At 40.7% G+C, this 121896-nt stretch overlaps 1 protein-coding gene and 3 long non-coding RNA genes across 8 annotated transcripts in view; all 4 read right to left on the reverse strand.

Annotated features, from left to right (window-relative positions):
- MBIP (MAP3K12 binding inhibitory protein 1) overlaps positions 1-5016 on the reverse strand; it is a 21399-nt gene extending 16383 nt beyond the window's left edge. For 2 of the 4 annotated variants that reach the window (XR_011428653.1, XM_070242246.1), the window contains exons 1-2: positions 4738-4953; positions 894-1013 (exon numbers count right to left, since the gene is read on the reverse strand). Coding sequence is in view for 3 of the 4 variants with exons in the window: in XM_070242246.1 (XP_070098347.1) it covers positions 894-1013; positions 4738-4866 (249 nt within the window). In the remaining variant the exon portion in view is untranslated. Of the gene's footprint in view, positions 1-893; positions 1014-4737 lie in introns of all 4 variants that reach the window. The other 2 variants (XM_005603441.4, XM_001491919.6) reach the window with 2 other exon arrangements.
- Positions 5017-48584: 43568 nt separating this feature from the next.
- Positions 48585-104355, reverse strand: LOC138918835 (uncharacterized). 2 transcript variants are annotated; one of them, XR_011428657.1, is made up of 4 exons: positions 104167-104355; positions 102519-102746; positions 100869-100963; positions 48585-49201 (listed from the first exon to the last, which is right to left on the reverse strand). It is a non-coding gene; the product is annotated as an uncharacterized lncRNA (long non-coding RNA). The 2 variants fall into 2 exon arrangements; XR_011428658.1 differs by lacking the exon at positions 48585-49201 and adding an exon at positions 75320-76092.
- On the reverse strand, positions 58431-62316 carry LOC138918836 (uncharacterized). Its single transcript, XR_011428659.1, has 3 exons — positions 62051-62316; positions 58957-59581; positions 58431-58569 (listed from the first exon to the last, which is right to left on the reverse strand). It is a non-coding gene; the product is annotated as an uncharacterized lncRNA (long non-coding RNA).
- A 10674-nt stretch (positions 104356-115029) lies between the features above and the next one.
- LOC138918837 (uncharacterized) lies at positions 115030-121642 on the reverse strand. Its single transcript, XR_011428660.1, has 3 exons — positions 121405-121642; positions 119147-119426; positions 115030-115286 (listed from the first exon to the last, which is right to left on the reverse strand). It is a non-coding gene; the product is annotated as an uncharacterized lncRNA (long non-coding RNA).
- Positions 121643-121896: the final 254 nt, after the last annotated feature.

Below are 121896 nucleotides of genomic sequence, written 5' to 3' on the forward strand. Positions count from 1 at the left end.
ACACACCAACACTTGTCAATGTTCCAATTATTTTTTCATACCTACAATTTTGCTTCCATTGTTTGCTATACCAAATACTCTTCTGAAACCTTATAGCAACTTAATAGCAGTAAACAGACCAATCCAAACAGTTCTTCCGCTTCCCTTTTTGACACTTCATATTTTATACTTTGATTAGAGATTTACTGCAAACTCACATCAATGATAATTGCAGAGATGTTCAATTGGAAACCAGCAAGGTCATAATACTGTTTAGTTACTGAACTGAAATATTAAAAGATGTAGCAATACTATTACAAATAATGATTTGATGCTGACTCCTAATATAAAGGATAAATTATTTCAAACTGTCAGGAAAAAGAAAAGATAAAATAGTGACTGGCTACTTACTAAAATGAGACATTAATGTCACAGAAATTACTTTCTTTTTAAAAACTATGCTGAAACTGTTTAATTGCAATAGACACTCCAGGATGTGTCATGCTGGGATAATGCCACTTCTTGAACCACTGAAAGCACTCCATGAGCCTCCAAACTCACCCAAGGCATGGAATCATTATCATAGCATGACACACACCTGCCGTGTCTTATTGCTTAATTATAACCCACCATAGATGCAACTGTATTGAATTCTCAGTGCAAGTCTAGAATTGAATAGAATTGCATTCATTCAATCCTCATACCCACATTGGCCTATTGGGCTATATTCCTGTAAGTGTCCTGATCACTATGTAAATTAACAGATTTGGATCCAATCTGGCTGAAGTAACCTTTTATTAATAACGCTATTAATACAGTGTTAAGATAGAACTGACAAATACTTCAGCTTATAATTTAACTACAATTAATTTCTATTCTCAATATTGAGTTAACATTTTTAACAAGAAATTTACCTGTAAATATAAAACGTGTTGTTCAAGTGCACTAAAGAGCAAAGTGGGCTGGAATGCCGAGAGGCTCTGGAGCTTGTTCCAATCGATTGTAATTTTCACCACATCATCTCTCAGGTTAAGCTTCAAAGGGGCAAACCAGCAACATCACAAAAATTACATGATTAAACTGTACATACGGGATTGTCTCAAAAATAAGATTTCTACAGATAACATGCCTATTTAGCTCAAAGTTAGCAAGTTTTTAATGATACATTAAAAGCTCTACCTAGTTAGCATTAAAAAGGCCAAGAAAGGTATAATTTTCATAAAAAAACCAGAATGACATCTCATTCTAATTCTCTTCTTGGGTCTTTCTAATGGGACCATGTTAGAGGTGAAACCATCCACAGAAGATGAAACGACGAGGCTGTTTTGATACTTCAATATCTAAAAACCTTTGAATGGAGGCCAAAATAGGCTTGCTTTATTTAGAATCCTACTACTTCTAGCTCAGAGCATTAAAGAGTGGGCAGGCACATTTATAAAAGTTCTGATATACACATTTCTTTGTGTTAAATATGTTCATAAAACATAACTGAAATCTATGATTACTTTGGTGCTTTCTGAATCACGTTTTTACTGTTTTCAACTTTAACCAATTTTTAAAATAATTTAAAAATCAAGATTATTCATACATTTTATAAAGTCTAGGGATACATGGCAACATGTTTATTTACTTCAAATGAAAATTAAACTATTATTTAGCTGCGGAAATCTTAAATTGAAAAACATATACTTTTCCACATAGTGAAATGAATGGCCAGAGCCTGAATGGAATGGCCAGATCTTTTACTAAATAGCATTTTCTAGTAAAGAATGTGGGCACACCATACGAAAACTTCTTGTAAGTTGTCTATGCTATGTGTGACCTATTAGAATAAAATTATATACAGAAAACGACCAAGAACCTGAATATAAAATCATTATCAAAATCAGTGAAAATTTTAGAGGGAAACCTCCATATTTAGTCTTTTGAGCAAATAAAAGTGAACTACCATAAACTTTTCTAGGACATGTGTTTATAGCATACTATAAGGATATACTGCATAGTAGAACCAACTAGTTTTTCAGAAATCATTTATTAAAAATTAGTCATATTTTCTACAAAATAAAGACAAGAGTTACATGAGTTCAAATACAGATCTTGGGAGTTATGATTATAATAAAACAAAAAGAATCACTGAACAAAGAACCAAAGGATCCAAAGTTGCCCCCAAAAATGTACTATAATGAATGAATACTACATGACAGAAATTTACTACCCTTCACACACGAGACCAGAAACATTTAAAGTCCACATTAGAACAGCATAAAGAAATAGGAAGTTTTGCGTAGGCTGCACTGGCAAAGATTAGTTTATATTAATTTACATAAAGTTTTACATTAAGATCACCACATTAATCTTATTTTAAATTATTTAATGGCTATAAAGATTTTGTTAGACAACAACTTATGTAGGGAAGTAAAGTATTACTATAGTTTTACAGTCCTCAAAGAGATCTATAGTCGATTATAACAAATTTATAAATACAGTTTGGGGATAATGCAAGCAAATCCTCAACCAAAGCAAAGCATCGAATTTTCTAGAGAAAACAGTAACTTACAGAAAATAAATCTTAATGTTAGGATCATTTTCTCATTTCAATTCAGAATTATGTAAGCTTTCAAGTGCAATTAGATACTTCGTCTTTTAAGAAAACCACATAATAAGGTCACAAATTAAAACAATCTCAATGCATCCAACTATTTATTCAACAAATTCTCTACAAGTAATACGAATTCTATGCATTTTACCCTATAGAACTTGAAACTGTAAACTACTCACCCAAAAGTGTATTAGTCTGCTATTAATATGGACTATTTAAATATGCATTTTCAGTAAAAACATTATTAAATTAATATGAAAACCCAAGCTAACAATAAGTAATTCTTCAGCTTGGTAAAATGGGCCATCCAGAGGCAAGCAATAAGGTCAGAATCAGTAAATTTGAAAACTGGAACAGAAAATACTTTTTAATATTCAACTTTATGTTCCCTATTGAGAGAGCTAATAATACAATGATAATATACTGAATGAACTTAGGCATATTACAACATATTTTTTTTTAAAAAACCCTTTGAACTCTTTGCAAAGGGAAATAGTGATTTCCTCCAGGGGGAATTTTATTAGCACTCTGGCTTTCAGTCTGTAAACAATAAATCTCAATATATAAAGAGTATCATCAAAAGGGTTAACATTTAATTGAGGAGACAATCTTATTTTTTGACACTCGCATAGATGGTCCCCCCACCGTTTCACATACACTTGCCAAATATTTACTCTAACCATTTTTGGCAGGTGACAAATTTTAATCAGATCTCTACTTGTATCTACAGAATATCTGAATGTTCAAAATTTTTAAATGTTTTAAAAATTCAGTATGCAAAATATTTCAAACGAAACGTTTAAATTATTTCTTAATGTTATTTTTAGAATATCTCATCACTGAAAGAAGACTTCTGTAAATCAGAGATGAGCACAGACTTCTTTTTATCTTGACATTAGAATATAAATAAATCTTAAAGTTCCAATCTCCACGCCATAAAAAGTTCTCAAACTTTTAAACCATTTACAGGTCTTGGGTCTTAAGACTTAAACATTAATGTCCTCAAGTCTGTAAAAATTTTTTTTAGTAAGTCTTTGGCAAACTGGGTTTAAAAGTTACAATTTTTATCAGATTTTATTAGTTGTTCCATATACCAAACAACGTTTAACTTAGAGTAATGCTCTTTGTAAGTCACGACAAACATGTTAGGATTTTAAAAAATATTGAAATAACCTTTTAAAAAATTGATTCTCCATCCACTCAAGGTTTTTAAAAATAACTTTCTCAAATCAGACAAACGCTCTATTTTCATAAAGGAAGTTAGCATTATCTTTGACACAAATGCCTGCTGTGTCTACCACCAGACCCATTACAAACTTTTACAGCTAGAAAATATTCCGTCTAAGATAGAAGAGAAAATAAATCCTTTAAAGGCAGACAAACTTATTTGTAGGTTGTTTCTCATTTAAAACTTGTTTTGCATTGTACGTCATGAAACGATATAGTGACTTGATTGGAATAGAGTGTAAGAAGCACCTTTATTTAAACCCAACTTGATTATGACACTTCTGCAAAAGCTACTTACCAGCCAGTTAAACTAGTTAATAGGTAAACAATTAGCTAAACAACAGTTCTGATACAAACAGTATCAACCACGGATAAGTCATCCAACTTCACGCTATAAGTATTTTAGATTAATTCCTTTTATTTTCCTCTCTGTTTGAAAGGGTAAGAGTTGCACACAATGGCCAGAAGGAAAAAAGAAATAAACCAAGTGACTAAAAAGAGCAAACCACCCAAAAAAGGCGGAGAGAGGGCTTTTCCAGAAATCTCAGGCCGCACTAACCTATCCCTTTCTGTAATGAAGGAACTGGAGGAAAGCGGGTCCTGAGCGCCAGGCGCCTCCCAAGCCCTCAGAGCAGCTGTTCTGCATTCATCCTCTCCAAGCCTGTTCCTCTTGAGGCCGGGCTGTCACTTAGACTATCCTCACTCACTCTTGGGGAGAAGAGTTGCAAGGGGATCTAGTCTGTCGCGGGTCCTGAACTAAGCTCGCGCGGCCATCCTCACTCTGACCGCAGGCTGCCGGGCCGGGGCTCCTCCTCCGGCCTCACCCCTCGGCCCCTCGGCGGGTCCCACGCCCGGCAGGCCTCCGCGGGGCGAAAAAAGGGGGGAGGGGCCGCACAGTTCCCGTACCCCGACTCCCACAGGCCGCCACTCACTTGTCCAGCCAGGGTATGCAGGGAGCGAAAGACTTCGCAGAGCACCTCTTGGGAGAGGCTGGGGCTGCAGCTCCGCTCCAGGCTCCTGTCACCGATGCTCGGGGAACTAATCTCAGCGGCCGCAGCCATGACACCTTAGCAGGCCGCCCCGCCACCACAGAGGTGTGCTCCCAGCCCCACCCACTCCCTCTCCTGCTTTCGTCGCTCGACGATGACGTAAAACCACAGCGTCTCGTTTAGAGCGGAGCGTTGAACACCCACCCTCTCTCTGTGACTGACAGCACGTACACCAATCAGGTGCAGCGATAGTGTTAACGCGGAGGAGTGGGAGCGGGTAATTGCGGACCTGCGAGAGGCTGGATGTAGTATTTGGAGTGGTGTTTGGAGTCGTGGTCGGCTGAGGTTTACCATCGTGAAGCCTAGTTTGATTCTTAGATGTTGCTTAGGAGTGTTGGTAAGAGGAAACTTAGACCTAAATGCTAGAGTTTTAGCCCCAAATTAAAAGTTGAAATTTTAACGTGGTGCTGTGGGGTGGTCTGGAGAGAGATTGCTGGTCAGGGATGCAGCGGTACCCACGCGTGTTTTTAAACGTGGAAAAACTCTTCGGATAGAACGTTTTCATCGCTGCAAGGTTGTTTCAAACTTACACAAATTAACGTCACTAATTTTTCATGCGAGAGACAGGGGAACAATAAAATGCTCTATTATGCCTTATTTACTATCAAGGAAATGACGTTAATTACTTAAAGTCTACAAAATGATGTCCAGTTTTACAACGTGCATCAGTTGCTATTCTCTGGGTGATACGGTAGAGACGCTCACTCTAAAACTGTTTCAAGGAAGTGAAACACTGTCAATATGATTCCAACAGGAATTTAACCCAAGTAGGTAACTGCAAGCAACACGGTCTTTGGAATTATAAGGAAGACATAAATCCGAATTGGAATTTGACAAAGTATTATTTATCAGACAGCTTTATTAAAAGATATTTGAAGGACTTTGTAATCTTATAGGGTCTTAAGATTAAAAACAATTTTGTCCAATTGAAAAAAACAAGTTTTAGAAGAATTTTTAGTGTTAAGCTCTATTCAAAAACACAAAAAATAAGAATTATCAGTTCAGAGATAAGGGATGAGGGATTTAAAATTCTTAATTCTAATAGTCTAATGCATTTACAGTAGAGGAAGCAAAGGTGGAAACTTGCACAATGTGTATTCTTCAGTTTTTGAGTAGGCTGAGTGAAAAGGGAGGAATAGGGTATCAAGGAACTGGGATAAGGGCAGTGGGGATAAAGGAACTCCTTTGACCTGTCCCTAGGGAGCCTCTTAATTAGGCTTTGGTTTCCAAAGATCTCCAGGCTTGACAGGATTTTGAGACATTTTGTCTTTTCCTTTGTTATGCAGCAAGATATACAGTTTATAATCCAGCCAATGTCTAGAGGCATCCAGAAAAAGATTTCACAATATCTAATCCCAAATTGAGTAACCTTCTCATTCAAGCCACTCATCCCCGTAGCTAACCTAAATTCATGATTCTTTGCAATGTTAGCCTGTTTTCTTTGCCTTTGGTTCTCTTGTTAGAGGAGAATAATTGTAATGGAGTAACTAGAAGTTTTTGTTTGGTAACAAAGTAGCAGCCAGTTCCAGATCATTTATTTTCATCTAGATGTGAAGTTTTTTTTTTCAAATACTCAGGACACTGGTATGAAAAATATTTGGGAACATTCTCTGTATATTACAAGAGTACCATCTTTAATAAGGCACTGCTCATTCCTTTCTTTGCCATCACTGATTTTGAAATTTCAAGTTTTACTTGAACCTCTAATATAGAATTGAACCCTTAATATAGAATTAATTGATGGCCATTTGATTTGTATATAAATTATGTAATTCTGTGTTTTGATATCCAGACTTCCACTTATATCTTAGTATTGCTTACTTAGATAATACTTGGAATTTAACTCTTTTGTGCACAATTTCTTCTTTCCAGGGACATTTTTTACTCCCTCCTGACACTTACTACCTTCATTTTGGAAATTTTTCTTGTTTTCTCCTGTTTATTTTATTTTACTTTTTATTTTTTAGTGAAGAAGATTGGCCCTGAGCTAACATTTGTTGCCCATCTTCCTCTTCTTGCTTGCGCAAGATGGTCCCTGAGCTAAGATCTGTGCCAGTCTTCCTCTGCTTTATATATAGGATGCTGCCGCAGCATGGCTTGATGAGTCGTGTGTAGGTCCGCACCCAGGATATGAACCTGCGAACGCTGGGCCACCAAAGCATAGCACGTGAATTTAACCACTATGCCACTGGGCTGGCCCCTCTCCTAGTTATTTCTAGTAGAAGAGGTTGTGGGCTGAAAAGATGTGGATTTCCTTGGGCTAACTTTAAATAGAAATATATAGATAGTGATGTAGAACAAAAATATGATGAAGGCTATGAAATTTAGAAAGGGAATAAAGGAAATAATTTGCCCTTTATACAAGAGTAATTACAGTTTATGAAGTGGGTTGCTGAAAATCTGCTGCTTGGCAGAAATGATTCAAAGTGCCAGTCTTGGCATTAGCAACAGAGTTGGAAATACTGTCCTGCAAGCTTCTGCTGAGAATCAATTGGGAGGATAGAATCTATAAATGAAATCTAGGCTATCTACCTTATGAACAAAAATGTCCTTTATGAAGAGCTTTAAAGGCACAACTCTGTGAATAATCCAGTTCTCGACAAAATGCCTGAGATATTATATGTGCTCAACAGATGCTTTCTCAGTGTAAGGTAGTACAAATTCTTCCTAATGCAGAAAAGGAAAAATAAATATTATTTGCCTTCTTTGGCTCCTCATCACCTGATGGACAAATCCAGGTCCCTTAGAATGGTGTCTAAGGCTCTTCTCATGATCTGGCCTTTGCCTAAATTTCCAGCCTCATTTTCTGCCACAAACCATCTGGTCTTAATGCTCTTGAAACTGCTTTTCTTCAAAGCTTTACTATTTTTTGTCTCCATGTTTTTATTTATGCTCCTGCCTCTTGTCAGCTTGGGAAACTCCTATTCCTCCTAAACTCCAACTCAAAAATCTGCTCTCAACTACTGCCACAACTTGTATATACTTCCATCATTGTACTTATCACAGTGATAATGAAATACATTTGACTATGAATCTGTCTCCCCATTGAACTACGAGCGTTTATACATACCATGTTTGTGTGCTTAAAGCTTAGCATAGTTCCTGGCACAGGGTAATTGCTCAGTATATGCTCGTTGAGCTGAACTTACTTGCCTAAGGTGAACGGATTTGTAAAATGGAAAAAAAAGAAACAAGTTTCTGCTCTTGAGGGGATATTGTAACACATAGTACGAATGCTATAAACAGTTCATTTCAAATAATGAAGCATGTCTGTTTATCCTCTTCTGGAATAGCAAATTCAAAATGCTCCAAGTTTTCTTAATGAATAAATGTAGCTAGCCTCCATGACCATTCTCATGAATGACAGCCATACAAATTAATTGTACCTACTATATGGCAGACACTCTGATCGGCATTGGAGGTACAAAGATGAATCCGACAAGGACTCTCTCAAAGATCTCTAATTCTAGTGGGCTAGCATATATGTAAACAAACAACTATGATTATAATGTGACAAAGATCATGTTAGAGGTATGTATAAAGCAAAACAATCAATTAGTTCCTTTGGGGAGGTATTGGGTTCAATGTTTGGAAAAGCTCTAAACACTTGATGTAAAACATGGACTGAGGCTCAAAGGATGAGCAGAAATTCTCATTTTAGATAAAACAGGAGCAGCAACTTGAATGAGCTTGATATGTTTAAGGAAGATAGATTGAATAGAGAAGTGTGGCTAAGCCAGCATTTCCTAAAGTTTGTTCTGCTCAATACCGGCCCTATAAGATGCTTCTTTCAACAAAAGTTTCCACAATCAAATAAGTCTCAGTAATATTGACGAATTGTATTGCCCCATCATGCAATGGATCACAGCATTCCACTTTGTATTAGCTCAGCACCACAATCAAGTCCAAGGACACAACTAAACCAATCTTGAAATCCCATCTTTGAGGATTTGTCTCCTGGAACTCCCTGTACCAATTTCTAATCAGTCAAGGTTTAGTCAGGAAACAGAAACAGCAACAGAGATAGGTTAAAAGTTAAAAGATGGAAAAAAAATATACTCTGCAAGCGCCAATAAAAGTAAAGCCGGAACGACTGTTTTAGTAGACAATGTAGGTATCATAAGCACAGTATGTAACGTTAAAAGGGTCAATTCACCAAGAAGACTGAACAGTGCTGTTTTTGAAGCAACAACAGATCTTCAAAATATTTGAAGCAAAAACTGATAGAACTGAAAAGAGAAAGACGTAAATCCACAGTTATACTTGGAAACGTCAACACCCTTCTCTCAGTAATTGGTAGAAAAAAATAGAAAAATAGTATGTGAATTGCTAATTTTATAGAAGATAGACCAACTAAAGGAAAATGGCTCATTGGAAGGAGGGAAGAAAGGCACATTTTACATTTCATCGCTCATTTTAAGGTCATTAATCACCTTATTTATTTTTATAAATGCTTACCTTATATTAAAAGTATTTTTTCTTTAGAAAATCATGTAAATCAAGCTTTACAAATTCAATCCCACTTTTCCCCTTTGACTTTTATTTTGATTTCAGAGGTATGTAATCCATTTTAATTCATTTTCACAAATCAGTGGTTCCTAATATTTGATTTAAGTTTCCCATTAAATGTACAAAATCTATATGAAGAAAACTGTAAAACACTTCTGAGAAACACAAAGTAGACTTGAACAAATGGAAAAACCTCCCACATCCTTGGCTAAGAAATATTATGAGGCTGACAGGTCTCCCCATATTAATGTATAATGTTAATGTAATTCTAGTAAAAATATCAAGTTTTTTTTCTGTAACTGGAAAATTCATTTTAATGTTAACGTGGACTAGTTAATAGACAAGGATACTTAGAAAATTCTACGTTATATCCTCCCACAAAAAATGATTATTTAGCCTTGCACAATTATCTTTTAAAGAAACCAAAAAATGAAAAAATGTATTTTATATTAACCTGCGTATTCTTCATTTCTGGTTCTCTTTATTCCTTTGTGTAGATCTGAATTTCCATCTGGTGTCATTTCCTCTTCGCCTTGAAGAGCTGCCTTTAACTTATTTTGTAGTGAAGATCTGTTGGTAATGACTTCTCTCGGTTTTTGTTTTTCTGGAAAATTATTTTGCTTTTGACTTTTAATATATTTGCTAGGCAAAGAAATCTGCTGGGTCTTTTTCTTTCAGTCTTCATTATCTGTCTCCATTATCTTTTGGCTTGCATGGGTTCCTTGAGAAGTCTGCTGTAATTCCTATCTTTGTTCCTCTGTGTACATGTGTCATTTTTCTTCTCACTGCTTTGAACATTTTTCTCTTTATCACTGGTTTTCAGCAATTTTGATTATGCTATGCCTTGGCATGGTTTTCGTCACTTTTATTCCACTTGGGGTTCATTGAGCTCCCTGGATCTGAGAGTTTGTAGTTCTCATCAGTTCTGGAAATTTTAACTTTTATTTCTTCAAATATTTTTTCTGTCACCTCCTCTCTCTCTTCTGCTTTCGGGACTTTAATTATACATATGTTAGGCCACTTGATATTAGCTCCAATGTCTATTCCTTTTTATCCAGTCTTTTTTTCCTGTGCTTCATTTTGGCTGGTTTCTATTGCTATGTCTTCAAGTTCACTGATATCATCTTCCGAAGAGCTTAATCTCTTCTATATCTCATCTAGTGCATTTTCATTTCTCATATTGCACTTCTCTTCTCTAGGAATTCCATTTGAATCTTCATTATATCTTCCATATCTCTTCTCATCATGGTCGTGTTTCCTCATATTTTCTTGAATATATAGAGCATATTTATATTAACTATTTTAATATTTTTGTCTGTTAATTATATCATCTCTTATTTCTGGGTCTGTTTCTACTGAATGATTTTTCTTATAGTTATGGGTCATATTTTCCTGATTTTTTAATTGCCAGACATGGTAAATTTTACACTGTTGGTTTCTGGATTTTGAAGCATTCGTTTAAATAGGGTTTTATTTTGATATGCAATTAAGTTACATCTAATCAGTTGGATGCTTTTGAGGCTTGTTTATAGCTTTGTCATGGCATGTCCAGAGCAGCCTTAGGCCAGGGCTAATTTAGCCCCACAACTAAGGTGATACCCATTCTGAGGATTCTAATCAATGCCCCTAGTATTGCAAGAGCTTTCCACTCTTGTTGTTGTGAGCACTGGGAATTGTTCTGCCTATTACTTTCCAGCCTTGGGTAGTTTCCTCTCACATGTACCAGGATCAGTACTCACCCAAAGATTCAAGGGGACCCCTCTGCAGGTCTCCTGAACTCTCTACCTTGCAGAACTCCCTTTTCTCTGGTGCTATGTTGCACAAACTCTAGCTGCCTTGCCTCCCCAAACTCTGGTCACTGTCTTCTCAACCCAGTGAGATGACCAGACTTTATTTGCATTCCACCTCCGTGAGCCACAGACTGGAAACTGTCTATTGGCAGTGAAATGGTTGAATTCTAGGGCTCAACTTGTTTGTTTCTTTTCTTTCAGGAATCACAGTCCTATGCTTCCTCTTGTCCAATGTCTAAAAACAGTTGCTCCTTTTCTTCTGTTTTTGCTCTTCTCCCCCTAGTTGTCTAAGTCGGGGGACAAATCTGGACCGTGTTACTCTGTCTTGGTTAGAAGTAGAGGTCTGTCACTGCTTTTATTAGGCCTTTTGATTCCCTGATGTGTCATGCAGTGGTTGTAATACTCTCCACCGGTAACATCTTCCAGAATTGAGAAAGCCAAATTTGTGCTAAGCCATCAACACCAGCAGGGCTACATTTTCATAAGCGTAGTGAGAGGGTGTTGGGCAAAGCACAGACAGTTCCCAGGTGCCCCTGACAATGGCTCTACCTCTAACTTTCTATTGTCCTGAAAAGTTCGTTCCCTGACTCTGATTTACCACCATTTGAAAGAGTGGTTCTGATACCAATTTGCTTCTCCAAACATCTTAAAGCAAAGATTTTTGGGTGTTAAACTTTCTATATACTTACATGTCTGAAAATGTCTTTATTTTGTCATCACTCTTGAGTGATAGTTTGACTTGCCAGAAATTTCTAGGTTCAAAGTTTTCTTGTTGTTATTTTTTTCTCAGTACTTTGAAAGCATTTTTTTGGTTTTTTTTTCTAGAACTAATGTTACTGTTTTTTCTAGAACTCATATTACAACACTTTCTCTTTCCTTATAGTAGTCTGTGTTTTCTCTGTGGAAGCTTGATGATTTACTTTATTTTTCATGAGTTTCATCATAGTTTAGATATGAGTTTTTTAAAATTAATTTTGATTAGCATTTGATAAACTTAAGATCTGAAGACATGGATCTTTTTAAAAATTTTTCTGCTAAACTATTAGTCATTTTCTCTTAAGATATTGTCCACCTACCATTCTTTCTATTCTTTCTTCCTGAAAATATGTATCCTAGTGTCTCTTAACATTTCTTTTCTATTTTGTGTCTTTTTATATCTTGGTGCTGAGAGCATTCCTCAGTTCCACCTTCCTGCTCATTAATTTGCTTTTCATCTGTATTTTGCCTGTGATTTAGCCCATATTCTGAGTTTTAAAATTTCAAATATAGTTTTGATTTCTAAGATGTCTAACTGGTTATTTTTCTTAACTACAGGTTAATGTCTGTTTCATCACCTAGTTTTGTTTCCTAGTTGATTTCCTCCTTTATCTCTTTAAAATATTAAATGGATTAATGTAATATTTCTAATGTAGACTTCTATAGTCTGTCAAGCATTTGCTGGTCAATTTCTCCCTTGGATTATGTGGGGATAATCCCACCTATCTAATAGAGTGGTGAGTATAAAATTAGATAATATAGAAAATTTCTCAGAACATTGGTTAACACGCACAGTAATCTTACTATTTTTTACCACCCCTCTCAAGTCATCTGACTATATTCCTTTCTTTGATTTGCATTGATGTTCTCATTCTAACCCCTTCCACTTTCAGCCATCCATTACTTTAAAAAGAAGAAAATGAAAAGTGCACCTTAGTCATTCCTTCCTTCTCCCAATTGTTTTCCTCTCCCATTTTTAATGGTCTCTAGCTAGAGATTTTACAACATCCCTCAAGATCAGAAAGTGTCTCTTGGTATATCTCCTGGTTGACTAATAGTAGTTTTTCTTATATTCTACATTTATTTAAGGGAAGCCAAAACCTACTTCCTGTGTTGATAAATTGGCTCACCACGCCTGGTTGTTTAGATTGCTCTTCATCTCTTTTCTCAATCATGCAATTATCTTTATTGAGTTAATGCGTGTAAAATGCTGCCCTACTGTGCCATGCACATAGTGAGTTCTCAGTCAAGTTGGCTGCCATTGTTCTTATTAACATCATCTTTTTGAACAGAGAATGATAATTAAAATTGATGCTATTCCTTAAATATCTTATTATACTAAGATCCCAACTAGATGTTTCCTTTCTTCACCGGAGAACATCATGAGAAGAGAGAATGCAAACTGTGATTTGAGGGCTCCGTCTTTAACGTTTAAGAGAGATGTGAGGAAACCTCTCTATAGATTTTTAAGGATTGTAAATCTGGGATTGTTCTCAAAGGCAATGAGATTGACTACATAAAATCAAATTCCTTCTGATCCCATGGCTGTTTCTAGTATTTGGTAAATATAATCTTGTAACCTATCCTAAGAAAGTATTCTGAAATACACAAAAAAGTTTTGAGCATAAAGATATCCAAAATATCTTTCGGTTTATACATGGTTAAAAACTAGAAGTATCTTATGCAGTTATTCAAGATATTTAAAGTCTCAAACAAAATGGGAAAATACTTGTCCTAATGTCAAAAGAAAAAGATGAGATAATGAACCATCTAGAGTGTCAACTCAATACTGGAACCGTGCATAGAAAAGTGCTTGAAAAGGAATTGACCAAAATATTAACTGTGAGTGGTTTAGAGTGTTCGTTTTCTATATATTTTCCTGCATTTTAATTTTTGCTACAATGACTGTGAATTTCTTGAAGAATAAAGCAAATAGAAAAAGGTCAATGGGAGCCAGCCCTTATGGCCTAGTGGTTAAAATTTGGCACATTCCGCTTTGGCAGCCTGGGTTCGGTTCCCAGACGTGGAACCACACTACTCCTCTGTCAGTAGCTGTGCTGTGGCGGTGGCTCACCTAGAAGAACTAGAAGGACTTACAACTGGAATGTCCAACTATGTGCTGGGGCATTGGGGAGGGGAAGAGAAAAAAGAGAAGAAGATTGGCAACAGATGTTAGCTCAGGGAGAATCTTTCCCAGCAAAAATAAATTTAAAAAATTAATTAATTAAAAGGGCTAATACATTTTTTTAAAAAAAAAAAAGAAACAAATCAATGGGCTAGTATTAGCTGCATGACTTAACTTACAAGTTGTTCAAATCAGTTGAGCTGGAGTATGTGAAAGCATGGTGTAAACTATAAACTGAAGTAGGAAGGTAAAATTATCATCAATAACTAAAGGGTAATATAATTCATGTTTTGAACTCTCATTACGGAGAGCTCTCTTTTCAGTCGATTTCATCTAATTTATTTTTGTCAATACAAATGGGGTTCCAAAATACTTGGAAAATCTTCCTGAAGATAACAAACTGTATTATCTGTTTTGTTATCGCTTTGGACTATTTCAGTCATTGTAATAAATAAAACCCTTTAAGCTGGTTTTACCTCCTGTCCTTCCACCTGGGCAGCAGCATCACCCCCACTCAACAACAACAAAAAAGCCAGATAAAACTATTAAGATTTAAAATATAGTCTTACAACAGCTTTCTCTAAAAGGTGAGCTAGTTAAATCATGGGCAAAGAAAATACCAAAATTAACACGAACAAATGTATGCCTGTTAAGCAACACATTAACTGCAAGTGATTTCATATGTAGATTACCTATAATTTGAATGCAATTTTCTAAATTTTTTTAATGTGAGTAGTTCCAAAAGTTCTATGGTGTTTAATAACACATATATTATTAAAACAGTTAAAGTGCAGATGTTTTGTTCAGTGTCTAACCCTTTCTAGATACTGCCTGAGAGGATGTTATTACTTACAGTTGAAGGTAACTATTTCTGGGCCTCCTGGCTTCCTTCCTCCTCAACACCAATTGTGTGTCTGATGCTTTGGTAGGCAATGAAGATCCTGCTGTGAACAAGCCAGATACAAACCTATCCTTGCGTTGTATGGAGTCTAGTCACACAAGTATTTGAGTGTCTGGTGTGAACCCAGCCCTATCCTGAGAATTTTAGGGTTCACAAAGGAAAAGACTTCATTTGCTGGAGGAGCTTTTGAGTTCTTATCCTCTTTGATGGTTTTCCTGACCACCACATAACCACTTATATTGATCGTCTGCCTGGCTTCCTAAAGAGAGGAATTGAGAACAAGCAGAGTCCGTCAGCTTCTTTCCATCTAAGACTAGGAACCCGTCTAAAGTGAGGAAAATCTAGGTGTCAGAAAATTGATTTAGAATAAAAGATACTAATTCTGCCATAGAGTTTTAAAATCATGATGTATTCAATCATATTTTTGAATAAGCTGATACTGTTTTGCCATATTTTCTTATATTCACTTCAAATATGCAGACACATGGGATATGTAAATTCTGACCAGAGGACGAGCTGCATAAATGAACATGAGAGTAGCTAAATCAGTAGAGGCTCTTCTTTAATTTGTGAAGATTTAATGTCCTCTGAAAGGGTCACCCATTTATTCAAAAAAATAATTTATGGGGTTTATGGGATTTCCAAGCTCTCACAATGGAAAAGTAAATATTATTTATTTAGTACTAATTTTATAACACCTTGCATTTAACCTTTGCATACTTTTATGAAAATTTAGAAGTTTATTATAAGAGGACACCTCTGTGGACATTCTGTTAGAAATAAAACAATTCCAAAACAGGTTTACTAATGATACAACTATTTCAGAAATCATGTTGGAATGCGATTTTGAATAGGACAGTTTAGAGTATGGTAATTCATTTTTTTATGGATTAAGAATATGAGGGAAATATCACATAACACCAAATTATTTGGAGAAGAAAAGGCTTTCATTTAGTGAAATGAGAAACTCCACTTTGCATTTATTAAACCCTGATCTTTCTGCCATGCCAATCCTCACCTTCAGTCACCACCCTACCCGTGTGTTTCCCTGGTCCTTTTCCTGAACTATAGAGAATTTCGTTAGAATAGTGTTCTTGGAGAAAGTCCTAGCCCTCTGTGTACCCCTAGCCTAGTGCAAATCAATCCGTCCTGCTCCAACTGGGTTCTCGCTGCTGCTTCACGATCTTGATATTGGCCTCCCATTTATTCCCCAGCACACTTCCCTTAGCGGGTGCTTCAGATCTCTCTGCTCACACATCTAATTCACTGCTTATCCTTTCCATTCTCACCAGATAATAACCATCCTCCTTTACTGAGAAATTCAAAGGTAACTGTTGTGCTTTCTCATTTTTCCTTATCTCTACCTTAAAGCAGCAAACTGTTATTGGGTATCAACCATGTGCCAGGCACCATGCTTGGGCAATGGTATGCCCAAAGTGATGGAGCTGATTGATGTTTGTACACACCACACCCAGCACGGTTCCTGGCACATAGTAGGTACTTGATAAATGTTGAAATGAATGTATGATGAATGAAAAGATGAGTGTAGAGGTTGAGATATTTTAGGTAGAGGAGACAGAGCATGAGGAAGCACACAATAGATGTTGTGACCTTAGATGTTCTTTCTTAGTAAAGAAGTATCTTCCTATCTCAAAGAAAGAGGTGTTTTTTTCTTTTCAAGGCTGAACTCATACCATTCCTTTCTGCTTCCTCTGTGAACCTATTTCGACTCTCTCAAAGGAGGATAACTTTACTATACCTAAACAACCCCCCGCCAAACCATCACCATCATCAGCAACAACTTACATTCTGACTCTGCTGACTATCAACATCCTGTTGTCATACTTCCCTTCTGCATAAGTGGTGTGCAGTTACCACAGTATACTCATTTCCCTGCCACCCATATTGCCCCTTGCATTCGTTTGGTCTGGCTTATTACTCTCATCTACACCAACTGAAATCTCACCTATTTTTTTTAAGACTTAGCTTAAGACTCACCTCTCCCACCAAGCCGTCTCTGGCCCATGTAACTGGAAGCTTCCTTGAGAGAGCCAGCATTGTCTATGCTGCTCCTATGACAGATATCCTAACCTGCCTTCTACTTCTATGCAATGCCATGGGTTTCATTTCCCTGACATAGTCAGGGTTCAATAAATATTGGTTGGATGAGCATTGATAAATTGAATACCTTAAATGGGAATGGCAAAAGAAAAAAAAAAGGTTAAGATTATCTTTTTACAGTATAATTTTTTTTCTATAATCACTCTAAGAAACAATTCATTTTCAATGCTGTTTCTATTCATGTCTTGGTACTCGAATGAATGAAGTTATCAGCAATTTGGCTAGCTTCAGTCTTTAGCTAGCAGGATATTATTAGAAATGGTGGTGGCGATATAGCCTTAGTTCCCTCCTTCTATTGTGGGAGGAATCTAATGCCTTAATATCATACGTGTTACTGAAGTCTCGATTTCTCCAGTGAAACTTCAAGAGAATTTCCAGGCACCTCCAAAAGACTGACTTCTGAACCTATTACAAGGTGGATTACTTAAGACTACAAATGGGAATTTCTGGTTTGCTTTCAAATGGTTCTGATACTCTTCATTTTGTCATGTTTTTTGGCTGGTACTGGTTATCACTGTACTTTATCAAATAGCATCCCCGTTTCAACTGAGAATGAAGAGGTTCTTGGATAAAGAACTTGTAAAAATCAGGTACAATAATAAGTCATGGATGGTTCTTGGAATTTGCTAAAATGAAATGCTGCATCTAAGTGCAATATAAGTGCAACATCTTAGCCATATAAGATCATTATCATAAAGTAATCATCGTGATTAAAAAAACTCTAATTGAATCATTATTTTTTTCCAAAAGATCGAAATTCTAAGAATACTTCTCAGAAGCTCTCAAACTTAATATGGAGCAGGAAATATTGCAATGAGCCCTCAAGAGTGAGAAATACAAAACAGTCGTGCCGTTCTTTCATTATGCTTTTTAATCATTTCATTATTCATAACTATATAGTACTTATGTGTGGTGAAGAATGTAGTCATAGGGGAATGTGTCTGTCAGCATATTGGTATATAAGAAAGAATAAAAGTAAAAACAAAATAAGCATACTCAGGAGGTTCTCATATTTCATATTTGAAACTCTAGATATATATTCCTGTTTTGAAACAAACATAAGAAAACAAATAAAATTTTAAAATGTGTATTTATGCCATGACTAGGTACAGCAATAAATAAAATTAAAAACAATGTAAATTTATGCCATAACTAGGTAAAAGCAACTCTTAAGTAGATTAGTACAGCCAGATCTGTGACTTCTTATTTTGACTCCCTGGACAGTACCAACAGCAAAATAATGCCAAAAATATGCATAACATTTTCAAGCTGTACCTACAAGAACACAAGTGATATTTGAATATTCAATCAGAAATATTATATATATAAAAATGGTAGAAATCTACCCCTGAATTTTGTGGTGGTGAAGATTTTAATGGAGTATGTGATCAGTATAAAATTTAAAAATTTCAAAAAATGTGCAGAGTTTGAAAGTACAATGGATCCCGAAGAGGAGAAAGAAATTGTCAACGACTCAACATGAAGATGTTTGAAGGATCTATTGAGTTTGATTCTTCATCCGCTAGTATAAGAAATGAAATGCCTAATCTTACATACTTCTGGGTCATATTTGAAGATGCTTTCGTTTAGCCAGTCATTCTGTCTTTCAGTCTTCTTCTCATTTCTTGTCGTTCTCAGTCCCGTCTTGACCTTAGTAAGCTATTGTATCAGGCAGCATGGGAAAGGCTGTGCTGCAGTGATAAACCTTAGTGGCTTAAAACAAGACAAGTTTGTTTCTTGCTCCTGTTACATGTCCCTCCTGAGTTGGCAGGGGACTCTGCTGTACGTTATCCTCATTTAGGGACCCTGGCTGAGGAAGGGGCTCCACCTCCATTCTCCCACAATTACTGCAGAAAGGACAAAGTAAAATGACAAATAGCGCGCACTATCAAAGCTTCTCCCTAGAAGTGATATTTGTCACTTCTGATCACATTAATTGACTGAAGCAAATATATGGCCGTGCTCACTTCAAATGGGGTCAAGAATGGTGATCCCCTCACATGCTCAAAAGAAGAAAAGCCAGAAATATTTAATGCACTAATGAGTCCACAGCCACCTACAGAAGATTAGAGATGGCAACCCCTCTAACTGGTTCCCCACTCAAGCCAGATTTGGGTGTGGACTCCTTTTCTAGTTGTAGAACCAGAGGGATGTCAGTGGTTGATAACTTTCTTCAAGGACTAAATGTGGGAGAATATTATATGGAGCATTAGGAAAACTGTTTTACTCTTCACTCATTTGTTTATGGATTCGAGGTCTTCTTTTGCCCCCAAGGAGGCTATAATTTGGTGGAAAACATATGTCTAGACTCCCTGAAACAATTGGAGGATGAGGCAGACCATCTTATTGTTCGAGTGAATGTTAAGAGGCAACACAATAAAGCAATAGGGGCAGATGAAATGAAGTGAAAGATCAGTGTTGAGTGGTGTAAGTTAAGAAAATTTCCTTGGAGAAGGTATACTAATAGATGGACATGAAATCTTAGGGTCAAATTGATGGAAAGAAAGAAGGAGGATATTTCTAGTATGAAACACAGCAGCCAAGAGGCCAGAAATGGGGAAGAGCAAGGAAGAAGCAGAGATGAGATTTGCTCAGCTGTAGTAAAGAGTCAGACTAGAGGTTGAAGCGGCACATTAGGGTTAGCTTTTATGAACTTGAACAATGGGCTAAAATGCCTGTACTTAACCTGACGGCAACAGTGAGAAATTGTGGATTCAACCACAGCCAGCATAAAGGAGAATTTTAAGTTGTAGGAGTTTCTAGGGTACACCAAAGGAAGAAGTTCCTAAGAGGTTGTGTTTTGTCCCAAAAAAATCTTGAGAAAGCTGAAGACAGGGTTCCTCTCAGACCTTGAGGAGTTTCAATCAGGTTGGGAAGATAGAACATGACTTTGAAGTAAAAGTAGATTTTGCTTAGAATTTTAAAGTATAAAGCTGGTCACTGGTGGAAAAAACTCTTTCCCTAGAAATAGTTAACAAAAATAAAACTCTAACTATCCAAAAAAGTTTTGGTTGTTCTATCTGGAGACAAGCGGTTGATTTAACTTACGTTACAATGATTTAAAAGCCCACACGTATGTCATAAAATATAAATATGTACATATGCCACCTAATAAAGGAGCATATTGTGTTTTCAAGTCATGGATAAATAAAAATTAATTTTGTTCTATTAGTTAAAACACGAACCATGGTTTCATAGGAAAAGCATGGTCTTTAGAAGGAGGTGGATCTGGGTTCAGATCCAAGCTTTGCAGCTTAGTAGAAAAGGTTAAACTACTCTATCTCCCAGAGCCTCAGTTTCCTCACCTGTAAAATGGAGATAATATTGTATCTACTCAGAGAGTCGTTATGCAGATCAAATGACAAAACGTATTTAAAGCACCTAGCATATAATAGACATAGCAGTCATAATGGCAATGATTATATATAAGCAATTACTAAATATTATTGAATTGAATTAAATTTAAGAAAAGCTTCCTGTCTTTGTAAGGATTATAAAATTAATAAATCCTAATTTAGTGATGATTTATTAACTAAAATCAACCTCATACTTTTATTCTAGAAATAAAAAGAATAAATAAAGAAGAAAGTAAATTTTCAGTAAGAGAATGCAGCGTTGTATTTCTAAAGCGCTCATGATTCTTGGTTGGTTTTGTTCCCCTTAGCAGGTGTTCTCTCCTTCCACCTCAAGGGCAGAAACTTTCAGCAGTGACTACTCCCCAGAGCTGCCTGGTGAGCAACACCCTCCAGTGTTACAGATGAGGAAGCCAGGCAAAGTAAATGGCACTCAAGAGGTTAGTTGGAAAAGTGGTACTTTAACTCATGGCATTTTGTTTATCTTACTGTGTTGATTTCCCTGTTCCTCAGTTTTATGGTACCTTGTCGTTTAGAGGAAGAGGTATGGTTATGAGTGTGTCAATCTTCAAATGGTATCCCAAGGAGCATATTTAGCCAATCTAAGGTCCTTGAGGGTTTAATCACTTCCCAAAATTGTATCCCTGGTTCATTCATCATTTCTGCTCCATATTTTGAATATAGGAGACCTAAGAGTATGATAATAAGTAAAATGAAAATGAAAAAATAAAATAGAAATTGATATTCAGCAACCTTAAGGTAGTAATCATGAAATTTTAATTTGAAAATGTCATATATATATATATATATATATGCTATGGGCTGTTGGCTTAATGGAGTGTTGAGGTCTGGTATTTCCTCTGACTGCGTGGATCAGCACAGTGTGGGACTAATATTCTTAGTCTAAGCAACGGTGAAGAAATGAACAGTGATAATCATTCTCCTGAAGTGTTTATTTTGATGGTTCCTCAGGAGATGGTCCAGAGTTTCTGCTTTCCTGGAGAACCATCTGCCCCATCACTGCTTTGGCGTAACTGATCACAGATCTTGAAATGGAATGTGTGTGTGTGGAAAAACATCACTTAAGGTGAAAAAAGTAAATTCTCTGTGACTCAGTTGGACCAGGTAAGTATTTCAGCCTTAGTGTGTGAAGGGGCTTTCGGACAAATGCATTTGACAAGCCACTGAAGGAAAAAGACCTTTGTTATTAGACACGAATGCTGCTATGTCATACAAAGAAACACAAACAGCCCACCCCCCTGAAAAAAATAAAGAGAAAAGGAGAGGGAAGAACACCACGGCTTAAATGATAAGTTTCGTAAACGTTCTGCTGTTTTATAATTTTTCAGTTGAAACTACAGTTTCCTTTTTCTTCCTTCTACTTTTATACACACAGCCCAGAAGATGGACATTTGGCAAGCCATAATAGACTGCTCCTTTCCCAGGTATCTCCTGCTTGTTTCCTTTCTCTGTGAATAGGAAATGGCTTAAAGGCACCTGTGGGATGAAGGTCCCGGGGGCAGCTGCCTGACTAGTGAATGCCTGATTATGTGTTAACATGCTTTGTCAGATATTGGCAGAATCTGTTCTCTTCTTTTGCCTTTTCAGCAAGGGTACCATTGACAGCCTGGCTACCCATTTATAGAAATGTTGTCCATCAAACTGTGAGGAAGGACAATAGTGTTTTTCTGTGGCCAGTGACTGTGGGAAACTTTTCTTTGGCTATTCAGGCAATTTTTGTAGCTTGCTCTGAAGAGGAGAGACTGATGAGTGCAAAAAGTACAATTAAGCAAAGCCAGACTTCAATTGAAGGCTCTCGTGTAGTCTGCCGTTCTCATTTTTTTTTTTAGAGAGGAAAAAAACCCTATGGGTTTTCACGTTGCTGTGTGGCATTCAGCAGGGGGCTATTACAATCCTAAATTTTTTTTCTAGACCACCTAATTCTAAGTTAAAATTAAATGTAATGAGAGCCACTTGGAGTTCTGAATATTTTAAAGCATAATTCCCACAGAAGGGATTCGACCTAAAGCGCAGTGAGCATCAGTTGGCTAATTATAGCTGCATTTTATATTACAGCAGGTGTCAGATGCAGTCATCTCAATAAAGTCCACATAATACTCTGGGAAATAACAAAGACTTTTCTTTGAATGTGGGTACTAATTTCTGCTAGGTGTCATATGAGCCTTGATACTTCTTATTGGCGTTAACAAGAGCACTGCAGCTCTCAGAAATGCTTTTTGCTTGGGATGAATTGATACTGTAAAGCACTTACCAGTCAGACTTGGCAGATGTCAGTAGTTAATACTAATGTTGCAGAGGTCGGAATATAATGCAAAGAGTCTTATGTAAATACTCTTAGATGATGGGCTGGTTTTGAGGAGGCGCCTGAGCACTGCACCAACTCACTATTGAAAGTTAAATAGATAGCAGTGGGGTATCTGCATTGACTTTGGCTCCTGCTTTACTGCGAGTCCTCCAGAAGTGAAGGGCAGATGGTAAGGCAGTAAACTAGGTGAACAAAATACGCTGGACTCGGAGAAGGACTTGTTCTGTTCGCAGTACTTTCCTTGACTTGTGTGGGTGACTCAAATCACTTAAGTGGCAGAGAGGGCAAAAGCATGCCTGGAGATAAGGACTCCTGTGCATAGCCAACAGATACGAAATAAACTTAATCTAGAAAATACGTATGCAGTTGAAATACAATTGGACAATGGGCTAGGCAAAAGGGATGTCACTTTAAAACCATGACAATTGTTCTGCACTGCTCCATTCTTCCAAGAGGTTTACAGTGTAGCCAACCTATTGTAGTCACTATTGGATCATAGCACATGAGACCAACAGGAGGACCTATTAAAATCTTATTACAAAATACTAGCTAAGATAGGACAGATGTGAACGCTTTACACACATTCCACTCTGGAATCAACACTGTTTGTTTTAAATCTAGTTCAGAGCTAACAAAGCAAAGGCCGTTGTCCTTGATTATAATCCCCCAAATCAGCTTTGGGTTCGCATTTTGGCAGGTTGCAGTTTATGAACATCTCACAGCAAACCCTGCAGGGTGCTGTCAGCAGTTAGGCAGGCCGGCGAGGAGTTCAACACTCATTCAACACTGATTCAGTCAATGACTGAGCACTGCTTGGGGCAAAGCCCTGTTAAGCCCAGCAGTGAAATCTAAGATGAGAAAGAGGACACAGTGTCTGTCCCCAGAGGGCTGACCCTCTATTCACAAAAGCAATGTCCCTCGTAGCTCTACTGAAGATTTCTGTTAATTTTTGTTTAGATCAGATATGTTCATGAATTTTGATAAAATCCGGGACAAAATTGTGAAATAGTGTGAAAAGTCACAGAGAAATCACTACAGAGGAACATAGGTAATCTGCTACTGGCCATTGGTTCCTTACAGTACTCAATAATGTTCAAGTGTTTTTAATACCTAAAGCCTCAATTGTGGATAATAATTTCTTATTTTTTCTTACATAAATGTAGTATTTCTTTATTATAGAAAATTTAGGAAACCCACATAAGATACAAAAAAGAAAATAATCCATACTTCTACTACCTAGACTTAGACACCATTGTTAACATTTTGACATGTGTCATGTTTATTCTTCATTCTTTCTTCATTCATATACATATAAAATGTATATGACATTTTAAATAATAGGATTGTACTATTTTGTAACTATCTTTTACAACAAACCTTATGATATTCTTAGAATATCTTTTTATGTTGTGTGTATTCTTCCACGACATAATTTTTACTGATTACATAATATTCCAGTGCATGGATATGCCATTCTTTATTTTGAAATTTACTATTATTGTACATTTAGCTTATTTCCAATTTTTTGCTGCTATAAACCACACTGTAATGAATGCTTTTGTAGCTAGATTGTCTTCCTACATCCATGATACTTTGCTTATTTCTGGTAGTGGAAATGCTAGATCAAAGGACATGTGCCATTTTAATTAAAGCTGCAGATTTCAAAACACTTTTCATAAAAAAGAAAAATATCTTTAGTATAAAATTCTATATTGCTTTCCATCTAGGTGTGAGATTTTAACTGTTGAGAGACTTTAAAAGTTTAAAATACTAAATTGTGAATAAAACAAGATCTTTCTGTCTAACCAGGAAATTGATCAGCTATTACCTCATTGTCAACAGGTGGCTTCTGTAGCCCTGAGATTTTCAGTATAAATAGGATCTATACAAGGAACTATAAATATGTAGTGCCTGGCAGCACAGTGTGAATATCCAAGGTACTGGGGCCATTATTTAGACCTTTTTGTGAAAAAAGTTCTGGCATATATTTAAACATTACATATGTAAAGAGTTCTGGTATACATTGAAATATTATTTATATGTGCATTAATTAATACTGTGCTTTTAAAATCATGAACTTAAATAGAGTGAAGAGGCCATTAGTCTTGGACTGCCTCCAATTTAAGTCATACAATTTCAATTGCCTTCACTGTGGCTTAGAAATCTTTTGGTATATCAATTCTTACCAGGTTTCACATACTAATTATTCCAAGCCTTCTTCATTCTCCCCCAGGCTAATCCAAGAAGACTCATATGAACCAGAGAGAGATTAGAAGCACTAATTTCTATGTTTTGCATTGATAGTAATATAATGTATATTGTGATTTAATAGAAAATTAGAGATAGCAAATGATCTTGGAAATATTGTTGGGCTTTAACTCCTTTCCAAGAAGAGTACTATAACTGTAATCATTTGGCTTAAAGAAGTGGAAGAGGTTAGCTGATCATTTTAACCCTGCATCCCACCCTCACAGAGAGGTGAGACATTCCTACTTTGGAATACTTCCAATTAAGTGTCTATGTCCTACCTTAGTAATGCATTCTATAATTTAATATAGTCTCCTAATCCTTTAAATTATTTAACATAGTAGACACAAATTGAGATAGTTGCCTGATCTTTGGCATTCCTCCAGCAGCCTGTCTGGGCTGCCTGTCTACCTGCTTTTGGGAGAACCACCTCTCTTCCACCTTGGGACATCAGTGGGTTTTAACAATTGGGTGTGGCCATGGAAAGAGTAATTGTGGCCATGGAAAGAGCAAGATATGCTCCCTGAGGAGCACCATCATAGGCTTAACATTGTGAGGGAGTATAGAATTCACTAAAATAATCCAGCCAGTCCAAATATATAAACAAATAACAATAACAAACCCTGGGGTGGGGGGGAGACCAGTATCTGTTTTATGTAATCCTCATCCCTCATGATGACTGATCCAGGCATGGGCAAAATACCCAAGCAGGGCCCAAGAAAACCTTCTGTGGCATGTTTTATGATGGGAGATGTTGCGTAAGATTTGTCTCCTTTCTGTTTGAGAAGATCTAAGGATGTGAGCTTAGGGCTGCTGGCAGCCGTGTCCCCCACCCTACACAGAAATTGCCTTCAATGGGAGAGAACAGAGCTAACATGGAAGAGAGAAATAGAATGAGAGGCAAAGAATGAGGAGTGAGACCAAGAGAGAGAATGCATGCAAGAAACAGCTGGGCAGATGAACCAACCCATCTGTTTCTAGGCCTCCTGAAGGCCAGCTTCAGCAGCTCTCTTCTTGTGTTATGGCTGTATGAGCCACTTACATCTCCTTTTGTTCTTTTACAGGAACTAATTAGAATTAGGGTCTGTTACTTTCATACAGCGTCTTGGCTAATAAACATTCTAAATTTGTTTCTTATTTATGCACCCTCAGTAAAATCTCTAGAGTTTACATTGAATAATTAGAGGTGGGCTCCTCGTCCCAGGGCTCTTAGTAGGGAAGGAACCAAAGAGAAATATTGACAGAGTTCACACTTGAGAGTTTACACATAACAGTCCATGAAACTTTCTAATTTTTGTCTTAGCGACTATGTAGTTATTTTAATTTCAGTTCTCAGGTTAATTAATCCTGTCATTCATTCTATAATCATTTGTTGGTGTTTTCCTACATGCTGGTGAAAGTAATAAGTACTGCAGAGGAGTAAATAAAATAGCTCCCCTACCTTGAAGAGGCTTCCAACTTGGTAATAATCAGGATAGCAAATACTTACACATCCGGGCATTGTTCAAAGTTCTTAACATATTTAGTTCTTACCAAGACCCTCTGAAACAAGAGTTATTATTCCTCCACATTATGGATGGGCAGACTGAGCCACAGAGGCTATGAATAGCTTGTCCACTGTCCCAGGGCTACTAAGTGATGGAGCTGGGGTTTGAACCTGAGCTGTGTGGCCCCAGAGCCCAAGCCCATAACCTCTCCTCTGCTGCCTCTTCTAGTAGTAAAGACTAAAACTTTGTAACAAGAAGTCTTTACATAAGAAAGTAAAGTATGGTCATTCACTCATATTAAGATCTTTATTATGTGGTAAGTTTCAGAAATAGCAGATCTTAATTGTATCTGTATAAAATGGATCTGTAAGCTGTTAAAGTATTTACATATGCAGAAACATCTATAACATTGAGATAAATAGCTTATTTACACATTTAACAATTAAAGCTTCTCCTTACAAACACAAGCTTCTTTAGTGTTTTCTAACATTTAACCACTTTTTTCCTGATTCCAAAAAGGATGCATTTATTTTGACTATGTAAAAGATGCAGAAAATCTTAAAAATCATCCATAATTTCACCATCAGTATATACCTATTAATAATATTTATTATTTAGTTCATGGTATAATCTTATAATTTTCATTTCTGTTAGGTAGGACACTAATATCAGTAGATCCTCTTTTTCTATTTCACCAAGTATGATAATGTTGATTCTAATACACCTTATAAAGTTTCTATTCCAATTTAACTTTAAAGGGATGCTTTTTAGTATTGGGGTTTTTGATAATTTACACTGAGATTGGTTGATGTAGTGCCCAGCTGCATTAACATAATTCCTAGAAACTAAGAGTGTGCACTAAGTGTACATTTCACAGCTAGTATACCTCATGTAATTCAGTGCTTATTGCTGGATGCCCATAAGCAGGGCAAACAGGCCACATCCTATTTGGGAAGCACCAATCAAATTCCTTTTCCTCAGGAAATAATTCTTTTTACTTCCTGTTAGAAATATCACTTTAAAAAAAAAGTGAAGGAATTTGATTTTTAAGATTTTATTATTAAAATGTAAATCTCATGGAATCTTGGTAATCCTATCTAGTATCAACCAATGTCTTTGGTGAGGAAGATTGGCCCTGAGCTAACATCTGTTGCCAATCTTCCTCTTTTTGCTTTAGGAAGATTGTCACTGTGCTAACATCTGTGCCAGTCTTCCTCTTCCTTGGCCCTGAGCTAACATCCGTGCCCGTCTTCCTCTATTTTATATGTGGGACGCTTGCCACAGCATTGATGAGCAGTGTGTAGGTCTGTGCCCAGGATCTGAACCCACAAACCCGGGGCCGCCAAAACGGAATGCGTGAACTGGGCCGGCCCTTCAACTGATGTCTTTTTAACATGTTAACTGGAATTAGTTACGTTAGTACTCTAGAAAGGAAGCCAGTACCTGGGAGTGAATGGGAATGAATGGAAGTTTAATCTAATAGTCAAGTGACCTAGATTCAAATCCTGCCTCTACTATGGCCTGATTGTATTTAACTTCTCTGTACCTCAGTTTCTGTGTCTGGAGAGTAGGAAGCATTATTATTAGTTATTAATTATTATTGCTACTTATGATCATTGATCTGCATTAGATGACAATACATGTAAGATGCCAACAATATTATTATTATTATTATTATTATTCTTTTTGAGGAAGACTAGCCCTGAGCTAACATCTGCCAATCCTCCTCTTTTTGCTGAGGAAGACTGGCCCTGAGCTAACATCTGAGCTCATCTTCCTCTATTTTATATGTGGGACACCTACCACAGCATGGCTTGCCAAGTGGTGCTATGTCCGCACCCGGGATCCGAACTGGCGAACCCCAGGCCACCAAAGCGGAACGTGCGCACTTAACTTCTGCGCCACTGGGCCAGCCCCTCTCCATAAAACACTTATTAGTTATGTAAGGGAAAAGAATAACTTTACAGCGAAGAAGCCCAGGAAGGTATCACTTCATTCAAATGATTAGTGTGAATATCAACAATAGGGCAAATTGAAATCATGAGACACCAAGCAGTGTGAAGAGTTCAACATCTCTTTGTGATATTCTGGAAAAAGATTCTTTACTTGATCATGACGGAATCATAAGGAAACATCAGGCAAATCCAAATTGAGGAACATTTTATAAAAACCCAAACTGAGGAATATTCTATGAAATAATTTTCAAAAGTGTGAAGGTCACTGTAGTGGACAGAACCTAAGGTGACCCCCTCCGCTGCCATGATCCCTGTCTTTTGGTGTTCACACCTTTATGTAATCTGCTCCCCTTCAGTTTGAGCAGGACTTGTGACTTGCTTTTAACCCACAGGATATGGCAAAAGCGATGGGCTGTCACTCCATGATTACCTAGGACGTATATAAGACTCCATCTTATTAGCAGACATACTGGAGGCACTCCCCCTTTCTATCCTTGATGTAAACTGCCATGAAGGAAGTGGCCATGTTGGAGAAGCTCACATGACAATGAACTGTGGACAGCCTCTAGGAGCTAAAATAAAGAAGGTGTTGGAAGCAGATATTTCCCCAGTACAGCTTCTGAGGAGACCATCGCAGTGGCTGACACATAGAATTCAGCCTGGTGAGACTCTCAAGCATAGAACCCAGTTAAGCCAGGCCTGGACTCCTGATCCACAGGAAGCTTGAAATTATGTGTGCATTGTTTTAAGCTGCTAAGTTTGTGGCAATTGTTGTGCAGTGTAGAAAACTAATATAGTTACGAAAGTCAATTAAAGACTGAGAAACTGTTCCAGAGTAAAGGAGACTAAAGTGATAGACAACTAAATGCATTGCATTTCCCAGAAACTGAGGAGCAAATACTCCTCCCCACAAACCAAGATGAGTTTGAATGTGGCAAGGGGGATTAGAACGGTGAGATTAGAGCTCAGTGGGTGCGACTCCCCCATTTTGTTACTTGAGTCACATTCCAGATGGCCAGTTGGCACCAGGAATGCACCAGTTTCACACCCTGAGCTTGCAAAGCTCCCTGGTGACATTTCCAGTTAGTGGCACCTGCTTACCCTTGTTTTCATTGTGAGGATATATTGCTGTGTCTCCTTACAGCACTAAGGAGGAACGGCCTCGGATGCTCAAATCCTCACTCTCTGACTCACTACATAATTTTGGACCTGCCACTAAGCCTCAGTTTCCACACCTGGAAAGAGAGGAGAATAATTACAACCTCATTTATTTGTCGTGAAGATAAAAGGAAAATCATGTAAGTAAAAGTGATTTGTAGATTGTAAAAGACTTTAAAAAGACTGGAGCTGGCATAGTATTTCATTAAGAGCATCGGGAGTAAAACTACCAGAGTCCAACTTACTAGCTGTGTCTCTTTGGGCAAATTGCTCTTTGTGCCTCAGTTTCCTCACCCTTTCCTGGGGATAAAACAATGCCTACTTCAGAGGGTTCTTGAAAGGATAAAATGAAGTAATGCATACAAAGAATTTAAAGAGCACCTGAAACATAGTAGTTAATAAATGTTGAATATTATTTATATAATATAATGTAATATTAACATATAAATATTTGTATAATTAAACAAGTTATTGAGTGCCTAAAATAAGCAAAGCTCCACACAGGAAACAATATTGTATTACTGTATTGTGTTGTAGCAGCCAGTATTACTTATCCTGATGAATACAGTTGTGTACTCAAATATGTACAGTACCAAGGAGTGTGTACGGAATGTTGGTGGAGGGCTGGAGTTGAGCTAGGCAGGCATTGAGGGATGGTTACTATTTTGATAGATGAAGATGGGGGTTGAGTGTTTTAGTCGGTGAGAGGTGCATAAGTGAAGGCACAGAGATGGGAGTGTCATGGGATTTAAGGCCAGACAAGTGTGTTGGGTCCAGGTTGTGAAGAGTCTAGAATGGCAGGCCGTGGAGTCTGGATTCTCTCTGAAGAGTAGAAGAGAGAGCCACTGAAGGACCTTTGAGCAAAGTGATGTGAACAGAGCACCACATTAGGAAAATTAATGTGATGGTGGTTTGTGTAAAAAAAAAAACAGCAGAGGGAAGCCTTCCACACCAAGAGATCATTTGGAAGAAATGTGAGGTACTCCAGTGGTGATGCGATAAGGGCCTGTACCAAAGCGGAGCAGTGGGACCAGAAAAGTCCAGACAGACGTGAGAGGCAATGGTGTTGAACAAGCCCAGAGGGTGATGTGGTCTTTACTCTTTACTCATAGAAAAGAGCTTACCTACCTGATTCACCTCAACAGAGCAACCCATATACAAATAACCAGAGGTTTGTACACAGCTACACAGTACATTCATCCTTATGTTACATTTTTGTGGGATTTGCAAAAGGTAATCTTTCCACTATATGGCTTATGCTTTATCTCTCTGAAGTGGTTTGAAAGGTGACCCTGGAAGCATAAAAAATGAGTTAGTAACAGGTAGTGGCCAGTGTACACATTCCTTGAGAAGTAATTATTACTTCTGAACTCTTCACAGAGCTGGACTGACTCTGTAATTGTCACTGCAGAGCAGCCTGAGAGAACTGTCATTGCCCCTGTTTCACAGATGAGAACATAAAGGTACAAAATGAGAATTTTATAAGCTCTCTTTGCAAATCCTGCTCAGCCTTCCAGTCTTAGCTGGAATGTCATCTCCTCCCTGAGGACTTTTCAGAGCCTAGAAGCAATCTGAACCCCCCAAACACTTGTTTACCATCCTTCATGATATTTAGAGCTTGTGTTAGAGCCATTTGTGTACATGTTTTATCTCATTTATTCGATCGTAAGTTTCTTTAAGATAGAGGCTATTTATTGTATTCATCTTTGTTTTCCCCATAGAGCATAGTCCTACTGCCTGACACATAGTAGGGGGCTCAATCAGTGTTTGTGGAATTGATTGAAGCGTGAACACTAGTAAGCCTCGTCTGCTGTGGGTATGTTTATTTGCATGTGTAATTGGCAGTTTCCCCATGGATCCTTGAAGAGTGTGTTGATACCGTAGCAGCTCTTTGAAGTTCTGGTGCATTTAATTAAAAGTGTAATCTTTTTAGAGTTCTTTTACCAAGAAGATAGATTGCATATTATAATGTATTCGTTGTTCATTCCAAAAAAAGACCTCTGCATCTATTTAAGTATTCTGTTAACAAAGACACCAAAGAGGAGAAATAACAGGGGTTCAAAGTATTCACCAATTCAGTCTCCCTAAAATTAGATATTTTAGGATCTTCTCTCTTCTATTTCATATTCCTTTCTTCCCCCGCTTTTGGTTAGAAAGGATCCCTTCCTAGATAATTCCACACCGTTCTACTTTTCGTATTGTTTTTACTTTGTGTAAGAATTTTAAAAAGAACACTGGCGTCTAGTTCTCTGAATGGTGGTTTATCAAGAGGGCCTGTTGTAAGTCAAGGAGAGTTGGCTTACATGGGATGGAGCCAGGAGGGTGCGTGTGTCTTGCAGGCAGATGTACAGTTGCACTCGTGGATTGATGCTGCCGTGGGGCTCTGAGCTCCAGGTCCTTTTTAAGGGTGGATGTTCTGTACCTCCCATCACACAGCCTTCCTGCTGCCAGCATTTTCTAGGCTTTGGGATATGGTAAACCTGGTTTCCTGAGAGGCATTGTGGTATTAGGGCCCCATGCTAGAATCTACTTCCTGCAAGCTTCAGGGGAGGGGCCTGGAATATCTGTTTTTTTACCAAGCACCTCAGATTAAATCTCACGGTCAGGCGAATTGGGCCACTTTCATATAGTGGCTTAAAATAACTGGCTCTATAGCTTTCACTTACTGGCTGGGTGAATCTTAAGCAAGTTACTTTCCCTCTCTAATTTAGTTTCCTCAACTGTAAAACGGGGTAATTATAGTATCTACCTATTACTAGAATTTTAGAGAGGATGAAAGTAAACGCTAATCTATGTTAAATGCTTAGCATAGTGTCTGGGACATAGTACGTACTCAATAAATGTCAGGTCTGGAGTGAGCTGTCTCCCCTTGTGTCATATTGGCAGTCTTGTCTTCTAGAGGAGGGTGACTTCCCGAGGTCACTTTATCCAGGAAATCTTTCCTGTCTAATTAGAAGAGATTCTCTGAGATCCCATCCCTACTAAACCTGCAGTGTCTCTCCTCAGAGATTACGGTATTTTAGACTTGGACAGGACTTAGAGGTGTATAATCCAATACCTAATGTCATTTGCTTATTTTGGGTCTATTCCTGATTCATTTTCAGTTAACTCCCTATTCCCGCGTAGTTCTAGATTCCCCTTTTAGGGCCATCTTCCCCCACCTTCCACTTCCACTGGGCAACCAGGACGCCCTCCCAGGTGGTTCCAGGATCCCCCTCACGCTCGGAAAATGCCCTAGTCTGCCTGTTCCTTTGATGGTTATAGGATTTACCTCTCTACCAATCATCTTTTCATGGCAGTTTTGCCTCCCCTGCAAAAGAGAAACTACGAATGCTAGTCCTGAATTTTGAAAACCAACATGTTTTCCTCACTACTAGCAATGTAAGAAGAGACAAACTTATTAAATTTTTGTTATGTGTTTGTGTAATTTTCTGTCTATTTATCTGAATCAATGTAGTCTCTCTTAGACTGTATATTTCTGAAAGCCAGGGATTTTCATTTTTTCCCATTGTCTTATGGAAAAATTCTGCACAACTACATAATAAACGCACAAAAAATATGAAGCTGACGTTGGTGGTAAATACAATGGCATTGACTTAAACTATTATTTTGTCTTTGTTTCAGTAAAATTCTTTTGGTCCTAAGGTATATTTACCTGATTCCTTTTCACTTTAAAAATAATTTAGTGCACAATTTTTGTCTCTGCATTTCTCCAATTTTAAGAACCACTTCTTTGTGTGTGCTGATTTGTCAAGCAAAACTTTAACAAACATCGCCTGGAAATTTAGGATAGGGAATTTTGAGGCATTAATTTGCTTTTCTTGGCACTTACTTCCTTAAAGAAGTCAAAAAATTATCGAAGCGTGACTTTTCATTCCCGGGACTGCACTGGCTATCCTTCATCAAGCTGTGCTTTTCTCAGTGTTCCCCATTTAATCTCCTAAAATACTTCCTAAGACTTTGCCCCCCACAATGGAATCAAAACTAAATGGTCTGTAATTTCCTCAAGTGTTCCCAGATCCTGTTGTAAATAATGACATTGTGCTGGCCACTTTCCAGTCTGAATGAAGTGACCTTGTAAAAATGTCTGCTCGCTCTGCTATAATGTCTTTTTCTACTTTCTGTAGGGCTCTTGGATACAGCGTGGCAAACAATACCTATTACAAGAAACACCATTCTTCCCCTCAGTCATGTTATTGCCTTCATATAGGCAGTACTGGATCCAGAACTAAAGGACTTACGTTTAAAAGTTAATTAATATTTTAAAATAAGGAATTATAGGTGCACTGTGGCAGAAGGCCAGGCTGGATGACCTATGAATATCTGAATTGCCAGAAGGAAAATCTATTGTGGTTTTGTAAACTCTTTAAGAAAATGTTGAACTTCCATTCAATCTTTAGATAGCTTTTATTGTAATCACGTTCAATACATATTTTTTTTTTTTAGAAAAGAAACCATTTCCTGCTTTATAATACAAAAACATTTAAAATTGGTTATTCCAGGCTGGCAGTTAGCAAAGGAATATTTCACCTTATTGGTAAAGATAGATGTTCTTTCTAAGCAATTATGTTGCATTCAAATGAGAAATATGTGATGTTCTGGTTGTCTCAATTCCTCCCCCCCCCCCCCCCGCCCCCTGCCCCCTTTCAGGACATCTGGAAAGGCCCAGGGAAAAGCAGCTAAACTCACTGAAGGGACAGGGTACTTCTCACATGAAGACAGACTAAAAATACAAAAACCTATTAGTGTGAAATAACAAAAGCTGAAAGGGGAGAGGTAACTGGGACCTCTGAATCCCTGGCTATGTGGGACCACCAGCTAGACAAGCTAATTAAAATGAGCAACCCCATTTTTGTTATGGCCGACATGTGCATGCAGGTTTTATAAATTAAATGTAAGTATTGCAACTAAGACTAACTAAATAGATGGAGATGTTGGTAGTTTCCAGCCGGAGGGCCGTGATTTTATTAGGTTCTTTAAGAAAAACCGAAAGGTAATACACTTGTGAGAGCACTTGGAACTTCAGAAATCAAATCAAGATTTAAAGACATTTTGGAGAGTTATAAAGCTGGCAAATAAGCTGGCAAATTTTTTTCGTCACAAAATAGGAGCAAAATAACAATTATTGAAGATTTGGTTGTTTGGTTCTGATTTGGAGTAAAGCAATTGCTTTTGCTTGTGCTTTCATAACTATAAACATCACATGCATTAGTGGGGGTCAGTGTGTTTTCACGAACCTTCCCCCGGCATCGTTCAGCTCTGTGGAACACCTACAACACAGTATGTGCCATTGTAGGAGACTGGCAGCAAGGTCCTATTTAATTAACTAATTAGATGACTCATCCTACACCTAAATTAGCATCACTAGGTCTTTTGTAATGATTGTTGAAGCATTGTAAATTAATTTTCTTACTGGCTATGACCATCATTTGCCGCTATCACAGTCTTAGGAGATAATGCCATGCACAGTAGGAAATCTCTATTGGCAGAAAATGAACATGGTCATCCTTGGATCACCAATTAGGAAACCTATTGTGTAGCAAAAACATCATTTCTATGCGGTAATATGATCAAATAACCATTAATTACCTTCACTAGTGAGAATTACCTTCTTTGTTGGGGAAGTATTGCATTCCATATTATAGTTCAAAAATGTCAGGAGAAACCAGCAACAAAAACATCAATTTCTAAAAATGATACATATAATCCAAATCATATTAACCTGACATGCTACATGTCAGGTTAAATTAGCATAAGCTTTGTTACTGAGCATGAATAATATAGCTTACCTCTTCGCCTTTAGATATATTGATTAAATAGGTCATCCTCACCTGCCTACAAATACAAATATAATCAAACTGCACTGTTCTCCAGGGAACTGAATGGCAAAAGCCCTGATGAGTCTCCAGTCCAGATTCCTGGTAACCGAGAGCCTGTTTCCTTACTGAATACAGAGATGACAGAGGGAAGATAAGCAAGTCCCTGGAGGCTATCTTTGCAGCTGCTGTGTGGTTTTGTGTGTGTTGGTGTCTATGTGTGTAAATATGCATGCTTCCTGTGACCAGGGTCCAGGAACTTTCATGAGGTTCTCAAGGGGATCTGGGACAGACCCGCTCCCCCTCCAAAGCGCACCACCTTAGGGGGCTCGTGTGCAAGCAGCCGCTGTGGAGCAGACCACCCGTGCATGATTGCACTGTTCAGCAGCCATGAATGAACCTGAGGGCCAGCGTGAGGTCTCAGGCTTGCTCAGCATAGCCATCTCAGCCTCACTGCACAGGGCTGTGGTGTGATGCTCAGGAGAGGGAGCCCTGCGTTACGTTGCCAGGATCTGGGATGAATGCCTATCCTTTAAAAGCTGTATCCCCTTAGGCAAGGTACCCTAACTTCTCTGTGGCTCTGTTTTGCTTATCTTTAAAATATAACTCACCTCAAAAGTTTGTTGTGACTACATACCCTCTCAGGGAGTTTCTGGTGATCTAAATACCAGAAATCATAAAATGAGAGACTAATAAATTTGACTACACAAAAATTAAAGTCATTGCAAGACTATAATTATCATAGACAAAAATAATACAAAATGACATATTTATTTTGAAATAATCCAGCAGGGCAGAGGGAGAGAAGTAATGAAGGGAGGGGCAGTAATAAATGAGTTGTTTGTCTATATATTGATCATGCTGGGTATCTGGTCCATAAAAATTTGCTAATCTATTCTCTTTTTTTTGTATATGTTTGAAATTTTCTAAAATGAAACATATTTTTAAAATAAAAACATGAAAATACCATAGAAGATATCGGAAGAATAATGACAAGTTAAGGGAAAAAAATGTTTGTTAAGACATATAATACTAAGGGGCTAATTCCCCTAATACATAAAGAGGCCATACAAATCAATAAACAAAGAACAAAAGTGTGACATTTTAAAAATGGAAAATGGGGGCCAGCTGGGTGGTGTAGTGGTTAACTTCACTGCTCCACTTCAGCGGCTGGTGGGGTTCACTGGTTCAGATCCCAGCTGTGGACCCATGCACTGCTTATCAAGCCATGCTGTGGCAGGTGTCCCATGTATAAAATAGAGGAAGATGGGCACAGATGTTAGCTCAGGGCCAAGCTTCCTCAAAAAATACATAAATAGATAAAAACAAATAAAAAAATAAAATGGAAAATGAACACAGTCAATTACAGAAAAAAGGAAAAGTATATCAAGAAATGCTAATTTTATTTTTATAAAATGTTATTTATTTTAAATATCTAAGCTTTAAATTTTAGTTAACTTAAATATTATTTATTATAATTTTTATTTATATTTTTATGAAATAGAATTTCATTATATTTAAAATATATCAAGTAACGCTCATTTTCTTCATAATAGAAATACAAATTAAAACAACAGTGAAAATCCACTTTTGAGCTATCAAATTGGCAAAGATCAGAAAGTTTGATAATACATTGTGGATATGAATATAAAGCAGTATAGCTTCTTTGGAGAGCAATTTTACAATATTTGTGAAAAGTTAAAATGCACATTCCTTTTCAGCCATCAATTCCACTTCTAGGAATTAGCTTACAGATATACTCAGCCATGTACTGAAAGCAAAACATGTAAGGATGTTCAATATGGTTGATTGTAATAGCAAAAGATTTGCAACACCCTAAATGTCTACAGGAAGGAACCGGTTACATAGATTACAGCACATCCATATAATGGATAGTAAGAGGCATTTAACAAGAATGAGGCAGCTCCATAATATGAGTTGATCTCTAATACATTGAAAATGAAATAAAGAAGGAGCAGAGCAGTACATTAGTACGTGACCATTTGTGTAAAAAATATATACAGATGTGCTTCCATATACACAGAATAGGAATCTCTAAGAGCATACAGGAAAAATTGGTAGCAGTCGTTGCCTCAGGAGAGAGGAAATGAGGTAGAGGAAGATACAGGCATGGGAGGGAGTCTTACTCTGACCGAATACCGTTCCATTTCTTTAAACTTTTTCACCATGGCCATGTATTAGCCATTTATAAATGTATTTTTTACATTTAAGTGTTTAGAATTGTGTTGACGTGTACTAAATTCTCGATAAATGTTATCTATTGTTACTTCATATAACAATATGTGTATATGAAGTATAAAAAATAACAATAAATGTTATTATTGTTCCTTCACTGTTATTCCAACTCCATTTCAGCCCTTATCTTCCACTGCTCCAGCACACATACCCTTTTACGGTACCAAAGGGATCACTAACCAGTCTCCAAACATGCCCTCTGCTTTGCTATTTCCATATTTATATTCATGTGCTTACCTCCATCTTTACCTGTTGAAGTTCTACTTACCCTTCAAGGCCCAATTCAAATACCGCCTCCTCCTGAATTATATACTAGCTGTTTAATCTTGAGAAATTTATGTATCTGCTTAAGCCTTGGTTTTTACATCCTTAAATGGGAGATGATGATAGAAACTGTAAAGATTAAAGGTGATAAGTCAGGAAAATCTACTCATGCATCTACCCAACACATGGTTCTCGATTGCCTATTTTGTACAGGAAATATGATGTGCTCTAGGGCTAGAGCCATGAAAAAACTGACAATATCTCTGCCCTCATGAAGCTCACAGTCTGGAAAGGAAATTTCCATACTGTTGATAGATGCTATGGCAAGTGTGGGCACGGGGTCTGGAAGTACAGAGGAGGGCCACCTACCCAAAAAAAAGGCAAATGCTCAGGGCAGAAATAGTTGACCTGGAAGGAAAGTTGGAAACAAAATCTGATTTTAACTTTGAGTGACCCCAAAGAAGTTATAAGCAGGGAGTAGCAGAGAATTTACAAAGATTAGTCTTGGTGCCTCTCCTGCTTGTGACCACCTTAGGTCACTGCTCCTCTGTGCTTCTGATAATCAAAGGCAATCCACAGAAAGGAGACAGCGTTCTCCCTGCCCTTAGCCTGAACATTCTCCAGGAAGTAGTCCTCCTGCGACCCCATGCCCACCAGCCTCCGTGAAACCAAGCCCGCCAGGCTATAATACAGAGAAAGTTCTGTACTGAAGAATCAGGCAGTTCTCTAGATGGTGTTGCAAGGAGAAATAAAAGTTGAATTTAGATGTTCCCTTGTACGAGCCAAAGGACAGGGCCTTCCAGAATTAGGAGTGCCAAGGGATAGCGCCTCCCCAACCTTCCAACCTGCCCACTTCTGCCAGAGGCGCCCTCTCCACCCGAGTCCCCTCTCCTTCCTGTGGTCACCCCACACCAGCCCCCATCTCAAACCTCTCTTCAATCTCCTAGTTAGGCGATCCCCACTGCTTTCTCAGGAACCAATCCTTCCTCATCCCTCAGGAGGAAGCTTCTTCTAGCTCCTTACAGCACTTGAAAACTCAAGCAAGGCCTCAGGTGGGACCCAGGTGTTAGTTGAAATTCACTCATTCTGTGGCGTCCAGAGGAATATTTCTGTTCCCTGAATAAAATTTAATGAGAGTATGGTCTCCCCACTTGTGAGAGATGTGGAGTAAAAGCAACTTATAATAACAATTATTCGCTTTATTAGACTAATTCTCCATAAAGGAAGGAATATTTCGCCTAGTAACCTGGTTTTGGCTTCAACCTTTAGCGACCACCACTACCATCACACTCTGCTATCATTATGCTGAGAAACATTTTCTTCTTACAGCTGAGGCCTGACAGCTTTACAAAAGCAACCACTTGAACTACTTAGAAGAATGGGTGCTGGTTCCAATGAGATCCTTTTGACTCTAGATACCCTTCTGATGGAGAAAGTTTTGCCAATTCACACAGCCACAAGTTGAATAATTTCTCCTTCAAGGATCTAAGTTTGGTTTGCCTTTTTTAGGGGAAAGCCAAATACACCAAAAACAAAAAGAAAACAAACAAAACACCTCTGAGCCAAAAATGAAACTGTGATTCTCCAAAGAATCCTAGAGTAAGTCCAGATGTCTCCGTAGGGCCTCTGCTGCCGGGCCCAGCTGAAACAGTAGGCCAGAGAGGCTTTCACTAGTCTTCATCAAGTAGCCATGACGTGGAGATATGATCCGGTTCAACAGTACACAGAATCACACGGTGCCCCAGTGGCATCTGCCCCACTCACCCCTAGGCCCCCGTCTGCCTTTAGCGAGGGGTGACACCAAAGCCTCTCTGAGCATGTGCAAGGCAACAGATTGATGCTGCCCTCTGCTGGTGAGCCGCTCTACTGCAAACTTTTTACAAGGGGAGCAAGGCCTGGGTAGGTTGACTACTGCCCCGCTCCCAGCCCCATTTTCTAGCCGCCTCAAAGGGAAATGACTGTCAAACTTAGATGTTGAGGGGGGTGTGGCTGAGGTGAGAGTGGAGTAGGGGAGAACATAGTGTGGGAGAAGCCGAAAGACCACAAATCAGGAACATGTCACTAGAATCCAATATAGCCCACAGGGTTGTCTGTGTATTTGCTTTGTGAAGGGAAATTTTTGTTGGGACTTTCTTGTGACATTTGAGTTACTTAGTACTGAATGCATTCTGTGACGTATTCAGAAAATGCATTTCACTAATGCTTCCCTAATTCAAGGGGGCTGCTGTTTTACCAGTCACCATGATCCTTAATCAGTGGAGTTGTATAGCATGTAGATAGTCTGCAAAAGTGCTTAATAAAAATCATTTAATTCTAAATTACATGAGTGCACTTAACCCTAAAGATATTAAAACTGATTGTTTGATGTATTGCCATGAGTAGGTAGAAATTCAAAAATAAAAGCTTCCTGCACTTAAATCAAAGAGCACCGAGCTCATAGCCACTCAGTACAAGCACATGCATCAGTGTCATGAAGCTGGGCTATGATAAACTAACCCATTTTAGGCTTTTAAACTGTAAATATGAAGTACTTGAATTTGATCAGTGATGAGATATGTAAGTGAGTTTTTCCAGGCAGAGTACCGTGTGTGACCTGATAGGCTGTTAGAAGCCTGTGGAGATCACCTCTTGCTGATTTGCAGACTAAGGCACAGAGGGGCCCGCCGCAGGTGCTTGGCAGGGCTAGTCTGAGATGCTAGTCTAGACTCCAGCCTAGAGGCAGGTCTGGTGTGAGCAGATAGGAAAGAGTGGGCATTTTCATTGTAGCTACATTCTCACTTGCTTAACTCGCTTGTTTCAGCCCTCAGCACAATACCATGCCCATGAGGAAACTTAAATCAGTCTTGATTATAGGTCAAAACAAATTTTGGAGGGATGCACCCGTCAAATTTGCATTCGTCTTAACCCTCCAATGCTTTGCCACTTTTTACTCAAATAATCTGGTTAATATGATGCCATCAGTACGGTGAACCGATATGATGTTCTGTGGAATATCCTTATTTTCTAGTTGCCTTCAGATTATATTAGAATAGAGGGTGGGAGAGTTAACATCACTCTGGGCCAGAATGTAAATGTACACGTTCTCTGTCCCACATGAATGCACACCACTTTGATCCCACTAGCCAGATCGCTGGCTTCCTCCCATGTACCCAAGGCTGTGTTACTCTCCCCTAGCACGGAGGCTACATCTGATGTAGCAGCTGCAGTTGACACTACTGTTTGGTTGTGTTTGCCATAGTCCACTGTCATCTTCTAGAATTCACCTACTTTTTTAATTGAACCAGACTTGGGAAATAAATGGGAATATGATAGGGACCACTGCCCTTGCATCTTTTATGTCTTAAGGGTGACACTAATCTCTGCCATTCTCCCCAGGATGAGATAATGCTGTTGGTCAACAACTCGGCAGGTGGGGAAGCAGGTTCAGAGGCTTCCACATAGCCTTTCCAGCTATGATGGATCTTACTCCACAGAAGAATGAACCAAAGGGAAGGTTCTTGCAACTCCCAAATACATTCATTACAAATAAACATTCAGCGTCTAGCAAAGTGACCACTGGATGGATCCCAGTTCCAGTGGTTCCAGAGTGAGGTGGTCAGGACTCCATTCTTTGTCTGGTCTTAATGTACTCCCCATTAATAAGACTTTATTAATAACACTTCAGATCTCCAAAAGTTAGTGTCAACTCAAACCCTGTGTCCAAATGTCATCAAAATGTCGGGATAGCCCCCATTATCTACTCTGCAATTACCTTAGTAAATGGTCATAGGTCTCACTAGGTACACACTAGGGGAATCATTATACACCAGGCATGATGTTGCAAGGTCATAGCCTCTCATTCAGTGAATGGATTCAGGGTCTGAATGGCTCAGGTTCAGAAACTAGGGAGAGGATCATGTCTTTTTATAATGGGGGAGGCTACTCTTAGCTTCTTGGTCATCTAGCCTTGATTTTTTTTTTTTTTTTTGAGTGTATAAATTAAGCAATACCCTTGTCAGCTGTCTGTCTATCCTGCCCCGGGGAACATCATGTTCTGTCAACCGTCTCCATAGCTCCCTGAATGCCAGACCATGCTGGCTACCACTCCCACAGGGCTGCTCACTGCAAGAACTGTGTTTGTCTTGCTTTTGCCACGATCTAGCTTCTATGTTTTCAGGATATTATGGGCCCCATTCTATTATCACCAGTTTTGTAATAAATTTCGTACCATGAGCCATGGCCTGCAGAGGATAGCCATCAGTTAGCTTCTCAACAATGCTGGTGGCCTCCTCACCCGCATGTTCCTTATCACTTTGGTAAACAGAATGTCCTCCAGGCCCTATCTATCAGTGCCTTTTTCTGGTCTTACCTAGTATATCTCTTCTGACATGCTCATTTCTCTGTGCCTTTTGATTCCATGTCATAGATTTCTCATTTAACATGAGCTATTGCTTTTTTTTTTTCTTGAAGATTGGCACCTGAGCTAACAACTGTTGCCAATCTTCTTCTTGTTTTTTTTTTCTTTTCTGCTTTTTCTCCCCAAATCCCCCCAGTACATAGTTGTATATTCTAGTTGTGGGCCCTTCTAGTTGTGGCATGTGGGATGCCACCTCAGCATGGCCTGATGAGCGGTGCCATGTCTGTGCCCAGGATCCGACCCGTCTAAACCCCATGCCACCAAATTGGAGCACACAAATTTAACCACTCTGCCACGGGGCTGGGCCCCCATATTACTTTTTTAATTTAATGTAAATGTAAAATGTGTTAGGAAGTGTTCCATCTTCTTCAGTTTTTTGGAATAGTTTGAGAAGGATAGGTATTAAATATTCTTTGAATGTTTGGGAGAATTCTCCAAAGAAGCCATCTGCTTCTGGACTTTTGTTTTTCGGGAGGATTTTGATTACTGTTTCAATCTCTTTACTTGTGATTGGTCTATTCACATTCTCTATTTCTTCTTGGTTCAGTTTTGGAAGGTTGTATGAGTCTAAGAATTTATCCATTTCTTCTAGATTGTCTAATTTGTTGGCATATAGTTTTTCATAGTATTCTCTTACAGTCCTTTGTGTTTCTCTGGTATCCATTGTAATTTCTCCTCTTTTGTTTCTAATTTTATTTATTTGAGCCTTCTCTCTTTTTTCCTTGGTGAGTCTGGCTAAGGGTTTGTCACTTTTGTTTATCTTCTCAAAGAACCAGCTTTTAGTTTCATTGATCCTTTCTACTGTTTTTTTGGTTACAATTTCTTTTATTTCTGCTCTTATTTTTATTATTGCCCCCCTTCTGCTGACTTTGGTCTTTGTTTGTTCTTCTTTTTCTAGTTCTGTTAGGTGTAGTTTAAGGTTGCTTATTTGAGATTTTTCTTGTTCGTTAAGGTAGGCCTCTATTGCTATGAATTTCCCTATTAGGACCGCTTTTGCTGCATCCCATATGAGTTGGCATGTTATATTTTCATTTTCATTTGTCTCCAGATATTCTTTTATTTCTCCTTTAATTTCTTCAGTGATCCATTGGTTGTTCAGTAGCATGTTGTTTAGTCTCCATATGTTTGTCACTTTCCTAGCTTTTTTCTTATAGTTGATTTCTAGTTTCATAGCATTATGGTTGGAAAAGATGCTTGATATGATTTCAGTCTTTTAAATTTATTGAGGCTTGCCTTGTTTCCCAGCATATGGTCTATCTTTGAGAATGTTCCATGTGCACTTGAGAAGAATGTGTATTCTGCTAATTTTGGATGGAGTATTTCATATATCTCTGCTAAGTCCATCTAGTCTAGTTTTTTGTTTAGTTCCACTATTTTCTTGTTGACTCTCTGTCTGGTTGATCTATCCATTAATGACAGTGGGGTGTTAAGATTCCCTACTATTATTGTGTTGCTATTAATGTCTCCTTTTAGGTCAGTTAATAGTTGCTGTATCTACTTTGGTGCTCCGGTGTTAGGTGCATATATATTTATAAGTGTTATGTCCTCTTGGTGGAGTGTCCCTTTTATCATTATGTACTGCCCCTCTTTGTCTTTCATTGTCTTTTTTATCTTGAGGTGTGCTTTGTCTGGTATAAGTATGGCAACACCTGCTTTATTTTTTGGCCATTAGCTTGGAATATTGTCTTCAGTCCTTTCACTCTAAAACAGTGTTTGTGTTTAGAGCTGAAATCAGTTTCCTAGAGGCAGCAAATTGTTGGGTCTTTTGATTGGGGAATTCAATTAATTTACATTTAGAGTGATTATTGGTATATGAGGGCTTAATGCTGCCATTTTATCACTTGTTTTCTGGTTGTTCTATATTTCTCTTGTTTCTCATCCCATATATTTCAGACTGCCAATTCAGTTTGGTGGCTTTCTATGATGGTTTTCTCAGTTTTCTCTTTATTTATCATTTGTGTCTCTGTTTTGATTTTTTGTTTTGTGGCTACCATGAAGATTGTATAAAAGATCTTGTAGATGAGATAGACCATTTTCTGATAGCCTCTTATTCCCTTTGTCTAAGCAGTTTCCATCCCTTTCCTCTTCACCTCTTCTAAGTTATTGTTGTCACAACTTATTCTGTTTTGTGTTGTGAGTTTGTGGTTAAAATGAAGTGATTATATTTATTCTGGATGTTTTCCTTCCCTTTACCTTTAATGTTATAATTAAGTCTTTGCTAATCTGTTCTGATAGACAGTTGCAATTTTTTTGATTTTGTTTGCCTATTTATCTCCTTGCTCAAGGCTTTGTAAACTGTTTCTTTTTTTTCAGGTATGAGGGCCTTCTTGATCATATCTTGTAGGGAGGGGTGTCTTAAGGCAATGAACTCCCTCACCTTTTGTTTATCTGGAAAAGTTTTTATTTCTCCATCATATCTGAAGGATATTTTCACTGGATAGAGTAATCTTGGTTGCAAGTTTTTGTCTTTCAGAATTTTGAATATATCATTCCACTCTCTCCTAGCCTGTAAGGTTTCTGCTGAGAAATCTACTGAAAGCCTGAGAGGGGTTCCTTTTTTAGGTTATTTTGTTCTGCCTTGCTGCCCTTAGTATTTTTTCTTTGTCCTTGACTTTTGCCAGTTTTACTAATACTTGCCTTGAAAAGGTCTATTTATGTTGATGTAATTAGGAGTTCCATTAGCTTCTTTTATTTGTATTTCCAGCTCCTTCCACAGGTTTTGGAAGTTCTCAGCTATTATTTCTTTGAACAAGCCCCCTGCTCATTTCTCCTTCTGGAATACCTATAATCCTTATGTTGCATTTCCTAATTGAGTTGAATATTTCTTGGAGAATGTCTTCATTTCTTTTTAGTCTAAATTATCTCTCCTCCTCCATCTGAAGCATTTCTATATTCTTATCCTCTAAGTTGCTAATTCTATCATCCATAATATCAGTTCTGTTATTTAAGGATTCCAGATTTTTCTTTATCTCATTCATTGTGTTTTTCATCTCCAACATTTCTGATTGGCTTTTCTTTATAGTTTCTATCTCTTTTGTGAAAATTTCTCTCTATTAATTGATTTTGTTCCTGATTTCATTGAACTGCCTTTCTGAGTTCTCTTATAATTAATTGAGCCTTTTTGTGATAGCTATTTTGAATTCTCTGTCATTTAGATTATAGATTTCTGCACCTTTGGGATTGATTTCTGGGTGTTTGTCTTTTTCCTTCTGTTCTGGTGTATTAATATACTTCATACTATTTGATGGAGTGGATTTGTACCTTTGCATAGTGATAGTATCTGGTTGCAGATTCCACCTGTTGCCTCTGGGGGTGGAGTAGGGCAGGAGCTATGTATTCTGAGCCTGCCGCAATCCCTGTCAGCTGTGCCTGCCCAAGCCAGGGCCACTGTTTGGGATTGCAGTGGTCCTGTGGGCTCTCCCACTGAATGGGAAAGCAATCACTTGGGGGCTCAGGGCTGCTGCCATCTGCGCTCACAATTCTGCTGAGATGTGCTCCCCCTTTCAGTGCCCCAGTGGTACTATGGGCTCTTGTGGCAGCCAGGAACTCATTCACCCAGGCCCGCAGATCCACCACCATCTCTTCCTAGGTTGCACCAGCCATAATGGTTGGTGGGCAGGGCCTCCCTACTGTGTCTGAGCCTGGACTTCTCCCTGGGGACCATGGTGGCACTGTGGGCTCTCCCACTGGATGAGAAAGTGATCATGCAGGGGCCCTGGAATGCCATCACCTGTTTGCACAGTTGTGCACTCCCATCCTTGGTGCCACAGCGGTGCTATGGGTGCTCCAGCTGGGAGACCAGTTGCACACATTTACAGGGTTGCTGAGGGGCCAGAGAGTGCTCACCTTTCTCTACCACCTCCCTGGGGGTAGTCCATCCACCTTCAAATATGTAGCTGCATGGGTCTCTCAGGAGTCCTGAGGTGCTGTTTGGGTATCCTCCACTGGTCAATGAATGTCCATTTAGTTGTAATTTGAAGGGGGAGAGACAAAGGGAACAGCTCACTCTGCCATGTTGCTGACATCATTTGAGCTATTGCTTTTTCAAAACTTCCTACAGCATATTAGCACTGTCTCCTGGGGTCTTTGTCAGGAATTAAATCCTGTGTCCCAGGCAAGTGTTCTTACACTGATAAACTCTCCTTTATCCAACTTTACCTTCCATCCCCTTTAATCTAGAATCTTTAGGATCCAGTCCCATAATATTGTCCTGGCTGCTGCCAATACATTTTGACTAGGTCCCAAAGATCCTTCAGCATGTAATCTCTTTCCTGCCCTATAGGCCCAGCGCTTCCCCAACTGAGCTGAATTGTGACTTGACCCTAGTTATAGGTCTGGTGGCAAGGAGGAAGGTGGACATTCATCCTGAGCAGGACTTGTGTGATCTAGCAAGCAGAGGCCTCTGCATCGTCTTCAGGTGAGGGGTGAGGGGCACTAGCCTTTAGCAGGGAGGAGTTTGTTCCCTTTTGCAGGCCTAGAGGGCTCAGACTCATCTGTGCTTTTAATGTTATGAGTGCAATGACCCAGGTGTCCCCATGTCAAGTCCCTGGACCTCACTCTTTGTCATCAGCACTCTGATCTTTGTACAGCAGACTCACTGGGGTTAAGAAGTCAACCTTCTTTTTCTACCCTTAAAAATTAAGTCCAGGTTCTGATCCTCAGTATCTTCTGCCTCCAGAAATAGGAAATGAGAAACTTTACACAGCCAAGGAGGCCCTCTGACATTCACACTTTGTCCTAAATTTGTGACTAATTATCTCTCTGCCTTTCACTGTCTTTCTCAAATATATTGATAATACCCGGTGACAGTCAATTGATTCCATAGTTCTTATAGGGAGTACTTTTCTTGTTCCTCTCAAACAGAGATTTTGTACCAGCCAGTACATTCCCTTCTACTGGCGTCTCATTCAGTTCACTACCTATAAAAGTTCTAAGAATTGCATTGGTATAGCACACCAGGGCCTATCAGTGCTTCACTTACCGCCAGTTATGGGGTTCTGATTATCGGTTGGACACTGTGTAAGCCAGCTTCAAAATCCTATTTTACACTCAGTTTCCTAGGACCATTCCTGGTGCCAACTCTCTTAGGTCGGGTTCCTGAGAAATAGACTCGGACAGAGATTTGCATGCAGGATATTTATTTGCAGATTCATTGAAACAACACCTTTAAGAAAGTGAGGGAAGCAGGACCGGGCAGAAGGAGAAATTGAACTGCAATGTAGTTGCAGTAGAGAGCTCAGCCAAGCCCATCAGAAGTGCTGGTGCTGGGATGGCCCTTCTGAGTTATCCCAAATTGAGGCAAAGGGGCCAGATTTTTGCACCACTGCACTGGATGTAGATTGGCCCTGGGGCTTCCTTTGGCTCAGTCAGGATTTCTCCATGGCGACACTGTTGACATTTTGGACCAGATAGTTTCTTTTTGGGGGAGAGAGCTGTCCCGTGCATTATAGAATGTTTAGCAGCATTCCTGGCTTCAACCCACTAGATTCCAGTAGCATTCTCTTCCTCACCCCACCCCCAAACAAAATGACTCCTGATATTGCCAAAGTGGGGTCTGCATTAGAGTCATCTGGGATGCTGATTTTGAAAATGCTGATTCCAAGGCCTAACTCATGAGGATCAAAGTCTCCGGGTACGTGGCATTTTCAAAAGCTCCCAAGTGATTCGTCAGCACGTTCCAGTTAGACATCCCCTGATCCACAGTGTAGGTGCAAACTCCTCACGGCATGAGAGACCCCGCAGAACCTGGAACCTGGGCCTATCTTTTCAGCCTCATCTCTGCCACCTACTACCCATTTGTACTTAGAGCCGCACCCAGCTAAAGTACTGGGTTTTGTTGGCACTTGCCAGGCATGTCCCACATGTGTGCTTCTTGACACGTCATTGCCTTTTTGTCCTCTGACTGCTAAAACCCCTCTGTATCCTGAGGTTCCCCTCCTCCTTGAAGACTTCCCTCATGATGCGCTCCACCAGAGTGTCTCTCTCTGCGAGCCTCCCACAGCATGGTGCACCCTACTCTGCTCAGTTCTCACCCCAGGCTACTGCTGTCTAAATCCCTGCCCCTCCCCTAGACTGGAGCGTCTGGGAGCAGAGCCTGGTCTCATGTATTTCAGCACCTTAGGTGCTCAATAAACATCGGCTGAGGGAACGAATGAGTGGTACGGTACTCACTCTAGATCAACGCTGTCCAATCGAAGTGTAATCTGAGCACGTATGTAATTTTTAATTTTCTAGTAGCCATAGTAAAAAGAGCACAAAGAGCCAAGTGAATTAATTCTGATACATTTTTATTTACTCAATCTGTCCAAAATTTTATCATGTCAATGTGTAATCCATGTAAAACCTATTGAGATATTTTACATTCTTTTCTCATATCAAGTCTTCCAAATTCCAGTGTGTATTTTACACTTAACAGCATGTCACAAACCAGACCAGCCACATTTCCAGCACTCGACAGGCACACAGGGTTAGTGGTTACCACATTGGACAGCACGGTTCTAGAATAGAGAGGATGCTCTCCAGCTCTATGGGAGAAACTTTGCACATGAAGGAAGCTGCATTCTAGTCCAGGGTTCATTCTTGGTGGCCACATGGCACTGGAATGGTTTTTACCAAGACCTTGTTAGCTTTGGTCTCCTCGTGCACTGTGCAGGGCTGTGAGGCCAGGTCTGACCGTGAGGGTCCTGCGTGCGAGCCATGTGCGGCCAGTGAGGAGGCTCAGGACTGTCAGCAGCTAACAAGCCTCCTTCTCCACCAGGCGGTTGGAGCTGAAGTGCGCAGGTACTCTGTTCCCTCTTTAGGGCACACTGAAGGCGTGGTGAGAGTGCTGCATTCTTTGGTGTGCAAAGCCACACCCTCCAATGCCATCGTCACGGAGGCTCTAGTCACTAAAAGAAAAAGCCACAGAAATGTAAACACGGTTCATTTGTAGATGCCTTGGCAGAGGCAAGCTCCAGGTATCCACACCCTCTGGGGACATCATTCCTTCTGAGGGAGGAGATACAAAAATGTCTTAAGCAGGAAACTTAGAACACTTCCAAGACATGAGCTGTTTGTCTTGCTCAGGCCTGTCGGCTGGCTCCCTCTAACTCAGACCACAGTGAGTGTTTGCTGGGCCCAGCCCCTACTCTCTTGGGGTCAGAACTAAGAAAAGAAATGAGTCTCCATCTCCTGGCCTCACACTTTGGTGACCTCAATTGAGAAGGCTGGTGCCAACTGGCACCTAGTGGAGGGTGGAGCTGGAGTCGACTTGGCACTGCCAGCCTGGCACCCTCTTCGTGGGCAGTATCCCAAAGCAGTCTTTCCCTCTGCTTCTCCTCCCCTAGGCCCCATGTTCAATTAAAACAGTCAGGTACACAAATTAGCATCAGAACCAAAATGGTTTCCTGGGAAACTAATGACAAAAATTCCAGTATTAAAACATTTTCTTTGCAACCTAGAGAGCAAAGCCATGCCTTTCACAAGAACAAAAGCCCTGAGCCAAAGACTCCATCTCATATAAAGAAGTGTCATTGGCCAAAGCCTGGGATGGATGAAAAGTGCTGTTTGAAGCTGTCAGGACAGGCTCTATGTGTTTTCCTGCACCTTGCTCCCATGTAATCCTGGCCCAACATTCACTCATGCCTGTTTTTACAGAAGGGGGACATTTCCTTGTTAATTTCTGTCCCCAGGGCTCCTTCTTGCTGTGAGAAGTTGAACTCTTTGGGATGCAAGCAGGTAGAGGTCGGATCAGAAATTTTTACCATTGTCAGGTAGAGAAGACGCGATATCAATCCTCCACTCATCAAAATACACACCTTGGAAATTATCTGAGAAAAAAATTTGCATTCCAATAGAAATAATGTGCATTTGTACAGTGGTTCATAGTTTACAAAACACCACATAGACTTCCTCAATGCAACGTCACAATAGTTGGAGTAGAAACAACAGGTTCAGTCTTTATGTGACGTCTTTAGGACCATTCGTTCCATTGATGAGCATCCTGAGAGCCTTCTTTGCGCCTGGCCTTGTGGAAAGCATGGGGGAACAGAGCTATCGAGACATAGTTCCTTCTAGAAGGAGCTGAGTCTTGGGAAAACAGAAAATAGACAATTATAATCCATATAAACCCTCTGACAGAGGTACACAGCATGCTGTAGGAGCACATAAGAGGGGGCCTCAGTGCAGAATTTTAAGGTCAGATAATCCCTTAATCTGGAGAAATTAAACTCCCTAACGATGGGCTTTCTGATATCCTAACAAGCTACTAAGGGAGCTATTGGCAGGGAGGCCTTCCCAAGGACCCCTAAATCATACAGCACTGACACAGAAAGCATAACTGTACTCTATATATAATATATACATATTATATATGTAGTTTCGGTATGAAACTAGAGTGTGTGTAGTAGTCATAACATTAGATATGGCTCTAAACTGGGGGGCCTTATTCTTTCGCAGTATGCCAGGATCCATAAGCTCTCCAGATGAGCATTAGATTCCCAGTGCCGAGTAACTACTTCTGAATATAGCCATTGCTTAAAACATTTATAATTCCCTTTTACTGGCATTTTCTTCAGAATCTGGAGGTATTATTTCCCTCCCTCTTTTTCCCTTGTTTTCTAATTACAAAAGTAATACATGTACATACTTATGGCAAACAGTTGAATATTACACAAACATACAATTTAAAAAATGAAAGTCTTCCACCATCATCCCCCACACTAAATACTGTTGACAGTTTAGGGCTTATACTCCCAGCGTTTTCTTTTGCTAAGGAACATTTGCCCTAGGCTAACATCCACTGCCAATCTTCCTCTTTTTGTACGTGAGTCGCCACCACAGCATGGCTACTGACAGATGAGTGGTGTAGGTGCATATACAGGAACCGAACCCAGGCCGCTGAAACCGAGTGCACTGAAATTAACCACTAGGCCACCAGGGCTGGCCCTTCCAGGGTTTTTTAAATGTATATGTTTACACATACCATTTTTAACAGGAATGGGAACATATTATGCATAATATTCAACAACATGCTTGAGAAATAGGTCTTTGAGATATCATCCCATGTTAGTATAGACATAACATTCGATTAAAGACTGCATAACCATTCACTGATTTATTTAAGCAATCGTCTACTGATGAACACTGGGCTGTTTTTCTAATTCTTTCTGTCTTATGAACAATGCTGTAATTAATATTCTTATAAATATTCATTGCACATTGGTTTGAGTATTTCTAGAAATAAATTCCTAGAAATTGAATTGATAGCATATTCTTTACAGATCCTCAATGAGGGAAAAGCTTTAATATTTAAGAATAATAAATTGTCTGAAAATATTTTTGGTCAAAATAAAACTTGACAGGGGCCGGCCCTGTGGCCGAGTGGTTAAGTTTGCATGCTCTACTTCAGCGGCCCTGGGTTTCACTGGTTCAGATCCTGGGCATGGACATGGCACCACTCATCAAGCCATGCTGGGGCGGTGTCCCACATAGCAGAACTGGAAGGACCTACAGCTAGAATATACAACTACATACTAGGGGGTTTTGGGGAGAAGAAGAAGAAAAGAAAAAAAAAAAAAGAAGATTGGCAACAGATGTTAGCTCAGGTGCCAATCCTTAAAAAAAATAAAACTTGACCATAAGTAGGGAGGAGAGGGAAGATTTATTGAGCAGCTACTATGTGCCAATCACAATGCTAGATACTTGCATCATCTCATTACTCCTAGAAATTTTGAATATTTTGACATTATTATTCCCGTTTTAGAGATGAGGGTATTGTAACACAGAGAGGCTAAACTTTTCCAAGGTTACACAGTTAATAAATGGCAGAGCCAGGACTGGAACTTAGTCTTTCTGACTCTTCCCACTGCACCACCACTTCTAAGTAGTGTATAAGCACGTTGCTGGTTTTTGGTTTAAACTGCAACTGACTCTAAAGAAAATCTCAAAAATGTTTTGATCAGTTTCAGAAATGCTGAAATAAATATATATCTTCTCAAACCTGTATGTCAAAGATCACTACTCATCTGAAATATATAAATTTTGTTATGGTAATTATCAAATGTCTCATTAATTTAGTCACTTCGTCTCCCTTTTCTTACTGATAATAGTACTCTATATAAAATAATGCATCCAATACAGATGGCCAACGGGGATATGAAGGGATGCTCAGCATTGCTAATGATTAGGGAAATGCAAAATTAAAACCAAAATGAGATATCACCTTACACCTGTCAGAATGGCTATAATTAACAAGATAAAAAATAACAAATGTCAGAGAGGATGTGGAGAAAAGGGAACCCTCATATGCTGCTGGTGGGAGTGCAAACTGGTGCAGCCGCTGTGGAAAACACTATGGAGATTTCTCAAAAAATTAAAAATTGAGGGGCTGGCCCCGTGGCCGAGCGGTTAAGTTCGCGCGCTCCGCTGCAGGCGGCCCAGTGTTTCGTTAGTTCGAATCCTGGGCGCGGACATGGCACTGCTCATCAGACCACGCTGAGGCAGCGTCCCACATGCCACAACTAGAAGAACCCACAACGAAGAATACACAACTATGTACCCAGGGGCTTTGGGGAGAAAAAGGAAAAAATAAAATCTTTAAAAAAAAAAATTAAAAATTGAAATACCACATGACTCAGCTATTCCACTACTGGGTATTTATCCAAAGAACTTGAAATCAACAATTCAAAGAGATCTATGCACCCTTATGTTCATTGCAGCATTATTCACAATAGCCAAGACGCGGAAGCAACCCAAGTGCCCAATGACTGATGAAGGGATAAAGAAGATGTGATATATGTATACAATGGAATACTACTCAAGCACAAAAATGTCAAAATCATCCCATTTGAACAACATGGATGGAACTTGAGGGTATTACGTTAAGTGAAATCAGCCAGACAGAGAAAGACAAACACCATATGATTTCACTTATATGTGGAAGATAAACAAACGCAAAGATAAAGAGAATAGATTAGTAGTTACCAGAGGGGAAGGGGATTGGGGGAATGGGTGAAAGGGATAAAGGGGCACATATATATGATGACGGAGAAAAATTAGACTATTAGTGGTGAGCACGATGCAGTCTATACAGAAATTGATAAATAATAATGTACACCTGAAATGATACAACGTTATAAACCATTATGACCTCAATAAAATAATTGAAAAAAGAATAAATAATACATCCAAAATACATACATTTCTTTGTTCTGAAATCCTTATCTCTGGGCTTATGCAAATTCTATTATTTAAAATAATAGTAAAGAAGCAAGCTCATTATGAAGTCCGTTTGGCTACCTGCTTCATTGTGCTTGGATAGAAGTAAACTGTCATCTCAAGAATCTATTCTTTGCTTGTTAATTAACCACCTCTTTCCTTTCAACCTGCTTTTGAAAATCCACCAGTTCTCTAGTACTTTTCATCATTTCTTTCTGGGGCAATTTCCTGTGGAAACAAAATACAGAAACCATGAAATGAGATGGGTGGGGGAAAAAAGAAGAAAACAGGAAAACAAAAGAATAGTAATCAGATACTTCCGCCTTTTCTCTGAAGGGTTGTGTCTAATTGCTTCATTTTGGATGGTCACCTCAAAAGGCAATACTAATGTTTTCCAGGGTAACGTTTTACTCATTTATGATTTTCTCATCAGCGCTGGGTTTTCTCTTTGTTTTAGGGTCTTTCCTGGCACCATCCTTATGTTTTCCCATAGCTCCTTCTGCATAATCCCATCACATCACTTGTCACGCTGTTTCTCATCCTTCTTCCTCGTTAGACTGAGAGTGTCTTGATAACAAAGACCATATCTCTGTTATCATTGTGTCCTTGGTTCGTGGCACAGCAGCCAGCACGTGATAAGTGTTAAATTAATATTTGTTGCTTGAATGAATAGCCTCAGGAGCATTTCTTCTCCTCAACCTTCTGCCTGATGCATCTGCAGTCAAAGAAGCAAGCCCCGCGGTGGCCTGATTGAAGGGATGGACGGATGGTCACAGGATAAAGAATGGCAGGGAATTTGATGGCAGCTTTCCCCAGATGCAGTCTCTGTTTTCACCTTTCACCAATATTAACACAGAGCTCGGCACCTCTTACCTTCCCCCAGAAAGGATTCGTTCACACCACAGGATTAGGTGGATTTCACTGGAGATTTTGTAGGGATATCAGGAAGGGTGGACCACTTCTCAGTCCTCATCAGACACGTTTGTTCCCTGAGGTCCTTTCTTCCCCGCTGTGCTTCAGCCTCACAAGCATCCTCCTTAGATTACGCAGAACAGTTCATCCCTTCCCCAGCTTCTTTCTCCAGACTTCCATGCCCACGCCTATCAGAGCCCACATTAGGCACAAGCTTTTCATGAGACAGTGCCAAACCCTAACCATAAGACCACCAGGCAGTGCTGACACATGCCTTTCAAAGACGGCGGGTGGGTGTGTGTGTTAACAATAATGTTTTTTTCCTATTGCATCAGCATTTGCAGTTATTGTACTTAATTCAATTCTCCAAACAACTTTAGGTAATCTGCTGTAAGCAAAAATCATTCCTCTTCCAGGCGTACCATTTTTAAAGTCATTGTCTACCTCTCCAGTCCCAGGAAGAACTAGTCACTTCTTGCTAGTGACCTTCACCTCATGTGGCAAGTAAGGTCGTTCCTGCTTGACCCTCAGGCTGTGCTCACTCCATCACCTCTTGGAGCCTCCTGGTTCCTAGTCCTCGGAGAAGAAGGGAGAAGAAGCCCTCCTCACCCGAGGCCCTGAGGTCACGACTCCATCTGAGGCAGAAACTTTTCTCACCTCGTGGCTGGTGTCTCCCTCTCTCTGGCCTCTAGGAAATTTCCCCTATTAACCTTAATAGTTATAATGCAACTGCAAATGTACTGATCCACTGAGATGTGCCAGACACTATGCTGAGCACTTTTTATAGGTTACGTCATTTGATCTCTAGGACCGCCCTATAAGTGGTTGTTATTATTATCCTTATTTCACAGATAAGAAAACTTAGGGAAATGAAGTAACTTACCTAAAGTGCTTGACTCACATGGGGTTTGAATGCAACACTGACTTCAAAGCCTGTGCTTTGATCCCTCTCTCTCTGAATAGAGATCCAGCATTCCCTCCTGTGACTGGGGCCATCTGGACATTCCTGTCTTCCTTTCTATCTGGTGTTGATCTAGGGCTGCTCAGAGGCCATAACCTTACCCTTGCCCTACCGGCCACCTATGCCCTGGTCAACTGTCTTGCTCTTAACTCAGGCTGTGTGGCTTCCACTCTAGACATTGGCACAGTTGGCTCTCGGCCCTTATTTTTCCTTTTTTCCCATGCTATGGCCTTGGCAGATTTGCTCTTATCCTTTTTTCTTCCTCTTCAGTATTTCTACCAGTCATTAAATCTCTTCTGAGAAAGGTAAGATGCCTAGCTCCATCTACATCAAGCCCAACCCCAAGAAACTTCTCAACTTTTCCATATTATACCATCTTTGCAAGTTCCCAGCAATTCCTAAAGGCTCCTAGTAAATATTCTTATTCTTGATGAAGAATAATTCTTATTGGATGTCAAGTAACTAAAAAAAGATCTCCAAGTCATATTATTAGATGAAAAAGGCAAAGTTCAAAGAAGTGTATATATTATGCTACCATGTAAAAAGGATAGGAAAAACTACCCAGTTTTGGGAGTTCGAGGGTGAAATGAAGATTTTTACTGGGCAGATGAGGAATAGGGGCAGGCAGAGATTTCATTATGTATCTTTTATAATTTTTGATGTTTGGATCATATGAATGTATCACCAATTTTAAAAATAGATGAATGGTTTTTAAAAAAAAAATGCAAGAAGTTTTCCTGATAGGCAGAAGAGGGTGTTTTGCCACAATAGTCAGTGAACAATAATAAAAAATAATAAATGAATAAAATAGTTTTGAGGGAGAACACAAAGACAAAGAACCTGTTCCAGAAGAATGCTTGGGTCAATGAGTATCACCCATAAATCTGGTATTCCAAAATGTGCAGCATTATGGGCAATTTCGGCAATGGTCTGAAAACAATCAATGGGTGGCGGAAAGTACTGATACAACTATATGTGTCCTGTTTCTTGCACTACACTTGTAGGGGTCGGGGGCTTTCTCTCTCATACAGCTAGAACTCAATAAATGTTTGACAGTGGCAGGGAAAGACTGCCACTCGGAATCCCTTTAACTCTGCGAGGAACAGGAAGCCCTTTCAGTGTGATTTGCTGAGTCCTAAAAAGAGAACAGAACCTTTTGGGGCACAGTTGAGTGCACATCAACTCAATCTCTACTTAATAGCATAAAATAGAGGGCAGCCAAGTAAGCACCTGTGCCCTCATTCACGTTCCTGACCCTGGTCTTGGAGAATGCACTACCTGCCCTAGCCCGGTCTCACATAGCGCCGGTACACGTGACTTGAGGAAACTAGGATCAGTTCTCAGGGAATCTGAGAGCTTTGCTAGCTTTAATTGATTACCTTCCAAGTAGTATTGAGCGCCTCCTAGGGAAGGATAAATCCCCAGGGCCATCTGTAGAAGTGACTGGCCTGCTCAGTTTCTTTGGCTTGGAGACAAGCAAGAGTTGACACTCCCGCCCCGACCCTGAGGTCAGAATGGATTAGACATGACTTCAGGCCTTCTCTATGTGCAGATCCATCTCCCCGGCATCCAGGGAGCAGGATAAATGGCAGCTTAGTGTCTGCCATATCCTCTTGAAGCAGAAGGAATTTCATCCAAATAGTATTTTAAGACTTATTTTAGAGATCTTGAAGGGACTAGAGACAACAGGAACGATGTGGGTAGAAAGCTGACTTTCAGCTTTGCCCAGTCCTAAGAGTTGTAGACAAAGTTCAGTGGATTCAGCAAGTCCCAAATTATCCCAGACTAGGATCACATGGGAGCTGGCAATGGATAGCTGGGTCCTTTCATTCCAGGAGCCTAAATGTGAGATAGTCATTGAAATGTCTGATCAGTCATCTGATTTTTTTATGTTTTTCTCTTAAAAAAGATTTTAAACATAAAATTTCTTCTAAATCTATTTTAGGTTGCATACAGGTAGTTCATTTGGAGAATGCCCTGACAAAATCTTTAAGGGAGTGAGGGAGGCAAGGTGCGGCAAAAGGAAAAGTCAAATTTCGTTCAGTCAAAAGAGAGACTTCAGCTGATCCCCAGGGGAGCTCTGAACCTGGAGTGACTCTTCAGAGCTTTCTAGAATTGAGATAAGGGGGCGGGCCTTCTATCCCTGTGAAGACCAATCACTGATATGGGCTACCACAGGCAGGGGGTGCAACCTGTGCGAGGCAGCTCCCTTAGGCTGAAGGCAATTCCTGGGAGGGGCTCAGCTATAGATCTCCGGCAGGCAACACTCCCGGCAGCTGAGAGAATAACTACCTTGGTCCTCCAAGGGGATCTGGGCCACACACAACAGCATCTACTATGTAATCAAACACCAACCTGAATACCAAACAAACGTGTCATAGCTCTGAAAGTGGCATGCGGTTAGCCCAGAAAATATGGTAGCGTGAAATGTGATGGAGCTGTGCCCTGGCTGAATATGTGAGGAAAGTTCTAGAAGCCATAACTGTCTGTTTATGATTACCTTTTGACTCTGAAATTGCCAGTTCAGTAAGCAAAAGGTGGCTAATTGAAAGTCATATCTATTCTAAAACCCTCAGAGGCAGGGCCTCTCAGGCCCGATTCAAAAGGAAAATTCTTGCTGCAGATTCTTCCACATTTTTTCCATTTCTGTGTGTTCCATGAGCAGGTGGCCACTACCTGCAGCTGATAATTACAGGCTTTATGTACGCTGTGCTCTGAAAGGAACTTGTCTGTGGTACCAGGCTGACACCTGTAAAAGGGGAAAATACCCTTTTGTTATGGGACATAGGGTTTTCAAGGCTGCTATCCATGGCAAATGTTCACCATGCTCAAGGGCTAAGGGCCCAGCATACAACCTTTTAAGAGCTTGTCAGCGGAAAGTCCATTCACTGAAAGCCCTGGCTGTCCCACACAATGGGCAGGTAATCAGGGCCATATTGTGTTCCTCCCTCGGGAAAAAGGTAAAAGTTCTATAGCTTCCACCACTGAAAATATTGAATATTGCACCATTAATTTTCAACGATACTAATAATAATAGCAAATGTTACCATAAACTTTGTAGATAAAAATGGATGTTTTGAACTTAGGTGAAACATTTTTTCTTCTGGGATGGAGCAAGGCAGCCATTTTGACAATATCTGAGAAAATGACACAGCAGCTCTGGGCAGGAATATTGCAAAACCTCCACTGAAATTATAAGAACAATTGAAACAAAGAATTGGCCCTAACCTGAGTAATTATGCCCTCCCTTCTCACTCCACTCCCAATTCACATCCACTGATAGCTTGCCAAACAGATGTTTATTTGATTATTATGGGTATTGAACAATATTGCATCATTGTATTACTATTATTAGAATTTTTATTCAGTGTTAATAGTCACTTAGATAATTTATCATAAGATGCTCATAATCTAAATTAGATCACAAAGTGATAATAGGAATAATTTTGTTCTTTCTGATTTCTGAAATGATTACTTGAAAATATGCTAAAAAAAATCACATATTATTTGTTCAATCATGTGAGTCCTTTGGGATTAGAGACAAAATTGTGAAATTTTAAAATTAGAGTTTACCTTTGAGGCTGTTGTGTACAAGTCCAACTTTCACGAATGAGGAAAGAGGCCCAGGGAGGTGGAGCTGCCCAGGGTCCGGGCCTCCTGATGCCCGGGCAGTCTTCTTGCCACTAGAAGAAGCATGTGCTCTGGTGATTGGCAGTATATGGATATGTTAGCGGCAAATTTTTATTGCCCAACAGAAAAGGAAGGCCTGGATGCCTTTCGACGAGACCAGGTTCAGAATTGTTTCTCTGTCCCAGAGAAACTGGATTTGAGACTGTGAACTCCAACTTGATCTGAGCCTCAGGCACAGCTGATGCCCAAACCTTGACTTGGATGAAGCTTGTCAACGTGCCAGGCACAGCCTGGGAGTTTCAGCATTGCTGGCTTTCACATGGCTGTGCCCAGAGTCCTCGCAGGCCTTAGGGGGTGGTTGTGACAGCAGCATCCTGTGAGACTTTGAAATCTCCTCGTGGATACCAGTATGTTTGCAGATTCCAATGTCCCATTTTGTTCAAATTCCCACGTAATGGCACGTGTTCACAAACTGAAGGCTTGGATGCATTCTGCTACTAAGAAGAGTTGAAGCATTGTGTTCTGCCAGAGCTAACCCTACAGAGCTGGCCCTACATATTCCAATGTCCTAGAAGAGTGGAAAAGAGAACTAGAGAGATCAGAATGCAAGCCACGTGTGTACCGAAGCTCTCATCCTTACAAGTGTAGCCTTGCAAGTGGTATAGAGATCATGAAAATAAAACACCAACCTTTCCTACTTTTATTTCACAGGGCTTTTCCATGACTACCAATTTCTAGGGATATGAATGTATTCCCAGTCTCTATATCCTTTTTTTTTTTTTTTTACAGTGAGGAAGATTGGCCCTGAGCGAACATCTGTTGCCAATCCTCCTCTTTTTGCTGAGCTAACATCTGTGCCCATCTCCCTCTATTTTGTATGCCACAGCACGGCTTGATGAGTGGTGTGTACATCCACGCCTGGGATCCGAACCTGCGAACCTTGGGCCCCTGAAGCAGTGTGCGGACCTAACCATTATGCCACTGGGCTGGCCCCTAGTTCTCTATATCTTTTGAAAAGTCCAGTTTGGGAGGTGGAGGTGTGCGTGAAGGTCCGGCAGCTCCTCGGAATGACGCAGAGCCCGTCCTAACTAGTCCACCTGCTCTGCAATGCAGGATGTTGAAATGCGCTGATTTGTAGTCACTGTATTATTTCTTCAAATGAAGCTGTTGCAGATTTGTGTTGCTGGGGACAGATGGCAGGATCTACCAGCTGATGGCTGGCACAATACCGGCTGAGTTCGTGTTAAGTCGGAAAACACTGCTCTAATGAGCGTCTATCTTCTGGAAGGCTGCAGTTCCTTGCAACAATCTCTTCTCTTCCCTCCCCTTCTTGTTTGTTCCAGAGTCTCCATCATGGGAAAGAGGGGTCCCTGAGAGAGCCTTATGCCTTGTAAGTGTGAACCACAGCCCACAGCCTTTCAGCCGGACCTGAGCTGGGCAGAGAATTGGGATCTTGGCTCTAGGGTTTGTATTAGTTAGCTGAGGCTGCCATGACAAAGTACCACATGCTGGGTGGCTTAAGCAACAGAGAGTTATTGTCTCACAGTTCTTGAGGCCAGAAGTCCAATAGAAGGTGTCAGCAGGATTGGTTTCTTCTGAGGGCTGTGAGGGAGAAATTGTGCCATGCCTCTCTCCCAGCTTCTGGTGGGTTGCTGGCAATCTTTGGTTTTCTTTGGTTTGTGGATGCATCACCCCGATCTCTGCCTTCATCTTCACATGGAGTTCTTCCTGCGTATATGTCTGTCTCTGAGTCCAAATTTCCCCCTTTTATAAGGACTCAGTCATCTTGGATTAGGACCTACTCTAATGACCTCATCTTAACTTGGTCATACGCAAAGACCCTATTTCCAAAAAGGTCACATTCACAGGTGGTCCTGGGGGCTAAGACTTTAACATCTTTGGAAGGGACACTCTTCAATTCATAACAGGGCTTCTAACGTGAGTCCAAGGAAGACAATGGGAACCATTGGATTGGGCAGATTCAACCCTCTTCTTCCCCTTTCCTGGCCCACCAGGTGTTTTCTCGTTCTCCAGCCCTGTCCCGCTGTCTCCTGGATGGGCTTTTCTGAAGGAAGTCCCTTATCGGCCTAGGATGGAGTGGAGCTTCCTTCTGTCTATGGAGGACTTGAGTCTGTTGCCCAGATTCTAGGCCTGGATTTCTATGCTTCTGATACCCAGCATCTGCCAGGGCTTCTGCTCTCTCATGGTGTAGACAAATTGTCTGTATTCCTGGTCCTTTTTATCTAAACTTATAGATGAGGCAATATGATATAAGGGTTAAGAACTCGGACTCTGAAGCCAGACTCTCAGCTCTGAAACTTCCTAGATGTGTGACCTGGACAAGTTGCTTAAACTGTCTGTTCCTGTTTCCTCATCTGGAAACCCATCACCTCAAAGAGTTGTTAACATGCAAATGAGATAATTCATATCAAGCAGCTGGAGCAGTGCCTGGCACAGACTTGACACTCACTAAAGTTTGCTGACATTGTTGTTAGCTTATCCCTGGCCCAATGAGCTAGCACTGGTTCTTGGAGAGGCAGGCAGGGCAAGGGTGATGGGTGAAGTGGCAAGGCGGGGAGAAGCCTCCAAGGATGAGCGATGGAGGGAACAAGCCTCTATAGGGCAAGCATCTGCAGCGGGGAATGAGAGGAAGCCAGGACCCAGAAATGAAGGAGGTAGTGAGAGGGCAGCAAGGTCATGAACCATCTGGGCAGCAGACCCTTAGACTGAGACAAGTGAAGAATCTGCGGAAACAGTTCAGGGCTTCTTGTCTGCTTGCTCCTCAAAAGCGGAATGATCTCAGGTGTGGGCAAGCTTGAGCCTCAGCAGGCACACATGGATGCAGACCTCCAGTAGCACAGGGCTGTGTGTGTGTGTTTGTGTTTCTAGAAGTCACCAGGAAGTTCTTGGCTCCATTGCTCTATTACCTGAAGTACTGTCCTAAATTCTACACTTACAGTCTAAGACTTGGGCACCATCCTCACCCTCCCCCTCCCCCTTCAGCCTCCCCTCTGTTTTCTCAATGTCAAGCCCTTACCTTTCATCCAGAACAGCTGCCACCCTGGGTTGCCGCTGCCGGCAGAGGTGTTCTGCTTACAAAATTCTCTGTTTGGTTGTCACTGTTTGATTATTACCCCACTGCAAAGGAACAGCTTAACAAATGAGTTTAAACTATTCACTTTCCAAATATTAGGTTAAGGCTATCTGAAGTTTGATCAAGATATGGTGGATAAGAAATCACTGCCCCTCCTAAAAATTTGGGTTATGATTCAAGTGCTCTTTTAAGAAGCATTTCAGAATGTTGACTGTATACATTATCCCAGTGCCCAGCAACCGTGGCATAGCTACGTTTCGTCAGTCTTTTGTGATGAGAGGTGTATATGAGTGAAGCATTTGGTCATTCAAAAAACCACCAACCTTCTCCTGACCCTGCTGTTCCCTTACGGTACCAGCCTATCTCTCACTTTCCCTTTACTCCTCGAATTGTCGAGAAGCTAGTCCATACTTGTTTCCACTGCCTCACCACCCACGGTCACACTGGATTGTATAATCCTTAACTCTTTGCATCCTCACCATCCAGTTAAAATTGCTCTTTAGAGGTTGTTGTTGCTGGTCCCATCACCAAATCCAATGGCTGCGTAACAGTCTTTAACCTTCCTGACTTCTCTGTAGCGTTAGATACATTTAAAAATCCTCTCCGCCCAAGACTCCCATGACCCTGAGCCACTCTAGACTGCCTGTCTCTCTGACAGCAAGTCCTCTGCGTCCTTCTTTAGCTATTCTTCCTTCTTCCCCCTAAATGCAGGTATGTTCAAAGTGTGTGTCCACTTGCTCTTCTCCTCCCTCCCTACCCCCTCTCTCTCCCTGGCTATGTCTAGTTTATCGGATGTGGAAGGGCCTCCAGACAGCGGGTTGCTGGAAACACAGAATATCCGAGGCTAGGTATGTTTAGCCATGGGACTTTTTAGAATGTCCTACCAGGAAATGAGAGCAGGCATTGTTAGCCCAAGCCCCAAAGCAGAAGGAACCAACACAGCAGTGCAACACTGGCCTGCCATGCTTGGGTGCAGCTTAGGATAGCAGATGGGCACCAAGGGGCTGGACCTAGGAAAAAGGAGGGGTCCAAAGCAGCGAGTAGGCCAGCGTGCTTGAAGAAGCTTATTTCTGATGATTGTATGCAGCAGCTTTAACAGTGTTCCTGATTTCTCCGCTGGAGTCAGATACCCCTTGTTCTTCCCCGTCAAGTCCTTATCACCCTGGATATGGTGTATTGTTTGTGTACTGGTCTATACCCACCTCTAGACTATGAGAGCTGGAGAGCAAAGATCGTATATATCCTTTCTACCATTTTATTTCCAATGCCTAGACCAGTGCTTGTCCCATAGAAGGGGCTAAATAAACATTTGTCGAAAGAGTGAATAAAACCAGGTTTTTAAATTTGGAAGTCAAATAAGTAGAAAGTATGGGAAAGAAATGATATGTAAGCCAAGATAAAACTGTCAAAGTGCATACCAAATATCACGTAGCACCGTTTGAGGTGGGCTGCACATTTCGCTCTGAACTTCCTAGTAGTTAAGGCACAGAAAAAAATAAGTTACAAAACTTATCGTGCCTATAGAATTTAAAAAGAAAAGTTGCTCAGATGAAGCATGACTGTCCCTGTGTTGACTTAAGAGAAACGTCTCCGTGGATTCTCCTAGGAGTGACTGGCTGGGCTACATACTATGTGTTCCATGGTATCTCTGTATTAGACACAATAGTGAATTCTGTAGGGCTATTTGTTACAATGTCCTTCAATATGGTCTAATCACATACCTTAAATTTATTTATTATTTTTTTTATTGAGGTAATATTGGTTTATAACATTATATACATTTCAGATATACATCATTATATGTCAATTTCTGTGTAGACTACATCATGTTTACCACCCAAAGACTAATTCTATCCCTCACTGTGCACATACTTTAAATTTAAAATAATTCTGTGACAGGGAGACCAGAGTAATGTAATCAGGTACCCAGAACTCTGATGGCCTGGCTTGATCCAATGATAAAATTTAAAATATTCGAGCAAAGTGTGTTCTGAGGAACAGGACTATTCTCTATGAAATGATCTAAAAGATTTCTGTGGTCAAGTATATTTGGGAAATATTGCATACTCAGACCTATGTTTGGATATTTACATGTACATTAACATATATTAAATGCTCTGAGAAATCCTTCAGCAGAGAAACTTTGTCTAACCCAAAGTTTTACCAAAATAATTTGATCCTTTTATCATATAATACCTGTTTACCTTTCAGGGAAATTTAAAGATGACACTTTGGGAAACAATCATCTAGGGAAATTATGGATTGCATCTGTTCAGGCGACCCTATGTGAATATTGTTTCTCAGAGCTAGGTTCTTGATAAGAATCTGTCCATGGAGTATCCCCAGCTGTTCCCTCGGGCAGGAACTTGGAGTGCAGATATTCTGTTCTGTCAGTTACAAATGGACCTTTTTCTTGGACAGTCAACTGAATGGCAGGTTATCTAAGGACAGTGAAAGCTCCTAATCAATGTTTGTGCCCACACCCTCCCTAGAAAGGACCCAAAAGCAAGCCAAATACTTTCTTGGGAAACAGTCATGACTCCAGTTTATTTAAACCCAGTGATACAATCTGAATCAACTCAGTGGAAAAGAATCTGAAAATCTAAGTTAGTCTGAACCACATTAATGGGATTCTTCTCAAGAACTTCTAGATGCTTCTAGAAGTGGTGAGGAACACACTGCTACTCTTACTGAAAATAAATCTATTGATTATCTTAACCAATGACGCTATTCTTAGTAGGTTAATGTACCAATAATTCAGTCTGTTTGATTTTCTGCACTGAAACTTGAGAGTTAAATCACTACATCATAAAAAATCATACAATGCATTGCCCCTTCTCTCTGGGCAGGCATGCTTCCAACTGATAATAACCGGTAAACATAATTTCCTTGGAAAGAAGGAGCAGAAACAAAGTTTGTGTCCTGGCATATTCCTTCTAACCAAGTGAAGACTTCTCTCAAATCATTAGCTAAATGAGGGACCAGAGACACTCAGAGTCCCAATCACTGGGGCAAAATGGGACAGAGCCCTTAGAGGGAAGAGGAAGACCTAACTTTGTTTCTTTTTCTGTTACTAATCTCTTTGAAATCTCTAAAATATTTCCTGCCCTCACTTACTAGGTTCTGTAGAATCAGGAAAGATAAAGCGTCATATAAACATGGCAGATAAGTGAGCTAAAATCAATTTTACATTTCATTCTGGAGTTCGTTATATTTTTGGCAGCAAATTTATCTTCCTAATTATGTTTTACTTAGGTTGAAATTAATTTTAATTGGTATTTCCTGTGAACACACTGAATAGGAAGCATGAAAATCTGTCTGAAATTAAAAATTGACCTTGAATAATCTGAAATTCGCACTCACTAGGGATGACCTCGTGCATGCCCATGACTTCACCTATCCCCGATGCTCCGAGGACTTCCACACCCACGTCTCTCCTCCAGCCTCTCTCCTGAGCTGTGCAGTGCATCCACTTGACGCTTGGGCAACTTCACGTATATGTGACAAGTGCAACGTGAGTTCATCTTTCCTACCATCTGTCACCTCTGCTGCCTCCTCCCCATAATCCAAACCTCGGTGATTGGAACTACTTCCCACCCAACTGCCCAACGCAAAATCTAGAAGATACTCTAGACTCTTTATTCTCATCACTGTCTGTCTTGGGACTAAAACCCAAATTCTTTGGGATGACTTTGAAGGGCCTTTCCAGCCCAGCCTAGTGTTTCCCAGTAAAGGCACTATTGGCAATTGAGGTGAAAAAATTTTCTTCTCTGTGAGGAATCTCCTCCTTATTCCTAGTCCCACCTACTAAATGCCAGTAACAATCCCTAGTCACTATGACAACCAAAAAAAAAAAGCTCCTTCGCATTTCCTAATGCTCTTTGTGGGATAATAGTGCCTCCAGCTGAGAATCACAAGTTCTGCCTTGCCTACTTTTCCAGCCTCTTCTCCCACTACGTTCCTCCACAGACTGTGCATTCCAGTCGTACAGAGTGATTTGCTCTTCTCGTGCATGCTGTGCTCTCTCAAGCCAAGCCTCCGCACCTTTGCACATGCCATTTCCTCTGTTGATAACATCCTCCTTTCAGCCCTCTCCTTACTAGGTCAGTCAAAAATCTGTACCTCAATATCTGATTCAAACTCCTTTGTCCCTGTGAAGTCTCCCAGCCCGCCCTCAACCACGGTGACCCCTCATCCCTGTAAACTCAGGTGGTAATTACTGTAAGAATTTCCCCTTTGGACAGTTCTAGACTGACGAAGCCTCAAAGTACCTGCCAGGCCCACATCCCACTATGAGGGAAATTGCCCTCCCCATAGCTCTGCCCCGTGTAGATCAGCCCTTTGTAGATCACATGATCACCTTACAAGTAATGGACCAGGAGAGGTCCCTGTGCAAGGGCAGCCCACTCCTAGGACAGTAGTCCATGATATGTCCTAGTTTTATAAGATGAACTAGGCTCATTAGATGCTCTCTCTCTGTGTCTCTGTCTCTGTTTCTCTCTCTCTTGAGAATTTACGGTGAGAAATACAAATAGAGTGAGTCATTTGTCAGGAGCTGAAAGGTCATAGGATAGACATGCTACGAGGAAAAGGTCATGAGTCAAAGTCCACACGGACTGTGAGAGAGATGAAGAGACCAGCAGAGTCACACAGGTAGCACATAGCCTGGACCCTTCTCAGTGGTTCCAGTAGTCGCTGGAAGCACTGGCAATACCATTGGGGGCCCCCCTGAGGAGAAGCAAGAGAGAAAGCAGGGCACGGGGAGACCTGAGCAACAGAGCGTAACCCCTATGAGAGGAGGCAACGCTCGTCTTGATCTGCCTCCAAAGAGCCTCCCAGATCCAAATGTGACAGGTCTTCCCTTTTTGCCCTGCGCTGACCCTCAGAGCAAGGAGCAAGTGGAAGGGAAAGGCTATTTTCTAGTTCTGCCTCGGCCCATCGCAATCCCCGTGGCCTCGGCAAGTGTTTCTGGAGCACTTTTTCTCATCTATGAAATGTAAATGTTAGAATCTGTCCTGCCTGAGGTCCTGCTCAATGATTAATTAACTGTATGACCTTGGGCAAATCATCTGACCTCTGTGAGCCTAGTTTCCACAATTTTAAGATAGGGTCAATGAAACCCATTTTACACAGAGGATGCAATAATCAAAATTGATAACTTATGTAGAAAGTGCCTTATAAATTGAAAATTGCCATATATATCTATAAGGTTATTATTATTTCCTTTTTCCAAGCCTTACAAACATGATGGAAGATATTTTTATTGGTATTTATACTTATACATATAGATATAGCATATTCCTTAGCATCTTTCCAAAATTTTCCTCAACTCTACTCGTTTGGTTTTACTTAAACTGTAAAGCTACTTTTACACTATTTTATAAATGAAGATTATCACTTAACTTCAGCAGTCTCAGTCAAATAAGGGATTGGTAGAATTTTAAAAACCACTTATCACTTTCTTTTTATAACGACACTCTGAAACCCTTCTCAGGCTATGAATCTATGCTTTTTTTCTGCTTACTACCCACTGTTTTAGTTTAACTATTAATAGTAACTTTAGAACCCTTATACAGCTGTGGAGCAATTTTTCCAAGATTGTTTATTATATGACTTCCATTAGGAACCATTGATACTGTTTTCAAATCCTTTTGGGCACCGAGAACCCTGAGAGCTCCTGAAACCTGGGCATCACTCGCCTTTTTTTCTTTGCCACCATCCAATCAATTATTGATTGTTCTGTCTATTTCGTAATGTCGCTGGAATCCGTCCACTGCTGCTATCCTAGTGCAGACCGCTCTGCCCCTAGTGCAGACTTGAACATCCGCGGCGGCTTGCTCACTGGTCTCCCTGTGCTCCCATGCAGACGCTGTGGGTACATCAGCGAGTAACACAGGTGAGGTGGAAGTTTCCAATCCATGGAGTGTTTTTATACTAGTGGGAGAAAGACAAAAAAGTAGGTCCTTGAGAAAACCCCAGTTCGCAAATTGTGATGAGTGCTATGTAGGGAAATAAGCAAAGAGCTGAAATAGAGAATATGACGGGGAGGGTGTTGTCATTATAAGAGGTGGTCAGGGAGGACCTCTCTGAGGAGGTGACTTTCCAGCTAAGACCGCAAGGATATGAATAAGCCAACCGAGAAAGGAGAAAGAGCATATGGGGCCCAAGGACCTACGGGGAAAGGAGCATGTGAGAATCTAGGAGAAGGCCAATGTAGCCGGGTCATTCTGCATGTCTACGGGCAGGGTCAGCACCCCCTACCCTCAAGCACACACAGCAAATGTGCGCAAATGAGAACAAGTCACCCCATATAGGTGGATGAATCTCCTTTCTATAATATAAATGTGATTAAGCCACTTAAAGGGCTTCATGATTTCCTGTGGTCCTGAAATGTTCAGGCATCTTAATTTGTACAAGATTCACAAGAACCTTCACACTCAGGCCTCTACCCACTTCCCCCGCCTCACCTGTTCCCACTCTCCTTCTTCTTACGGTTCCTTGAAGGCACCATGTGTTTTTGTGTCCATGGCTTACCTCCTCTGTCCTGCTACCTGCAACATCCTTCCGTCCCCTTCACCGGTCACTCCTTCCTCACCTTTGAAGGCTCAACTTAAACATCACTTCGTCTGAGAAAGCCTCTCAAAGCACGTGTCTGAGAACTTTATCATCCACGTTGACCCTTAGCTCCTGTGTGCCTGATTCCAGTCTCTGCCCTCGCTTCAGACCTCTAGGAAGGCAGCTCATGGTGCCGTCCGTGACTACGCCTGGTGTGCTTGACATTATATCTGTCAACTATTCTTTGGCTGAGGATCTCAAACTGTTCTTCAATAGACTCATTATCTTTTAAAACTCTTCTTGAATGCATGCATGGAGTGCGCTGTACCTTGCCCTTGCAATTTTCAGAATGGCAGCTCTGTCTAGGCTCTTATCCAAAGTGATTGCAGATGTGTCAGAAACCCACCCTCCTTAAGTAGACCCCAAGTCGGTGTCATAGTGTGGTCAGAATATCGTAATATTAGCCAAGTCTATTTGGAGGTTGCAAGCAGTGGAAGGAAGAGAATTGAATCCGGGTTCCTAAGATCATGTTCCCAAGCTAAGTAGAGAGAAAAAGAATTCTGACCTTCACCTTTAACAGCACCTTCTACAGATAGAATCCAAAGGTGAGGAGATGGATTTAAGGTGCTTAAAATCCTGCCACAGTGAAAAAATGCTCTATATCAACTTCCCTTCCCTAAAATTTCTGTGTAACCAGTCACCTCCTGAAGCAGCTGGTTTTCAGAAACACGACAGCATATTTGTATATCCACATCTTCTTTTTTAACCAACATGACTGTAGATTGCTTGAGACCAAACCTTAAAATAACAATGGATGCTCATGGTTCTGAGCAGAAAGGCCACGTAATAAGGCAAATGCAAATGAATGATTTATTGGTTAACAAGTACCTCATGCTTGAGACTTTGCTGCATAACATGCACAGAAAAGAGCAAAGACAGTACCCTGTAGCACCTGCCCTAGGGTACTCATGTGATCTGAGAAGGTCCTCACTCTGGTGGGAAACCACTTCAGTGTTAAATTCCAGAGGTGGCTTGGAAGAGCTGTTCCTACTGCAATGTCAAGCTTCTCCAGTAGCTCTACAGTCATGAAGGGTATGAGCCCTCTTTACGGTATGTATACCTTACTTGTCATAAGAAAGAGTTTGAGGTCATATATGTATATGTATGGATAAGATCAAAAGTAAAATAAACAAGGAAGTAGAGGCAAAGGGATAGCAAAAAGGAAGAAGGGAAGATGAAACTGGGAGTGAGCGATTCCGTTGTTTCCAGTGTCTTCCGATGCTGTTTGGCAGAATGCGATTTTTATATGTGTTAGAGAGAGTCATTATTATTTCCACACTATGCATACCCTCACTAAAAAAAAAAAAAAAATTCTTTCTAGAATTTATTCATGCTTTTTACCTAATTTTGTTTATGAGCTCCTAAAAGTAGACCCTAGCTGATTCTACTGTCAGCATTTGGGTCATTGGAAGTAAATATTCTAAGTTCTCCTTTATTTAGCAAATATGGTCAGTGAATTTAACATTGATAATATTCTCAATCACCTGAATGACATTTCCTGGCGAGGATAAAAGAAGTGTGACACTGTTTAATAGTTTGATGCCCCCGACAAAGCCCCACAGTCCACGATTCCCAACAGTGGGCCTTGGCCCTCTGCAGCACCACGGCCTCTGTGCCACCTACGGGGTAGCTTCACGGCCTACGTTTCCAACCATCCAATGCTCAAAATTGGGGCCAGGGTTAAAGCCACCGTAATGGCAATATTCTAGGAAGCGACTTGGTGGAAGGGAATTTTTCTTATTTCACAAGACCTTTGTTCTCTCAACCATAGCCATGCCCTCCAGAGAATAAGAGCTTTAAGCTATTTGTTCTGATTTTTTGTCACCGCATCTTCCAGATGAGTTTGTTGTTGCTGTTTTCTTTTACAAAGAAACTCATTTTAGGGGTCAGCCCAGTCGTGTCATAGTTAGGTTTGTGGACTCTGCTTCGGCAGCCTGGGGTTCGCAGGTTCAGATCCCGGGTGTGGACCCATACACAGCTCATCAAGCCATGCTGTCGTGGCGTCCCACATACAAAATAAAGGAAGATTGGCACAGATGTTAGCTCAGCAATGATCTTCCTCAGCAAAAAGAGGAAGATTGGCAACAGATGTTAGCTCAGGGCCAGTCTTCCTCACCAAAGGAAAAAAAAAGAGAGACATTTTAAAGGGCATATTTGCACATTCTCAGCAGTTCCCCTGAAAGAGCAAACATTATATTTGAAATGAGAGGGGGTTCTTTATTCAGAGCTGTTTCTCATGTGCTGGAGTTGTGGTCAAGATGGTCTGTTGGGTTAAAGGTCAGCAAGCAGGTTGTGTGTGACCCAGGAAGGTGGAGTCCTCTTGGCTATGCAACCGAGAAGCCATATTCTAGAAGAAATGGAAAATTGCTTGAAGGTATTACCAGTGTGTTTGAGAATACTGATTGATGTACGTAGTATTCAATAGCAATATGAGGACAAAACAGGGGGAAGTAGTGAAGATAGCTATTCTTCAGTACAAGAAAGGAGAAGAGAAAGAGGTTGCCCTCTCCCCACAAGATTGAGAGCCATGAGGCAGCTGGGTCTTAGGGTAACTGTCTTGGATTGTACGATTTGGTTCCATGAGCTAAGGGGGCTTTAAGGGGCTCCATGGAGTTCATTTGGGAGTGTTTAACTCCAACCTAGGGAAGCCTTATCTAATTGCTCAATATACAGGCATTTTCCCCAAGCCCTGCTCTACATCCTTACTTTTTATACTAACAGTGGTCAGCCCACACATTTAAAAAGGGGGATGAAGAGGGGGTGTTCATGTAGAGTTAGTGGAGAAAGGATGGCAAGGATGAAAAATGTTCAGATCAAAGATTTTTGTCACCTGTTGAAGGCTGTTGACACTTTCCTTAAAAATCCGCAACCTCCTAGTTTACCTGGTTGAATCAGAAATGACTAAGTAGTAGATCTTTTTTGTTAAAAAATGTAAGTCAAGTTGTAAAAATACAACATGTTCCTCTTATTTTTAACATTTGATGAGTTGAGTGCATCGAGCAGGGTATTTGAAGACTGGTTTGAGATGATTTCATAGAATGATTTGATTTTAAGATTAAGGCAAAGATGTGCAAAGTATGAAAGACAAAGGGCATATTCTCATCCTCCCCTCTGGACCCAACAAGTGTCCTGATGGGTCCTCACTGCCTCCCTTCCTTGTCTGTAAAATTGGGGGTTCATGTTGAGTCTGAATACCAGTAAATAGCAGCCTGAGCTGGTTCTTTGGAGAAAAGTGGTGTTACCATTACTGAGCCCCTGAAGTCCTGCAGGATCAGCATGAAGGGTTGGGGTGAGAAGCAGCATCGTTCTGTCTTCAGGGAAGGCAGCAGAAAGGATTAAACATTGCAGCTGGTGTGGACAGGGTACCCAAGCCAACTCCGACAGTTTTTGGGCTGGGGCTTATCAAGAAGTCTGATACTGCAAAAAGCTGCTGCAAAACCCTTGCCGAATCAGAGAAGCCTGAATACTGTCACATTCAGGGGTGTGACAAGTCAAGTGAGCTTAGACACACAGTCTTATGAGGCTCACTTTGTATGTGTGCCCCATGCATAACAAAAACCAATCTCCCGTCTTTCTTCTTCCAAGTGTGGGAGGTAGATTTGGTTAAGGAACAGAAGAGCTTGCAAGGAAGTCCGGGAGAGGAGAGAGTGGGTGGAGCCTCCTCTGAAGGGAGGCCCATGGAGGGGAATGGCTGGAGCTGCGCTTCTGGAGACTTTCCCAACACTACCTGCATCTGGCTGTTGGCCCTGTGTTTCCCTGCTGCACCTCAGAGGGTACAGGGCTCCTACATCCTCACAGTCCCCAGGGGCATCCAAAGCTGATCAAAAGCATCCCAGAGCTCATCCTAGTCAAGGCTTGCAGGCCACTTCCCTCACAAGAGCATCAATTGCTCTGGCTTATTTTCACCAAACTTTAGAGGGACCTAGAGGGATACGGAAGTAGCATAAGACAAAATGCTTGCTCTGTCAGAATTACAATCCAGCTAGTGATGTGGAATATGGCACAGACCGCAATATAAGGCCATGGAAAGTGAATGCAAACAGTGCCGGCAGGCTGGGTCAAACATGAATGTGAAATGAAGTCAGTCAAAGGAAGGTTTCCTTGAAGCTGTGGGTTTTGAGCCACGCTATGGAGGAGGACTCAGATGGGGTTAGGGGACTTCTTGGGACCAAAATGGACGTTGCTGAGGTCAAACAAGAAAGAGGTGAGGGTGGAGTTCATCCTGCCATGGCACAAAGCAGCTGTTTCTGGGGTGGTGTCAAAATGGGCTCTGGAAATACAGCTCCAGCCCTGCTGGCCACAGCCACCCAAGTTCAAGCAGAAGCAGGGAAGGGTGTCAGCGTCTAGGCAGGATGGGTGTCATCCAGGATGAGGCATGAATAAGTTCTACAGTGCTTCTTGGCCTGATGAGGAGGGGAAGAGGTCTGTGTTGAGCAGCAATAGAAAATGGTGGTCACTGCAGGGTTAGAAGGCTGGCCTGGCCAGATGAGTTTAGATTTGAGATGATTGACACCAAGAAGCCCCTGGAAGGTCTTGAGAGAGAGGTGACATTATGCAAGAGGGTTTAAAGAAGCCTGTTCTGATGCCTGTATCCAATGAGTTGAAGAGGAGAGGCTATGTGTATATGGAGGTGGGTGGAGGGCACCAGTCCAGGGGATGTATCTTTACTCAGGAGCACTGTCGTCCAACTCCAAAGAAAGTTGGCTGATTTGGGACCAAACCACAGGATTAAGCTTCCTGGTCTACTATAGTAGAGCATCAACTTTTCATGTTAAAAAAAAAGATTGGTGCAGTCTATTGATCTCTTGCCTCAAGAAATAGTTCATGGTAAAAAAAAAAAAAAAAAGAAAAGAAAAGAAAAGGAAAAAAGAAACACTGAAATTGTGGCCTCTCAGTGTCATCCATTATGTCAAAGGAAATGTTTTTGGAGGGTCTGAAGCTTGCTCAAGATGGCTGTGGGTACTCTGTATCCTGCTGCAGCAGCACGCTTATCCAGAGGGATAGGTGACCTCACGGAGCGATCAGTTGTATTAATTAAGACAGAGTTCTGTCTTTGCTGGAGTTAGCAGTGTTTTGGTCAAAAGTAGCATTATTGTAGGAGTAAACCCTGAGCAGTGAGTTGATAGACCCAAGAAATTGATGACTATGTTCTGTATATGCAATCAACCTGCCCGACACCTGCTCGCTACAGTGTGGTATGTGCTGATTGACACTCCGCAGGGCACAACACCGCAAGTGGAGCCAAAGATATCATGATGAGGGCCTCCAGTACTTGTTTTTGCTTAGACTGGTGATTCTCAGCCTGGGTGGGCATCCTGATCTTTTGGGGAGCTTTTCAAAGATGGGAGATGCAGAGCTCTCACTAGAATCTGAATCTCAAAAGGAGGAGCCTAAACTTATCTATATGTATGTCACATTTTGGGGGGATTTCCCACATGCTCTAGCACAACAGCTGGAGTTGTGAGCCACTGGCTTAGATTATGAAGCTGAAATGGTCTCACAGAAAACATGACACACACACACACATTTCTGCGATAGCCAGTCAAGCATCCAGACAGAAGTGTTTACAAACAGATATTCTGGGATTATCTGGCACTCAGAATCTCCAAATTTTTCAGTCCATGTTAAGATCAGCCTCCAGGGTTTTTAAAGCTGTGTACTGTTGCCATATAGCACCCTTCCCAAACACCATGGCATTCTTCAGAAGCAGTTTTCCTTAGTGAAGATGAGCTCCCTCTCTGCCCTTGGCGTGACTGGGCACTCTTTCTTGCAGTCCTCATTTGCATTCTGTCCTCCACAGCAGTATTCACTGAGATCCACATTCCTTGTTGATCCCTCTTCCAAGAAATAAGAAGGGGGGAAGGGAAGAGTTTCTGGAGCCCATGGGGAAGAATTAAGCCTCCCAGGAACAAAGTCACTGAGGAGCCACTGCATTCCCCGAGGTAATCTCCATTGAGTCAAAACACAAAGGGGGAGGCTAATTCAATTAGCAAGCGATGCCTCCTCCTGGAATAAGCGTCTAGGCCCGTGAGGGAGGGGCCCTCCGAGGACTGGTGCCCAGACAGCAAACAGAAAAGATTGGCAATGCCTGGTGCCTGCCACCCTAGAAGCAGGGGCTGTTCACTTTAGTGTTATTTACTGAAAAATTAGCAACATGTTAGGCTCTTTAGGACACAGAGCTTTGTTCATAAGATAAAGTACACTGATGAGACATGGAGAAAGGGAAGGGATAAAAATATTCTTCAGGGAAATGGGGGTCTCAAGTACAAAGGTTAAGAGCTATAGGGGAACATTTCACGTTCTGGCTTTTAAGTGAATTGAAAACACAGTTCCTGAAAGAAATGCATCTTGAGAGAGCACTTAGCCCAGAGCAGGGAGTTCTTACAAGACGATTTTGGGGGAAGGGGAGGTTGCTTATTCCACACCCAACATGGCGTCTTGCATGTGGCAGAACCAGAGAAATGTTTATTGAAGTGAACATTATTTCAGTATAGATTGGGGTCATCTTTTCACTTTCCATAATTTGAAAAAGATACTCAGAGCGATGCGGGAACAGCGAGCCGAAGAGTCGAAAGAAAGATTTCTTGGACTCTCGAGGTCTGGCAGTAGTGCTCTTTTATTTAGAGAATAGTGTGGACTAGCATGAGGACAGGACTCATGGGCAGTAAAGAGCTGCTGCATGGGGACAGGACCCATGGGCAGTCAGAGCTCCTGCTGCTGCCCTGAGTTGAGGGTTAGGGCTAAATTTATAAGGCATGGGTACTCGACTTATTTTTACTAGAAAAAGAAAAGATGATGTAAAAAGTCATTAAATGATTTCAGTGCAGATGGGGTCTGCTTATTGTGCGGTCATATAACTTTAGATACCAATCTGGTCATATAATCGGCATGTAGGTGAGGATGCCCTGGGCTTCTCTCCCTGGAGCAGCTCTAATTCTTACCATAAAAATCCACCAGGTCATATAGTTGGGCATGTAGGCCAGGTCACCTTGGGCTTCTCTACCTGGGGCAGCCTTAATCCACATCAAGAGTATTAGAGCAGGAAGGGATCTTGATATTGTCAGATAGCTTATCCAGAGTCCCAGTACTTAGTCTACTTACTTGGGATGAGCATCTCAGGGAGGGTCCAGGTTCTGCTTGCTGGGCCTCCTCTCTGCAGTGGCCCTGGAGCAATCTTGAAGAAACGCAAGGGCTTGGGGGAGCATGGTTTGGAAGCCTCCAGTCTAGCCGCTCTGTTTTTATAGGCGAGGAAACTAAAACTCAGAGTCCAGGAGTCAGCGCCCAGTGCTGTTTCACCACAACAAGGTGAAGTCCCGCTCCACGTATTCCTGTGCGTTTCCTCCCCACACCTGTGGACGTTCTGTCTTGACCTGTGAGGCACGGTGAAAAGAGCATGGGTTTGGGGCTCAGACAAACCTGGCTCTGAATGCTGGCTTTGCACGTATTTGCCTTATGTTCTTGGCAGATTGTTTAATCTCACTGAGCCTCCACTTCATTTATTGAGTGGGGATAAAATGCACATTTGAACATAGAGACAAGAGCGGTAGAGGGCACTGTCATTATAACAGTATGATAATAATGGTGCATAGCACTTACAGTGTGCCACGTTCTGTGCTTGGCACATCATGTATGCTAATCTTCAGAACAGCACCATTCAGTAGGTACTATTTTTGATCCCCATTTCACAGGGAGGCAATCTGAGGCACAGACTGGTGAAATAACATGTCCAAGGTCACAGAGCTAACAAGTCGGGACGTTGGGATGTAAATCCCAATGGTATGATTCAGAGTCATGCTCTTATTCAACAACCATCTCTGCAAATGTACAGGATAGGAGGCAAGGGACGACGAAAGTGGGGGGCTCTGGGAGGGGGGGGACTTGGGTGGTTTGGGCGAGTGGAACATAAGACCTGGCATTCAAGGACGCGTTTACATGGACAGACATCTAGAGAACAGGTGGCTCAGGATTCTAGAGCAGAGGAATCTGAGATCTTTCTGTCTCTCTCTCTCTCTCTTTTTTTTTTATAAATACCCTCAACTATCATCTGTTGAGCACTTGTATGTTGGTACTTTCATACATTATCCTATTTAATCTTCACAACAGAATCCTAGGAGATAAGGCTGTTATCCAGAACCTCAGAAGGTAAAATAACTTGCTCGTGGCCACATGCTTAATAAATAGTGGCACTAGTATGTGAAACAGCTGGTGGGCCTTTACTGCTGCATGAATCCCCAAGTGTTTTTTCCTACATTAGTTATAAAATTACTTTCATAACCTTTCTCTATCTCCAAATTATTTTTACCCACCAGCACAAAAGTCATCTGTGGATGTCAATGATTATGTAATTCTTCACTTGTGGCCTCTCAGGCCTCTTTTCTAAGTTCACAAATGACATCTGAATATATTCCTGTGCTAGGGAGAGCCTCTCCCACTGGGCCCCGGTTACAACTCTCTTTAAATGTATGACCTTTGCCCTGTCACCACTCTTTCCTGTGGCACCACAGTGGTTCAAATCATCTCCCCTGTCCATAAACAACTGTGCTTGTGAAGCAGGAATGACTATGAAAAAGAGTGGTGGGGACCCCCTGTTGGGAGTTCTAATAGGCTCGGCCAGGGACCAGGGGACATTACTATCACATCCATATGTGTCCTCTTACGGGGTCAGCCTCATGGAAACAGGCACAATAATAGCTTCAGACAGAAGCCAGGGATGATATTGAACTCACTGTCCAAGAAGAAACCTTTCTTGGAAACCCACCACATTCTCGATTAGGGGCAACAAGCCCAAAGGGAGGAAGGGATTGGAGATTTTTTTTTTCATTTTCAATTAGTTTGTATATGATCCTCCAGGACTTCTTTTTTTTTTTAAAAGCTAGGCCTTTAGCTTGGACACTCTAAGTGAGGAGATCATCACGGCACGCAAAGCCTGTTCCTTTCACCACGAAGAGTACAGCAGAAAGTGTCGTTGCTGGCTATTGTCTAAACAAGGCAGGCCGGGGAGAGCCTGCACCCTGAGCCACGTCCCCCACTTCACTCTCATCATATATTGACTGTGGTATGTTTTTGACTTGATTGATCAGATGTCCGGTTTCCAAAAAGTTTTTAAAGATAAAGCAAGTTTTTTGCACTTGGGCTAAAAAGCGCATTTGTTTAAAGCTCGGGATGTTAATGATGATGAAAAATTGAAACTCTTAGTGCCAGCTCCATTTCTGTGGAAAGCATGAAGCAATTCTGCAAGGGCATTTTCTATCTGGATCCAGTTTTCTTTCTGTTGCAATGAATGTAATTTTAGTTGTCATGTGTCAAAGTTTATACTCCTGCTCCAAAGCATCTCTTCAACTTTAACAGCATAAGTGAAATCACCCAAGTGTATGGCCTCACTGGTAATATGGCTTTTAAAATATAGGCCCTTCTCCTTTATACCTCTTGTCATTAACTGGTAAATTACTAATTTATTTCCTATTAGAATTTATATAGTTTGCAGCAATTAAGAAGAAAGGCATAATTGCTGACAAACCCAGGGCACTATTTAAATCACTTCCTTGTTGACAACATATTTCTCTTTCCTCAAACTGAATGTCACTGAAATCTGATTTGTGCAGAACCCTTGTGGACGAGCGTGCTGCACCTGTCACCTGGGCGCTAGCATTCTGCTAAGGATCAATTTACATAACCTCATTTAATGGTTCATAAATCATACCCATTAAGCCCAGCTAACAGGAACCAAGGGTCCTAATTTATGCTGCCTTTCATAGCAGAAAATTGGGAGGCTGGAGCCTGTGGATAAAGAACCCAGGTCTTGCCTTTGATTGTTGATTGTGATGGTAAATGTATGGATGATGAGAACAGATTTTCACTTTATTGATTTCCTGCCAAAGCACAGCATGCTGTATTGTGAAAGGGCGCCTTTTGGCAGCAATGCTAAAAGTGGCAGTTGTGTAGGAGCCCTTTGCCAAGATGAGGTCTAAGACAATACAGAGTGGTAAATACTAAAATAATATCAAGCTGAAATGTTATTCTTTAAAAGGAAAAAAGAAGCTCTAACCTTTCTAAAATCACTGACCTTTTCTACTCAGCAGCAGCTCCCCCCTCAAAAAGGATGCAAAGCCAAGAATCAGAGACAACAGGGTTTTAAGAAATTAAAAAACAATGCTTGCCATCCCCTGCCCTAAGTCACTTGCTGATGGAGGCTCATGCAAAATAATGCAGATGTCTAGAATCCTTCAGATAATGACATTGCAGCCCGCGTGCTCTGCTGGGCCAAGTGTGCAGCCTCAGGCCTCTCTTCTGCCATGTACTGCTTTTTGGTTGAAAACCCGGAAACATCATTTTTCTCTCTCTTTCATTTTTCCCCTTTAGATCAAGATATTGTGTCCAACTATATATAGTTCTGTGCAAAATGCAATATATAAAAGGTCATCTTCTCACAAGTGCTTGGGCTAGCTTTCAAAATAGCAAAAGTGGTCCTAAGATCATTTTCCAGACGAAAAGCATCTCTTAAGTGTCACTGAGGCATATTGATTCCCTTCTCTCGTCTCAGTTCTGTCCTATAATGGACATTGTATATTCTCATTTTAGCTTGTCCTCAAGATCTTTGTTAAACATGGTGATTTTTTCCCATAAAATGTAGCGGCTCCCCTCACCCCGCTTCTCTCTCCTCAAGGCAGGGTTTTCTGAAACACTTCACTTTGATTCCAGGTTGCAGATGTTGCTGTGGAGGCTTATTTGAGGTGGATTACAAATATTGTGGGCTCCTCCCACCTCCATCTTTAAATTCCAAACCTGCCATGTAGAACACTGATTGGAGTCAGGCAGGAGAATTGAAGCAAGATTGGCAATCACTTCTGTCTGCTTTTCCATCCAACGTGAGCTGTCTCCTGCTTTGTTACCGGTCCTTCTTCATAAGGGAAGATCAATGGTATTATGTCTTTTCTGCTATCTGGGAGGGTTTACCCACAGCTAGTTACACAGTGTTCCTAACCGAATGTAAGCGGGCGTGTAGAGTTGTTATTAACAGCCTATTGACTAGCAGTGTTCTAGGCACGAGAGATACGGAAGTAAACAAAACAGAAAAAAGACCCTGCCCTCATCGTGCTGACATTCTAGTTAGTGGAGGCAGGCATACAAATAATTAAAGAAATAGCAGGGCAGGTATTGAAATCTTAACTAGTATTTCACTTATTTATTACTATATAACAAACCTCCCAAGGGGCCAGCCCGGTAGCACAGCAGTTAAGTTCGCATGTTCTGCTTCGACAGCCCGGGGTTCACCGGTTTGAATCCCGGATGTGGACCTACATACTACTTGTCAAGCCATGTTGTGGCAGGCGTCCCACATATAAAGTAGAGGAAGACGGGCACAGGTGTTAGCTCAGGGCCAGTCTTCCTCAGCGAAAAGGAGAAGTATTGGCAGCAGATGTTAACTCAGGGCTAGTCTTCCTAAACGAAAACAAAAACAAAAACAAAACAAAAAGATCCCCCCAAACTTAGTGGCTTAAAACAAGAAGCCTTTATTGCTTTTTACAATTCTCTGGGTCAATAATTAGGTCTGAGCTCGGCTGGGAGGTTCTTTTGCTGACCTGTGACAGCCATCATCTGGCAGCTTGACTGGGGCTGGAGAGTGTGCGATGGTCTCACTCACATGCCAGAGCCTTGATGCAGGCTGCCTGCGAGGTCTCCGCCTTGGTGTGGGCTAGCATCCTTCACTGTCCAGCCTAGGCTTCTCTACAGGGCAGTGGGAGCAGCCTGAGAGAGCAAAGGCAGGAGCTGCTGAGTTTCTTGAGGCCTGGGCTCTGAAACTCAGAGATGTCAGTTCCACCACATTCTGTTGGTCCCGACTAGTCACATGTCCGACTCAGATTCCAGGGATGGGGAAATAGATTCCAGCTCTTGATGAGAGGAGTTGCAAAATATCATGACCATCCTCTTCAGTCTACTGTGGTAAGGTGGCCAGAGAAGGCCCCATTGAAAAGATGATATCTATGTAAAGACATGAGGGGCTGAGGGAGCCAGCCACATGTGTATCTTGGGGAAGAGCATTCCAAACAGAGGGAACAAGTGTAAAGACACTGAGGTGAAAGAAGGAGGAAACTCAGGAAGCAGGAGAACGGGGGTCAGTGTGGCTAAAGTGGAATGAGCAAGGTGGAGAGTAGCAGTGGAGGAGCTCAAAGGGACGATGGGGAGCTGGGCCTCGTGGAGGGTTTTCAGGCCTCTGACTTTTACTCTGAGTCAAAGGAGGGGCCACTGGGGCGTTTTGAGCAGAAGAGTGACGTAATTTAACTTGCATGCTTGATAAGGATCACTTGAACTGCTATGTTTCAAACAGACTAAAAGGGTCAAGGGTAGGACAGAGGAGAGTAAAAAATAAGCTCAGAAGACAGTTTGTAGCCAGTTTGTGGAAGATCTGGAATACCAAACAGTGGGCTGCTGTAGGCGTGGGTTTCCCCCAAATTGGGACCCAGAATTTCTTATCATCCACAAAGGAAGCCCACAGGAGGATGGGAATGGGGACCAGTTTGAGTCTGTGAGCTCTATTCACTGTTCATAAACTTTAACTGAAACGTTAAGGTTCTTAGCTTTGCATTAGAATCAGGCATCGCCTTTTCCTTAGGGAAACCTTGGTTAGATCATATTGGTAAGAAACTTGCTTGACTGTTGCTGGCACCGTACGCATTTCTGGGATGTGATTGGGACACGGGCTCTGTGTCAGACCTACAGGCCAGGCAGTCACTGCAGAGAGAGCCTTTCACGAGGACGGTGATTGTGTGGCAGCCACAATTATGGGATACCTACTCACCAACAGTGCTTAAATACACTCTCTTAACTTTGCTGCTTTTTCACATTGTAGATTATTGATTTTATAATATTATTGCGCAACCCTGATAGCCATTGGTTATTGATGAAAACTTGACTCTGTATTGTAGTGAAAATTGTGTCAACACTTACTAAATGCTATTTGTTTAGTACATAGCTTTGAAAACATGGTATCCACATGCAGGTGCATGTTGATTACTTTTATTTTAAAAGTAATAATGAAAGACATAGGTCTTTTATTGTCATTCTTTTTGGACCTGGATGGGGCATAAGTTATAAATAATAATGTCCTACGTTTCTAATTTTTTAGTTGTCATATAGTTTTGGTATTGGGGGACAGAAAAGAGGGAGGAAACAGTTTTCCTGCTTTTAATTTTGTTATTTGTTATTTTCTATAACCTATTTCTTAGAGTTATCAACCTGATGGAACTTTTTTTCAAGCTCTTGAAACTTTCAAAGCTCACAAATATCCAACAGTCACAGATTAGTTGATATATTCTAGAACATCTGTAAATGGAGTACTATATAGCCATGAAAGATGATACTGTAATATTGAGTGAGCGAATTTAAATGGTAAAACCACGGACATGACATGATTACATTTTTTAAAAGTGTGTGTGTGTGTGTGTGTGTGTATACACACGTGCTTAGGAAAAAACAGGAAGAACATAGACAAAAATTTCAAAAGTAGTTATTTCTAGGTGGTGAAATATAGGAGCCTTATTCTAAAAATGTGTCTATGTTTTATGCTTGTGTATAATTAACATGTGTTGTTGGTATAATTCTTACTGTGTGACACAGAATTAGAGGAGACAGAAACATGGCAGTTACTTTTCACACCAGGCTTCCTCACTTTAGCTCATCGGGCACGACGGGTTTTAGGGAAAAGCAGCCTGAGCCCTTTTTAGGGGCTCCTTTAACTGCTGTGCTTGTCAGCGTTTGAGGGATGGCTTTTGGCCATCCTGGGTCTCAAATTGAACCCTTTTTGATAGATCACTAATTAATATCATCAAGGACTGAGGTTCGAAGAAATTCAATTTGTGAAACCTGATCTAGCAATTTTTAAAATGACAAATCACAACCATCATTAACAGTCTTCTAGGGGCCACCCCATGGCCAAGTGGTTAAGTTCGGCACGCTCTGCATCAGCAGCCTGGGTTCGGTTCTTGGGTGTAATGCTACACCACTTATTGGCAGCCATGCTGTGGTGGCAACCCACATACAAAATAGAGGAAGATTGGGATTGTTAGCTCAGGGTGAATCTTCCTCAAGCAAAAAGAAATGAAAAAGAGTCTTCTAAAAAGTGTCTTTTCACAATGACTGATTAAATAGATTGGAGTGGGCAGGGAAGGACTGGAAGAGGTGAGGGAGGTGAAGACCTGTTAATGGAAATAATAATTAAGCAACTTGGGAAGTAGGAAGCTTTTCTATCTTGTTCTTACCCTATGTCTTGTAAACCAGTGTAGCAACATGTCATTAAAGAGATTTGGTTGCATCTGCTGGACTGAACTCTTCAAAACTTTTATTTAGGGGGGTTTGTAATAATAAGAATTCACTTCCTTCTTCCTTTGCAATAGAAACACATTCTTAGATTGAGAGCTGGAGATGGCCCTCTCTGTTCCTGACCTTGTTCTCTTGCTTTCTGCCAAGTCTAGAGAGTGTAGTCATGGGTTCCTCTGAGTCAAGAGGCTGAAGAGGCACCTTTAGGTCTCAGGAGTTGAGTGACATTTCCGGAACAGTGCAGAAATAAGTGTCCTATGCTTCGCTCTTACTCTTGTGGCTTTTACTTAGAGCGTTAGCACTATGTTGGATATTATCAAATAAATAGCATTCTATATCAGTACAGATATTATTTCATTAATGTTGATTTTCCTTGATCATGGAAAATGCATTCTTTCTCTTTAGGGAAGGACTTTTGGTCAGCTGATCTTGTGAGAATGGAGAGGTTTGAGAACAGTGAATTGTCTGTGTTTCTTCTTTTAAATCAAAGTAGCCCTGATATCGTTTGGCAATTGGATTATGTGAAAAATCCCAACACAGCACGGCTCTTCTATTGAAATTGGATTGATTTCTTTAGAGACCATCTGATCTCAACAGCAGTCTGTAAAAAATTCCTCTGGACCTTGAAAGAAACTAAAATTAATGGAGTTCATAAAAATCTAAGCTCTCAGTTTTTTGAGCATGAAAAGATCCCTTCTGCCAGTAATTTGTATCTAAAAACAAAAGTGAAAGTGTGCGTATCTGTACATTTCAAAGAACCTAATATTCATTCTTGTGCTGAACTTTTTGATTTCTCTGTTTACTAAAGAGAATTATAATGTTTTTGAAGATGCTAAAATTTTCTTTGAAATATCTCAATCCATAAACCCAAAGTTCTCCAAACTGCATATACTTTTTAAAAATGTGCCTAGTTTTTTAGAAAGGAATTATAATGTGCCTCCCAAGCTTATGATGTATGGAAACATATTATACATCCCTCCAACCCTATGGGGTGTTTGAAACTGGAGTGGGAATGTCCTTCTCTTGAAGCAACTTGAAGCCAAAACATGAAGTTTTGAGACATTTACAATAAAGAGTGATTATATTATGATGACGATTCAAGTTATGAAAGGATTCCTCATGGGGTGTTTCAAATTAATGAGCTTCTCTAAAAGTTTTAAAGCAATTTAATTTGAAAATATTTTATACTTTTTAGAAATACATACATTATATGGAGCAAGATTTCCCAGATCTCCGTCTTTTGGATACCACATTTTTTTGCCATATCTGCATATTAATATTTCATTATGTACTTTATGGTTTTCTTTAAAAAGACTTTAAGCCAAGTCACTTTTATTATTGTTTTTTATCTTAAGATTCATCCTAAGAAATAATATTCATGATATTGTGGGTTTTATACGTTGACAGTTAATTTTCTGACACAAAATAAAATAAAGTTATAACCATTAAAATGAATATCTTTATGCAAATGCCCTCAAAAACCAGTGGTAAACATACCCCAGTTTGGGAATACTGGCATCAAGAAGGTATTACTGTGTCTCTGTGATGGTTAGATTTACGTCTCAGCTTGACTGGGCTAAAAGATACCCGGATAACTGGTAAAATATTATTTCTGGGTGTGTCTGTGAGGATGTTACTGGAAGAGAGTAACATTCAAATCAGTAGCCTGAGTAAAGAAGATGTGCCTGTGCTGGTGAGGCGTCGTCTGTTGAGCATCCGAAGAGAGTAAAAAGGTGGAGGAAAAGTGAATTCTCTCACTCCTTTCTTGAGCTGGGACAACCACCTTCTGCTCTCAGACACTGAGCCTCTGAACTCCCGGTTCTTGAGCTTTCGGACTCTGGGACTTACACCAGCGGGCTCCTGGTCCTCAGGTCTTTGGCCTCTGACTGAATTATTCCACCAGCTCTCCTAGCTTGCAGACAACAGACTGTGGGACTTTTCTGCCTCCATAACTGCGTGAGCCAATCCCTATAATAAATATATATTCTCCATATAAATATATAAATACTATATCACATAATTATATGTAGTATAACTAAATAATGTATAATAAAATATATATGTTAAGGTGTATTTACTTATGTACCTAAAATATAAATTGATGTATATATATATATATATCTCCTACTGGTTCTGTTTCTCTGGAGAACCCTGTCCAACACAATCTCACTGCCTTTTTTGTGTGTGTCATATTAAGTCCTCTTGTTTGCAGATGTTGATTGTGGGGAAGCTTGTTCTCCACCTTCCACCGCTGCACTAAGAGCTGCAATTCAGACCACAGAGGCTGAAGCCCCACGTGGAGTTCTTGATATAAAGGACCATGTTTCCCAGCTTTCCCAGCATTCCTGGAGTGGGCTCTCCATACCCCCAGCCGCTCTCCCCACCTGCAGCATCTCACTGCCCAGGATAGGGATTCCCACTCGCTTAGATAAGTGTCTCACTTTCTTATTGACTTTGGGTACCTGGGGCCTAAGGAAATTCAAGTGGCCTGCTTTTCCACATCTCTGTAACTACCTTGTATTTCTTTTAAAATAGATCTAAACTAAACCGGCGATATGTATCAAAAGCCTTAAAAATGCGTACGTCTTTTGACCTGGCAATTCTACTTCTAAGATGCTATTCTAGGAAATAATCAGAAATTTGGACAAAGCTTAACTTACAAGGATGTTGATTGTTGTGTTGTTTATAATAATGAACATAAGGAATGTGAGAAGCAATCTAAACTACAAGAGATTGATTAAAATTCTATACATGCATGTGATGGAATATTATGAAGATATTTAAGAAATCAAGTCACAGGACTTGCAGAAATGCTCATGACGTAGTTAAGTAAAAAATAAAGGCTGTGAGGATATATGGGAACACTCTATACTTGCCAATTAATTTGCCGTAAACCTAAAGCCACTTCAAAAAATAAAGTCTATTAATTTTTTTAAAAACTATGTGAACTAAAAATAAATTAATTAAATAAACAAATACATGTTACAGAGGAGTATGTTATATACGATCCCTATTTATAAAACCAAAAGATTATATACCAAAATATTAACACAGTCATATGCTGCATAATGTTTCTGTCAGTGACAGAGCACGGATGTGGTGGTGGTCCCATAAGATTAGTACCATATAGCCCAGGTGTGTAGTAGGCTATGCTGTCCAGGTTTGTGTAAGTACACTCCATGGCGTTCACACAATGACAAAACCACCCACGATGCATTGCTCAGAAGGTATCCCCATCATTAAGCTACGCATGACTGTAGTGGTTTTCTCTTCCAGTATTATGAGTAACGCTAATTTTCTTCTTTATATATTTCTATGTTCTTCAAATTTCCAAATGACAAACGTATAGTCATTTTTAATTCAAAAGAAGAAAATTAAACTAGCAGTGTATATTGTTTAAAAAATAATTGGAGTGGAGGAAGGTTTGGAGAAACTGAAGTCCTGTGTAGCTCAGAAGTAGTCCAGCCTACCGGAACCAGCTAGAGAAATCTCAGGACCTGATGAGCCCCGCCCCTGAACGGAGTGAAAGGTTTTGAGGATAAAAGTTCTTCAGAAGAACAGGTCATCATTCCTGGAGGAGTTCCTCAGAATGCCAGACTACTTTAACGACCTGGACTCCACTTCAGCTCGCCTCGTGCCTTTCGCAGCAGCTTAACCTCTGCCATCCCCTCCTGCAGTGACCTTTCAGAAGGTCTGTTAGAAGAGCTCGTCTTGGGCAGCAAGGGCAGGTGGAGAGCTGGGAGCCCAGAAGCAGGAGAGGGCTTCTCATGGGCTCGCTCTGGGCCTGAAGCAGAGAGTCTAGTTTCCCTCTACTATGCGCCAACCAGTTCCCCTGAGACGGAAAGAAGGCCAGGATTCCTGGAAGAATCCCCGCTCAGGAATAAAGCTGAGATTTTTGATGCCAGAAGTCTCTGTACTGACTTGGAAATATCTCCAGCGTATGTTGTAAAGGAAGAAAGCAAGTGTCACAACGACATACCAGTGTGGGGACCTGGAATTGGCCACCCCAAGATATGTCTCTTTGGCATCAGGATTATTTGAGGCTGATTGCTTTTGATAAACTGGGACAGGGAAGGAGGCTCTGAGGAATGGAACTTGCCCTTCCTTAGGACACGTTTACATTTGTAAGGTAAATCTCTATCTGTAAAAGGTGCCTCCCTCTCTGTACCAGGAAGAAGAAAGGAGATGACCTTCTCTCTAAAAACTCTTAATCAATACCAAAGGCAATGACTTAAAATCTGCATTTTATTGTGCTAGTCTGGTAACCTCCTGTAACTGACTTCCCTCCCTCTCCCAACGTTGGCATTCCTTAAGGATTAAGCATCTTTCCTTAGGCTAGGAACCGATTGCTGTTGCGCTCACCTGTGACCGCCCAGCTCCAGACAATTGACTTGCCTCCGGCTACGCCCACCGAGATAGCAGACCACTACCTGCTGTGTCCATCAAGCGCTGTGCTGACGGGGCAATCTTGTGACTATTGTGGGAGGGACATTTCAGTCACATGTGAAACACCCCGTTTGGGGGCTATATAACCACTCTGTGCACCCCACTTCTTCGGTGCCCTTTCTTCCTTCGGGAAGAAAGGCCCCGGGCCATGGTTCCTCATAAAGCTTTGTTTAATTTTCTCTTGCTATTCTGTCTCATGTGAATTTAATTCGTTCTCCAGCCAGACGAACCCCCATTTTGGGAGAGGACATGTCCTCCTCCCCTACACCAGGATGCTACATTTTGGTGAAGAAAGGGAGGAAAAAATAAAAATACAAATATATTTACCTACATTTCCCTAAAGAAACATTGGTGGGATATACAAGAAACTAATAAAAGAATTTAACGAAAGGGAGATGGGAAACAGGGTGAGTAAGTCTTCTCAATGAATATAATTTTATATCATTTTGATTTTTGAACTTTGTGACTATATTGTCTACTTGGAATGAGTAAAATCCAGCCAGAGATTAAGGGGAAATCACAAGGCTGTCTCACTGAGAGGGTGGGGAGGCAGGTAGCACAGTCTCAGTCATTTTCATCACAAGGTGGGGGAATTACCAGATGGCTCTTTTGATGGACAGGATGTGGCCACGTTGGGTCTGGAGGTCGACATCAAAGTTTGATGAGAACCTATTTGGTATCTTATCAGGTTCTGACCCTTGTCCCCAGCTAGATATTTGGGCCCAGAGCTACCCACTCGTTAGTGGGACACAGAAGGCGTTTAGCACGTGGCATACAGGCTACTGACCTGCAGCTCTCGGATGCTTGGAACCTGGGGCTTGTCTAAAGCAGGGCACCTGTAGCTGGGCCCCCGGTACAGGCCAGTTCTAGATAAGTGGCCATGACCTGTAGCTTCTTCTGTTAATTCAACAGCCCCTGGGGGACCGACTATGCTAATGTGCCTTATGCGCTAATGTGTTTATAGGCATGAAGGGACTGGAGAATGTGACCTAAACATCGGTAGGTCTACGTGTTGTGTTTATACGGATACACTCAGTTCTTGGGTATCCACAAGTGGAGTTGCCCAGCTGGCAATCAGTCAGTCAGAAGAGGGTTGGGGTGGGTGGGGAAAGTTTGGATACATGCATATAAAAGATAAAAAGGGGAGGGCATAGAGGAAGAAGAGGGAGGGAGCAGGATTGGCTGCATGCCAAAGACAATGGACAGGATCCTGCCTCCTTTCACCAACCTGGAGGCGGAAAGGTCAGATCAGAGGCCATGATATTTTACGGATCGCAAGGACATTAGAAATAAATTAGTGGAGCTGCTTCAATTTACAAACGAGGAAGCTGAATATAAAACATCCATGTGGCAGGTGGGGAAGGTACATGCCCCCAGACGTAACATGTCTGTGTCATCTACCCACGCAAAGACACACCTTGGAATGCTTTCCCACTTCTCAGGCAACTTAATTTACATTTACTTCCCTTCAAAATATTATTATTAGCTCATTCTCATTGCTAAAATGAGTCATAAACATCAGGCTTCTATGTCCATTTATTATTTTGAAGCAACCGCCAAACACTGTGGAGACGGTTTCATTTACCTCTAGAATTTGCCAAAAAAGAATCCAATGATGACTGAAACCAGTAATGACTATTTTCTATTTTCTTTTCCCTAAGTAATTGACCATTAATTATAATATCAATAGGCAGTGGGTAAGGAAAGCAGAGCTACGTTAGGGCTACATTTCATTTGTAACTGTTTTGTATATATCATAAATCTCTAATATTGGGCTATTGTCACCCATGATGAATTATTGTAAGCATGTCAGCACATGGTGGAAGTCAAGTACATTCAAATACTACTCAGTCAGAATTGAATTTGGCATGATAGTCTCATAAAAGGGGGCTCAATTGAGAGTTCCCACTTGCCTGCTCTAAACTTGTCACTTGTAGGTGCTAAAGAGCTTGTTGTGTTGGTTTAATTAGTCAACAAATCGGTCCTTACTTGATTGCGTGGTCGTATCACATATGTTAACACTTCAGTGTTTGATGGAGATATTAACAAGTGACAAGAGTCTCTTGGTCTGTGGACTTTAAAGAAGAGAAGCTCTTCTATATTATTTCATTTGGCCCTGCCAATATTTATTAGATCATGCAGCCCGCAGGCTGCCAGTTAAAGAAAGACAACACAAACATTTTTCAGGGTTATGCTCATCTGTATCCCAAAGAAGGGTCACTGAACAATCGATGGGAGAAGAGCATAAGTAAGACAAGTGTTTTCTTCTACTGCTTGCAAATTCATTATTTGATACAGTTTGTGCAGACCTCCTTTGAGCTTTTTTCACTTAAAAGATAATTTATGACAAGAACAGAGAGGTTCTTGAAAATGCTATAGCAACTGAAGCTGAATGATACCACGCTGGTGCAAGACGCCGAGTCACCGGAGGCTGGTGAAGAGGAAGTTTGCGTTTGTATGAAGAACTGTGTTAGTTAACATTCATCCATGGTGGATACAATTCTCATATTAATAGTCGATAGAGTCAAAGGAAAAAATTCAGTAACCGAAATGATTATTCCCAGAAGGGGGGTAGGAGATAAAAAATTGATACCCTGAAAGTTCGCAAAAGACCCGTCTATTCACTTTTTCTATAGCAGAACAAACAAAAGGGCTGTGCGTACTCTGAACGACAGGCTTCATTTGTTCTGCCATCAGTCCGTTATGGCTTTTATCTGTGCGTTAGCAAGAACCAGGTCTCCGTGCCGTGTGCGGGAATGATGTACAGCATATGAAGCAGAGCCATAGAAGAGTTCATTTCATTTAGGTTGAACATTGCTTTGCAGAAAACATTTAAATGACTGCTAACGATGCAAAAATTGCCAGCAGTGACTTAACCAGTGAATATGACAGGATATAAAATTATGACTACAGGGTTTTCTGTCCAGACTGTCTAGTGGGAACTTCTAAAATCCAATTTATTTTTATCTTTCTTAGGAAGCTGCCTAAAAATCCAAAATATCCTTATCTCTTGCCTCATAAAGGATAAAACTTGCCATTTGTCTCCTTAGAAGAGCTCACACTGATTTATTCAGTATTTAATTATGTGGTGGTCACCCTGTTGTGGGTCAGAGACCAAAGCCTTATCTGTTCCTTAAAGAACACCAGGTGAGCCCCCGCCTCCCGTGGGCCTGACCTAAGTGTTCACCTGCCGGCCGGCTGACAGTTGTCTTGGAGCTGTGGCAAGCGCTGGAGGAGCTCCACATGAATAGTTGAGACCACAGCGTCTTTACACAAACATTCTCTGCACATGCACATTTGGAGAGCATCAGTAACCATGGGTTAAGGAAGATGTTCTCTAAATAATAAAAAATACTTTTCAGATAGTTATAGCATCTTCCTTCCCAAGGCCACTCCCTTTACAGCCAAGCCTTGGGACTGGAGCAGCCTCGGTGTCCATGATAAAGCCTTTTGCACTCTAAGGTTAACACAGATAGAGTTGAAAAGGAGGAATGCACTCTTTCTCACTTACTTTCACTTCGGCTTCTGCTTAGCCTAAACACCAAACTAAATCACCTTTAGAAGGTGATTAAACTTCCTAACTTCCTCATCCCATCCCCCACCATCACCAATGCTTTTCATCAGCGTTACAAATCCACGCCCAGAAGCAGCCAATCAGGTTTTACTGGGAAGCAGGCCTTCAATGAATACTCGTTGATTAATTGATTGATTGACTAGGGTAAATTATGAGTGTTAGCCTAACCAATAGAAACAAAAAATAATTTGACTGAGTGACAGTGTTAATAGTGAAAGGTTAAAGGGGGTAAGACGGGGTGCACTGTGGGGTAGCACGAATTTACGTGAAGAATGTGAAAGCTTTGGCGGAATATTTTCTTTTGAGGGGTAGGAGATGGGAAATGGGTTGGTTGGCCTGCAAAAGATACGGGTACCCTCAGTGCAAGAATATTCCTGCACTGAGCTCTAAAGAAAAAAAGAAGAAAGGCAAAGGATGTGGAGAATGAAAAGCCATTTGATGTAAGGTGCAGAGGGAGGATTGGGGGAGGGGAGGGGTAAAAGCCGTGAGAAGGGACGGAAAGGAAGGAAGTGGGAAGCAGGAACGTGTGTAGCTTAATTTTAGGCTCAAACTTCCAGAGCCTCCAATTTTTGCTGTTGCCACAATGCTGTAAAGAACATCCTTGTACATATAGCTCTGTGTACTTTTGAAAATTATAGGCAGGAATGGAAATATAGGGACTTTCCTTCCCACTTTTTGTAATTCTGTAATGTTGGAATTTCATATAATCAAAATGGATTGATTTTATAGTCAGAAAAAATAACTCAGGAATATTACAGTAAACAACAACTCTTAGAGCTAGGACTTTTCTCAAAGAGGAGAAAATAGAAATATCAGCCTATGAGGTTTAGCAATTTAATAATAAGTTGTGACTATTAAAGTTATTTCGGTTCATTTAGGAATATTGACTTCAGCTTCTAGAAATAAGCAATAAGATATGCTCTTGAAGCATATCTGCTTTCAAAGAAGTTTGAATCTTCTCCTTCGGTTCTAAGACGTTTTCGCTTGCTGCCTCAAACAAGTACAAAACCATTTCCCCCGAACTGGTAGAAAAGCCTTATTTCAGTTATTTTTCCATGCCCACACCTCCAGAGGATGGGAAACTTTTCTTAAAAGTGAAATGAGCTGACAGCAGCTCCATGTTGCCTGGGGCCAGGGTTGGGGGGAGGAACCGACTGCAAAGGGGTACATGGGAACTTATTGGGGTGATAGAAATGTTCTGTATCTTGACTGGGGTCGTGGTTACGAGACTGTATACATTGGACAAAATTCACTAAATGTACACTTAAAATGGGTGAATTTGATTGTACATTAACCGTACCTCCATAAAGCTATTTTTAAAAATAGCTTTAAAAATAAAGTGAACCGGTACTTTTTTGGTGATCATTTACAAGAATATTCCAAATTCTATAAGAATCAGGAGGATTCTCATTTCAAAAGTCCTAAAACTGGTATGAAAAGATGTGTTCGACTGAAAAGCTAAAAGGAGTTTACATACTTAAATTCTATTTTTATTTGAAGCTAGCATAAAAAGGTGAAAAGAAATACAATTTTTTAAATTACAGATTTTTATTCAATAATTTATGTAGCTCTTTTCTGTTTTAATTTCCCTTGGGGTGTATCCTTATTCTGGTATCGATATTTTGAGTAAGACAAATATCCACCCATTCATTAAAAGTTTCTCTCATATAAAGGAATTCAATTTTTTTTTTGATTGGTGCTAGACTCACAGACAGACAGAAATAAGCTGCCATTCTTCCATTTGATAGCCAGACGCTGCCAGTTGTAGCCAGGGCAGTCATGCTGTTAAATTAGGTCTAATGAAGGAGTAATTGCTTTAGATATAGTGAACCATTTCAAAGAAAACAAGGATTCTAATTGATTTGCAATTTGTTTGGCACATTGCATTGTCTGCTGCCATTGATTAGTCTTCTGGATTTCACACTGCATGTGTTTCCCTTTATTAAGGGAATAACAGGTTACTGATTACTTTCTTTCTGGGTTTAATGTAGCGGTTAATGTCTACTTTGTTCTTGTGTCATGTCACAGGCGAGGAAGGAATAATAGGCAAGTGGGTGGCCCTTTGCTAAGCAACTTCCCTGCTGCTCTGAGCTGTGTGCTCCGAGACAGGCTGAAAAGCGGATCAAGAGAAAGGGTTAGAATAGCAGGACTCACAAGTTAAGGCCTGAGTCAGGGTAGACCCGGCTCGAAACTTGGCTTTCCCCTCCCAGTCAAAGCAGAGCATGGGACGAAGCAGCTGGGGGTAGATTTGTTCTTGTATCATTCGATGATTTGTAGACAGGATATGAATCTATGCCCATTGTTTTGTTTAATGGTTATGCATACTAAACGGACGCAGAAAAAGAATATTGGAGGTTGAGGCCTTTTGGTTCATTTAACCCTTTGGAAAGTGACATTCTGGTGGCACCTGGGAAGCACTTGTTGCTGAGGTGTCGATATGATCATCAAAATGGCTCTGCTGTTTATACCAACTGCAGGGGAGGGAGAAAAAGTTCTCAGGGTTACAGTCATTTCATTGCCCTCAAAGCGCAGCAGGAATTATTAGCTTAGCCCGGCGTGCCCCTTTGTTTTCCTAAGGCTCTGCTCCTCCAACAGACACTCATTTAAGGCGAATCCACTGCTCTCGGAAATGTGTTTTGCAATGGTGCACGGAACAGGCTCTCACTTAGCGGATCTAATCCTTTCACGGCTCGGCTTGTTAATGTAGCAACTGCTCAAAATGGGAAATGGATTCTCTAATGAGACAGGTCCCTTCGTGGCTTTATTCTCCCAGGCCAACCCCCAGGCATTCATTCAAGTACGCCCCCGCCCCCGACGCCAAGCTAGGGTCAGGCACCCCCTCTTCCCACCCAGCAAGCAACCCGTTATTCAGCACGCAGTCCCCCATCTCTAGGCCCCTTGCCTCCCCACGACCTTCCCAGAGCGCTTGGAAGCTCACAAATAACAAAGGGGTGTGGGCAGAAAAAGGTTCCCTTTTCTCTGCATCAGTTACCTCCTCTGAAGCCAGAGCCCACCTTTTCCTGAGCTCCTGACCTCACCAACAAGGTTGTAGAGAGGAGGTGCATTCAAAGTAGCCAGTGCCCAGGGTCTGCATCTCAACTTATCAAATAAACAACATTTTGCTATACTACCCAACATATTTCTATATTTGATGTTTTTACTTAACATAGTTTTTGTGCATATTGGCTTTCATAGTGATCCTGATTGTGATGAGCTTAACCAATAGAGCCAAGCAGTGAAGGTAAACGTGGACTCTGGTCTTAGTTCCTTTTCTTTTACCATATTTACTCCCATGGGTCTTCCTAAAGCCTGTGTACTTCTCCTCCAGAAATCCCATTCTCCCCAAAATACTAAGCAAGTAAAATTCAGGTTAAGAGGAATATTAAAGGCAATTTGGGAGCCATGACAGGGCAATCTGACATTTGAAGCATGCATTTAGAAGTGAAAATGAAGATAGTTCTGCCCATTTTGCTTTGGGGATGGTTGATTGGGGAAAATAAATTATATATACATGAGCTCAGGTCCACCTTTAGTCTGACAACTTTCCCTTATGTGTGTGCCATGGAATCCTTTGGCAATCTGATGAAGCCCATGGGCCTCTTCTCAGAGTAATGTTTTTAAATGCATAAAATGAAATACTTAGGACTACAAAGAAAACCAATTATACCAAAGTAAAGTTATCAAAATATTTTTAAAAACAAATTGATATATAGCAATTTCTTTATTAGTACTTATTGTTAATGAATTTATTGCTTCAGATAATAAGATCTGTGGATAGGTCTAGCAATTCCTATAATTTTGAAGTAATAATGAGTAATTAAATTTTGAATATCTAACCACTTTAATGTGTTATGAAATAATTTGTCTTTCCTCTTGGTGACACAATCACAGGCACTGATAACTATTATTTTTGTTGACTGCACCTACAATTGAAAGGGATTATTAAAAATAAAGATGTATTGGGGCTGGCCCCGTGGCCGAGTGGTTAAGTTCGCGCGCTCCGCTGCAGGCGGCCCAGTGTTTCGTTGGTTCGAATCCTGGGCGCGGACATGGCACTGCTCATCAAACCATGCTGAGGCAGCGTCCCACATGCCACAACTAGAATGACCCACAACGAAGCATATACAACTATGTACTGGGGGGCTTTGGGGAGAAAAAGAAAAAAAAAAAAAAAAAAGATGTATTTTTTCCCATCCAGATTCATGGATCTCTAAATTCTATCCACCAACCCACAGGACCCCTGCCTTCTGCCTCAGTGGCCTCTTTCAAGGTTCCATCAGGGCCCAGAGCTGTCACTGTAGTTCTAGGGAGGGGAAAGAGAGGAGAAATGAGCACTGGCCCCGGTCCGAACTCACCACCCATATGACTGAACTGAATGTCATGGATCATAGATGTCCTCCATGTCTTCCTAGACTTTTGCTCCTCCCAGTGTCTCCCCCCATCTACAAAACTCATGTCTATATAGGTCAAGGCCATACAACATGGACACATGGAGAGAGGAGAGCTGAGCAAAACCAAAACAGAACAAGCACATAAATTGTGCCTCTCTCTGCATTATCTGAGTCTGATTACAAGACATGCAAATTTACAAGACATGCAATTCAATAAACGAAATATTTCTGGGGATTGGTAGGATGTGAAAGTAACAAAGTAAAACCATTATCAAAGAGAACAGAGCTCACATTTAGTTAACTAGGGTTGCCAGATTTAGCAAATAAAAATGAAAATATTGCATGAAACATATTTATACTAAAAAATTACTTCTTGTTTATCTGAAATTCAGATTTAAGTGGTTGTTCTGTATTTTATCTGGAAATCCTAAATTAAAATATTGTATAACTGGCTGGCCCGGTGGCGCAGCAGTTAAGTGCGCACGTTTCGTTTCAGCGGCCTGGGGTTCGCCAGTTCGTATCCTGGGTGCAGACATGGCACTGCTTGGCAAGCCATGCTGTGGTAGGAGTCCCACATATAAAGTGGAGGAAGATGGGCACGGATATTAGCTCAGAGCCAGTCTTCCTCAGTGAAAAGAGGAGGATTGGCAACAGTTGGCTCAGGGCTAATCTTCCTCAAAAAAAAAATTATATATTGTGTAAGGCAAGTAAATCCAAGTGTAGACTATAATTAAGTGATGTGAGAGAACTCTTGTTTTACTGGTCAAATAATTTGAACTAAACTCAGAAGTGGAAAGTTTTTGATTTGTTTTAGAATCAAAGAGGATTTTCAGGATTGAAAGAGATGAGAAGGAGTTAGGAGGCGAGGAGGAGGAATGAGATGAGTCAGAAGGCAGGAGGGAGGATGGCTGGAGACGAGCACTTTCTGTGCTTGGCTGAGAATCCAGAGCAGGTCAGCTCTGGCAGGACCTGACCCAGCGACTTCTTCCTCTCTGGGCCAGGACTCTGCCCTGACTCTTTTGAAATGGATGAGGCCAGCATTGCTTGGGCTTCTGCTTGATCCTCACAAGACATAAAGGAACCAAGGCTCGGGGGTTAAGCAACTTGCCAGAAGTCGCAGAACTGGGATTCAAATCCAGGGCTGACACACCAAAGACTACAAGCATGCCCCATACCCTACTGCTTCTCTAGCAAGTAATACCCCAGATTTTAATCTCCCTGCTTCTTCCACTGCCACCTCTCCTGTTTACTATAGAGGAGGGAAGCTCTCAGAGCTGGTAGGCTTGGGTTGTATGCCAAAAACTTTGAAAGCTCCACTCTCCAGGGGCCTTTCCACTGTCCAAGGGAGGGCAAGTAAATTAATCAGCTGGGAAGCTCACTTCCTGAGAAGAAAAAGACAAGCCCCCATCCAGTTCCTTACTAACAACAACAACAACAACAAAGCAAAGCCTCATTATGAAGCCTCTCCCAGTCTTTCCTGTCCTCCTGGGTCGTGTGAATTCAGACTTGGAGTTTTACAGTTGAGGGCAGGTTCAGATCCCAGTAGCTGCCTGTGGACCTAGGTGCTCTGAAATAGCTCCTCTCTCCCACGCTGGAGCTACATCCCAGAAATGTCCAGGGCGCCGTGTTCTAGAGGCCTTACAACAAGGGAAAGTGTTATTTTATTAATTCTTTTCATGCCCCAGAGCACAAGGGCCAAGACAACCACAAACAAACCTCAGACAATCTCTTTGGAAGTACAGACTTGCCGGAAATCTCCTGAGATGGTAATGCTGTGTCAGCCCAGCCAGCGCCCCGCCATCCCCTGCAGGGAGCACCCCTGTGTGTAAAGCTGCTCCAAGACAAAGCTCCCCTGGGTGAAGTCTCACCATCAGACCTCCTCTAGACTCGGGACCCCATCACCCCGTGTTGATAGTCAGCTATTTCCCCCCTCTGCAGAGGCATTTCTCTTGCTTTAACACAAGTGGTATCAATAGGTTATTTATATTTTGAACTCTATTGAAAAGAGGATTATACCAGGACATTTAATTTTAGTTAAGAAAATATAGAAATTACTCCCATCTATGAAAAGCAGTGCTTTAAAATGAAAGAAAATAGTTCACTTCTCGCTGTCACAGCAGTGGCACTGGTAAGTACTTCTAAATTGCTCCACTTTGCTATTGTCTGAGGTCCTTGATAAGCATTCTGCATTTTAAGCTTTATCTATTTCTCATCATTAAAAAGCTCATTAGTTAGTCAGCATACTGGTACTTTCTTTACGGTTCATAAATTCAGATTATAACCTTGTGTCCCATAAATGGGGCTGCTCATTAAATCATCAAAACACTAGTGTAGAGACATTTAATGGTAAATTTAAAATTAGATTTCTACATTTAGAAATCTCAATAAAATGCCCTGACTGCCTAAAGTTTTTAAAGGAAGACATAAAATCAATAGGATTTTACTGTGTGGTAGGACTCTGCTTCTCAACAAGCTGTTGCAAAGATTAGGTTAGAGAGCCTGTGATCAATGCTGCCCATATAGTACCTGAATGAGGACATATGGACCCAAGCCTAAATTTTTGATGCCAGGTTTTTCTGATCTAATATAAGTAGTATTCCTGTTTCCACAGTGGCCAAATTTTGCAATGATGTTCCTTCTAATATGGCTTTATTGTAAAGCTATGTGTCTTCATTTGAACCCATGATTCTTGACCACTATTTGGACAATTTGAATACTTGATGAAGCGTATCAGTCACAGACTGACAGGCGATGGGTCAGATGGGAACCCAATGACCTCACTGACCTTGATTCCACACCCAGGTAACCTCAAGATGTGGAGAACCTTCTTAAGGATACGGCACAGCACTGGATATCTTGCCCTGACAGTAGTAATTGGCAGGAAGAGAAGATGGTAGCAAAGAGTGTGTTGGAAAAGTGGAATCCATAGATAAGACGTTGTCTTGTCATCCTGGCTTAAAGCAAAGAGCAAAGGCAGACTTACCAGTCAATGTTCTAAAGGGAAACTAAGTTCCCAAAAACCTGGGATTGACACCAAAGGAATAAGAATCAAGTGAGCAAGCATTTCTAAGGGTCCCTAGAACACACACACACATGCACACGCACACGCTCACACACACACCCTTCCTCCTCTGTGTTCTTATTCTTCCTATTTGATATTTTGCCCTGGACTGGATACCGTGGATCTGAATGGGCTCATAATGCATTCCTACTGCCATCTTTCCCTAAAGTGGCCTGCCCAACTCCAACCCAAGGCCACTCTGTGTTCTAATCGTGAAGTGTCTCCTGCTGTCGAGGAGTGAGATAATGAGGCTGAAGGATGACAGCAGAGTGGCTTGCAGGTGGGAGAGGGCAAGGGGGGGAGTGGTTCTGGTGGCACACCTGTGAGGCACGGCATTCCCCAACCAAAGGCTCCAGGCTGGCTATCACGTTTCTGATGCTAGAGCACTTTCAGAATTATGCTTTCTGTCCTGTGCTGCACTTGGCAGATAGGCAAGTTCAGTAATTTTAGCATGAATAAACTTGACTCTTTATTGTCCCACTTAGAATTCTGTCTAGAATGGGGACAGTGCTCCCTTCCCTGGCTGTTTACTCCAAGTCTTGCCATTTCCTTTATAGTGACTTTTGACAGTTTCTCTTTCCTCAGGCATCTCTGACCACAAGGTAGCATTTGGCGAAATAATTTTTATTCATTGAAGCCTATCTTTGAGAATCTTCCATAATGCCAAAACCTGGGGTTGCATGGGCCCTTGCCCTGTAAGAAGCGTATGTGGTTCACTGTTCCCTAAATACCAGCCTCTCTCTCTCCCCCATCACTCCCCCACTGCCCACTCCACCACCTTCCATGTCCACATCCCACCAACTTCTTTACCTCACTCTCACCCCCATATTGTGAACATGCAGCCCAAGGAGACCAACGTCAGAGTACAATTCAGGAATTCTAGGTTCTCTTCCCATCTCTACCAGGCCTGCCTCTGGGAACCCAAACTATTTTCTAACACAATGTGTCCTGGCATCTGTAAGTCAAAAATAATCACCTGAATACTGAATACTAGAGAGAAGCCAGCAGTGAAGAAATAGTGCCGAGTCATAGAGAATGAAGGCTGGAAGCACGTGCTAAACCATGTAGCTCTTCTGCATCAGCCACATATGTGAGATGAGGAAAATCCTCGGGCAACATGTCTCCTTCTTAGAACACATTTTTCCTTAAACACATTGCCCAGCTTTACTGCCATCATTCTGATGACCTTGCCTCCCCACTGAAAACTTCACCCCCACGTCTTGGCCACCTTCTTGAGTTGAAGCAAACACCTTGAGATTTTAGCAAAGCATTTTCAAGTTTTGGCTCCATGTTTCCCAAAAGTTCCTTAAGTCGTTTTTCAAGAGCCTTAGCTTGCGTGGATGGTTCACTTTACACAACAGATGTGCTGTTGGGGGTGGGCAATTCATTTTTTGAGGATAGATTCCGTTTTCAATATATGAGAGCTCACTATATCAACAACCTATTTAATGAATTCTTTTATGAAGCAAAGAATCCAACACATTTCTATTTCAAAGAGCAGATTTTCTTAAGACAAGTCACACCTCAACACCCCATCTCTGCTTGCTGCTTGGAAGGAAACGCTGAGACTGTGAGCTCTCGCCTTAGTCAAACTCAGTAGAGGTTCCTTCTCTGGATCTTTGATGCCTGCCTGCCTAACTCTTCTGGGCAGACTCTGCTCATTCCAGTTTCCTCCCACTTAAACAAACAGAATATATTGCTACATTTTACCACCACAAGCCTGGCCCCAGCCTCTGCCATAGCTCACTTCTCTGACCTCTCCTGCTAAGCCAGGCCCTCCACAGCCTCTGCAGCCTGCGCACGGTCCCAAGGCCCGATTCCCTGGGCTTATCCTAATGTCTGCGGAAGCCGTTCTGAGCCCCGACATTCGGCTCACGATGATACACAGACAAGGGCTGAGCACTTCCAAGGAATCCAGCCCTTTGCCTCTCTCATCACAGCACTGTAGAAGTCAGGGCTGCGGTGGGTGGTGTTTCTTCCTGTAGTCTAGAGTTTCTGTGGACAGCAATCCCTGTCACTCCTTGCAATAAGCCAGTGTGCTGCAGCCCAACGCTGTAATAAAGCACAGTACACATGACGATAGCTCTTAGCCAGGCCAAGCCCGCACTCTAAAAGGCGGCACTCTTATCAAGAGGGTGAAAAGGCCCTCCAAATTCAGAAGCCTGAAAGCGACAGGACAAAGCTGGCCTACACTGGCTCCGCGCATGAGTTAAGAAACCTGGCCATGAGGAATCATTGTCTACAGAAGCCATGGAAACCCACTGCCCCCCAGTCCCGGCCCCCACTACTCCTAAAGAAGCCAATTCCCTGACATTAAATGTGCCATGACTCACCCACAACCGTAGAAAAGCACAAACTTACTGCACGTGTATTTTTCGTTGCTTTGTGTGGTAGGCAGAATAATGGCCCCGCAAAGATGTCCACATACTCGTCCCTGGAACCTGTGACGGTGTTACCTTCCATGACAAAAGAGATATTGCAGTTGTGGTTAAATTAAGGACCCTGAGATGGGAGAGTATCCTGGATTATCCAGGTGGGCCCAATGTCATCACATGGGTCCTTACAATTGGAGACTTTCCCAGCTGTGGCTAGAGGGAGAGGTGACTGCAGAAGGATGCAGAGAGAGGTGCCATGTGCCTGGCTTTGAAGGGGCCACAAGACAAGGAATGTGGGCAGCCTCTCGACACTGGAAGAGGCAAGGAAATAGAACCCCCAGGAGGGAATGCAGCCCTGGCGACGCCTGGATTTTAGCCCAGGGTGCCCATTTTGGACTTACGACCTCCCGAACTGTAAGACGTAAATTTGTACTGTTTATGCCACTACGTTTGTGGTAATTTGTTGGCCACCATAGGAAACCAATACAATCTATATAACAGTTTACTAAATTTGTTGCCACAATTTATCTTACTTGAACGCTTTAAGAGCTTTCATCACCTCTCTCTCTCCCAGAGGTTTTCTAGGAACAAATTACTCCCTTGCCTTTTAATTTTTTTCTTTCACATGTAGGCTGAGGCTTATTCAGGCTCACTCCACTGAAGGCTCTAGCAATATTATCTCAGCATATGGCCCCAGGCAAGAACAGTCCACACAGGATGCTACGATTCTCCCTCGGTAAGGCGGGCAGAGGGTATTGTGTGGGGTCAGCAAATGCATTAACCACAGACATACTCCAGGGATGAAGAATGAAAAGAAGATGTTTTGACCAGCTTGACTGTGGCACTCCATCCGTGGAGTTGTTCCCTGAGTCTAAATTGCCGCTAACTGGGCAGTTTTCCTTCTAAAAGCTTCAGGATGACTGGAGTATGCTGCCCTGGGGGAAGGGCCTGGGGGGGAAGACAATAGCTCTGAAAGAATCATAGCTCTCCCCCACTCCAGCCCCCCCCCCACAATGAAAAGTTAAGAAAACAGCCAAATGGGTGCCTCAGAGAAATGCCTAGTCAAGCAGTTGGTCCACCCCTGCCTGTTGAACATTTGGGTCACCCAATGCAAATGTTAAAGCTGTGTTCAAACCAGAAAAAATAAAAATAATAAGCTGTCAGAATAATTACTAAGAACATGCAAGGATTATACAAAGTAAACTGCAGCCTGCAAAAAAGAGAATTGCATGTTAGCTAATTGTTAATTTTAGCCATCGCCGCGGCTAATTACCATGGCACACAGTGACTATTAGCGTGATGCTCCAGCACCTGCTCTCTCCAATGAACAGATTTCTTCATCGCTAGCACAGGAGCAAAATGTGTAATTATTGGCCATCATTGGGGCGATTTTTCAGTGATTCTTTTGTGCAATGTGAATAAAGCATAATGACATATTTTATTAGAGGGCAAATAGCTGTTTGTTAATGGAAATGATTTGAAATCCAAAAAACTAGAAGCTAGGAGCATGTTTTCGGTATCAGCGTGAATTCAAATGTAGTTTCTTTTAACTCTTTATAAAAGGAGCATAGAAATCAAATCTAAACTGAGTATAATATATTTAATGATATGTACAAACACAGCATCGATTAATTACCTCAAATGCTTTTAGTGCTACACCATTTATTTTGTTTCAGTCATGTGTTAAATTTTAGTATTTCATATTTAAATTCTTATTTCTTGGTCCGAGAGACTGGTGAAGCTGGCCTGCGTCACACCTCATTTCCTGCAGAACTCTCTTTTTATTGGTACACATGGCACTTGCGAAAAGTGAGCCAAAAATCCGGGCTTCAGTGCTGTTGGAGCTGGGCACGGCAGCACCTCCCTGAAGAGACGAGCATGAATTAGGTTATCAACACCCAACTGTCAGCCACTGGGTGGATTGCACATTGTAAATAAGGTGCCCTGAGGACAAGACTGGAACTCTTTCAGGCTTGGAAATGACATTCGTTTCCCTTTCATGACAAAATTAATAGATCTACTACAGGAAGCTATCAAAGAACAAAAGCTCTGTCTATCTTCATCTAAGGCATATAATGATCACATGTGAGTGTACATATGTATGTGCATGTGTGTCTGCATGTGTGCATGTGTATGTATTTATCTACTAGAAAATAGTACTTCCATTGGCAATGATGCAACATAAGAAATCAGGTCTTTTCTTTCAACTTTGCCCCAGACAAGGTTCTCAAAGCCCTTTCTGCCTCCATTTTCTCCCCTCGCCCTAATCTTTGTATTTTTATAATGGGATAATAGTTCTAAATATGGCGCTATGGAGCTTAAGTCTAAAGTCTTCCGGAACTCTCAGATAAAAAACCATTTGAGAATGGATTAATGAAGAACTGAGACTAACATGATCAACATATTCCTGTTGTTTTGATCAGGCTCAGGGGGAAAAACAAGCTGGTTCGAAGAGAGTGTTTAATTCCACCGCATGTTTATACCTTATTTGTATTTCTAACTCTGAACACTGTGTGCTGAATTCTTCCTAAACCATGACATGAGAAAATGTTCTCAACAGGAAAGATGAAAGGGCTGCGCTTGAGATGTATGTTTGCTGAACTTTCGTCACTCCATTCCACTCCGAGGTTCGGTTATGAAAGCTGTGTATTTTCAAAGGTCACTGGAAGGCAACCCACCTCTGTGTTCCCAGTGTGGAGAACCTGCTCCTCATCGCCGGGCATATTGTTTTATCGCCACTGTTTACAAACAGGGAGAAACTCCCGGGAAAGGGCCCTCCCCTTTCTTACCGCAGGCTTCCCACTATTTTAAGATGCAGATAAGTTCGGTATTCAGGTTCACTGTTTGACCCATTAAACTGGTATTGAGGTATAATTTGTGTGTTTTCCCAGTACCGTTGCACATAGAATGGGGTTCATTTCCACACGTTTGAATAAATTTATCCAGTTCAGTGAACCTGTTGTGAAGCTCAGCAAAACTCAGTAGGTGGCTTTAAAGTCCTGTAATTAGCCCATTACAGGAAATCTGTACTTTGGATTTTTGCACATCGGTTAATAAGCATAGCATGCTTCATATATCAATAACATTACATTAAATGATGCAATATAAAGGAATCAAAGGCCAGTGGAGCTAAACAAAATGCTTGAAAGAGACCTCAAATTAACACGCTTAATTCCAACTCAGTGCACAGGAAAAGGCTCTCGCTCTTACTGTACCCGTTCCTCGGGAGCCCACAACAACACAGCCGTGTGCAAGGTGCCTGGTGCCTGGTTTCCACGTCCTACCTGCCTTTTGTCAACTCCGTGCAGCTTGGGATGGGCTCACCTTCACCCCGTTTCCTTTCCTTTCTCATCATGGACTAGGACATGAGTTGAAGGGGTAGAAGAAAAAAGGAAAAGAAGAGGAAAAAAGACTTCAGCCCAGCTGCGACTTCCTGGGAGAAGAGTCACGTTAGCACTTCCGTGATTCAGGGGGCGGAGCGGGCCGGGCCTGGCTCTCCCTTCCCCTCTGCTGGCTTCTCTCACTCACGTGTGTTTGACAACCACTTCAGAGTGGAGTGCTGCGTGAATGCCACACACGGAACTTTACCTGTAGAGTTTTAATCATTTCACTAGAAATATTCCTGCTAAGCAACCCTGTGTAATATTGCCTCACTCTGGCCTATTTGAAAAGCTTTTCACCTCCCTATGGATGAAGTTATAGTTCCACTTAACTGGTCCCCAAATATAGTGTAACAATAAAGTAAACCTGTTCCTGTGAATCCAGAAATGAGTGCAGCATTTAGACAAGTTGCACTATTGTTATATAACCAGTAAGAGAAAATAGTTGCACTGCAAGTCACTCTAGAATGTAAGCTCCGGGAAGCCAGGCGCCGGGACGGTCTTGTTTCCCTTTGTATTCCCCTTGCCCAGCGCAGTCTGTTTATTCATTTATTTTTCAACTATTTATTGAGTACCTTCTGCATACCAGGCACTGCAACAGGTTTTGGAGATGCAGCAGTAAATAAAAGAAACTCTGAATAAAAGAAACTGGCCACTTGGCCAAAAGTCTACCCTGTAAAATTAATTCATTAAATTATCAGTTTACTGAATCACTGTTTTTTCAAATTTACCAAAAACATGTTTCTTTTAACTATTTATACAATTTACAACAATTTGTATAGGATGGTTTTAGGTGATGAGTTTTCATTTGCTTTATATACCAGCATTTTGAGGAATTTTAATTTGTCAAAAGCTACAAGTAATTTACTTTTCTTGTGGATACGTTTTATATCCATAAATACTTCATATTTTACCCAAGATTTGTTATTTTCCTTAGAAATATTCAGTCTTACACAGATTCCTTGTTTTAAAGTCATTTGCAGTTTTGCCAACTATTTAGCACTTACACAATTATTTTTGCCAATTTTCTAAGAGGAACATTGGCCTTAGGATATGATGTTGTTGCTTCATTATTTCCTAGTTCATTTCTTGTTTTAGTTATCTTTTAGCATTTTTATAATTTTTAGCCAACTTTTTAAATCCTTTTTTTGGAAATTTTAGTTTTATGGCAATATATAAATCAAATTTGAAGTTTTGTCACTCATTTAATTATGCCAACCTCTTCTGAGTCTCCTCACTTCCTTTATGCATCTTTGAACACGTTTGCCCTCTCATTTCAAATCTTTTTGTGCATACAACCAGGTAAAAATATCTCAATTTCTCCTTGCTAGAAAATAAAAATTGAGCATTTCATCTTCAGCTACTTCTAATTTCTGTAATTTTCTAGCTTTTTCAAATTATAACCATGATTAATGCTCTTTGCACATTTGCTTGGTGGCATGGTGGACTTAATTTTTGTTTCTAGCAATTAAATTTTTAAATTTCATCATTACACATGGGATCAGATTGCTTCAATTGACTCAGAGTTTTTCTCTATCTTTCCAGATGTCATTTAGAATTTCTCTTTAAGCATCTTTACATTCTTTCACCAATGCCTCGAATGGCCTATCAGCCTTGATTTTATATGACTAGCAATTAGTGTCTAAAATCTCTGATTTTCACGTTGATTTAGTTCTGAATCCCTTTTTAGCAATTTCATTCTTAAGGGAATGAATGTCAGAATTGGGGTATTAATCTTAAGTAAAGTTTGGGTTCCTGATTATTCAACACCCTTTCCTGAATATTAAATATACACCCTAAAAGGCTAAGCCATCCTCTGACCCTTAGGTGTTGACAATCAAACATTCCTTAAAAATGCTGTTATGAAGACAAAATTAAAACCAATCAACTAAACCTTCACAGAAATCATCGAAAGCTGTTAAAACATTTTATCCAATACAATTTGCTATATAATTTATAAACAGAAAGATAATCCACTCTGTCAAACTGGTACATTGCTAAATGTGGCAAAGGGTCATTCAGAAAACTGGATATCAGGAAGTTATTTTTATAAGCGACTTAAGAGCTAAAAAAACAAAGCGAAAAAAAAAACAAACATGGTCCCGACCTCACGGAGCTCACAAGTGCAGGAGCCAGGCATGAGGCAGAAGTCCTATTTCACAGGGTAGTGAGGCCGTGAGGGCACATCTGGGGGAACGGCCCTCAGAGGGAGGCCAGGTGTGGAGAGTGAAGTCAACCAGGTGGAGACGGGGGACAGCGGCCTTCCTGGAAGAGAGAACGGCGTGTGCGGGGCCCAGGGCCTACAGCAGAGACACGAGGCCTCCATAGCTGTCGAATGAATGAATGATCTGTGGTAGGAGACCTTGGATACTCTGAGCCCTCCCTCAGAAGATGGCCCTCCTTGACGCTACCAGTCCTGCCACCTCCTTCCTGCGGAGTGTGCCCGGGAGGCCTGCCAGCTGAGACCCGCAGGGAGCTCACTGCGGCGCCCTGTCACCCACACGCTGGGACAGCTTCTCTGGCCCTCACCCCGCCCTCAGTCCTGTCTCAAAGTTTTCCTAGAAGCCGGTGTTGGAAGAGTACAGGAAACTTCTGTCAGTAGCTGTCGACCTCGTCAGCCGTCACCAGCTCTCTGAAGACGAGCATTCCTGGAGAGTGTTAGTAATAAGCTTCATCCACAGAAAGCCGGGTCTCTGAGCTCCTGCCTCACTCCAGGCTTGTTTTCTCTGAATTCACTTCTCTGCGGAGGGACATGAGAATCTCTTTGGGTGTGGTCTAAAATGCACAGTCCAGGAACTCACCCCAAACCCACAGAATCAGAATTTTAGGGGAGGGGATCTGGGATATGCATTTTAACAACCCCTTACCCGGGTATTTTACACCCTGAAAATTGAGAACTGCTAGTCTTAATGCTGAATAAATAAAACTTGAAGAGAATCTTGTGGCAGGGTTTATCAGATGGGGTTTTGCCTGTTTCTTTAAGTAAATTGTTTCAACTTACTCCCTCCCTCATGTTGGAAAATCTGTGTGGGTGAGGGGCGCCACTGTTCTTTCTCTCTTAACGCCAAGCAGAAGTTCAAAGCCTGGGTCACTGATCCAAGTGGGGAGACCATTTGGAAAATCTCTGCCACATACATCCACAGGCTTCCTTCTTCAGAGGGGACCAAAGCTTGTCCTAATAAGTTTCCAGGAATCCTGCCCCAGGGAAGTGGCCAGAAAGCCGCAAAGAGGAGAATCATCATTGTCCTCTCAGGATGAGGAGGCAAGGAGCTCTAACTGTACAGGGCATTATGCACACCTTCTTTTTGCATCTCAAAGATTCACAGCCCTTATTAGCAACTGGTGGATGTTTGATGCATGTTTTTAAAAATACTTTAGTCACACTAATGTGTACCCACTACAGAAGAAGATTGATTTCCGTCAGTGACATCATCTCTCAATAATCCAAGGTTAAAATAGAGGACATTGTATTTCCTAAGTGCATGTACATCAGCTCTCACTTTGGTGTATACACATATGGATGTGATATTTTTTCTGATACCACATCTCAACCTGTCACCTCTTGGGTGTATTGAGAAGAAACAAGTAGCTGAAATGTGGTAGAGTTACATACTCGAATATTCATTTATTTAACCAGCTTTTGTTGAACACTCAGCCTTTAGTTAGGTGCTGGGGATGCAAAGATAAGTAGGATCTTGGCCCCTGCCCTCCTGTTGTCAACAGTCTAATAATGGAGGCAGTCTTTTCAGATAATTGTCATACAATGAGATATGTGTTAGCAAAAGTAGCCTGATTCCTCAGAACTTTCTCAGGTTATAGGAATAGTGCCAGAACTTTCTGAGACAGTTAAAAATAAGAAGGATCCACCTTCATCATCACAATTGCTATCGTCAAGATACCAGGCCATCATGCACAGTTGTGGGGCACAAAAGGGTACCACAGTCTAGGGGGGTACCAGTCATTTCATAGACATCATTGATTTATACATTTACTAGGATAATTTATTGATAAATGGGAAAAGGGCACCATTTCATAATAAAGACAAAGGACATTACGTGGCTCTTCACAGCCCTCCCACGATGGTACCATTTTTCTATCCATTAGGCTTTTCATCATTTGATCCTTAAAACAACTATGTGAGGCAGGCATTATTGGCCCCAGTTTACAGATGGGGAAACTGAGGTTTAGAAAGTTTACACAGCTTGTTCAAGGTCACAGAGGTCCACACGTGTGATGTTCATGATTGAGAGCTGGTTGAAGTGCGTTACCAATTCATATTCTGAATTGCTTTGCACAGCAGCCCCGAGAGTCCCAAAAGATCCCAGCTGAATTGCGAACCAGTTTGTCTTTGATTCAGACAAGCCCAAAGCACCAGGAATTGCCTGCTGTCTGGAAACTTATGAGAATATCAGAAAAGTTCATTGCTGTGTTCTAGAGGGTAGACTAAGTCATTCCCGGAATGTTTACATGTCCTTGGTTGTTTGGAATTCTTTGCCATATATAATACTGGATCACTGCCCAGACTCTTGCTGGTAAAATTTATTTACTCAAGGTATTTATTGTATGCTCACAATGTGGAAGGCACTAGAATTGGTTCGGACATATAGATCCTAGATCTCAGGAAACTTACAGGAAAACAAGGGTGATGAAATGTACAAAAATAATTGAGAGGTAGAGAGGTAGACTGTTGTCATTGTTCAGAAGAGAGAAAGATTCCTTCTAGGTAGCACGGCAGAGAAAGCTTCATGGAGGAGAGAACATTTGACCTAGACCTTGAAAGAGGGGAAGGAACTGGGCAACCAGAAGTGGGAGTGAGGAGAAGATCCTCAGAGAGAAGGCCCATCCCAAGCAAAGGCAGGATGTAGAGAGCAAGAACAGGTACAGAAAATGGAGATTAATCCAGTTTGAGTGAACTACAATGAAGCCATCTTTGAGGAGTTTTCTCGGAGACAGGAAAAGAAAGTTTCTTTCTTGATGTAGACACTCAAATCATCTCCTACATAGATAGCATCCCTGATATAGGTATTCTTCTTGATTTTTGAATGAGAAAATGATACCTTGGTAAATGTTCCAGGTGAAAATATTGTCTTTAGATTGTATGGCAATGACACCACAAAATTCCCAATGATGCTGAGACTAATAGTTCAATATACAACAGATTTTCACTATTCGTGCCATCCCTTTTTTTTTTTTTAAATGATCTATAAAGCCCCTGTTAACCTCTCAGGATGGGTGAAGATTTGTTAGATGATCACAATGGCATGAAATATCTTACGAAAAGAAAGATCCAGGTGATCACCATGAATGAGGCATTATTCTCTAATAACAGCAACATGAAAACACAGTTGCCATTTCTCTCTCTCTCTTTTAATACCTCAACATCTTTACTCATACAGTTATTAAATGGCACTTCTATCTACCTGACAAAGATACGGCTGAAATTTTACCCTCAGTCCACCACAGCCTTCTCCTTCAGAAAGTTTCAAGAGGAACATTTCAGAAAGGAATAATTAGAAAGAAAAGTGCTATAACGGGCATTCTTTCATTTCATATATGCAATTTTAAAAATCAAATTATTCTTGCAGTCAACTACCTGGGTTTGCTATAAATCATTTCAAATGTTAAAACTTTGATTATAACCTATTTGCCCCATGGGAAAAAAAAATCATGAGGAGTTAAAATCGGACAGAAATCATGTACAACTCTTTCTGGCCAGTGGCTTTGCAATTTGTTAAAGATCTTGAGCATGAGCATTGGGCAAAGACAGTAACGTAATGACCTGGCTCCCTCCCTGGGGCTTGTGAAGGAGTATAGCTGACAAGCCTTGTTTGCAGAGAGATGAGGGATCCATATCTGCCTGCTGTGTGAGATCCTCATTTTACCCAGATTAACAATAACTAATTGGGGCTATTTCCAATTTTGTGGCATCACAGGTTGCATTTCGCAGGCGAGCTGTATCATTCGATAATGGGATGCCTTCATTACAGCATCTGGCAGAGGAATTTTTGGCATCACTCAATGACAGAAAGAAAATTAATTTGAATAAAAAGTTGTGTGTGCTTAGGTCTTAAGTAAAAGAAAAATTAGAGTAGACTGTCTTTTCTTTTAGCTGAAAAACAATCCAAGAACATAATTTTAAAGACAAAAAAAAGTTCCTGAGCTAGAAAAGTTGCCCAGGGAAAAATAAAACAAAACTCTTGAAACTTAAGATATTATCTAGAATATATATAATTAGAATGTGCAAGTAAAATGTGTGACGGACTGAAATAAGAAGAAAGGACTTAAAAATGTGGAAAGAGAACATGTAAGAAACTGGCTCAAGTAGTTACATCTGGTAAGAGAACTTGGGATGGTGGTCAGTGGGTGAAAGGAACCTTTTTTTAAAAATTGTTTGAATAGTTAACTTGTAAATGACTATATGTTATCTTTAATTTTTCTAAATTAAAAATAACTTTCAACACATTAGTTGTGTTCTTAGTATTTGTAGTGTTTGCTTTTTTTTCAAAATATATTATTCCCTATGTGCTTGCTTCAAATAAAGTTTTAGAAATTGCTGGATACAAATGATAAGTGAATAAATAAAGACACAAAACCCTCTGAGAAAGCAGCTGGGGTGCATAGGCTGAAGGGGATTAAAACAAAGTATTTCATTGCTCTCACTTTTATTCATCTCTTTTTTATATTCTACATTCTAAACCTCATAGACTATCTCTGCAGATTTCATAATTTCAGTTTAACCCAACTCGTCCACCTTATAATTATGAATGTATGGCCATAATTAACTGAATCACTTTGAGAGAGAAAAAAAAATACCCTACTTAAGGCTAATTGGATGAATCATGAATGCCTGGAAGAATGCATTTCAATAAGATGAAAAACTTTGGATAAAAATTTAATGAAGTTTCCAGTTGCATTTGACCACAGAGAATATTGATAAACGTTCATTCCATGCAGATTATTAAATTGTATTGACTTAGGATCCCAAAGTCTCAACACCACCATTGCCTGCAGAGGAGACCCGATTGCACTTACATGTCACATTCATAAAAACAGCGCACTAATTGGGAGTCTCCCGCCATCTGCACACTTGCTTCCAGGCGCACATGAAATGATCAATGGGAAAGCAGGGTCAATCCAGGCAGACTGTGAGTGAAATTAAAATAATAAAATGTCTAAACATTTAACTGCAAATAGGAAATCTTTATACCCACCCACACCCTATTCTGTAGCATAAAGCTGAGGCATAATTATTCATATACCTCAAGTAATTTGCAGGCTCCATACAAAATCTCATTTAAAATAAGAAATTGCTATTTCTGCACATTTATTCTACCAAATGCCAGCTAATTGCTGCAATGGCCATTATAAAGAATAATTTTCTCTTAGTGAAAAAAAAAAAGGAATGAAGAGAACATTTTCTGGTTTTGTTCCACTGCGAAGGCTCTATTCAGTGAATACTGAATGCACAGCGTTTCACTGCTACGTTTATTATGCTGAGAGGTCAAGTATTACACAGCATCTTGTATTACGCTTTGCATGCTAAGTATTTCACTTCACAAATTGACCCTCCGGTGTACTTACTACATAATGCTTTAAAAACCCAGCTAAAACGCAGGACAATTAGCAATACTTTCACTCCCAGTTAACAATGGGAACACCAATGTAGGTGATTGCATTTACAGTGTAGCTTTCTTCACAAAACATTTTTGACACATTAAGGTACTTCGGAATTGTGCAGTACCAGTCCTCTCTTGTGAATGGCTTTCCAGCATTTGCAGAAACAGTTACTGTATGTTAGAGCTTAATTGAAAAGAATTCAGCCACTGCCTATGAAGCACCAATTAGGGTGATATTATATCATAAAAAGCTGTAATATCCATTTTCAGACTTGTGTATCAGCCAATACAAAGTAGGACACAATTAAAAAGGTATACAGTTTAAACTCCTGAAACTGTTAAATTTAATTAGGAGTTCAGTATGAGAAAAAAAAAAAAAGTGGGAGGGGGGCGTGGCAGAGAGAAGGAAGTTGTCTGCAGAGCTGGAAGACCCGCAGGCGCTGGCCGCCCAGGACTACAGAAGTTGGTCCTTTCCGTTTAAACCACCTTTAGTTAATCTAAGTGGGTGGTGTCTGCTTTGCCCCCTCGACTAGTTTCTGGGGTTAGATGAACATTCACGCTAGTCAGGAAGTGCCGCTTTCCAGTAATTCCGGCGTCTGCTGACGTCTGGGAGGGAGAGAAGGCAGAACGCGCTCAGGATCAGGGAAGCGGGAGTGTGGTGCTGATGTTCTCTTGCCCACACAGGTCACACACAATTAAAAGGGAGTTAACTGCATTGCTTTTCATGAAGAAAGACACAGATAATTGTAAAATAAAATGGACATGGCCAGATTGGTAGAAGTGTCTTGGCAGGCTTGGTTCTGAATGTAATATTTAAATACTGCAACCTGCAGGAAATCCCACTTTGAGGTGACAGCCGGCAGGTAATTATCAGTAAAACAACATTATCAGAGTTCTCCCGCATAGCATGTTTGACCGACTGGAGTGCTTCTCCTTACAAATCCCGCTAATATCCATTTCAATCTGCTTTAATATGTTCACAAGTTGAGGCTTATTTTGAATTCCACTGGGTAAATGAGGACAGCACACTCTGAATTTGCATACTATGCACATTCCTTTCATTTATAGAGGGTTTCCAGAGTAGTTTTTAAAGGAAACTGTTAACACCCAGAATCCAAAAAAATTCCTTTACTATAACTAGAATGAAAATAGAAAGCAGCCCATTTGTCAATTGTATTTATTTCCATTTGAAGCTATATAACAGGTCTGTGAAAATGATCTTTATTATGTTTGAAAGAAAAAATTATTTTAATAATTTATCAGTGGTAATGCAATTTTCTGAGGTGTTTGAGGTATTGAAATGAAAAGCTAATTAAATTTTTTAAAAAGTCTGTGTTGGAAAAATGGAGGTAGGAAAGTCCTCAACTCTGATTTGAGAAGGTCCCTCTTCATTCCATGAGGTTACTCCAGGCCTTTTTTTATTTCCACCTCTTTCCTGTCCAAGAAATAAGCAGAACTGAAGTGACACTGTACTGATGAGATAAATTTGAGTTTTAGATTACTTAAAGCCACGTAGTCCACGTTCCCTTCTTTCTCAACCAATTCTTCATGACTCTTAAAAAATCAGCAAACAGAAAGGGGTATCTCATTAAAGAGACAAGGACACCCCGCTCTCAAACCCACTGGCAGTTCAGACAATTTAGAAGACAGTTGTTACTGTGGAGCGGTTTCTGATACCTTGGTTTCCAATACCTTAAATTAAATTGGACATTACATCGTACAAGCTGGTTTTGTTTTATCGGTTGTACGTGTAACAAGAGGCATATTTTTACTGGGAGATTCTGCCTTTGAAAACTGTCTGTTAGCAGACTCTAAGGTGATAGTGATATGAGGATGTTTTCCCTCTTAATGAAAGTGGAGCCAAAATGATGAATGTGATTAATATAAGAGAGATTTTAAGGGATATGAATGTGAAGGGGTTTAGATAATGCTCAAGAAATTGCACAGGAATTATAAACTGAGCAATCTAGATTCTGACCTTTCCATCCAATCTCTTTTCTGAGTTAGATCCCTTTTCCCAAATAAACAGGAGGGAGGAGTTCCATTTGACCGGTTTTAATGACAATTCAGAAGCTTGTTGTGTTAAGATTCTTTCGAGGTGACAAAAGATTTTGCAAATGTTTTCCTAAGTTTGTTTTTTGACTGATGATATTTCTGAAATTCTCACCCTATAAGGAGGCTAAGAGAATTAATTATCCCAGGTGGTCTGGAATTGATTTGATGATGAAAATTCCTGCTGAGGTATCAAAGATCTATTTTTATTCTTTTCTACAGGAAGAGAAATGTCTCTTCCTCCACTAGCCAATTCTATCAAAGGATGCCGAGAGGCTTAGACATCAGGACCTCACTTTTCCTTCCATTGTAGTGTTCTATCTTCTTTGTACATAGACCTCACTGTGCCCTACTGCTCAAGAAATAATCAAATTTTCATTCACCATCAATATCCAGGGGTCATATATATACACAACCCTGGAGCAATATGAAATGTAAATGGGCGAAGTGGACTGGGCATAAGAAAACAAGGGGTGGGAGTGGAGCCACTGGTGAACTAGACCATGCAGTTACTCAACTGCAGGCATTTGGGCCGTGCAGAAATGTGATCTTACAATTGCAAGGTCTTCCAGTTTTTCAAGAGAAGCCAGAAGTGTGTGTGTGTGTGTGTACACGAGACAGAGATTCCCTGATTTTAAAACACAAAAAGTAAAACACATCTATGGCCCAGCTTTGGTGCAATGGGCCACCAGTTTGCAAACCCTGATACAAATCACCTTCAAGTGTGTTCTAAGTTTCCTTCCTTATGTAATGGACTGTCATCTTATCAATGTGGAATGGTTTGCGTTTCTATAGGCATTGAACTTCTAACTACGATGTTGAGCACACAGGGCAGATATTTCTTCTAGTACATGTATCTTCTTAATCACCTGAAATTAAACTGTGTGGCCAGAAAACCTTGTCTCCAGACATGAGGAGCTGCATTCTAGTTGCCATTTGCTAATAATTTTCATTATATTGTCTAACGCTTATTGATCTGTCCCTTGGTTCTGGAATGCATGTTTTAGATGTCTTGTCTGACTTAAGCCTCACAGCAATCCTATCAGTCAGAATGAGCTAGGTGACAGTGCAGTAACAAATAACCCAACAATCACTACAATTTAACATAACCAAAGTTTATTTCTTGCTCATTCTACATGTCCGACGTGGATCAGGAGGGTGACTCCGCTCATTATGGTTGCTTAGGACCCCAGGCTGGAAGAAGTTTCATCTCAACCAGTGCCTCTGCCATCACCAAGACAGGAAAAGTGGACGAGGCAAACCATGTGCTGGCCCCTAAAGCTTCTGTCCAGGAGAGACGTATACAACTTCTGCTTACGCTCAGTGGCCTTCAAGTTTCCCTAAAGGGACAAATGCCTGAAAATATAACCCAGTAGTATATTAAAAAGAAGGAAAAGAAGAGTACTTAGGAGTGACATGCTTTATGGAATATCAGAAAAATCTCATAAAGGTACTAAACCAAATCAGGTATTTGCATGGGAATAGGCAAATCAGTAGAACAGGACATAGAATAGAGAAATAGTTCCCAATAAATATAAGAATTTATTATATGATGAAGATGACAGTCTGATTCAGTGGGAAAGGGTGGGTTTTAAAAAACGATATAGAAAAATTAAGTTGAACTCACATACAAAAATAACTTTAGATGGGTTAAAAACTTATTAAATAATAAAAATTTTTCAAGAATATACATGTGAAAAAAAAAAGAATGTACACGTATGGGGAAATTTCCATAACTAAGACGGTAAACCTAGAAGCTGTGAAAGAAAAGATGCACATTTTTTAGCTATATTAAAAAGTATATATTTCAAATGATAACAAAAATAATTTGGAAAAAAACTTTAACATAGATGAAAAATACAAGATCATTATACAACAAGCCCTTCCAAGATACAAGCCAAAATAAAAATAATCACCTTGCAAAGGAGCAAAACCAGATGGCCTGTAAATTTATGGAAATACATTTAAACTCACTAGTAGTTAGGGAAATGGAAAATGAAGTAACAGTGAGGTTTAAACCCATCAGTCTGCAAAAGGAAAAAAGGGCAATAACGTCCATTTTGGTGTGGATGCAGGGAGAAATGGTGCTCTCATTATTGCTGGTGGAAATGAGAATTGTTACAATATTTTTTGGAAAACAATCTGGCAACTGATTAAAATTAAATAGCCACATCCTTTGACTCAGAATTCTCACTTTCTGGGAGAAAAGCCCCGGTACACAAGGACGCACGTACAAGGCAATTAGTCACAGCGTTGTTCAGTATAGCAGAAAACTAAGAACAAAATAAAGCATGGTACACCTCCACCAAGAAGTAGCAGGAAACGAAGTAGAACTATGCCAGTTGACTTGGAGACATTCTCCTGAGGTATTTCCTAGTGAAAAAGACAAATGTAGGAAAATGGTATATAATATGGTCCTATGGTTTAAAAAATGGTCCAAAAAATCCATGCATGGGACTGTGTAAGTACTTATATATAAATGCTTACATAGGATTATATGACCATGGGTAAAATATATGCAAAGATACAAGCTAGTCTGATAACATGGGTTATGGTGGGTGTGGGGCAGCAGCAATGGAGTTGAGGAGGGAGGAGGTTTGCAAAAGGAAAAATGAAAAAAATAGTCTGCACCAAAAGCCCCAACATATAAGCTATAATCCCATTTATTTATTAATGCAAAAATTCATATTAGTGTGTATGTGCAAATAATTTCTAAATATAATAAAAATGCAAATCTTGTCATATAAAAGCAAACAAAACATTCCAAACTAATGGCCCTTGACTGTGATTTAGGCTTTAGATTGATGAAGTCAATCACTCATCAAACGCTAAGAAGGACTGAAGGTGTCACTGCCCAATAGCAGGTGCTCCCCAGAGGTAGATGGCATCCGTGGAGGCAGGCAAAGTTCTCCACGTTCATGAAGTATGCCATTGGGCTGTGTGTTTGTTGGATCTCCAAAGCATATGGATCTGCCATCAACCACACCTGCCCTATCCCTATTCTTCAGGTCCTTTCCAGAGACAAGATCCACAAACTCTTTGCTCTCCATATGGGCTGAAGTCTTCCCCAACTGCCTCAGTCTCCAAACAGGGGAATGCGTTCATCATAGTTTCTGTTAGCCAATAATTTTAATAATGATGTTTGAACGTGGGTTTTCTTCTAACTGACAGGTCTGGCAAACCTATCTGGGCAAAGGTTTGTAATAGAAATTGATGTACATTTTGGACTGGACCTCCTATAGGACAAAACCTCTTGTTTCACAGCAAAGTAACTGTGAAGGAAGCTATTGAAGGAAGCTATTGAATCTGGTTGCAGCCTGGAAGTTTCAATAATTAGTAGTCTTGCAGTAGCTACTAAGTAATTGCTTTTCTTTAATTGTGACTTTGTCACTCTGAAAACCATTTGCAGCCTCTGGTCAACCACCTGGCAAGCAAAGACCTTAACCGAAGAAGAAAACAGTTTTCAAATATTTGAAGCTTCCATTCTTAGTGCAGATATTTATTTAGGTGTCTCTCATAACTGCCCAGCAATCCAAGGTGGTGGAGAAGGCAGGAAAGGAGCTCGCAGATTTCTGATTTCCATCACTTAGCCCCCTGTACTATTGGCTTAAACCTCCACCGCCAAGCTGGTGAGACAGAGAGAACAGGTGACTGAGTCAACGCCCGCTCTGCAGTGATGGCTGGAGGCAAGTCACTTCCACTCTCCACAGCCCAGAGTTCTCGTGCATTCGCTAACATATGATCTCAGAGAACCCTGCTCTTTTACTTAATAGCACTTATAAACATTTGTGATTATATGCTTGTGTGTATGATTATTTGTTAATTGCTGTCTCCTCCACTAAAGCATAATCTCTATATGGATAGGAACAAGTTACCATAGTGGCTGACACACACTCAAATTCAATAACAATTTACTGATTTAATGGATGGGTGAATATATGAAAGGAGGAAAATGACCTCAAAGTATCCCTCCGACTCTTACAGGGTATGATTCTCTCAACGCGAGAGGCTTTGATTTTTAAAATTAGGCCGTAATTCTGCCACTCCGCCCGAACATCATCTAGTAGATTGTGTACCTACGTGAGCACGGCCCTGTTCTGTACAGTTACTCCAAAAAAACTAGACCGTAGTTCCACATCTCTGTTAGCAGAGCTATAATTTATACAGGATAGACATTTGTTGTGTGTTCTAAAAGATTTCCAACCGCCCTTGCTATTTTGTTCCTGGACCTTGAAATCCTACCAGCGATTGAAGAATTACTAGAGAGAAAGAATTCACAGAAGCAAGAGGAGTTAGAATTGCCTAGTCCAGTGATTGTCAAATTGTTTAGCAGTAGAACTCCGTTTTACAAAAGAAATCTTATGCAGAAACTTCATTATTTCTACATGTTAATTTGTATCTATATAAATAGATCTTGAATTTGGAAGGGAAGAAAGGATGGAAGGGAAGAAGGAAGAAAAGAAGGAAGAGAATGGGGATGGGGAGGGAGAGAAAGAAGGAGAGAGAAAAAGAAAGAAAGAAAAGAAAAGATCGACCCTGGCTGAAGGGAGAAATGGAGCTACAGAGCCCCCCCTCCAGCTTTGCCTTGACTTCCACACTGGGCTCCTGCGCCACCACCCGCCCGGCCCTCCACCTGCCCTGCCTGGTCCATAATGCCCTCAAACCTGCCATTGAGACAGTCATCTACAAAAAGCTTGAAGGCCACCAGTTTGAATGAGTATCTCCTTTCAAGAAATAAAGAAACTAAGACGTGATGACTCAGTCGCATCCTTCTTTAGTATTCCAAATCCTTCCTTCCTTTTTGTTTGTTAGTAGATTACTACACACAGGCTTCTCCAAAGTAATTTTATATGAATCCAGATCATCATTGCTCAGCATATTCTTCTTATGATTAAACCACCATAATTTAATTTTATTCATAAAATTTTCTTCCGACAAAACGGTTTTGGAAAATATAAAAATTTCATAAGCACTGCTTTCCTGTTACAAAAAAATATAAAATTTATTTAAAAAATTTTTTTAAAATATGATCTCTATAATCACAAGTCTAAATTTTGCTCATGTTTATTCTGAAGACACATGGGTGAATTAAAAGAAGATACTTAATATTCTCAAATGAAACAAAGACCTCCTTATGCAAACAGAGAAGACATAGACGTGGTTATGAGTATAAAGCAAAGCTATGTCTACCAGAGGACAGACGCGCAGCTATTGACCTGGAATTGGCACCATGACAAACTCCTCTGCAAATCTTCCTCTTCCCAATTAAGGTGTCTCTCTTGAACTGATTGAAAGCTGTTTGACAAGTATACTTTTTTCAAGATGGTGTGCTCGGTTGGGGGTCTTTTTATTAAACTGAAATTCCATCATTAGCTTTGACTAGCACCAGCTGCTGTATAAATTCTGTGTGGATGTAGACCTGCGCTGGTATTCCAAATACTGCAGGTGAGTCTCTGACTCCAAAATCCTCAATCACGCAGTATGAATAATTAACATCTGATAAATGCAGAATAGAAAGAACTCTCATTAGAAGACACAGTAGTGGGGTCATAATTCCACCTCAGCTCCTCAGAACAGTGAACCAAATAGGACCTTAGTTGTTAAAAACAAACAAATATTTCTAAATCACTCCACTTCTGAATTTTTCCCTATACCTGATCAGAAATGGGAAAGTTAGGACACAAGATGAAACGTTTTAGTCTTATAGCAAAGCTAAAGACAGAATCCAAGATCCAGCCCATTCTAACTGATGTTTACTTGAGTGTTCTAATTCCCAGTCAAATCCCAGGAGTTTGGGGCTCGTCCAAGCCAGATTCCTTGTGGCTTTAAGATCAAGGATCCGAACGTCCTCCTCGCTGGTGGCTGGAGGCTGCCTGCAGTTCCTCGCCACGTGGGCTTCTCCAGCGTGATCGCTCACTTTATCAAGCAAGCATGAGTCTTCTAGCAAGACAGTCTTTGATTACGTAATACAATCACCGGGACACCACATCACTTTTAAAGTATTCTATTGGTTAGAAGCAAGTCACAGGTCCTGCCCACACTCAAGAGCAAATACCATGAAGCAGAGCTCGTTGGGGGCTCCCCTGGAGTCTGCGTGCCACATATAATAAATGAATAGGTGAATGTGTAGATGAATGAGTGAATGAACCTAGGGACCAACTTAGGTATGAATGGAGTAAACCATAAACCTCTTAGACATCAGAAAACATGGGAAATAGTTCTAAATCCAGGATAAACAGGTGGACAGTGGACTCTTCAGGTAAATGCTCAGTTGAAGTCATAACACAAGTGTTCAACTTGGTGAAAATAATGTACTGAAGAGATGTGGGGCCTGGGCTCTGAGTCCCGGAGAATGTCAGTATAAGATCTCAAGGATGGTGAGGAGTGGAACCCTAAGGGAAGAATAGGATTTTTTTGTTTTTTAAAAGATTGGCACCTGAGCTAACAACTGTTTCCCATTTTCTTTTTTGTTTTTTTTATTCCTCTCCCCAAATCCCCGCAGTACATAGTTGTACATTTTAGTTGTGTGTCCTTCTAGTTGTGGCATGTGGGATGCCTCCTCAGCATAGCCTGATGAGTGGTGCCATGTCCGCACCCAGGGTCCGAACTGGCGAAACCCTGGGCCGCTGAAGCAGAGCGCTCGAACTTAAAGACTCAGCCACAGGGCCGGCCCCAGAATGGGATTTTTGGTCCCACTATAAGGTGATAATTTTCTTATACTTGGAGCAAAAAGAGAAACTAGAAATGAAATCAAATGCTAAAATATAGTTACAGAAATTTTTTAACTTCTAAGCAATAGAAATAACTAATGATAAAAACAAAAGAAGAATATTCACCACAAATGGAAGAGAATTATCTCCAAGCACATGAAAATTAATTCAGACATATTTATGAACATTACCAATACCCTAGTGAATAAATGAGCAAAGGACATGATTATGTAATTCATGCACAGGAAATATAATTAGTAAAATAAATTTGAAAAAAGTTTAAATTTAATACAGATGGGGCAGAAGCCTTACAAACAAAAATTTTTAAAGTATCAATCCATAATTTCTGTTTTACCAGCTGATTACTCTAAGATGAGAGAGTAAACAGTAAAATCAATTGCATTAGTATTATTCACCAAACACCTGCCATAACTTGTAACTCGTCCTCGGTGGATGGGTATTTGATGATAATTAACTCTTAGTTAGTCAGAGGTAAGCGAGCCAGCACGGATGACTGCATACGCAGATCATCAAAAAACTTCTTTTCAGACCTAGGTTCATATTAGCATGAAGCAAATATACGAAAAAAAAAAAGCTATTTAAAGTTCTTTCTCATTTACTTCTCTACCCTCGTAGCTGAAACACAGTAAAACAGATACAGCTCAGACTCAGGAAGAAGAAGAAAACTAGGCAAAGTGACTAGATAATCCCTAGGAAGAATGAAGTCAGTGCCTTTGTTTTAGTGAATATTTTTACGACAGTACCTTGACTTCCAACGTCTGCCTTCTCTGTGGCTGGCTCGCTGGGTGCTGCAGGGCCAGGACCATTCCTGGACGTGGTGCAGAAGTGGGGAGACAGGTAGGGTTCCGGTTTCCCTCTCCCCTAGGCCTGTTCTGGGTAGACAGGGGACATTAGTCTCAATGCCAGTGATAATGTGCTAACACGTTTGTCCACACGTGTCATCAGATCCCTTCAGGATTAAGTTGCAGCACGTCTCTTGTCATGGCCAGGAACGGAAGGGCCAACAATTAAATGAATAATAGTAAGCTCTCACTAAATATTTATTGTTGGTATTAAGGTTATTTTTATCTTTGGTGGGAACGAGGCAGACAAGGATGGATTTGCTCCTGGAATCTAGATGGGCTGTCTTGTGGTGTCAGGGAGGCGGGCACTCGGGGACAGCTGCAGCGGAAGTGGTGGGAGGAAGCCCAGCCAGACGAGCATGGTACCAGAAGATGATGATGACAGACAGGCAG

This window comes from Equus caballus, chromosome 1 (assembly GCF_041296265.1).
Source record: "Equus caballus isolate H_3958 breed thoroughbred chromosome 1, TB-T2T, whole genome shotgun sequence".
NCBI classification, from domain to species: Eukaryota; Metazoa; Chordata; class Mammalia; order Perissodactyla; family Equidae; genus Equus; species Equus caballus.